Source organism: Pseudoliparis swirei, chromosome 24 (assembly GCF_029220125.1).
Source record: "Pseudoliparis swirei isolate HS2019 ecotype Mariana Trench chromosome 24, NWPU_hadal_v1, whole genome shotgun sequence".
NCBI lineage: Eukaryota > Metazoa > Chordata > Actinopteri > Perciformes > Liparidae > Pseudoliparis > Pseudoliparis swirei.
The window spans coordinates 9,855,490-9,999,668 of NC_079411.1; the positions used below are offsets into that span (position 1 = coordinate 9,855,490).

The 144,179-nt window shown below is 41.8% G+C and overlaps 7 protein-coding genes and 1 pseudogene across 9 annotated transcripts; 5 read left to right on the top strand and 3 right to left on the bottom strand.

The window, feature by feature from the left end:
* Positions 1-46,140: 46,140 nt before the first annotated feature.
* psip1a (PC4 and SFRS1 interacting protein 1a) lies at positions 46,141-54,313 on the top strand. Of its 3 annotated transcripts, none has more exons than XM_056409769.1 (17): positions 46,141-46,200; positions 46,414-46,503; positions 46,618-46,694; positions 47,208-47,346; positions 47,609-47,698; positions 48,024-48,113; positions 48,672-48,731; positions 48,844-48,904; positions 49,170-49,266; positions 49,419-49,593; positions 49,690-49,769; positions 49,955-50,010; positions 50,211-50,281; positions 50,783-50,884; positions 50,981-51,182; positions 52,274-52,370; positions 53,663-54,313. In XM_056409769.1, the coding sequence occupies exons 2-17, from the start codon at positions 46,432-46,434 to the stop codon at positions 53,688-53,690; spliced, it is 1,497 nt and encodes a 498-aa protein (XP_056265744.1). In that variant the 5' UTR covers positions 46,141-46,200; positions 46,414-46,431; the 3' UTR covers positions 53,691-54,313. The 3 variants fall into 3 exon arrangements, with proteins under 3 accessions (XP_056265744.1, XP_056265746.1, XP_056265745.1); XM_056409770.1 differs by lacking the exon at positions 46,141-46,200 and adding an exon at positions 46,250-46,320; XM_056409771.1 differs by lacking the exon at positions 48,024-48,113.
* A 337-nt stretch (positions 54,314-54,650) lies between these two features.
* On the bottom strand, positions 54,651-59,174 carry snapc3 (small nuclear RNA activating complex, polypeptide 3). Its single transcript, XM_056409773.1, has 9 exons — positions 58,942-59,174; positions 58,664-58,747; positions 58,485-58,563; positions 58,282-58,386; positions 58,034-58,183; positions 57,790-57,872; positions 56,738-56,896; positions 55,160-55,267; positions 54,651-55,079 (listed from the first exon to the last, which is right to left on the bottom strand). The coding sequence occupies exons 1-9, from the start codon at positions 59,172-59,174 to the stop codon at positions 54,932-54,934; spliced, it is 1,149 nt and encodes a 382-aa protein (XP_056265748.1). The 3' UTR covers positions 54,651-54,931.
* A 2,060-nt stretch (positions 59,175-61,234) lies between these two features.
* LOC130190169 (tetratricopeptide repeat protein 39B-like) lies at positions 61,235-67,646 on the top strand (annotated as a pseudogene).
* A 1,826-nt stretch (positions 67,647-69,472) lies between these two features.
* On the top strand, positions 69,473-79,390 carry dnajb14 (DnaJ heat shock protein family (Hsp40) member B14). Its single transcript, XM_056410116.1, has 8 exons — positions 69,473-69,611; positions 75,439-75,604; positions 76,605-76,750; positions 77,051-77,251; positions 77,538-77,623; positions 77,781-77,890; positions 78,185-78,357; positions 78,491-79,390. Exons 1-8 carry the CDS (start codon positions 69,473-69,475, stop codon positions 78,613-78,615), a joined length of 1,146 nt encoding a protein of 381 aa, XP_056266091.1. The 3' UTR covers positions 78,616-79,390.
* Positions 79,391-81,508: 2,118 nt separating this feature from the next.
* LOC130190417 (uncharacterized) lies at positions 81,509-86,101 on the bottom strand. The gene is made up of 5 exons (XM_056409825.1): positions 85,557-86,101; positions 84,585-84,699; positions 83,671-83,742; positions 82,896-82,961; positions 81,509-82,677 (listed from the first exon to the last, which is right to left on the bottom strand). Exons 1-5 carry the CDS (start codon positions 85,736-85,738, stop codon positions 82,435-82,437), a joined length of 678 nt encoding a protein of 225 aa, XP_056265800.1. The 5' UTR covers positions 85,739-86,101; the 3' UTR covers positions 81,509-82,434.
* Positions 86,102-86,825: 724 nt separating this feature from the next.
* Positions 86,826-90,326, top strand: pla2g12a (phospholipase A2, group XIIA). The gene is made up of 4 exons (XM_056409826.1): positions 86,826-87,188; positions 87,555-87,631; positions 88,183-88,348; positions 89,401-90,326. The coding sequence occupies exons 1-4, from the start codon at positions 86,969-86,971 to the stop codon at positions 89,517-89,519; spliced, it is 582 nt and encodes a 193-aa protein (XP_056265801.1). The 5' UTR covers positions 86,826-86,968; the 3' UTR covers positions 89,520-90,326.
* Positions 90,327-90,865: 539 nt separating this feature from the next.
* On the top strand, positions 90,866-99,331 carry LOC130190416 (caspase-6-like). The gene is made up of 8 exons (XM_056409823.1): positions 90,866-90,914; positions 91,182-91,223; positions 96,081-96,123; positions 96,223-96,372; positions 96,470-96,546; positions 96,753-96,928; positions 97,019-97,169; positions 97,755-99,331. Exons 1-8 carry the CDS (start codon positions 90,884-90,886, stop codon positions 97,988-97,990), a joined length of 906 nt encoding a protein of 301 aa, XP_056265798.1. The 5' UTR covers positions 90,866-90,883; the 3' UTR covers positions 97,991-99,331.
* A 122-nt stretch (positions 99,332-99,453) lies between these two features.
* Positions 99,454-113,122, bottom strand: LOC130190414 (calcium uniporter regulatory subunit MCUb, mitochondrial-like). Its single transcript, XM_056409821.1, has 8 exons — positions 112,736-113,122; positions 103,115-103,184; positions 102,855-103,022; positions 101,960-102,064; positions 101,666-101,823; positions 101,343-101,546; positions 100,178-100,294; positions 99,454-99,730 (listed from the first exon to the last, which is right to left on the bottom strand). Exons 1-8 carry the CDS (start codon positions 112,835-112,837, stop codon positions 99,653-99,655), a joined length of 1,002 nt encoding a protein of 333 aa, XP_056265796.1. The 5' UTR covers positions 112,838-113,122; the 3' UTR covers positions 99,454-99,652.
* Positions 113,123-144,179: the final 31,057 nt, after the last annotated feature.

Here is a 144,179-nt window from a genome sequence, read left to right on the forward strand (position 1 = left end):
CTCACTTACAGCTAATCAGCTGAGTTAAGACAACAGGCAGTGGAGAGTAGAACTTGACAAAAAGGCAGTGGAATGAAGGGAGGGACATGCCAAGGGCGTGTTTCCAAACCCTGCAGGCCTCCACGGTGGCCTGCCTTAGCCCTGTGGCCTTCTCAGCCACGAGCACTTCAAGGTTTCCCAAATATGTAATGCCAAGGCCCCAAAATCACATCGGTATAAAGAGCGAGACACTGAAATAAAAACGAGGAAGCAAATACCCGGGCCTGTATTGATTCTTGTGGACCAGGCAGGATGTGTCTCTGCACTTCCCAGCCTTGAAAGGCCGTCTTGTCACTAAAGGTGGAGGCATACAGTATGCCATCGTTTGAATAATTGATGACTGATTCCTAAGTAATCAGTGTCCTCACAAGACAATGCATTCCCTCTCTCCCTGGTGGAGAGAAAGAGCTTGGCCTGTTTTTGTCCCAATGCCTTTAGAAGCAAAAGGTAAAAGCTTTAATGCACTGAAGCCACTGGAAGTGCTCCCTCTGAAGGACTCCCCCTGGAATCAGCTGGGATGGTGTGTCTCTCCTTATGAGGGGGCTTATCAAAGTGGCCTTCCAGTAAAGGGAGGGAGAAAGAGAGAGAGGAGGAGAGAAAGGGAGAGAGATAGACATTACAAATTAGGAACGGAAGATAGAGCCATTGAGTGAGCGAGTGTGTCGGAACAGGAAGGCATGTGCATGCATTTAGATGTGTGAGTGCACGCTCATGTGTATGTGGTGTAAAATGTATACTAAGTATAAAGTTTGTTTTGGTGGTGCACATAAAAGTATTTGTGCTTGTGTACAAGGATCTCTTCATAAGTGCCAGTGTGTGTGTGTGTGTCCTGGAATGTGCAGCCCCTTCCTTTAAACAGGAAAGGAGTACAGTTAATAGCGTCACCACCCTTTCCCCTCGTACAGAACGGGGGCTGGACCAAACTTTAACAGTGAGCCAATTTGACCCTGAACCTTTTTTACAGTAATATCACACACAATGTCTAGTCCCCCCCCCAGCCTCCAGCCCAAGTCTACAAAGCACTTTACATGAAAAATCCCAATATCCCAATACGGCTGCCAAACGATTTGCTTGCCATATCTTCGAGATATGGGAACACGGCATCAGAAAACAGAAGAAGCAGACAGTTGTGGGAAGGACGAGCCAATAACTCTACAGATGCTTATCTCGACAATGGCAGTCAATTAGTGATTCGGAGTGTTGTTTCTTCAGGTCTCTCACTGGGCCTGCGAGCATTCACCAAAAGACACTTTCATACACACACACACAGTCCTGTTATCACCTCATTGAGCTACACTGAGAGTCCTGGGAACCACAAAAAATGGCATGTATGTAAACACTGTATTTGTCTTAAGTGTACCAAATAAATATTATTGAATTCATGGTTTTACAAACTCCTGCATGAATCCCCCCAGACGGCGTTTTTACTCAGTATTCCATTCATTTGTTCTCTGAGATTCTGACTAATCTTTATAAATCCTTTGATGACATTGTTTCAGGTTGATTGTTTAAGTAGCGGGGGTTGTGGCTAGCACCGTCACAGGGGTCTGGGTTTGATCCCCGATCTGTGTGGAGTTTGCGTGTTCTCCCCGTGGCAGCGCCGGGTCCCTCCGACTTCTCCGGCTTCCCCCCAGAGTCCCGAGGACATGCAGGTTAATTGAAGGCTCTAAAGTTGAACGTAGGTGTGAACGTGAGCGTGAATGTTTGTGTGTCTCTCCATGTTCCCTGCAATGGGGTGACAAACCTTTCCACCGTGAACCCCGCCTTCGCCCAATGTCAGCTGGGATCGGCCCCCACGCCACCGTGACCGTAAATATGATAAGCGGTTTGAAGAATGGAATGCTTCAGGACAAAAATGCCAATAATTTGATCATTCCAGCTTCACAAACGTGTAAATGTTCAGCTCTTGTTTTACATTAGAGTGTATAGTATTTGCTGAAAAAGGAGAAACACTTGAAGGTGTTGCTTTCGGCTTTGGGAATTTGAGATTTGAGGCGTTTCTGAGAAATGTTCCGATGTTTTTAAAAACAAACAATTCATTTATGAAATATTTGTTGGATAATTAAAAAATGAAAGCAATCAATTACTGCCACCTGATATTATTTTGATATCGGTGACGTATTATGTTGTTTATCCCAACAGTTATGTTTTGATCTCATGCGGGTTAACTGGTCTCGTCTTTAATTTCTTTTAACGATTCACAAAACAATTGTATTATTCTGTTGTTAGATGATCTTTGGCTGTAATAGTTGTTTGTGAACAAAAAAGCATCAACTGGGCCACAACATATAGCTCATAACTGTGGCGAGTATGTAATTACACTACGGAGAGAAAGTGCAAACACAGTTCCATTTCGTCTGCTGAAATGTGTGTAGGAGAGCAGTGAGAGCATTTCAATATCAAAGGCACATGTTTGCTTAATTTGCATTAAACAGGGGAGGGTGGGTGCACAGTTGAAGCTAATAGGATGTCCTTATCCCAATCAATCAAGACATGTTACTTGTGCAAAATCACATAATAAAAAATGCACAAATATCCTAACTTCCCTAAAATATCCAATTACTATTTCTTTTTAACCCCTAGAACATGCCTCTGCCGTTTTTATTATGTTGTGGCAGTAAAATGAAACATAATTTAATATTTAGTGATGAAACCGGCAACAAACGCTCTCCTCCAACTTGTGCTAGAGAAATAAAATTGAAGAGATGGTGAGATTCTCAGAGAAATATGCTGAAAGTGTCCATGCCGCTGCTTGAATATGGCAACATTGCTTACTTTCAGATTCAGCCACATCAAGCATTTTTTTTTCAGCCGTTTGTGAAAGAGTTTGCATATTCATGGCCCGCCTGTTTTGAGAACCTGTCACTGAGCCTGTTATATAGCTCTCCCTGCCTTTCGGTGCTGGATGAGAGGCAAAAACACTCCATCAGATTTAACACTGTCCAGCTGACAGAGTCAGACAGTAAAACTGACAGCCAATGGAGTCTGGCCTAGCAAATTAACCGGATATAATAAACCACTGACACGGGGGTCACCTTCTGTCACTGGCTATGTATCCACACATCCACACACGCAGAAAAGCACATATATACATCAAAGGACAATGTGCCCTACATCCTATTGCTATTAAATACTCATACACTCTCACACACAAGCACAGACCATCACTTGCATCCTCCCACTTCTCTCCTTTGGCTGGGTTAAATCCAGCAAAACCCCAGCCTTGTGTTTGACCTGCCTCCCACCTCCGCTGTAAGAGAGCGAGTGCAGGAAGGAGGAGCTGGTGAGCAGCGGGCTTCCCACTTCTCAGACAAGTGCAACTATGGATTTCTGACTTAAACTTGGCTAGTTAGAAGGTCAATATAATATTGTAATGCATGGGAATAATTCCCCCCCTGCATGGACAGCTACCTTCATGAATCTGAAGGATTAATAAAACAACTGGGTGAGTGTTTTTTGCTGCTCTGAAAGTTCTCACTGACAGCGTATCCCCTCATGGCTCCGTGAAACACAATAGGTGTTCGATGGGAGGTACATCAGCACGGCTAACACCCCCCCATGTTGAAATCATCCTCTAACAACATTGCATGTGCATACAGTGTGTGTTTGTGTTGCTGTGCATGTCGACATATATTCCATGTGAAGATAGTATGGCGTATGGTGGTGTGTGTATCAATCCAGCTTCCTCCTCCCACGCTATATGACTGCTGAGTTCCCCCTCCTCCAAACCCTTCCCTCTGCTGCACAGAGTACACGGAGAGCTCAGCACGGTCCCCGTGGAATCTCCCGTGTCAGTACATTACCTTATAAGTGGAGGCATTGACTTTGGGGACTCTTTGATACACACTCACATACAGTACAAACACAATTGATCTTCAGCGGAGCATTGGAGGGGGTGATGCCGAAGAAAGATCTACACACGTATGAGAGATCACACAGGTCTTCTTGTGGAATAAGAACTGTGTGTGCAAGAAGGAACAAAACACTTCTTTGATAAGGATGTGACAAGGAGCAATCTTTCCCTGGAGCCAGCCGCTGAGCACTGAACACCATCAGCAAGCTGGGAAAGGCTCAGAGTGCCACCGTAAAAACGGAATATTATCCTATCCGTGCAGCCTCACATTGGGCATAATGCGACTGGCTGAATTAATTATACATTTCTTTTTGCATGAGCAGATCTTCCCACAAGGAAAATAATGGCTTCATCTTTTGACAACATTTGCAGCTCAATTAAAAAGTGTTTATGCCAATCTTCCCCTGTGTGGGCGCGACCGGTTCACCGTGTACTCTGCAGCAGAGGGTTGTTGTCATCTACTAGCCATAAAGTGTCAGTGTTTTGTTGCCATGACAATACACAGGGGTCAAACTTCAGCACTGACTTTCTCAAGGCAAAATAAATATTGAATGCAATCTTTGCACTTATTGGTAAAAAGGAATTATTTATTCGTTTTATGCTTTTTCAGTGATAGGAATAAAACGTACAAAAATAAGCGACAGAATAATCAATTACTCCTCCATTTATATTGAAAATTGTTGGAGAGGGACATTTGTTAGGTTCAAATAAATACTTTCTCTTAGATGTGGATGCGAGCTCAGACAGCAATCAATGATATGTTTGAAATAAAAATAAATGAGTTGACGTGTTTTTTGCTCTGTGAGAGGAGAGCCCTAATTAGAGTGATCACAGTTGCCAAGACCAAACACTTCAAACAAAAGCAGCTTGTTCTTTCATACATGAACACAAAAAAACCTTTAAAGATATTCTCTTTAAAGACAAAACAAAACAAAGAGACTGACGTGGAATTATGTTATCTGGTGAAGAAAGTCCGAACTGAACAATCCAAACCTATTTGCTCTCTTTCTGGGAAATGGTCATAATTACATAATTTGTAAGTATAAAAGCCGAGGAATTTAGAAAATTACGAACAATAATTTGCTGTTATTGTGGGTCTCCCCTCACACTACTTAGTCTGCAGCCTCACACTAAATACTGTCATAGTTGCTTTAGCCATCCATATTTAGATGAGTTGTGAATATAAACAAGTGAGTGAGTGAAAAGTCCTTCTTAGTCTATTTAAACCCTCCCCGCAGGCAACAGTATTTACAAGGAAACTGTTCTCATTTAGTCTCCGTTGCGGATCAAAATGTCAAGCTCCACAGAGAATCTGAGCAGTGCTGTTAGGGCCAAAAGTGCAGTTTTAGAGCCCCAGGATTTGAAAGAAAAAAAATTATTTGCAAATGCCCAAATATGTCTAATTGACCTGAAATATAGCCTGTGCGCAGGAACTGTTTGAAATCAATACGAAGAGCGAAAATAATATCCTTGAAGGAACATTTCAGAAGATCACACTGCATGTCTTTTCGGGGCAGCATTATGAAGTATACAAGAATTATGAAAACAATCAAGAAGTCACGAAAGGTCATGTGAATTAATATTGCGGTGTTCGCAGCAAATTAAGAGAAAGTGAGGAGCAGCGTTTCTTCACCTAGCAGGCCAATATAATAGGAGTACACGGAGCTCTACTGGAGATTATATAAATATTGTGTGGATGTGATACCCATTTGTGGGTGAATTTACACATAATGTATTCCCTCTGTATTTGTTTATAGTGTGTGTTTAGTGGGGTAAATCAATAGGCAGTATTCCCAGCCTTGATTGGAGTCGCAATTAGCCTGAGACTCCCTGACAGTGGGTAGTTGGATTCAGCACGGCCAACCAACCTTGTTGTCTTTCCCTCCCTTCTACCGCCACTCCAGGCCGTCCGCTTTGCTGTCTCGGTGCCTCGTTGGTAACGATGAGGACCGGAGGGAAGTTCGTCCTGTGTGGCAGGCCGGCCGTGACAGCTCCGAGATGCTCTCTGACCTGAGAGGAGGGGAAAACAACATCAATGGTAATTCCCCTTCAAACACATTAACTGCGATGAACTGGGTCCCACTGAGCCCCTCTGAGTGGACTCGCATTGATCGCAGAAATCCATGAATAAATTTAGCACTAATTGATTTTTTTTCCTCCTTAGAAAATAAATCTCTAATTCTGAGCAGAGGCAGTGAATGTAGCAGATTGTGCAACCACCTACCTTTTTTTCTTCTTCTTTTTTTTTTTATCTGAAGGAAATACATTTCGAGAACTGACTTAACGAGCTACAAAAATATTCAGTGTCCTCTCATACCATCTGATTCTGGGATGCCTGTTGTTTTCAGTGTGGCCACGAAGTATAATTCTGTTTCATTTTGTGACAAGAGTTAGTAGAAAAGTCCATCTCGAGCTCAGTTGCTAAACAAACAAAGAAAATGCATTGTGGTGAGGTTTGCTGAAGCAACAAGCCCAGAAATTAACCCATTAGGTCCTCTGGAATTCAGCTACCTTTTAATTGCTTTCAGTGGGGATTGAAGTTATAGTTGGACTGGAAATGGTGTCACATATGCATTTACAGGAGCTCCGTATGCCTTCGACCTGCCAGTTGGAAGAGTGATACTCTCAATTTCAGAAGAACACATTTACAAAATATGTCAGGCCTAAGTGTGAATTATGCATTGGGTGTACAAAGTGGGAGAAGATGTTGAAAATGCAGGTGAACTGCCAATAGCTTTATTCAAATCAATAGGTGGAAGATGGTTTAAGATCAGGAAGCGGGTATATATGACAAATGGGGAAGCAAAAGAAAATTCCCCTATCTTTTTTTTCTAAAAACAGAACAAAAGGAATTTGTCTATTTACTGATTTCATACACTTTTCGAGAATCCTCCACAATTTGAGGCTACATTTAAAAAAAGTATTCTCAGTATCATAAACTATAAGTATCTCATTAAGCTATGTTTTAAAATACAAGCTATTAAGCCTAAGGACTGCTGGGTTTTTAAGCAGAGCACTTATTTTAGTCAGAGAGGAAAAACTCTGGAGCAAATCGTTCCGAGTTTAATCAATGAATCCTAAAGTTCAGGTTGATCTTTTAGTCGGAAGCTACAGTTTTCTTTATTTTATATCACATGTTTTTTTCCTTTTCCTTTATAAATGTATTGCTAAAGCGCAATAAAATATCATTTCTTTGTGGATGCTTGCTTTTATCAATGCCGTGTCAAAATCAGACTTTGAATTTAAATACTGTATCTTTAATCATAGTATATAATAATAATAATAATAATCATAATAGTTGTTAAATTTACCACGTCATATATAATACATTTTTTAGATTGTATTGTATGTTTCAAGTTGGCAATTGAAATTGCCATGGTACTTATTCTTAGTAATGATTGAGTCTTGATTTGAGAAGTTGGAGATTCAGGTATCATACTGCCACCTACTGGTTGAGACTCTTTTCAGAGACGTTCAGTCAGTCAAAGTGCACTTAAATGAGTTCCTCATGATTAATATTATTCAGGGTATTTAGGAAGGACAACTTCTACTTCAATGACATCTATTGAAATTAAATATTACATTTAGTTTGACTTCAAATGATGGCTAATATCATCAGACAAATGCAATAACTAGAAAAGAAAATGTCCCCTGGGCGCCCGACTAAACATCGTGCCCTGGGTCTTTTAAAGCACGTGTAGCTGAAGATGTGGTTATGGTCTATCAAGACTCTGTTCACTGACAAACCTCAATTGCGTAGTATTGCAAACAAATGAAAAAGCCTTCCTGATAAATTCCTTTTTGTTTGATGGATGGGTTGTACGTATAATGGCCGGGCATTACCTCTGCAAATAAACTAGACTTGACATTGCCCTGTGCAGGAACATCTGGGACGCCCCAGAGACAGGATCAAAGGCCTTGCACGTCCTTGGACTCTATCTGTGCCAAACATGCAGAGCGAGCTCAAGAACGGCTATCCGGAGCATTTCAGTCATCATCATCTGCACTGGCTGTGTTTGTCGGTAATCAGCTATTTCTGTTTAATTTGTTACAGTCATATTCCTCCGTTTTTTCGTCATGGTAACCGAAGGGCTGAGAGCGCCACAGCTATATAAAATACAGCAAATCAATTTATGAGCCTATTATTCCACAACAGAAAAATATATATTTAGCTAAGTGGAAACATGATTGTGATGTTGAAAATCAAGTAGTAGACTTACTGATCTTTCTAGCACTTTCCAACTGACATGTCAGACTGAACAGCATATCGACGCGGCTCTCATGTGCACTGTGCTACGGGGGCTGCCAGTGCTGCTGCACAGTGAACATTGCTTGGGCCTTGTTTGGAGAGAGCCAGCCAACTGCATAACCTTAATTAGTCAAGCTGTATTCATTCAAGTGATTACAATGGCCTGCACAGTAGTGAAGAGAAGCATATGTCACTGAAACTCAAATGATTTCTCAATCTTTCCACTCAGTAAAATAAATGTATTTGTAGGTAAGTCGCTTTGGATAAAAGCATCTGCTAAATGACATGTAATGTAATGTAATGTGTATCAGTATACCACACATTCTGATAATTATTGTGTGCCAAAAAATAAAATATAATCGTGTCTCGGCATGGCACAAAAAAATTATTTTCTTTATTTATCTTTTTTTTTCTTAATTTCTTGATTGTTTAGTCTCCAAAATGTTTGGAAAAAAGTAATAAACGCCCATAACAAATTGTTTATGTCTCGACAGTCAAAAAATGAAATATCAAATTTATAATAATCTGAAATGGAGAAAAGCAGCAAATCCTCACATTTAGGCTGATTGAACACATATTGTAATCTTCTTCTTGTTCAAAGACTCACTCAATTACAAGACCTATTAAAATTGCTGGCAATATATTTAATAGTGATAATACATTCATTAAAAAAGTGCACTCATTTTGTCCTTTATAGCTTACATATATTTACAATGTATAAAGGCATTGCAGTTCTGTCATGGCAAAAAAGGACAAAATTAGGTTTATCTGGGATTACTTTTTTCCCCAGGTGCATGAGTTTCATTGGGTTTGCCATTTCTAAATCTCCCCAAGGCTATGCATCTGCTGCTCTCCAGCCTGCACAACTGGGGGGGGGGGGGGGGGGGAAGCAGGATGTCACTTTTTACGAACCAGCAGTGGTGGAGAGGAGGGGAAATGACGCAATCAACAGAAAAGGGCTTTGGGTGGTGAGGCAGGGGCCTTTCAAGGGGCAGGTTGCAGGGATCGCCTGCACCTCGGCAGATGTGCCTTGGTGTCACTCCACATCCGCAGCCGTATGAATCACCCAACAGATGTTTAACGTCAAGGCCAGGCTGTCACGCCAACCAAACACACGCACAAGCACGCACCAGCCATGCAAAGATATGCATTCACACAGTACAATTTATGACTACATTAGGAGGTGGCTCCACAAGAGTCAGATCAAGGCGCTGATGTTCACCTTGATGTGACTTTGACACGCATTAAATGATTTCACTAAAGTTATAGAAATGAAATACACACAATGCACTGACTGAAATATAGTTTTGCTCAAACTCACTGAGTCATATGAAATGTTTCTCCAGAATAAAGTATTTTCAGACATTCTTTTTGATCTGTGAACACAACCTGTCAATATTGAAAGAAAGAAGATCTTTTAGATAACACTACCAGCATCGTCCTACTTGAGTCTTTTTCTTTCGTGGGACCTTTCATCACAGAATAAAGATATTTTATCAAATCAAATTGACACTAACATACTACAAACATTGTTTTAGGGTTTGTTTCAGGAGTGGTTTTGCTGTGGTAATGACAAATAAACTGCTAACATTATAAAACAAATGCTTTCCACATTCGTTATGTCACACTTCCATGTTGTAACAAAACACATTTCCACATGTGATATTTTATTAACGAATGGCGGAATTATGGTTAATTTTATTTATTTATTTGAACATATTTAACCAGGAAAAGCCTAATTTAGATCCTTTACAAGAGTTTCCTGGCGAAGAAAGCAGTAGCACATTAAACAAAGTTTCAGACATACAACATAAAACAATAAAATCCAATAAAAAATTTAAAAAATAAAGATTCTTTTATTTTTTTAGATCACAACACAGTTGCACATACCTCAGTCAAAGAAAACATCTACAACCAAATGAACCTTCCTCAAACTCTTTCAATCTATTTTTACAGACACCTAAAGAGACCGGTTCCCATAGACCCAAATCAGTCTGCAGCAAATTCCAAACCGCATGATCAGCAATTAAGACGATGTAGTTCAACGATGCATTCACAATAGTTATTTTCTCCAGAACAGGACCCGTAACCACTGTCATTAAAGATTAACAATAACTGAAGGATTGGACTGATCTCAGAAAATCTATAACGTTGTGTGCCATGGATGTATTTTTTTTAAAGTGTACCTTGGTACCAAGAACACTGAAAATCGCTGTGTTAGAAAAGAGCAATTGAAGGTAAGGAGCTTTTAAAAAAGTGTTGCTGGATCTTTGAGAACATTCTTGAGGCCCTTTTTCCCCTCTTTTTGAGAAACCCAGGCATGATAAAAGGAAACACTCGGGTGGATTAAAGTGTTCAGAATGTATCAGCATCAAACCACAAGAGTGTTTGCCCTCTACATTTTTCAAACACAGTCAATAGATCTAAATATTTTACTGTACCCTGGCCGATTTATTGTTTGATGTTTAAAAACTTGTGTGGAATGAAAGAAAATTCATTAAAGAAGATGGCCCCAGAACGAGGCCCTACGATCAGCTTTGAAAGTCTAGTTTAACTGGGATATTGATCATTCTCTTTCTTCTGTGACAAAGGCCACCAGGGATGCTGGAGGTGTCGGTGGATGAAGGCGCACTGCCAATAACAGCAGACGTGTGTGAACGCACTGTAGGTGAAGCTGAGAATAACACTGACACCATAAAATCCAATAACGCAAGAATGACCAAACAACATCACATTTTTGATCTCTCGCTGGTCAAACACAGATTCAGTGTGGATTAGCGGAGGCAATATGTACTTGAGGGTTTTGCTTTTTGAAATGCATGACAGATGAGACTACAGTATGTGTGAACTTAATTATACAGCTTTGAGGGCCCACTGGTGATGTTAATATCAAGTCAAGTGTTTCATTGAGCATCCCTAAATGCCTTGTGTCACGTCATATTTTAGAAGGAGCTATGCCGTTATTAACTATTGATTATTCTTTTTAGGAAAGCCTATTATATGAGTAATGTATTAACATCAACCAATAAGTAGCCAAATTGCACATGTTATGTTATATATTGCCTCTATACTATATAATGCAAAACAAAACATGTCTGCTTTTCAGCTTAAGTACATGAAATGTCCCTTGTTTTGCACAATTTCCCCCCAGTTTTTGGCAACGCTCTGACTATGCAACATGGCCAGTCTAAATAAAAATGCACATCTTCTTTTTCCAACCATCAGTTACTGATTTCCAACCCATCTGTTTTCCTGCTCCGACCGTAGCTCTGATCACAACATCTGTGTGTCTCAGTGGAGCAACAACTGCTGTAAGACTCCCACGATGTACTGGACTAAACCACTGATGTCCACTAAATTGGTAGATTTCTCCACTTGTGTTTGCTGACCACTGTATTCAGCAGCGTCTATCTCAATCTCACTCTTTTTCTCGCAATCTCTTGTATTGCTCTTCCTCCCATCTGTGCCTTCCTCTGGCTTATCAACCATGAAGGTATTGAGTGGAATTAACATTCTGCAGCTGAATCAGCACCTCAGCAAATATGGAGTAAATAAATACATTGACCGGAGGTGAAGCAGGTCCTTCCATTCAAATACAAGCAGACCTGCTGGGCTGTCTACTCCCAAGACCAAGTCTTGCTAGTTTCTTCCATGCCACGCATAGGAACTGAATAAAGAACAGAGTTTGAGGAATGTCCGTATCGCAATCATTAGCAACATATTTGTCACAGCAAAAGCAGGTACTTGAAGTACATGAAATGTGGCGCTGACTCTAAACAATATCAGAAACTGCTGAGCTGTCAAATTAAAGAGTAGCCTTCAGGGGGGGGAAAACATTGATACATTCTCCTCCTGCACTCCTGATACAGGACGCTCAACATGTTGACAGGTTTACCTTAGCATTTCAACATACTGGACTCAGAGCACTAATATACTGGAGAACAACGATTTACTATAAAAAGATATAATTGAGTAAGCATGAATGAAGTGGCTCACCCTCAAAGCGTAGCACCCCACCCCCTTAGGTAAACACCGTGAGCTTTGTCAGCACTTTTGCTGTAGTTTGCACTGTTAGCACCTTAGCACCGTTAGCTGCGAGCCACCGGCTAAGCCATTGCCATGTTGAGAGCTGTTGATAGGCAACATAATTGCTCCTCATAAATTGCTAAGGAGCAAACAACTGATTCAAGGCATGTCTTCATTTTCTACATTCTTCCTGCGGACATTATGTTCGAAGATGTTACCTCCACCAGAAAAGGCACTTGATCGAAGTTTGATTGAAATCTGTCAAGAGCGCTTGGGTTGCAAAACTAGGGGCGAGTTTCCAAGGCAACGTTCACCAGGCGGGATCAGTTCATCAGCAGGAGCAGTGCTTGTTTCTTTTTACTGCCACCTTCACCATTTCTCTAATTAGTTGCCAACACTTGCTGATATTAATTCATACCCTCAACTGCCTTCCCATACCTATGTTGTAGATCGTACAGTATAGTCCCAATTTAAATAATTGACTGTGATAGTAAAGTGTTTTTTCATTCCAGATTTTACCCATTACTTGTGAGACCTGATTTTTTTATCATTTCAATTAGTAGTTTTAAAGATGTATGAGCTGTCTAGCCCATTTTCAAATAAAACTAGTCAAAATCATTGTTAGTGAATAATATTTGTACTGCCTCAGTGAAAATGTCTATCAGCACTCGGTCTTTCTGTCTGGGTGTGTAACTCTCCTTTGAAAAGACACACAGGACCCAGCAGCAGGGGAGATGTGATGCTCTCTCTTTTTATTGACTGACATGGCTGATGAGGGCCCATCCTGCACTCTGGCAGGAGGGTAGGCAAGCATGCGGAGGTGGCGCCCACCAGGGTGCAAGGAGGGGACGACACGGTCGTCCTTCATAGATATTCCATGCATGGCTTTACCCTCATGCTGCCCTGTCAAGGTCTGTGTATGCCCCTCTGAGGGGGCTGAGACAGGGTCATGGATGACACCCGCCTCTATGCCAGACGTGACAGCACAGCTGGGCCGCTTAATGACAGAGGGGCCTGGCCCAGCACACACCTGCCCATCCTGCGCAGGGCAGGCGACCTCACGGGGAGAAAGAGGAGATGCTGCCACGTTCGATGGGCAGATGTTCTGGAGAGGAGACAGCAGAGACAGCTGCACTACAGGGACCCCTCCGATTCTCTCCTCTCTCTAGTAATTGAAAATCATGTAAAAGGTCAATTGTGTGATACTGGCTGTCCCTCTCTGCAAGTTGTTTCTTTGAGCCAGAACATGACAAAAACAACACTGACTGGATGACAGCTTTTGCCGCAATTACTGCCTCTTTAGCTGTGGATGTCCATGTAATGACGATATCTGTAAACATTCCCAGTGAATAAATCTCCATATACAAAGAGGTGTGGGCCATCTGCTGGAGGCCATGGATATGAGTCCCAGAGAGAAACCTAATCATTGGGTACATTACACAGACACTGTTATGACATTTGGACTCCAAATGAAGGAGGACTGTAAGGGGGGATGTAAATAAATCTAATTTCAAACTCGATCAACATTTGCTGAATAGAAGGCCAGCAGCACCTCTGTAAAGAGTCCACTGTAATAAAGGAGGGTCAGTGCCTGTCCTGAATATGTCCAGAAAGTGACCCGTTTTCTGGGTTTCACTCTGATGATAAGTGGCAAGGCTCTAACCTCCACAGAACTGCTCTCTGTTTGTTGCCGTCTTAAACAGAACCAGCTACAGAACTGTCACACACCATCAGCCTCTTTGGAATTCAGCAGAGATTTCTCGACCTTCATAGACAGATTAACGATCAAAATAGACAATACCCACTCATCAAGTAACACCAAACAGGGAAATAAGAGCCGCTTTCGCAAGAAAGTTGGTGTTTGTCTTGAAGTAATAGAATTGTGGCAATATATTTGAGAAGTTCTTTTCACTTGACCTGGATCAATATAAGTTTTATGGGAACTGGTCAAAATAAAAATATACAAAATATGTATATTCCCAGAGTGTGAAGTGCAGTTTTTAAAGTGTGTGTATGTCAGTGTTTGACAAAGAATGTGACATCTCATCCCACATTTATTTAAATAATAAGTCTGAATAAGTTGTTACTTTTAATGAGGAACACGTTAGGGCTCACCTACAAACATGTGGTTTTGAGTACCAGCACAAACAGGAAGGAAACAATATATTCCATAAACTCCCCAAAATGAGAATGTTATCAATAACACTTGCGACTGGGGGGAAAACAAAATTAAGCTCTTCAAGATGCATGTTTCTGGTTTGACTGACCATAGACTTTTGCCAATAACAATGTTACCCGCAATCACGATCAAAACCACACACTCTTGGCACGGCACGCCTTTACAAATTATGTTTTGATTCTGACATAATGCAATAGCTTCCTGTCTAGTGCTGTTTTCTCTTACTGTCTATTTTATTATCTTGAATCACGTGCCAACTAAGGGAAGCTGTTTTCACTGCAGATAGGATATATAACATGTCTGAATTGTTAGTTGCCGTAGATCAAGGATCCAATAACTATGACCTCAGAACCAGTGTTCCCATTATTTAAGACTGTGGCGGACAGCCAGAATCTATTTTGTCCCACCACAGATTCAAAATGAATCTATTTGTGTACTTCTCAAAGGCTGGCTGGCTCTCTGGGTGCATTTCCTGCTCAGCGTCTAGCCCTTGTTCGGCTTTGAAAAGGAAAATGTCGATGTCGGTAAATTTAACCTGACCCATCTTGAAACATGGACCCCATCATTTAACATGCTTTATGAATGTGACTAGTCTCATTTATATGACCGATATTTGTATTGTTCAATTATTTAGCAAAAATACTAAGTCATGCATACTAAGTGAAAGTGCAAATGTATTACCATCAAACTAAACTTTAAGTTGCAAATGTATACTCATTATTTATAACGGTCCATGATATAGATTAGTTTCAGTCAACCCCTGCTAGAACAAGCTAACAAAATGGGTTAGAACATGCATAACGTTCTTTATAAATCAAGGCTCTTAATTTTGCTCTCAAAAAGGAAGCACGGGGGTGTACTTTCCTGGAAGGAAATTTTGAGAGCAAAATTAAGAGACTCTGCTCGAGGATCTGAAGTCCACAAACCATAATTCCACAAAATCCTGTGGGAAACACAGCAGAACTTCAAAGAAACAAACACTCTGGTCTCTAATCCCAATGAAACTCTGTTTTACACATTAGTATTCCATCATGAACTTTACTTGTGCTGCTGCCTGAAAGTAGATGAGTCACAGTATCCGTTGGTGCTCCGGTCATTTTGTTTGTAGATCTATGAAGAACTCAGAAATTGAATCTAAAAATCTAAAACGTAACGGAAAGAAAAAAAGTTAAATGCATGGTAAACAAGACGGGGTACGTGTGAGAAAAAAATGCCCTCACAAAGTATGTATTGTTCCATGTAGTATGCATTAAATTGGGACATACTACTTCCTCATAACGCTGCACCTTGAACTTTGACCCCCTTGTGCAAAGGACAGTGGGTGAGAATAGCCAGAAAATAACGCTGGCTTTCACCCTGCAAAATGCAACCAGAGGCAGGAGGACATACTAGTATGTTTGGTATACTGTATTTAAACATACTAGGTTTCGGGACATGCTAAATCTTTTTCTGGTCTGGCATTTGGGTATTAAATAATTGCTGCATAGCTGTACAGGTTTTTTTTTAGACTACGACCATCGCCCAATGACTGAGAAAAAATAAATAAATGTAGCTCCTCCCCCGCACTTCACAGATGACACAGTTATTTGATTCTTTGATTCCTTTATAGGTTCTATCTGTGACAAAAAAGTTAATTCTGAAGTTACGTGAGAGGCGCCGGGCGGGAGTGGAGATACTCACGAGTCACGACCCCCCGGCTAAGCGCCGGCCTGTTGAAGTTCTCCCTGGAGAATAAGAGAGTTGCCTCCCTGCGCCTGTGGGTTGTGGGAAGTAAAGCTCTCACTGTTGTTTGTGCTTCTGCACCAAACAGCAGTTCAGAGTATCCGGCCTTCTTGGAGTTGGTGGAAGGGGTCCTGGAAAGGGCGCCTCCTGCCGACTAGCCACCGTTTGTCCATCACGAACACCATGTTCATAAGGTGGCTCATAAGTGTACCTGGTACCAGAACACACCAAAGATCAATAATCGACTTTGTAGTCGTATCTTTTGGTCTGCTGCCGTATGTTTTGGACACTCAGGTGACGAGAGGAGCCGAGCTGTCGCCTGATCACCCCATGGGAGTGAGTTGGATGAGATGGTGGGGGAGCACGCTGGAGAGACCAGGCCAAGCCCAAACATGTAGTGGGTGAACTGGGAACATCTGGCGGAGAATCTTGTCCAGGAGGTCTGCAACTCCCGCCTCCGGAAGAACTTCTGACACCTCCCGATGACGGTTGGGAACATGGAATCCAAGTGGACCTTGTTTAACGCCTCTATTGTGGCCGCAGCCCCTCGGAGCTGAGGTCGGACTCCACTGGACTTCACTGTCGACGAGCCAATTTTCACCCCGAGTCATAGCACCGCATACTGGCAACAGGAAATCAGTGTTATGTGACAAACAACATTCAATTAAAATGACATTTACATGATGTTGTCTACACTTGTTATAGAGCAGTTTAATATATGTTGATGCATGTTGTCTAGTGCCATACGAATGATACAGGACGTGGTGGACTGTTTGCAAAGGTCGCAGACTTTTTCAGCTGCGTAAGCCGCCGTCCAAAGGTACGAGGGACCGTACATCGCCGCTTGCAGCTTTAATGTATATTCCCTCCATATCTGCCAATAGATACCTCTAAATTCTACATAGTGCTCATTTTTAACAGATGAGTATGATGGTGTTTGTGTGTATGCCATTTGTATGAGTTTAATTGTGCATCTGCAAGTGTGTAGCACACCAGAATGCACATTTCAAAGGCAAGACAGCTCCTGGGCTTGCTGAACTTTTGCTTGTTATCAGGAGCTGTGAGTGAAATGGAGAGAATTGATCTTTTGTCTACTGGAGGTGCACTCCCTTGGGCTGGGCCGCTCGCTTGGCTGCCATGCAGAGGGCTCTCTTTCTCATCCTCCCCCCAACCACCAGCATCCCCTCACCCCTCTCGTACACTCACTCTGTCTCTCTCTCTCTCTCTCTCTCTCTCTACATGGCGGCTGCCTCTCCTCCAGCTGACACTTGTCCTGCCGTTACTGGGAGAGATGTGCGCTGAGCTGCTGACACCAGGATTGATCTTCCTCCTTTTCCCCATAAGCTCCTTATCAAGCTCCTGGAGACTCTGGAGGAGACAAAAAAAATGGGCAGAGGAAGGGAGAGGAGGGAGAATATTGTCAACTTACATCACCGATTCAAACTAACAATGTTTGGTGTAGCGAAGGAATAGAGAACATAAAGTTGACAGTTTTATTGGTGGTGGTAGAAGGAAGTTCACTATTTTTTCTAAATTGTTGCTCAAAGTGACACCCCAGCGCCAACCGAAACATTTCCTAATGTTACTAACAGCAGTTATTTTTCATGGACACGACTCAATGGTAAACCATTTCCGAAAGCAAATAAGAAGTAGTATTACAAATAAAGTAGTTAAAGCAGCATAACTCACTAAAAATGACTCAAGCACTTGCCAGGACTGCCACACCACATTCTTAAAACTGAAATCCTCAGCAGTGAGTGCTGCCCAGATGTCTGTTTGAGTCAAAAGGGTAGATTACTGTGCACACAAGAAGATTGTTAGGTCACACTCGACGTGCATGAAGAGTGACTGTATACTTCCCGGTATGTTCGTCAAAAATTCTAAATGTTATTATTTTATGGTCACCTATAGTGGTTATTTTCAGAACACACACAATTCAAATAAAGAGGAAACAAATGTAGGTATGTCTTTGTTAAAAGTACTGGCAGTCACTGCTGCAGGTCTTCCTAACACACTCCTGCCTAACGCAGAGCTAACAGCTAAAACTGTCAACGAATATATATATGCATACATTTTTTTATAATTTTGAATACCCTTAAGTCTTAGTTTTTTTATATGAAGAAACTTCAAAGCATCAAAATCAATCATCAAAAAACTCATCATGTTGACAACAATCAGATACACGTTTCCAAAATACAGTCAAATAGCAAAGATGTTACAATAATCCTATTCTTTGGCAGAATTCCTGGTTAAGCAACTGCATCTGTATTTCCACCCAAACCAAATCCCTTCTTCCCTGCCTCATGGCCAAACCTTCATCCAAATTTCATTGATATCTGTTGATCGATTTTTCCAATTCCCCGCAAACTAACAAACTAAATAAACAAAAAAACACGACACCCTTGGCATATGTGCAAATTACAACATCGACATTTAGTGAGACTGGAAATAAAGTAACACCGTCAAACATTAAACACGTTGATCAAACATTGTGGGCAGCCCAACAGTAAAGGATGTATCCTCAGTGGCTCTTGTGGACTTCTGTTGTGATTGTAAGTTTAGGCATCTGAGTGGATCTGACTGGGGATCTTTACAGTTATTACTGTGTGTTATTGGCAACGCGAGGAGAGGAGACCTGGGAGAAAGGGTTCAGGGTGGAGGGGGCAGATGGGGGAAGTCGAGCAGCCAACATGATAATTTGCGGGTTAGCCAATTTCAGAAGGCTGGATGGCCCGATACCCTTGGTAAGCATCCGAGAGCAGTGGAGACCAGAGTGGAGCACGGCAGAGCCGAGCAGAAGCAAGATGAATCAAGTTTAATAACAAAGGGTTCTAATTGCCCCCCACAACCCCGCACCCCCACCTCAGAGCTGAACTCTAATTATGGTGAGCACACAGTGCACTGTCACCCAATATTAAGTTGTTGAAGAGCGGGACGAGATAATCGATAAACACTTTAGTTGTGGAGGGGGTGGGCAAGAGGGGAGGGGGGTTGGGGGGGGACAGAGAGAAGAGAGAGAATGAAAAAAGTAAGATGCCCCCCCTCCATTCAGTGGGAACCAGCAGCACCCAAAGCCCTCCTGGCTCATGAGAACACCTTTGGGATGGTCCAAGAATGATTGCAGAGCAATAATCCTGAGCGCAACCCCCCCTACCCCCTACCCCCATTCCCACCTCAACAACCCCAGACCAACACACATACCCTAAAACTCAGACACACACACACACACACACGTTGATGTGAGCATACAGCACAATGTAGAGCCCCACCTTCCCCATGGGCTGCCTGAGAGGAAAGGTGAACACGGTCACCCTAATTACAGGGGTCCCAGCTCTCTCACACACTAACACACACTCACCAGGCATAGCTAAAGACAGGCCAATTAGGGCGAGAGGGAGATAAGGGAAGTTTTATTTGTATACTAATTAAGCCCCTGATGAAATTCAAAAGGGAGGTGGTGAAGGGGGTTGGGGGATGGAGCGGACGGGTAATTGTGTGTTTGAGAAAAGGTTGCTTTAGGTGCGGTTATCTGAGAAGCACAGCCTTGAGATAGTTGCCCCCTAATCCCATGCTGAGCCTCGGCACTGCACTGCAAGGTCTCTCATAATTTGATCTGTTACATATGAAATGGCAGGCTCTGACAGCGAGATCATCTGCAGCGTTTATTGTCTATTTGGTCCTTGTTTCAGCTTAACATGAAAGAAGTTGTCGTGCCAGAGAGACTGTTTTAAGGCCTTTTTCCTTTTTATGTTCTACCTTGAGCTTAGGGGAAAGCTGAAGATAGTGCGGCTGAACTGCCACTTAATGTGTTTATATATATTGTTGGCAAGGTGCTTGCACATACACTTAGTAATATTTTAGTTTATAAACGCTGAACAACGAAGAATGAATTAAAAGGGGCGGTAACGTTATAATACTTTATAGACCCTTTTCTGTAGATATTGACTTGTCACAGGCGGTAAAGCATGTGTAAATAATACAATTAACATAGCTATATTCTCTTCAAATATCCCAGTAAACAATTTCAGTGAGCCAGCATGCAACATATTAGGACCCTGAAACAATCTCCCTGAAATGGAATTCAGCCGTTGCTGAGGATATTATATATATTATATATCCTCAACAACGGCAATATATATATATATATATATATATATATATATATATATATATATAAACATACATGCTCTCAATGACCAGTTTCTTAGGTTCAACCAATGCAGTCTAACACAATAGCTCTACAATAAAGTCTACCTTTATGAAGTTTAGACTACTTTACAGAGCACTTTCAAGCACATACCTTTGTCTGTGGTGCTATTGACCTATACTTCAGGAAACAGGTGCTCCTGTATTCTAGCCTATCCTCATTGATATAAATGCTGTGGACAAAATAATTACAAGCAACACCTGTCAGTTTAATTCAAAACAATTCAAAAGTAACACAAACCACCAAAAGCAGCAACTCACTTCAACAAATATTTAACATGATTATTTTCACAAAATGGAAGATTTATTGCAGGACTGTATTAGTTTTTCATCGAGGTGTCACGTTACCCATAAACTGGCTACTGTGTCTGTAAACCTGTTTTAATTATATTTCATCAAATAATGTTATTGTCTGTTAGCATGTACGTTTAATGCTGCATGGTGGACAGGTTGCTCACCCGGAAGCTGGCTCCACCAGTATCACCATACAAATGAACATTTGTTCATGGAAAGATATAATGTATTGCTTCTAGTCCAGGATTAGAGACCCAAAATGTTAAATATCAAATCATTTGATTCCACCATATTCTTTCAAAATATACTTCCAATTTAAAAAAAAAATATTTGTCAATCAAGACACGAAGGAGCCAATCATATATTTATGAGATACATTTCTTGTGATACTGAAATGATAAGCCACAGTTATAAATGGGCAGGCAATCAACACTTTTTTGTAATATTTATTCAATCTATAGTGTAACTGGATATGATCATGGCTTGTATTAATATTATAAGAGTGTTTATCATACATTTGACACAAAGTTATATCTGGTTTCTCATAGATAAATCAATTAAGAATTTCATAAAACATCAATCTTAAAATGTGTATACATAAATAAATCTAATACAAAATCTCAGTGAAAGGCAGCCGGTCTATGAGTATACGTCCATAATTAACACTTCTTCTCCAACCATCTTAAGACATCATCATTAAGCCAATCTTGAAGCAGTTGTGTAAAGATCAACCTTGCATTCAGCCGCTTCATCAGAAGCACCGTTTCATCCCTTATTAGCGATAAGCCTCACAGAGACCCCCTGTAATGTGTTGTCACAGTAAGCTGCGTTGGGCTGGGTGTCAAAGTGGGTGCCCCACAGAGCTTTAGTAGAGATCCTCTTTATTTGCCTCAAAAAAAAGTCCACATGTGACAAGATCTTCAAAAAGTCAAGCAATCGGGCTGATTTGACAGTTCACAGCAGGCAGCTGTGTTTCTCATTTCTGAGACCAATTCTTCATTTGCCCTCAGCAGATGAAAATATTGTGAGTGTAAAGATTCAATTCTAAATTGTGTGTAAAGTATGTGCTACATAGACTGTGTCATGTTGAGGGATACAGTGAATGAGATATGACCCTAATCAGTTAATTAAAGACACATTCATTCACATAAATGCCTCTTTTACACGTTTAATCACAAGTGTAAACAAGAAAGTTTCAAGTCTTAACCCAGATTAAAATTTAAACAAATGTGTTTTAAGACTGACTTTGACGATGACTGAAATATATTCTCACTGCCCACAACCCCATCAGGTGAAGTTTTATTTCAAGGCATCATTTAGAATTAATATCACAGTCCAACTAGAAAAATTGTTTTCAACTCTGCATTTCTATTGACTTTCAATAGTCCAATTAGTTATAGAACATTTTGATCAACTTTCAGAAGACAGATTGCACTGAAAAACTGGTAAATAAAGATGTAGAAGAGTGATAACATTTAGCTATGACCATTTGTACGTTGTGGATTCACTTGCCAGAGAGAGAGGCATTGGGGGTGATTTGAATAATTTATCCAAGTTAAACCCATTAAGAATATCTGTGTGGACATTTGTTTGATGTTAAAGATTGTGTATGATCTTAAGCTGCTCTCAAACTATGTCTGGCTTCACTTATGGTGTCTGTTTTCCCCTGAAGCGACAAAGATGAACTGTCTCTCGGGTTATTTTGTTGGAGTTTACAGTACAGAAATATTTGCAAGAGAGTTGGCAGGCTAGCTCCCCTATCAGCGTCAGTAGCTCGGGATGCAACCAAAATAAGGTCTCTCACAAATTTTAAAATGGCAACTTACTCTGTATATTTTTTACAAGACATGAAGGAGCTCCTGCTGTCAAAAGACTTTGAGTCATCAACTCAAGAATGTGATTTAATATCTTACTTTTAACTCAAAAGTGTATCAGCTTGATGAGAGCATGAGTTGAAAAAATACCCATGTGAGAATTGCCACTTTTTTACTTTCCTATTAATTCATATGAAATTAATGTTGTTTACTGATTTTCTGCAAACACATCAGTCCAATCTTCATCCATCTGATAGGTTTCCCCTCTTGAATTTCACACAACTATTTGGAGGTGATGCAAACCCCAGCAACAACCACAGGGTAAAAAGACGGTTGCGAGATCTCTGGGAAACATAAATCATCAAAAATCTCCCAGACTACTCCACTGTAAGCGGCAGACAAAGAGCGTGAGTGTGAGCATTTGAATGAAAGGTAATTCAACACGGTGCTTGTCATGGATCGCAAAGAAAACAACATCTTGCAATCGTCTCCTACAGCATAGCAGCTGTCAGAGCCTTTTTTGTTTTTGCCCAGTGGTCACTTCACTTTTCAAGACAGAGGGCTTGAGTAATCCCGCCCCACATTGAGGGTGAGACTCAAAGAGTAGGAGGTTTGCCGTGTGAAGCAGGTGAGGCACAGGCTCACCTTTGGGCCCTGACTGTTTCTGCCAAACTCAACATCGTGCTTTGCTCTCGGGCAGGAACCCTGCAGGCCGAAGGCATATCTCGAGTGTACATTTTGGATGTACATCTTGCAGTTTCTTTCTCCACAAACTCACCCCAATAATTGGCTGCTTATCAAGAATGTAGTGGTTGAATCGGTCTTTGTATACGTTTACATATTCCTGTGCGATGGATCCAACAGGGATTAAAACATGACGGAGCCCAGGCTTGTGCCCTTGTGATGATTCCTTCAGCGGTTATTAGTCAGAGGCCACTAAGGAGAGCTCTGCAGTGCTTCCCACATGAGCACGAGCGACAGGCCCGGCGTAGAAAAACTGCCAGCCAAGCACAATAAAGATAATTAGCAATGAGACCACTTGCCGCCCGTAGCCGCCCCACCACCACCATCACTAGCCCCATATCCCCTTGATATCTCACCCCCTTCATTCTCAAACTGTGCTTGACTCATCCCCTCCATCTACTCTCCTCCATTTAACCATGTTCAGTATCTGTCAGTCCAATACACATTTGAGCGGTAATGTCTTCAGCTAGTGGATTCTTGGAGTGGTTTACAGATTAATGTTAAAATAAATAGTTGGACATTTTGGGAATACAGTTTATTACCTTAGATGAAATTATGGCACTCTCAAATCTTTACTTCTTGATTGAAATATTTCCGATCCATTTGTTTTCATTCATGTTGTAGTACTTTATGTTTGCTGGGATGAATTCAATCGTATCTCTTGTCGTAAATACTGGAGTTAGCAGCTGGTTAGCTTAGCACAAAGACAGAAGAACTACAACTTGTTTTGACTTGAACAAACACGCCTGCATGTGTTGATTGCTGAGCTTTAGAGATGCTGGTAGATGGACTTTCTTATCTCTGGAGAGAGTCACGCGAGCTGTTCCGCCCTGTCTTTATGCTAAGCTAAGCTAACCGCCTCCTGACTTACCTCATATTTACAGGGCAAACACGAGAGCGGTATCAATCTTCCCATCTAGCTCTCGGCAACAAAGCAAATAAGTGAATATCCCAAAATTGTCAAACAATAAAACAGTGTGCAACATTACACATTAAGCATTAGCTCTTGAGGCCTCAACACTGAACACTCAGTCGGAGCTTTGTAAGAAGCGCAGAGTAAAATCTGTATTAACAACAACAAAAAGAAGCAAGGTCGTCTGGTGTTTATCAACCCATTACTGGACCCACGGCACTCCACTATTATCCCAGCCCTTCAGCCATGTTACTTACGTCTGAAAACAAGGTAGTGTAATTTAGAATGCATTTCAGGGCAATTAAAATTTCTCAGGCACAATTACTTATTCCCCCAGTGGGGCTGCCTCAATCAGTCTCTGTGTGTAATGGGTTTACTACCTTGACGCGGCAAACATGTCCTGCCTATCTGCCTCCTGCGCTTCTCAAGGCTGTGGTTATTAATTGTGGCTAAAGTTGATAAATAAAATCACCAGTGCTCTTAATGCTAATTAGTGTTTGAGATAATATTTATGATTTCATAAGCACATATTTCTCCAAAGGCTCAGGCATTGTGCCCCCTATCCATCGGTCATAGGCTGTCTTGGATGTAATCTATCTTTGGGGAAAGGAGAGGCCGAAAGAGGGGCCAGAGGAAACACAGGCAGTAAATACTAATAGTACTTAGTGGGTACTTTGGGAGCAGGAGTATTTCAGGCTACTTATTGAGCTGGGCTACTAAAGCAAAGATACAGGTTTTTATAGAGAGAAATATATGATGAATTAATTACAACACAGGGTAAACAAATATTTAAAACAGCATGTCATCAATGTTTTAATATTACATAATATGTACTATATCACAGGACGACTTGTATGCTCATGAGTGACGACCAAAGAAAGTGGGTTCCGACACTGCAGGTTCCCTGAAGTGTGTCTTTAAGATCATTATTTTTACCATTTAATACAGACCATGCTGTTTAAAAGGCAGCTTTTTGGGGGGGCTAACACGTTACTAGTTACTGTGGCTGGGAGAGACAGGAGAGTGATTTACCAGCTGATGAACCAGACGTGACCCTCAAGAGTTAGTAGAGACCAAAACAGATCTAAAAAGAGACCAGCTTCCTCTGCTGGCCAGAATCACGACGTATACAGTGAAACTAGAACCTTATAAAGTCTTATTTCACCAGACTTAGTGAACGTTATGGATAAGAATGAAACCAAGTTAAGATGCCGTACCAACGTTGTTGCTGAGCTAGTATATTTTTTACAGTTAAATGCAGAATCTGGCTCTGGTGCATAATCCGTATAGTATTGTCTCATCGCATTAAAGTAGGCTTTTAGTTGAATGCAGGTAAACAGTTTGTGTGGAAAGCAAAAGAGAAGAAACGTGTTCGCTGAAATGCAATCTGGGAACATGTTTGCAATTGTATGATGAGGATTTTGATTTGTAGTGGTTTAAAATTAGCTTATAATAAAGTTGCTCAACTCCAACTCCATGTCTCGCAGTTGCTCTTTCAAAAAGATGATCACAGAAATGCTTCATGAAAGATTGTATTGAGTAACAAAAGCAAGAGGAACGGGGCCGTCATCCATTTATTATTGCAAATGTTGCTTCATATGTAGTTGCTCATATGTTTGACAATATCAATATGAGGTAGAGATAAAGACATGTCGTGTTCAGAGACTGTTTCTGCTGACAAAAATCTGTTATTATATATCATTTAGATTTTGAGCTGAAACAAGTGTGGAGTAAGTTCTTCTTCTAAAAGTGTACAAATGAGAATTAAAGTTATTTTTATGGTTTTTTTCATTCTCAGAGCAGCTTTGTATGGCTTGTTCCATTGTGGCTTCCCAGTACTTTGTAGCCTGCAGTGTGCTGCGGAGATGATCTTGACAGGAACCGCTTCCTCTCACTTGCGCGGCACACAGGCATTGAGTAGCACTTCAGCTGCTTTTTAACATCACAACATGCTGGTGCCAGTGGCTCGCGAGTCGGACTATTGATCCAAGTCACCACATCAAGGTGAGCATCCGTGCTGCAGAGTCCATTGTGGGACCTCATCCTGAAAGAGCGGAGCCGTCCGCAGCTCGAGGCGATGCCCGAAAGAGTGACAAGTGCTGAACCCACTTCAAGGGGGCTAACAGTGCCCTCAGCCCTTTCTAGTCCCCGCTTCAAAGCCGAGAGCAGCCTCTGGCAGTTCCCCCTCCTCCTTCTCTTCCTCCCTCCCTCCCTCTCCATGGTCCTCTGGGGTAGCTGGTCCTCTTCTCCTCTCCCAGGGCCGTCAATGTCAAAGCATGAGTGAGTCCAGTCAAAGCTAGTCGCCCCCCTTCAATACGCACACACTTGTTTTGTTTTTTTCTCCCCTTTCTCCCTTTAAGTTTTCTCTTTCCCTCTGATGCACAGGTCCCATCCCCTCTGCATGACTGGCCCTCACTGACAAGTGGAAATCACAGAGATCCTACTGGCAAGAGATGGAGAGTGAAAAAGACTTCAGAGTGTACCCTACAGCTATCAGTGTCCTGAAATCCAGAATGAAGACACCAAGCACATCTTCTCTGCTATATACTATAAAAACTATAGTGAGATCATGCTCACACAAACATATAAAGGGGGCTTAGAGAAAAGGGTTTACTGCATGGTGATTTTTTTTTATATATCTTTTTGGACTTTCTAAGATAAATAAGTGATAGAAAAGACGGAAGAGAGGGAGCTTTACTTTCCCAAAAGGGACCTTGGGTTTTGCCCTGTGGGCATGGCAGCTTTCATTTTCCTCCTTCCTCCGTTCATATTCCCAGTCGGTTTCCGGAGTTATGATTGAGTTTCATATATTGGAGTTATATCTGGCAGCCAGACTTGTTTATCTGCTGGGGCTGTGATAACTGCACTGGCCTGAGTGTGAAGCATGAGCAAGGGGAGGAAGTAAGAGAGTGGGAGGGAGATACAGGAAGACAGACCACTCATATATTCTCATCTCCTCTAGTCCTTTCTCATTGATTTAGCATGTCTTCATCAACAGTCTGACCCAGGTACTGTATGCCTTTTTTTCTTTATCTCACACTCCAGCTTAGACCTCACCGGAGCTCCCGCCTAGAGTTTGTCAATTAAAGCAGCTGAAAGTGGAGTAATCAGGACCCAGGAGATCATTTATTGGGACATATAGATGCCATATTCAAATTTGTTCATCGATGTGTTAGAAAAAATCTACATTTCAGATGTCTATTGTTTCTACGATTGACTAATATACCATTTATCCTTTTATTCTTAATAGGAGTCACGGGTTCAGTACAAACAGACATTACTTCAGTCGAGGAGCCAGCTGGATGAAATCAGAAGTGAGACCAGGTTTTTACCGCATGGGAACTATCTGGTAAACAGAAGTTATGGATGAGGGCAGCATACAATTTGGCTCAGTTATAATCTCACTCAAATTCAGTGTCACAACATCTTCAAGACGGAGTCTGTCAAGGATTGACTGTTGATGCCACTGGAAAGGAAAGTGAGACAAAGAGATTTCGGGAGAGGTTGTGAGAAGGGGAGAGAGAGAAAAATAGGGCTGAGGAAAGAGAGAGAGCAAGCAGTGCTTGCTGGACCCTGACTGCGTGCGAGGCCTCAATTATTCATGCGGCAGTGCACATGTCAAGAGCCCACAGACAAGCACAACAGCAAGGCCGAGCGCAAATCAAACAGCGCATCCGTGGGCAATGCCCACAATGCACCTGGAGGAACACACCTCGGCGCATTTCTCTGTTGTTCTTGGATAAACAGTGAACAAGGCTACCTGAGCACTGCCTGATTCACCTTAAGAGCCAAGAGCTGCTGGAATAGTCTTTCCTATGTACTCACTTCTTTTTTTGGCAGAGATGTTGGTGCCAGTGGGTTCCATCTTCTCACGGCTCATTAGCCCACTGTTTCGTTCACTTTATTTCTCTGAACTAGCTATTATGCCCTCAGTGTTGTTTAAGTCCACCGCCTCTCTTTGCTGGTCCCCAACATGTCTACATTAACTACGGCTGAGGTTTGTCTCCTCAATTGCTGGAGCTCAACGGATTGCTCCAGACTTTCATTCTCATGTTGTCGAAGTTTATCGACCGCTGCCTCGCTGACTATTCAATTTTTTCTCTCTGTATACTCCCAAGCCTGCTCCCGACAATCGTGCAGATTTTTTTCAATATTATAGTTTCTTTAAGGCAAAAAAAGACATTCAAGAAATAAACCAAACCTTACTGTCTTGGCTTCCTTGAAATGCAGTACGCTGCATGTTTAATGACGATTCATCGACAATGTAGTTGAAGACCAAACTAAATTATTAATTTTGTGTTGTTATTTCTGTAAGTTGATTTACAACAACCAGTATAGCTGCATTGACCTCAGACACATGACAATAAAATTCTAAGAATTATTCCTACAAAAGCGTGATACGCTAGTTTTCCCTGAATAAAAATAATTAGAATCATGGAAAAAAGTGATAGTGGTAAACTGGTGGTTGTTAAGGGTCCAATTGAGTCATTTTGAGAATGAAATATTTTACATGACTTTATTGATAATTTATTAATCAAACTTTAAGACAGTTATTACATCCATCCATCCATTCTCATCCGCTTAATCCGGTGTCGGGTCGCAGGGGCGGCAGACCCAGCAGGCTGACCCTGACTTCCCTCTCACCCGCAACATTTTCCAATTCATTCTGAAGGATCCCATGGCGTTCCCAGGCCAGCTGGGAGATATAATTCCTCCATTGTGTCCTGGGTCTTCTCCCAGTTGGACATGCCTAGAAAACCTCTAAAGGGAGGCGTCCAGGAGCAATCCAAAATAGATGCTCGAACCACCTCAGCTGACACCTTTCGACGCGAAGGAGTAGCGGCTCGACTTCAAGCTCCCTCCTGATGTCCGAGCTCCTTACCCTATCTCTGAGTCCTACGGAGGAAACTCATTGTATCCGCTTGTATTTCAACCTTGTTCTTTCGGTCACTACCCAAAGATCGTGACCATAGGTGAGGGTTGGAACGTAGACCGACCAGTACATTGAAAGCTTTGCCTTTCGGCTCAGCCGCACTGATCCGCCTGTCGATCTCACGCTCCATATTACCCTCATTCATGAACAAGACCCCGAGATACTTGAACCTACCAGAGGGCATACCCCAAGGGAAGGATCGCTTGGGGTAGGCAAGCGGAGGATTGCTCCCTCCAGGTAGGCACAGTGTGATTACCCCAAGGTAGTCACTCTTTCCCGACCTGGAGGGAGCAATCAACCGGTTTACAGCTGAGCACCATGGCCTCAGATTTGGAGATGCTGACTCTCATCCCCGCCGCTTGACACTCGGCTGCAAAACGCTGCGCCTAGATATCCTGTCCATGACAATCACAAACAGGACCGGTGATTAAGGGCAGCCCTGGCCGAGGCCAACAACCACTGGGAACGTGTCTAACTTAATGCCGAAAATACGAACACAGCTCTTACTGCAGGCAGACCGGATAGCCCGTTACAACGAGTCCGTTACCCCATACTCCCGCAGCACCCCCCACAACAACCTCAGAGGGACCCGGTCGAACGCCTTCTCCAAGTCCACAAAGCACATGTACACTGGTTGAGCAAACTCCCAGGACCTTTTGCGAGGGTAAAGAGTCGGTCCACAGCTCCACGACCGGGAAGTAATCCGTACTGTTGCTCTTGAATCTGAGGTTCGACCAACGGTCGGAGCCTCCTTTCCAGCACCATGGCATAAACTTTCCCCGGGATGCTGAGTCGTGTGATACCACGATAGTTCGAGCACACTCCCCCTTTTGAAAATGGGAACCGCCACCCCGGTCTGCCAGTCCATGGGCACTGTTCCTGACTCCCATGCGACATTGAAGAGGTGTGTCAGCCAAGACAGCCCAACAATGTCCAGCACCTTCAGCATCTCAAGGCGGATCTCTCTCGCCTTGCCACCAAGGAGCTTTATGACAACCTTAGCGGACTCTGCCAGGGATATTGGTGCAACCCCCCCACCCTCCCCCCCAAGTCTACAGGCACTGCCCCCTATAGAGGGGACATGTTGGCCCAATTTAGGAGTTCCTAAAGTGTTCTTTCCACCATCCGGCGATGTCCTCCATCCGGGTCAGCAGCTCCCCCCCTCTAGACAACATAGCTCCCAGGATCACTGAGCCTCTCAAACTCCTCCACCACATTAAGATGGACCTCACATTGGATCAGGAAAAACTCCCAAGAAATAGAAAAAAACCTTTCACGGAGAAAACAGGGAATAAAACCTTCAGGAGAGCAACAGAGGAGAATCCCTCTCCCCGGATGGACAGATGCAAAACTGTCTCTTAACTTTTAGTTTCTTTTAACATGTCTTGTTCTGTGTTTTTTGTTTGTAACTGTTTCATATGTTGCTGCCTGTCTTGTCCAGGTCACCCACGAAAAAGAGATTTTTAATCTCAATGGGATTCACCTGGTTAAATCAAGGTTTTAAAAAAAAAGTGTAATTTCAAATTTGTGGCGTATTTTATATGATCTGTGTTCTGTTGTTTGTCTGTAACTCATTTTCAGCCTCAAATTTGAAAATAAAGGTAAAATAATCTGAGATGTAGGCAGTAATTCATAGATCTGGAAGCCAAAAAAACCAGAAATGCAATATTTTGTTTTATATAACTCTTTGAATATTTATATGCAAACTCAAAGCATTATCTCCCGCTACTTTTACCTAAGGGTCATCCTTTAAGTGCCCTTTTTTATTGACACCTGCTGTCGTTGACGGGGAGTATTCATGGGTCACCTCAGGTCTTCTCGGGCATTCTGGAGTCTGGGACAGTTGCCCACATCCTTGAAAGGACTGTGAAGCCACACAGCCAGCCTTTTGTTTTAACTGCCACAAAAGCCTGAGTGTGCAGAGAGGTGATCTGAAGGAGTAGTTTTTTGTATAGGCTTGTTTTCTCAACAAAAAATAAAGAAATAATTTAAAAAAAATGTTTACATAGATATATATTATAATATACATTACATATATTTCTGTCCAAATTAGCTCCTTTATTATGGCTATAATATTCTTGTTTTTTACATTATTATTGAAGTATTAATGAAATATTTTAGGTACAGAGTTCATAGTTAGTCCAGTTGTACTGGATTGCGTTATATTGAGAGATGTTTCTCATACTCAACCAACATCAAGTATAATATGAAATGATGATTTTAAATACAAATATAATGAAGTACAATACAACACCACCGTCAGTCACAGTAAAGATAAATGAAATGGCCGAGCAGTTGTGTTGGATTGCATTAGTTTGTAAAGATTTACCTAGTAGTAAATGTTTAGTTTTTAGTTTTTGTACAATATTTCCTCAGTTGCTAGAATTTTGCAGGCCTTGCACATCCTTCCATTTATTTGTATTGTACACTTGTGGAAGACAAAGGGAGACAACTCCTCTGTTGTCAACTGTTTACTACCAGATTTCCACAATACTTACTCATAATTGGCCCAATCCCCCTGCGTTTGTATCCTGAACCAAATTTCCACTGGCCTGACAGACATGAAATGTGCATGGCATAAATTTAAAGAGCGCAGGAGAAAAATCACTTTCTCGAGACATCATTTTACTGGTCAGTGTATCCCATTTCTTCCTTCATATGGGGCTCTAACCTGCAGTAAATGCAATAATCTAGCATGTTTCCTCTGGACCTGCACTGCTCAACATCAATTTAGAAGTATTTTCAAGGGAGGACACACAAGCCCTTTGGGCCATTCGAGTTTTACTTTGTTTGCTCGATCATGCAACATTGATATTTTTTTATGGGTAAAATGGTCTTTTGTTTTAGAGGGTCAAGTAGAAACTGCACCAAAAGGACACTTGAGAAGAGTACTGTAAGGAGGCAAACACTTGCGCAAACATACCACAAGGGATATGTTCTTTTTTATTACTTGTTTAACTGTAAAACAGGTGTCACAGGAAATCACCTGCAATAGCGTGGCTTCAGTGTTGGCAATAAAGCCACAAAGGAACACTGCCACCGTGTTTCCTGTGCGGATTGCTGTGTTTGTGTAATGAAACAGCAAACATCTGTGACTGCTGGGGGAGTTGTATTGGCTGAAGGCCTTGCTTTGTTCACTGTCCAAGAGGACAAGCTTCTGCCTGACAGGTGAGTGTCTCTGTGTACATAAATACAGATATTTACGGGTCCTGAAAGCCAAAGAACCAAACTCATATTTTCCCTTGACTTGCATTACTCTCCATCAGAGGAAAGTGAGGACAATAATGGGGGGAAATAAATGAGAATTAATACTTTTCTGGATTGTTTCCATTACTCAGAGATTCATGAGTAAACCCGAGCAGTTTCACATTTATAACAGTGGGTTGAAAAATGTAAACCTATCGTTTACTATGAAACAGTAATTAGTACAGCCTCTGTGAACTGCCAGACGAAAGATAATCACACCCTCACTGTAGTGGCATTGGCCAGAGAAGAACACAAACACACATACACACACAGACACACACACACACACACACCTCTTTCCCACATCTCTGCAAGCAAGCAAAACAGACTCTCTAGCTACTAAGTAAACACAGTCGGCCACGTCGGTGTACTGTGTGGACAGCGAAAGCCGGCGCAGCGGCATGCTGCCCTGTGATGGCACCAGTCACTGCTTTATCAGCATCCCATCATTTATGCTGTGTTAATTAGGTCCCTGTGGCTAGCTGGGAGCAGTGGCTGATTCCATGAAGGGAGAAACGGGTGGAGGCGAGAAAGAAAAGGAAGGGGCTGTCCTCACAGACAAAGTCACATTAGCATGCCCTCAGCAAAGGCACCAAACTGAGATACAGGCATGTCATAATTAATGTTCGTGAATTATTCATGCGGCTCTACTCGATATGTTTGCGTGTGCAGGCTCTTGTGATTTTGCATGTTTACCCGCTGCCTCCTGTGATTATGAGAGTAAAACATTCACACGGAGCTGCCTCCTTCACAGTTATTTACCGGCGGGGACAAATGTCATCATCTGGAACCCGAAGGCAAAGCTCAGCTGCTGCAAAGCCCCCCCCCCTAGACTCAGCCGTCCTACCTGCTCATTAGCTCAGGACGAGGTCAGCGGGTCAGGCAGAAGAGAGCTGCAGCACGCCGGCGGCGCGGCGCACAGGGGCCGACACACAGGTGGTCCTGCAGGCCCTGCTGCCGCGTTATTAGCTCACAGTCGCGCTGCAGAGGGCCGGTGCAGGTCGCACACTTTGCCTCCACCGCAGCTCCTGTGAGGAACCGACACGCACACAAGAACACAAGAGTACACACGCGCTAAGCTGTGAACAGTAGAATACAAAATATAGTACACACAGAGAGTGCTTCCCAGAAAATGATGAAAAGTTGCACACACACACACACATAAAATGGAAAGGCTGAGTGGTATTAAGATCCATATTGACAGAGTGGAATCCCATAAGCACCCTAGTTCTCTCCATATGTCAAATATTCCTCAAGGTGTGGATCATTCAGTTTTATTACCTTGCTTTAAAATTCAATTGCACAAGAGATTTAAGTCTTTCAGTGGAATAAAAACACACACGTAGACACACACACACACACACAAACACACACACTACATGCCAACATCTGGAGATATTACGGAGTGAAACACAGGAGAAATCCTTAGTTTTTGTGACCATATCAATTTTAGTTTATGCCTCTCATATACCTGAGGAGTTTGATCAACAGATACTAAAATATAATGTACTTGTACTTAATTTAAGTATTTTCATTTCATGGTTCCTACTTTTCTTTTTACAGGTAAATATTGTGATAATACATGTCATTTTTCATATATATTTTGAATGCAGGACTGTTATCTGTTATGTTTGTTAATCCTCAACCACTGAAGTGTGCAAACAAAGTGTTTAAAACAATCATTTAACAGCATAAGAAAACAGTAACTGAGAGTTGGCTAAAATGTCAATTTAAAGACCATTTAGAATCTGTTCTGAAACTTTCAATCAATGAGTTTTCTCATTTGAGTTTTCTCATTTGTAATAAGTTGTAATAAATTGTAATAAGTTGTTGATTTAATTATTTCCATTTTTTTTCTGAACCCTTTAAAGAAGTCTCACTTGTGCTGGCTTGAACTTGAGGTTCAAAATTCATTATTTATTGTGTCAATGGAGTGAAATACAAGTTCTATTAAAATGGTTTATGTTCAAAGTTTTTTGTATTTTAAATGTCCAATCTGAACAGTGGAGCCATGGTCATCACTGTTCAGATCCCACTTGTGTAATTTTATTTGATGTTGCATTGAGTGTTGCAGCACTTGTAAAGTATTCCAGAAAAATAAACAGTTTCCCAACCAGTCAACAACATAATTTATGCATCTGAATCAATGAGGGAATATGCCTTTTGAACACACATTACAGAGGCATGGCCTAATACACTTCATATATAGAATGTAATAACCCCGCCCCCCCCTGTCTCCGAGTTTTAAATTGCTAACCTCCACATATCTTTAATATCATATATGGACAATAAATAATTTAATCAAATGTCCCGTCGGCCTAATTCATTAACTCTTGCTCAAATCCCGCTGTATTTCCAATCTGTTCAACCTTGAAACACTTTAATCCGATGATTGTAAATGAGTTGAGAATGAAATCATAATTACAGCAGCAGTGGCTTTTCTTTTAAACCAGATCAAGGACAAGAAGGACTGCAGGGATGGAGGGATGTTGCACGGATAGCCATGTAGGAGGAGGAGAGAGCTGTAAATGGGCCAAATCCTCCCAGACCCGTGGCTCATTGTGGAGGGTGTATTCTATACCCAGACCCCATGACTGTCTTCATGTACTAAAAAGTAACCATGTAATGGCCAGACAGGCAAATGTTAATCGTAAATCTGGGCGAGTAATGACCCTTTCAAAGGAGTTGAAATAGATGCAGACCAATCACCCTGTCAGGCTAAGAGGCTTCTTGTGTTACTGTAACACCAACATTCATACAATGTGTCTGCTCGTACCACTGCATGCCGAATGCAACCCAACGCAACACTGTTTGTTCATTGGTGTTTGGCCCTGTCCGAGCCTCGGAGCGCTTTGCGTCACGATTGCATCAGTGATCTTAGAAATAAAGTGTGTCTTCTCCCCTGACTGTGTCATGAGCTATACGTGTAAGAAATAAGTTCAAGTGTTCAGATCAAAAACAATGTGCATTGGAGTGTCTGTGTGGTCAGGAATGAAGGAGTCACTGATGGAGAAGAAACTGTTATTCAATAGTGTGGGTCCACACAACTTTGGCTGGGTGTCGACGCCATGAAGAGCTGTGCTCATGTATGTGTGCTCATGTGTGTGTGTGTGTTGGTGGCCAGAATAACTGCCGTCTGTGTTTGTGCAGCAGCGAGCCAAGAGGAGCGAGTCTGCGTCGTAGCCACAACCTTCAGGGCCCGGCCCCGTGCAAAGCCACCTGAGCCCAGCTGCAGAAGTACAGGATAACCACTGCAGGAATAACAAGTCCAAGATGTTGGATAATATAAAGTTTCTATCCACAAAAGTCAGGAATCAACATGAAGAATGTCAATGTTTGCACAGAGAGAGAGAGAGAGGGAGAGAGAGAGAGAGAGAGAGAGAAAGGCCATCTTAAAATATACATGTAAAAGATCTGTGAAAGATCAAACAGTAAAATTGATCTGCACTTCCTTCAACCCTTGCTCTGCACCCTCCCCTCTAACCCCTCGTCTCGCCAAGTATCGACTTTCCATGCAGGCCACCGCCATGACGACTCCAACCTGGCCTGCTGTCACCTCTCCTCAGGGCAGAAGCATGACTATTATGGGACACAGTTCATTTGAGTGCCTTGGGCAAAGATGTGCGTGGAGGGGAGCACAGGGCCCCATTCACAGACACACAATCGTAAACTTCTCAACTGGGCCCTCTTGTCTCACAGCAGTGTGCCACCATGTCCCCGGGGCCCCTTCAGACTACAGACCACAGACTAATGCTACGATTCTCCAGCATCATCTTGCATTGATTTATCAGTAAATCGGATTACCCATCAAATTAAATGTATCAGCCACTTCACTTGAATTGCTTCTTTACTGACTCTTTTTACAGTAAAGGAAATATCTGGAAATGCTGACAGACTTTTAAAGGTAGATGGACCCAAATTGAATTTGACATCCTATCCAACAGTTGGCTTCAAGGGTGTGAAAAGTTTTGAGACAGGTTTGCAAAAGAAAATGTAATGTGAATAACATAGGTATGTATTCAGCAGCTGAGTTTAGAGACTACAGAGTCCAAAGTCCAAAATACAATTAATGTGATACCATAAGTGAAGGAGTGCTTGTGTGGCTGGACTGAAGATGGGTGTGGTCCAGTGGTGCAGATATGGATGCAACAGCTCCTGTGGAGGCAGATCTCAAATTGGTCAGAGAGGACGATCAATACCAGAAACAGAGAGAGAGAATGATGGGCATCCCAGGCTTCTCACTGAAGTAAATTACATTAGAAACTGAGACACTGATTCATGATTGAAAAAGGTGGAGGAGGGAAGAAAGAACAGCCAGAGGGATTTTTTTCAGGAAAAGTCAACTCTTAAATTGATAGACTCTCATTTCCAAAAATACCAGGTTATTGTTTGTAGACTGAAGTACATTTTTCAGTTTGGGATTTTGCAGTTGTACATTTGGAGGGGAGGAGGGAATAGAGAATTTTGGCAATATTTTGGTTCATTAATTTATTAGAAATGGTGATTAATGCTTCATTAAGGTTTCTGTCCGCATGGACCTTTTGAATTTTTTTATTTTTATTTTTATTTTGTTGAGAATTGTTTAAAAAAAAGAGTTTAATCTGTCATCCTAAACCACCAGAAGAACAGTTATTAACCCTTCAATGGGCTACTTATTGTTTGTAACACGATCCTTTGTTTAAGTGAATTATGTATTCAAGTATTATTAGCTCAATATATTTAAATATTTTAAGCATCAAAAGTAAAAATACTGAAAACGCAGATAATTGTCTCTGTGAATGTCATATCCGTGTATTATCAATTCTGATGCATGAAGGTATATGCATCATAAGCTCAGCATATCTTCTGTATGTAACTAGAAATTAAAGCTGAGTTAAAGTGGTACAAAATGGAAACACTCAAGTAAAGTTCAAGCGCCTCAAATTTGTACTTAAGCACAATAATTCACAGGAAGTGAATGAGCTCCACAGCCCGTCAAAGTGGTTTGTGGAATATGGGCCACAAATTTAATATAAAAATGTCCGGAGAGTGTCTGTGCTCCAATTCTTTGACCTAAAGCTCCTCATCTCCTGCTCATAAACACTGAATTTCTTTTTTAAAAGCCGTCTGCTGATGATCATGATCTCTGCTTCTCTGTACTCTGTCATGTTGGGTATCCACCCCCAGCCTCTCGTATGCTGTGACAGTGTCGAAGTAGGTGACCAGTGGGTGGCCGCCGTGTGAGCCAGCCCAGAGGTCAGCCGGTCACTGTCCCTACGAGGCAGCCCTGCAGCGGGTCACCTGCTGCCTGCTTTCCCCTCGTTATTTATCTCTCCCTGACAGTTCATTCCTCTTCCTGTCAAAGCCCCTCCTCTTCCATCTCCCCATTTTCTTCTCTCCTCTGCTGAGTTTGGCACCGGTCCTCCGATCCTTTCGCCAATACCGACTATCGGGGCCAAGGCGTGCTGAGACGACCCCTTTGCATCACCCCCGTTCGGGTCATATGACATCCAGCTTCAGGGGCCTCCCTAACGATGGGGGCCGGGCCACAGGCCCTTACGTGAAAGTCCACAGAGTGCGAGCTGCTCTGGCCGGCGGTAGGGGCTCCTCTCAGCGGTCCACCAAAGGGGTAATTACTTCCCCAAGTTGGACGTGGAACTGGACTTCTTGCCCCCTGAAGTCTCCGTGGACTGACCGGGACGCAGCACCCCCTTTCATTAGCAGAGCAGCTTCAGGTGGGAGAGCCTCAAACACAGACAAAGTGAAGGCCCTCCTTTGGCCAGTGATGAATTGGTTCGCCTCCCAGACGGAGGGGGGGGGGGAATGACACTCAGAGGACATGAAGGGGATGAGGAAGTCACAAATACTGTGCAGGAGAAGAGGGATTTTACAGATAAAAATATCTTAAACTGAAGGTACAGAAGAGAAGAGACGCACGAGCTGTGCAGTTTGGCCTCTATTCTGGGTGCATCAGCCGGGAAGAGCACATCAAGGACGGAGCCCAAAGTGTGAGCAAGTGGTTGGCATTAACATCAATGTAGCACATGGTAATCACAGAAAAATAATTGATATCATCTTAGCTCAGTCACTTAGCCGTGATTAGCTCAAAGCCAGTTACAGGTCTCTGTACCTTCCACTGCTTCCCAGTGATCGTAGTGTAAAGTGACACGGCAGGGAGAAAAAGGAGCGAAGTGAACGTGTAATTAGCAAGCGGTGACTTGTAAGTGCTCTTTGATTTATAATTCAGCATAGCGAGAAGCCCTGCTGCAAGGCTGGTGCTCCTCTGAATTAGCCCTGCGACTGGGAGAGGCTGCAGCGTGAAGGGGGGATGAACCGGACTAATTTGTGCTCTGTTTGAGGTGCGTTTTAAAGGGTAGGAGACGTGAGGTCCATACCTGGACCTGCTACGCGTCAGATCACAGGATATGTCAGAGGGAGGTTTGAGGATGAACTGTTATGTAGGCATCTCTCTCTCTCTCTCTCTCTCTCTCTCTCAGATAAGATGAAATGGTTGTCAGAGTTGTAAATGACTTTGCAGCTGAACTTTAGAGAGAAAAGTTTACTCTTATGAAAGCTGCTCATTTGTAATGTGACTCAACTGTAAAGTACACGCTGGCATTAGATGTATTTGCAAATGGCAACATGTATTTGAAGATAGTTTGAGAGATTTCAAGCCAAACCTGTGTATGAAGTTACATTATTCCCACTCTAACTGCATCTTTGATAAGAGAGGCTTTCCAGCGAGCAGTGGCCTCATTTTTCCTCCGCTCAGCTTGGTACATACTGGATTCTCTCCGGTCCCCCACGGGTCCAATGATCCCCTGATCATCCTATATTCTGACGCCCTTTTAAAGCTAATGTGCTGATTTTACGTTTTCAACCTGCCATGATCCCCCACAATCCCCTCTGTTCCCTCCGGTTCCGCTTTCACACTCAAGTGAGGATCCGCTGCCGCTTTGATCACAGTCCCCGGTTAAAGGTTTAAAACGTCTCAATTTCTGACGATTGTTGGGGCCTCTGTGGTTTACGTTAAGCATTTCCCCATGCCCCCTGCTCAAATTCACCACTCCTAAATGAGGTACCCACTCTCCCAGCTTCCCATCCCAGCGCTGCTTTCAAGTTCCCCCGATTGGGTGCCGCAGCTGTAAGCCCTAGATTTTGTCTCCTCCATCTTTGTCAAGCCCATTTGCCAAATACAAAAAAGACCCAATAAGCTAGGTCTTCATTGCTGCTCTCCAAAGTAATCCCTAGATCTCCCACTCTCTCGAAAATCAATGCAAAGGTTGAGATGAGGTGAAACTCCCTTCTTAAGTCATCTGGCTGGGAAGTAATAAAGTCTGAGGATCATTTTTTTTTGTAATCACTGTGGCTCCATGATGAAACTAATTGTCCTATTTCGTGCAGCTTTTCAAAATGTCACTTGTCAATATAAAAGAAAACAGGAGAAGAAGGTGCTGATGCTGTGCTGATAGTCGTTAAATGTATCACTGTTTCCAAAGCTTAGGAAAACAAAGGTATGTGTTGTGAATTGATGTGACAGCAAACTGTTACCTAACTTGTGACTGAGCCCCCCTCCCCCCCCCCCCCCCACCTCCTCTATAGCCCTCTTTCTCACTAACTGTAGAATATCATCCCAATATTCACTCACTGTTTAGCTCCTGAGAAAAATATCTGGGTCACTCTGGCTTTTGGATGTTTGACTTTCTTCACCATCCACTCATTTATTTCGTCTCTCTGCTATCTCATGCAGGGCAGGTATCATACAGTTAGTTGGCGTGTGTGAGCTTGTTTGCTGAAACAGGTTCCCACAATTCATACGGACGGTTTGGAGAACGCCAGTGAAATTGGATTGCACAGCAAAACAAAAACAATCAAAAGTGAGTTGTCTTCTCTGAATGACTTGGGTAATTAGCACTATGAATAGTGTGCAAACCTGCTATAGTTTTTTTGGCATCTATGGGGTAAATTATTGAGCTGGAAATAGAATATAGACACATTATCACTGTAGAAAGGGGTTCTGGTAATCAAGTTAGGTGGGGAGCAAGATTTAAATTTAAAATCCGGGGTCTGGCCACCTGGTGAGTGTTTGTCCGATATTCACTCTCCTTTTATCTCTGTTTTTTGGTCTCTATCAACATGCAGCTAAATGCTCCTCTATTTAGTCGTATTTGGCAGGTAGCATACAGCGGGTTGAGCAGAGTGGTTTTTCTTTTGTTGCTGAAAACAGCTGATGAGAATATGTGATCTTAAACCAAAACAATCAAGTTTATGGGCTTTAAAATTAGAACAATTAAAGAATTTATAATCTTTGTGAGGGTAACTGCAGCGAAAAAGATGATAATTCTGTCAGCTCAGAAGTGCCTTAAACTCGCATTGTTTGTTTCATTCAAGTCGTCTTCAATGTAGCGTGTTAATTTAGTGGTCCCATTTAGAGTCAAATATACCATTAAGGTATGCTTTAGGACGAGGCTACATTGTGATTGACAGGTCACTGTCACCTTATTGGTCATCTGAGAAGGCCTAATTCAGTATTATGTTGTACTTGGCTCCACCCTCTTTTGTCATTTCTGGTTGCAAAAAAAACTAAATGGCGACAGTGAAAATGCTGAACTTGAGCATGTGACTTCACAGTGACTGCTTCTTATATACAGTGACCCCATTCCCAGTCTAGTCATTTTATTGCTTTTTTTATTTAAAATGTTGCTAAGAGCAGCTGTAATGGATCTATAAACACTAACATTTGATTTTTAAAGCAAATAAACTGTTGCTGTTGGATATCACCTCAAACACAAGAGCCAGTTGAGATCGAAGCGATCCAAAGGTCTGGTTGAAAGGGAGGGCTGGTGCTGGGACAGCAGTAAATCTGCCAGCCCGTCTTGGCTAATGTCAGCCTGATTGGGGCTCCAAACCAGTGGGGTGGGATGTTCCGCTACAACCCTCTGCCCTATGGTCTACCTCCATAATTAATATGTTGTTGTATCAAAGTTGAAGCATTTGCCTCCGAAAATGTCCCGCGCCCAGCCCCCTTATTAAAGACCTGACCTCCAAGCAGCTGAAGGTTGCTCTGCAAACTTGGCACACCCCCGAGTGAAAACATCTGCTTCCCTCACAGGCAGGACCGCCACGGACCCCATGTCTCAGCTGGTTCCCACAGCTCCGAGAGGGAGCCCTTCCCCTGTCCTCTCGCACTGACCCCCACATTTATAACTCCACCCCCACCGCCGCTGGGATCTCCTCAAGCCTTGGGCCCAGGCCTGGACCTCTCCATCACCTCAGCCTCCCCCACGTCCACATGTAGCACCGTGCCAGTGTGGTCACTTTACTGCTGAGAGGACTGCTCCTGTCTTGTTATCCCCACATCGCAGCCTGTCGAGAGGAAGGGAGGGAGGGAGAGAAGAGAGGGAGGGAAGGTGTGGGGGGGGGGGGGGGGCGGGGAGGCATCTGTGCTGCTCCCACAAAGCGGCGACTGTTGGAACGCTGACAGAAGCATCTGTCATACCCTGCCTTCACACACTCACCTGCTGTCCGAGGGCCTGACTTTCTATCTTCCTCTCTCTCTCTCTCTCTCTCTCCTGCCTCTTTGAGCTTTCCCAGTGAATATGTGAAGCTCTTGGACGCCTCCTTTAGAAATCCACCAAACTGTACCCTCTGCCATCTTCACTGTGTAATAATGAACCAGAGAACTCAGAGTGTGTGCCTAAATAAAACAAGTTTGTTTAACAATTATAATAATGCAAAAGGAAACCCTGTGAGAGGAAGGCCTCTGTACCACAACTATGTAGACGTATGAGATGCTACTTTGCCAAGTCCTTGCCAAATTAAGCATTATTTATCGACAAACTTTGGTATGGTGTTAATGAATGTTCTGACCCGTCTTGCGACTACTTCATCATTCTCCAGTGGCACCCCCGTCCATTCCCCGAACATGCTGAAGGGTTGCCAGCAGTAAGGGGAAAGATGCCAATCTATGTGTATGACACGCACATTTAAAAAAACACGCACACGCTCAAGGACACCATCGCTCATTCAAGTCCAGGGTAGGTGCCCTTCAGATGATGCCACATGGGAAAGAAAACAAAATCAATAATGTTGCACAAAGTTTGAAGCAGAGATACCTTTTTAATTTCCATCAGTATTGATAGGACTGAGTAATGGCAGATGAGGTTATTTAGGGTGAGGTCTGTCTGGGTTTTTTTCTGCGATAGAGTTTTGGAGAGTTTTTTCTCGTTCAAAAAGAGGGTTTAAAGATAGATCACGTTGTATTTTATACAGATTGTGAAGCTCTTTAAGGCAAATTTGATTTTGGAAAATGTAATTAAAATGCAACTTGTCCTATAGGTTGTTTCTCAGCAGCATATCTATTGTCATTTTAATTAATATTTAAAATAACAAGTGTTATGGGTTTAATTTAACATTGATAGGGACAATTTAGGACAGACAACCAATATGCACATTTGAAGTGTGTGTGTGTGTGTGTGTGTGTGTGTGAGAGTGTGTGTGTGTGTGTGTGTGTATTGTGTGCACTTTCTTGAATCCACGTACACACATAGAAACACACATACAACTTGTTTCTTCATAAAGATTGTTTTACATAATCGGCTTCTGCTCATGTAACTTGCCCAAAACAGAACTTGTATATTATGTAATGAATTCAAAAAGATAAATATTTGAAATTGGTAGCTTCATTCTATTTTTTGCTAATCTGTTTTGACCAACTGTTTAAAATCTGTAAATTGTTTTTATCTCCCCTAAAATTCTGTGGCTTCTGTTTTCCAGTCTATTGATGTGAGTCATGGAAGAAGTATTCAGACCCTTTACTTTAATAAAAGCAGAAATAATACAGATTGAATATACTAAGTCCTGCTCTGAAACACAGGTAAATGTGTGTAACTTTATCAGAAAAATATACATTTAGGCAAAAGTGGTCACTACCACCACACTCAAAGAAATGACTCATTGGATGAACTCAATTAAATTGTTGGCAGGTTTTCCATCCAATAATTATATGCAACTCCAACTCAAATTTAGCACATCAGTGCAATAAAATGTAATTAAGTTAGTCCAACTCATTTGTATCAAATACATGTCAAATAAAATAACGATATTAATTAAATTAAATAAATTTGTTTTTGTCCAACTCAAAACATAAACTAACTAACTAACAAAATATGCAAACTCCACAAAGAAGGAACACCCCGACTGGGAATTGAACCCACGGGCCTCTGGCTTAGAGGCAACAGTGCTAGCCACTACACCCCCGTACCGCCATGAAAATGTCTTCACCTCATGTAAACAACTGATTTTCAGCTGGCGCATGCGCAAAGGGTAGTCCTCAATGAAACACATTTATTTTGAGTTGATATGCACACCATCTAACCTAAATAAATCTAATAAATGAAAGTATTCATGCATTTTGTGTTACACCCATTAAATATAAATATCTATTTTTGTAATTGATTTATTTAAATGTATCAAACAATATTTAAATGTGTCACCTCTAAGAAGGGCTTGAATCGTTTTTTTGAGTGCACTTTGTATTCTACATGTTATCTGAGATGATTAGTGTTACCGATGCACTCATACAGCTAAACATCTTGTATGAATAATAAATTATACTAACTGTTTTGTCTGTAAAATTTTAAAAAAGGCTGCTCTTATTTACCACTGATCAAGTGACGTCTTCAAATGTCTTGTTTTATGCAACCAACAGTCCAAACCCCAAAGCCACTCAGATTTCTATCATGTATGACAAAGACCATTCGAGAAGGAGAAACCAGTCAATGAGCCCACCTGAGAGCCTCCCGCCCACCTACCTATGTGTCTCTGAGTTGGAGCATCAGCTGCGATACAGTATCTATCTTTGCAGCAGTTTTCTGTAGATGCTGGGTGATGTAGAACATAAAAAGCAAACTACTTCCTTTTCTGAAACCTGGACCCGGGATCTGGAATGTCTCGTGGCCATAATGTGCCAGAGGGCAGCTGTAAAGTACAGACAGGTGATTTCGAATGGCACTGGTCATACATAAAGTAGCTTCTCTCAGCATGTGAGCGAGGGCAGGTTAACAAATGAGTGAGGAAGGATAGCAGGACTTTGTGGCCCTAGGAGACAGAGTGGGTTGGGATGTTCTGCCAACACCTCGTCTGCCAGGGTGAAGGATACACACTCACATTTATGTCCACACACACACTGCACACACACACACTGTCATCTCTCTTTCGCTCCATCCATGGCCTGTGTTACAGCCGTGTGTCTGAGCAGGAACCCCACTAAGCTGGCTAGGGTCCAACACTAAGGTCTCTCACCTCGCAGGCTGGGCAGGGGGCCTGGTAGCTCCTGTGAGTTATTCCTGGGCATGGACCCGGGTTCCACCTCTCTCCTCTCCTTTTGTCTCATCTGCTCGCCTCTGGCCCATCCTGGCCTCCTCCTCTCCCTTATCCCCCTCTCTGGGTCCCTGTGGCTGATGGGCCTGTCCTTCAACTATCAACATATTCTATTGTCTTTAACACACACACACACACACACACACACACACACACACACACACAGGAGACTTGGATTTATGTAAGCCTGCTTGTGTATCTATATCAGGCCCCAAATGTGGAGGTCACCTTCATATATATTCACCATCTGCGGTGTTGTGTTAATATAAAGCTTTTCTGTTTTAATGTATGGATTATTTTAAATCTTTTCTTAAGGGATAATCAAGGGTTTAAATAAAAACTTTTCCCAGAGGACATTGGTTTTATTTCAAGCCAAATCTCAAATAGTGTCAAGTTCCAGCTGCTTTTATGTAAGAGTTTGCAGCTTTTATGTGCAATTCAATATTGTTGGGTTTTTGGACTGTTGATCGACAACAAATGACATTTGAAAATATCAATTACGGATTCAGGAAAATAGTGACAACCATTTTCTAGTAGTGCCTGACATTTAATGGACTTCATGATTAATCAATACTGTCATATTTTAAAAAGTGGAATTCCCTTTTGTGTTTGTGAGAAGCACTATATCACTGTTAAATCCATTTTAATTAGTTTTAAATGAGAATTCACACCAACCTCCATATCAAATGAAATATAAATCAGGAAAAGCAGAACGTGAGCTCGCTGTTCTAATTCTTACGCTCTTGACTTTTTGGAGCAAATACCAAAACATGGACAGCTTTGCTCCACTTGATATGTTATTCAAGCATTTCACCACTAGAGGTCACTGAATAGATACCATCCAGACGGATTCCAAAGATATTCCATATTTTGTCCATAATTGTGTCCGTCAATCTTGTAAAATGTATGTACATTATTAACTCAGTCATTGATTCATAATTTTTTGATTGAAATATAACGAAAGTGAAGAAATAAAATATATTTCTTTACCAGGGATATGAGCCATTTTATAAATGTTGTTCTCACTGTAAGGCTGGACCGTAGACTGTATACAAAACCCCCGGGGCCTCAGAATCAGTACCAAGCATCAGAGAGGTGCAGATGCAGATATCCCACTCTGCTGCTTTTTCTAGGTCCCAAGAACATCCGAGATTTATATCTCTTCGAAGGATTTTCACTGTTTGTGTGTGCCAACTAGTTTCTATGGCAACAGCGTTTAGCGTGTCTGTATCATATTTGTAAATTATGGTTTGAGAGTGAGAGCGCATGCGTGGAAGTTGACGCCCACTTTTTTCAAACACCTACGTCAATCGAAATGCTTGAGGAGACGAGCTTTGTTGTACCAATGCTCAGCGTGGTTATTTTTTACAAATACTCGAGCACATAACATCCACATTGGCCTAATTATGACTCACTATAGCTTAATAACATTTCATTTTCCAAAAGTGCCTCAAACAGTTAGGTCCTGCTTCGTAGAAAAACCCGGAAGAAGTAAAGAAGTGTAATTGAAATAGCCTCCCTCCCCCCCTTCCTCCCATGTAATGGTACAGTCTGTCGACGTCCTGCGCGGGAGCGGAAAACGTGCATCCGACGCTGGGGGAGAGGTGCGTTGTGTTTTCCTGGTAAGTATTTGTCCTGCAAAAACACTTTACTGAACTATTATGATATAATATTCCCTCGTAGAGACGCCTGCACGGCCTCCGGTGAAGGGGGTTGTTGCACTGAATGTCCGTGTACAGGTTGTACGTGCCTGAGTATACGCAGCTCAGTATTGATTAAGTGCACCACAAACATGTTACGGTGCGTATTCATTTAATGTCGTCTTCTTTTTCCAGCTTGGTCATACGTTCAACATGACTCGAGATTGGAACCCTGGCGATCTGATCTTTGCCAAGATGAAGGGCTATCCACACTGGCCTGCCAGAGTAAGTCTGGAATAAAACAGAGGAACTAGAAACGTGTATTTTTTCTTCTGTGTGGACCTTTGTCGTTCATGGCTGTAAGTAACTTTAAGCTGTTTTTCCTCATGCCTCGACCAGATTGATGAAGTCCCCGACGGTGCTGTGAAGCCATCCATTATCAAGCTACCCATCTTCTTCTTTGGCACCCATGAAACGTTAGTAACCGACAGCTAACAATTTGTGTTTTTCTTTTTTAGTTGGATGGGTATAAAGTACAAGGTATGACAAAAAATAAAGGCAAACTTAAAGCCATCGTTTATATTTATTGTCTACTGTATTGCCATTATACAAAAGGTGTAAACAACTAAATGATGTATCCCGCCCGGCCAATACATTTCATTGTTGTTCTAAATCCTCATGTGATTGGCAAAAAGTGGACTACAGTAGTTAATAAAGCAATTGGTTTGATCATATTCACATTCATACAGTGAGTTCATAGCAGTATAATTATTTAAAATAGTACATGGCAACAATAATTCTTATTGAGTTGTCATTGTACTCTGTTGAAGGTGTTTCTTTAACAACATAAATGTTTGATGAGTGGTAGATAGAGTTACCTTTCTGTGTTGTTACCTTTCTGTGCTGCTGCTCCATCTCCCAGTAAACATACACTATATTTTTAATAGATCAGAAAGAACAGACATTCTGGATTATCTTTTTTCAAACAGAGCTTTTCTTGGCCCAAAAGATATCTTTCCGTACCAGCTAAACAAAGAGAAGTACGCCAAGCCCAACAAGAGGAAAGGCTTCAATGAAGGATTGTGGGAGATTGAGAACAACCCAAAAGTTGAGCTCACTGCACCCAAGGTACGTCTCCTCCAAAGGCAGCTTTCATACTGGTTATTTATCCTCCAAATGTTGCCGTTACCTCAGATCCAGTTTGACAGTTTTATTGTGAGTACTCTTGTCTCATATTATAGCCATGGGGCTTTTTCTGTCTATCTAATCCTACGGTATGAACGCCATCAACATGTTTTTATATTTTTAATTAGTTGTAGCGACCTGAGGGAAGTTGGGGAGAACAAAAAAAACAACCACCCTCCAGTAATTGTTTGTTTCTGTTTTGAAGCCAGTCGGCCATAATTCTTTTCCTGAAAAAGATTTGGACAGCAGCCCAGAGGGAGAAGAGGAGTCTGACAACAAGGGGATGAAACCCAAAGTAAGTCTTTGCTCTTCTAACCTGTCGTTCACAAGTAAATATGCACACAGTCGCTTCACTGCATTGACATCCTACTGGTTTGTTGCTGTGCTGTCAGCTTCTTTCTTCTTTTGCTGTTTCACCTCTGCTCGTTCTGTAATGTGTGTCTGTTCCATACTGAATTAAATGTCAGTGCAAGCAATAGCTTACCAGCGTTATGTTGTATGAATAAATTAAAAGGCTTGTGCTCTAAGAGCAGTGTGTGGAAGAGAAGGATTCTCGCTAACTTTTCTCTTGTTTCACTACTCGTTTACACCACCACACACTGTGTCTTGGATGCATTCAGGTTCCAGGAAGTGAGGCTGAGCAGGAGAATGAGAATGAGGAGGAGGAGGAAGGGTCTCTGATCTTTGAGGCGGGTCCTCAGAACCAGGATGTACGTGAACTGTTTGCAATTGGTTGATGTTGTATTATTTTTGCATGGCTTTCTGTGTACTTTGGAGAAAGGTAAGTTGTGACTCGGAATGTATTTTTCTCAGGATGAGATGGACTCTTCTTCTTTTTATTCATAAGCTGTGTCCCAATTCCTAACACTATACACAAAACTTAAGTATGGTTTCTACAAAGTTTGCTGTAAGTTAATGCTGTTTCCACGATGTGTAAACTAAATGGAACTGCTCGCAACTGCAAAAAAATTTAAGAAATTCAGAATTAGGACGAAACCCTTTCACAGCGACCTTAGAAACAGACAAGATATATGTTTAAAAAAATGTTTACATAGACGGTTAAGTATACAATTTTTTGAACACTAATTTCACAGGATGTATACTTTACATATGAGTGTATATAGTGTGTACCGGTACTATGTTTGTGTGTTTGTAATTTGCACACAGTCATTGTTAATGAAACACTGGCACATGTAATACTTCCGAGTGTAATATCACAGTTATACACTAGATGGTACTAGATGGTAACCAAAGGGGTCTCATTTTAGGGCTCAGCCCAGAAAGAATCTACAGATGTTCCTAAACCCAAGAGAGGGAGAAAGAAAAAGGTTGGTAGCATGCATTTCTGCATTTACTTTCAGTGAGTATGGAAGCTATGAAAATAGTGTGTTGGAAGCCTTTTATAAGATTGTATGTTATCTTTTTTCTTTTTTTCTTCAGAGTGATGCTGAGCAGGAGACTGAGAAGCACGATGCTCCTGCTAGTCCTGCTAGTCCCTCAGGTACGTTGTATTACCTGTAAAGTTGGTACTCCTCAAGATGTTTACCACTTTGCGCTGTCAAGAAGAGGGACAGATAGATGGGTAGAAACATATACAACAAATATAAAAGGACAATTAATCACAGTGGCTTATTAATTGCACTTTGGAATTAGGACCCTTTCACTGTATCTGATGTAGTTTATACCGTAAGAAGACTTTGTATCATTCAGCTCTGCATTCGCATGAACTGGATTTAGGATGTGTGTGTGTGTGTTCTTGTGACCAGGTGCAGAAGGTCCAAAACGAAGAGGTAGGAAGCCCAAAAGTGAGAAGTTACTTTTGCTCCAGCAACAGCAGGACCAGCAAGGCTCGGGAAGTGAAATGTAACTAAAAAGGCTCCATAAGTGTTTCTTGTACACCTGGGTTCAAGGCCCACATCCTTGAATTGTCTGATCATACAATGAAGAAGGAATGCCTTTTATTCTTTAGTTTTGATCACACATTTGAACAATCTGACCCTTTTTCTCACATTTAGGGACATTGCTGAGGCCGACAGAAAGAGAAAGAGGGCATTGGAGGACAAGGCCAAGAGCGGAGACGAGGAGAAGAGAAAGAAGGACGACAGCAAAGGAAAGGAAGCGGAGGTGAAGGAGCCTGAAGCCAAGAAGAAGAAGAAGGACGACAGCTCCTCAGGCTCTGACGATGAAGAGGCAGGCGTCAAGTCCAGCAAGATTCCTCCTTTTTAGAAATGTGTGTGAACAGTATGACGCTTTCACGCCCATGATTTTGATTTTGTTTATTCTCAGACAAACAAAGGCAGAAAGAAACACCAAAATTCAGAGATGGACAAAGATGTGCGGCGACGGAAGGCAGATGAATTGAGAGAGTACGTATTCAAACAAAGCTCAATAGAGAAAGAACATGAATATTAATTGGAATAACAAAGTACATTTATCAGCTTCTCATGTTGACTGACACTATTTAAGATGTCACAAAGTAATTAGCAGAGACGTGTGTGTATATATATATATATATATATTTCTGATGTGGTTTGGTTATTGTGTCTTGCAGGCCAAACAAAGAGGATGGGAAGAAAAATGAAGAGAGAACAGGAGTCAAGAAAAAGGGTGAGTGCTGTTTTCTGGAAATCTCCCCATTTAAAGTAAATGAAATACAAGATATTGCTGTTTGATTAGAGCTTTATTGTCACTAAACAGCACATGAATGCGTGTAAAAAGCTGCTGCATATTACAACAAAAATTGTAAAACAGAAATCATCCTAAAATTCACACAAACCATTTCCATCTCAATGTTTTCTTTTCCACAGAAATGTCAACCGACGTGAAGCTCCAGATACTGCACAGTGAAATCAAGATTTCTCTGAAAATAGACAACCCTGTAAGTTCTACAAACTGGAGTCGGATCTCCAGGTCCAACTTCCTCTTCTGACAGCTTTGCAATCAAATGATTGTTCACATTCCCCTTCATGCACTAAACTAACAAAACCTTCTTTTGCATTTTGCTTCGGATTGATTCATCTCATCGAAATGAGAAGCATACTTTCCTCTGTGGTTCCATTGCAATAATCAATGATTCACAGATTGAGGGTCGTGTAGAAAGCCACACGACCCCGATGTGACTCGGTACACGCATGGACACCAATGTGTAACCTGAAAAAAAGGAGGCTGGACGTTTTTTAATGACAAAAACAAATATCCACATTCATAACATGTGGTCTACAGCAATATTGTCCTGAACTATAGGACACCGTTTCTAACATTGTTCCACATCCATCAATAAATCCACATGCACAATACATTTTCTTCATAAGAGTTGCTTTGGACCTCAATATCTCTCTCTCACTCTCTCACTCCCCCCTTCCCTCCTCCACCTCACCAGGACATGAAGAAGTGCCTGGACGCATTAGATGAAATCGGTGCCCTTCAAGTAACAACCCAGAACCTGCAGAAACACAGCGAGCTCATTGCCACCCTCAAGAAGGTACGCTTTCCAGAACCCAGTTAAACTACGACTGTTTCAAGTTGAACAATCAAACCCACGCTCGTTTTTTTCTTCTTCATTCTATCCATCTTCTAGATCCGCAGATTCAAGGCCAGCCAGGACATCATGGACAAGGCCACTATGTTGTACAACAAGTTCAAGAGTATGTTTCTGGTTGGAGAAGGCGACTGTTTGCTCAGCCAGGTGCTCAACAAGTCTTTCGCTGAGCAACGGCAGCACGAGGACGCCAAGAAGGGAGCGCTGAAGAGAGTGGAGCAGGCCAAGGACAACCACCCAGGTACTTTTGGTGCCTTTTGGAAACATGAATCTTGCATAGAATAGTTTTCTCTATTCATATATCGCTGTTGGCATACTCAATACACTTAAGACCTCTTATCACCTCAAATAATGACACATTGATAATTATCCCATGTTCTGTATTTCGTTTTTCTGCCTAAACTTTTGGTCCTGTCATGGCAATGTTGTATTTCACTGGAGTTTCTTGTTTCAACATCTGGTCACACGAGTGAATGATTACAGTAGAAAGGGTGCCGCTGCGCCAAGGGGTGAACATGACACGCAGGTGGACCAGAGAAGAGTGGGATCACAAGAAGTCTTTGTGACTCCTTGAGACTTTGGCTCCCACTGTGTGTGTGTGTGTGTGTGTGTTTGTGTCAGTGTGTTTGTTTATGTGGGAGAGGGGAACGAATCGACAAATCAGTCGACTTCATGATGACCTTTTATAAAGGGCTTGAAAGCACCTTTACATCGTAATCCTCACACAGTTCTCATTCTTCGTTTTACAAATGCTTGTGTGTGCGCGTGTGTGTGACCTTAATTAGTGCTCTTGACTACACACACTGGCTCACTGGATATCACCAGGGCTAAAACCGTACGATGTAAAACATTCGGGCATAACAAGTTATGATGAGATCTGATTATTATTTGTTTGTTTTTAAGCTGGCGGTACTTCAGGGCAGTTGGTACAGTGATGAAAGGTGTGTCATATTGCGTGTGAGCTTGTTATTGGTAAATCGAGTATCACCAGTCAAATATGAAAACCAAAGAGAGGCTTTTAAGCTTTCCTCTGCCCCTCCCAGGAGGACATAATGGGGCCTCTGTAGTTGATGTTCTCAGGAAGAAAATATCCAAGCTTTATCACTCACTTTATCTGTACGTGCTGCATCACCACTAAAAAGTGTCCATGTGAAAGGTCTCTGTCTATCGTACGGCATGTCGAATGGATGGAAAATCGCGTTTCCCCCATTATGTTCTGGAGCTCAGCATGTGTCATCACATGCTCCTGTGAGTTCTCCTCTGTGGTGTTCTAGGTTTGGGCCGATGTTCTGTCTGACTGAGCCTGTGTGTCTCTCTTTGCTCCGCCTAAAGACAAGATGACAAATGGTGATATGAGCCCTGAGGAGAAGAGGCAGGAGACGGAGAGACAGAGGCTTCTTGAGGACACCTCCGCGATGGAAAATCAAAGGTAGTTCACCCGACACATGCAACAGCCCATCCTCGTGAACGGAATCCATTGCATCCGGCACCAATATCCACTTTGACTCGCTGACGAACTGATCGCAAGTTGGAGGGCAAGTTGTTTTTCTTTCATTTATATGCTAATAATGCTATATCAACGTGTGTTGTGTACTTTATTTTGTAGTTGTTGTAAGTACCGTCAGAGCATCTTGACGAGCCGAAGACGCAACTCTTTTATTACCTTCGCGGTGAAAATGCGGAAGGTTATGTTTTGATCGCCGTGTATTTATCTATTTATTTATTTATTTTTATGCGTGTTATTCGCATAACAAAAAAAGTTTTTAACTGAATCGCATGAAATTTGGTTGGATGATTGGTTATTATCCGGGAACCATTTGATTAGATTTTGGGATCGATCGGGTCAAAGTTCAAGGTCATGAAAAGGTCAACATATTCTTGAATCGCATGAAATTTGGTGGGATGATTGGTTATTATCCGGGAACCATTTGATTAGATTTTGGGATCAATCGGGGCAACGGTCAAGGTCATGGATAGGTCAAAATCATTTTTCTACCATAGCACGGTCAATTTGTATCCAATTGGCATGCAACTAATGCCAAAATGTTCATAATTCAATGCCCAATCTTGTGATATGCGAAGGTATGCGCTCTACCGAGTGCCCGTTCTAGTTTGCATATGTATTGCAAATAAAATGTAGTGCAGTGAACATTGAACCCGTCTCTCTCGTGTTCTGTGGGGAGTCGATTGCTGAAGTGCAGGAGTGAGGTCACGTGGAGACTCACTTAGTCAAAGAAGAAGAAGTTAGTTTATTTAGCTTCAAGTTAGTAATAAGAATCCAGTCACGAAACAATATCTTTAAGTATAATACTGTCTTTATTTTTTTCTTATTGTTCGCAAATCCCATATTAGTCTGCCACTCCCTGCCACACGCCTATTGCCTCCTACCAAAAACATGTATCTTTTGTAAAGAGTTTTAAATTACATTCATCCAATAAGTCAGTCATTTTCTAAAACCGTTGGGTGTTGTAGTATCTGGCAAATGTTATTCAAACTGTTTTTCTTCGGGACTATTTTAGGTTGTGGATTTAGACACATTTGGTGCTCTCGTGAGTCGTAAAGGACGCAATGTATGTGGGATGGACTCGAGATAACTACAGCAACCATGTTCATTGAACATGTCACCCAGTGCGGTTCATTGTGTTTTAATATTTTTTTAAACAATGGCTGTGAAGAAGTTGATACTCTCTTAACCTATTTCTTCATTGTTTTTGACTGTAGTGCCCCAAAAGCTCAGGAGTCCACTTGAAGCCCTACTTGCCGGTAGACAAGAGAAGACGTTTGCTGCTTTGTTCAAACTGGGCGTCGCCTGTCCGGCTCCTTTTGATGACTGATAGTGATCACTGGTTTCCAGTTTACCGACTGTTTGTCAGTGTTGCTGCTTCAAGGTTTCAGTACATCAAACCCCTCCACCCCCGAGATAAACTAACTACCATATTTTTTTACTTTGCGTAATCTTTGCCTTTTAGATATTCTGTCACACTTGTTGAATTTGAGTAATGACTTAGATCTTTTAGATCTTGATGAGCATGCTCACGGAGACGGGATTAGTACCGCCTGGTCCTCTTTCCATTGGCTTTTCATGGACTCAATCTGCATATGTATGTCATATGACTAACAGAATCAATAGTTTAATCTTAACTTGCAGTGTATTGAAGTACAGATGTTTAGTTGTAGTTAGACGTGTCATTACCATGTTAAATATTGGCTCCATTAACATTTTAAAAGTTCTCAAACAAAATTCCAGAGTTTGCCAATGTTTAAGTGTCTTGTTTAAAAAGTTTTGTTTTTAACGTAGATGTAAATAAGAGTATTTTTTGTGCCTGTCTGCTGACCTGTTTCTGCATCCAATAATAAAGTACATATAGTATTCCTTTTTGTCTTTTTAAATACTATATTCTCAGTGATTACACAGGGCTCGTGGCAATCAGGCTTTGCTGTTTTGGTACAGAGCAACTCAAAGATCTGAACTCGGGTCTTCCTCCATTGATGAAGCTTGATTTTAATTGACTGTTACCACCGGGGATATTGTTGTTGGCTAACGAGTTCCATTTGTTCCCCGAGCTACTAGAAATGGATTTCGTGAGATGATTTGGTTTAGTTATTTTACAAAACCTCTGTATATTTATGCCATTCTCACAGGTTTATAGCGAGTGTAATCAATTGGAAAAGGGCAATGTCTGTATTTTAAATCAAAATCTGATGACGGTTGCTTTTGAGAATCTTTTATCAAATGATCAAACCACGCATTTAAACTTTTACTAAATAGAACCAAGAATGTGTTGTTTCAAACTTTAACAAATTTGTACGTAAATGTAAATATGTATGTTAAACATGTTCTCCAGTAAATGTTACTGATGGATTCAAAAGCTGCATTAATGTACAAAAACAACAATATAAATTTCCCAAATGTCTCAACGTTTTTCTGGGATATAAAACATTGCAGTGTATTACACAGCATAAATAAGTGAACTGATCCAAAGAAAATAATCAGTTGAATGCGCCACGGTCCACGTAGGGATAGGCCTGGAAATCTCCACGCTTCTTGCCTTCAGTGTCGTAGTGCAGCATCCGGAAGCACAAGTCACAGAAGAGACACGGGTCACTCGGAGCAAACCGGTCGTTGGTGGTAACCCATCTGGAAAGAGACGGATGGTAAACTCGTATTCACAGTTCGAGAACACCAAAGCGGTTTATGCGTCACAGATTTTGACTCACCTTCCGATGTAGAGGTGGCAGACGGCACACTTCTGGGTGACGACCCTGAACTTGTTTGTGAGAAGTGGATACAGCTTCTTGTCCAGGCAGTCGTTCGCGTGGGTCAGTCTGTAACGGGTGTGCAAAGACAGGGCCCACTTCTTTAGAGCCGGAGATGCAAGAACAGATTATGTCGAATGCAATTTGCAACCTCACTGCTACATGCAGCGAGATCCGACTCACTAGAGCTTTAAGACCAACTTCATAACCAAAGAAAGCCCACATTAATTACTTAACGTGGTGGGGACGAGGGCACAGAAAGTGGAAAAGAACTGAGAAATATCTGGTGTCTATTGGAGGGTTGACTGAGGAGTTTTGTGTTTCTTAGGCTGTATGTCCAGATAGTGTTTGTCTGTTTCATACTGGCAGCACTCGAGGTGTCCTCATACACACTCTCATTGGGATCAAATGCAAAAAGACGACGAGGACACTTAGCCTCACTCTGCATGTCGGGTTCTACTGGCTCGTATATATTGGGCACATCCAAGTCTCTTGATTGTTGTTTCCACGCTCCTCGAATGAACCGGAAGTTGTCCTGCGCCGCCATATTGCCGGCCGTCCCAAAGCTCTTAATCTGCTCCAAGGAGCCATGATCGAGGAGGTACGAGAGGGGGATTTTAGGAAGTGTTTTAACGCATGACACGCGCCCTGTTATTTGATGCTACAGAGTGAAGACGGATCACAGATTAAGTTATATATTAGATTTGGTTTTTTTCATTCACCATCTGGTTAAAATATATGTTCATTGTAGGTCTGAATAACAAAAGGACAATATTCATTTATGAAAAGATGTCATTTCTTGATCTGTCATTTTTCTCAACACCTTTTGTCATGGATATAATTTAAATCAGATGCAGAGAGGAAACACTAACAGACTGGAGAGAGAAAACATCTCCACTCTGACAGTGATAATAACTGTCTTTATTATTATTTGTATTATTATTATTAGAAGTAGTTTAACTCTTAAATCTACTGAAAACATTATAGGATCATTGTTATCAATATTTTAAGTGGATCTTTATTAGAATGTTTGCTAAAAACTGTTGGGACTGTTGAGATAACCACTCGGTTACACCGATCATGTGTTCAGACACAAACTCTGTTAGAAGTCTCTCGCTGTTAAAGCTGACTGAAATCTGATCCAGACGTGATCAGCTGATTGACTTGATCAGCTGGGAAACTGATGCAATTAAGAGGCGTGGGAAGCACCCATTGCCTCGGAGCGGTTCAGCCACGTGGAAAAACTCTTGGTTGAATAGAACAGTTTCAGAGCGCTGTTGGTTCCGCCATCCTGACCTGCATGACGTTAATGCATTAGGCATTCAGTGAATTTTTTAACAAATGGACGTTACCAATTATTTACAGATTAAATATACATTGTAAAATCATAAAAAAGGAAATAAAAGAATAACCATACTTCTTGAAGACTTTTTAACGATTGATTTAAGACATTTCAGAACCAATTGAGGCATTATTTGCATATTAATGTATTCAATACCTTTTAATCGTGAATAATAAGGGGAAACACACGGCACTGACCTGATGTCTGTGATGATGACGAGATGTTCGCAGTCTCCCTGATGACAGTAGAGGTACGGGAAGCCCACTTTCACTTTCATATCCACAAATCTTGTGTCTTGCATCTTGGCTTGGCTGTAGGATGGGAAGTTGTGGGCCTTTGCCCATTCAATGATAATCCTGTAGCATAAACACAAAGAAGGTACATTACAAGATTACCAAAGACGTGTCTGTTTATTTAAGTTAAATGTGGCGTGAATAAATGTGTTTATCTTTTCAGCTGTAATTCTGAGAATACTTCTGCCCCAAATATTTCAAACCACTTCCTCCGATCTACTTTTGGTATTATTCATAAAGTTTCTAAACGTGGCTGTAACTCCAGTCGGCAAGGCGCCATTGATAAACAACATTTTTAAATCCTCTGAAAACCAATCTTTTAAATCGGAAGCTCATTGCACGAGCTGCCATGTTAACAATAGCACCACAACTTCACTCAAGGCCTGCCCTGCATATATAAATAAAGTGGATGAAGCCTGCATTTTATCAGAGGGTGGTGAAGTTAACATTGTGTATTTTGTCCACACAAAGGTGATGTTTAATATTTTGCAGGATCCTGAGTCCAGGGGTTTATAAATTAATTAAAAATAATGCATCTATTACATGAATTGATGGCACATGCATTTTTCAAGAGGTTAAAGACAAAAAGAGGACAAAAGAGTAAATCATGCCTATATGTGTGTTAACTCTGCAGAAATGACAATAGCTGAGTTGATCTACATGACAATACAAATTTGAAGAACGCCTTAATGTATTATTTTCAATCATATTTTAGATTTGGCAGCTGGCGCCAGAATGTTTGTGTTAACATTCCTACCATCAATTGGAACAAAAGAAAAAAGAAGGGATAAAAACAGGACAATGAACAAAGCTAAAAGATAGATCACCCTATATCCGACACACTGGACTTTTCATTGATCAGGCAAAGAGGAATTGCTGTCAAACACAGGGTCAATATTGTACAGCTGAGAGATTATGTTATGCAATCATTCAATTTGTCTGGAGTTTAAACTTACGCGCTGATGTCCTGACACTCGGGGTATCGCGTGTCGTTATAGAAAACTCCTTCCAAAAAAAAAAAAGCTGACTTGTAATGATCCTGAAAAATAAAATCACCTCCAGGTTTTAAGAGTTGGTCGTGTGTGCAAATATTTATAAAATCAATACCAAAAAATAGATATGTTTCATGTAACAAAGGGGTATATAATGATTAGGTTCAGATCTTGCAGGTCATTTCAGATGGACTGTAGATGTGCTCACTTTGCTGATGAACTCTGGCGCCATGTCCGGCGTGTGGCTGAACTCTCCGCACACTTGCAAGTCGCTGACACAGCAGATGGCATCCCTGAGCTCTGCCAAGCTGTGGGAGCCCGTCATCAGCAGAGTTATGTGGGGTCTGGCGTAGCTAAACTAGGGGGAAGGAGGGAGTGGAAGGGAAACGTCAGTACCATGGAGAATATCATGTCAGATTTGAAGGGTTCTTGTTCCCACAAGAGGCATAAGCTCACCTTGTCATAAGTAGCCGGGTAGTACACGTTGATGGTCAGAATGACTTCTCCTTCAGGCACCATGTCAACCACAGCCTCTGGTTCCCTCCCGGCAGTTAAACGCTCCTGAGAATCATATGAAGAGTATAATATATTGAGATACAATAAAAGGTTTCAACACATGTCAGTGCAGCACACTATCTATTTTACGCCAATGGACCCACCAGTTCATCAGCGTAGAGGTCGTGCCTATTCTTTTGGACTTTGCTAGCAGCTCTGTGATCTTGTCTCCTTTTTCTTTGTCTGTTAAAAACAAAATCACAGAGCGTTATATGTTGTGTTGTTTTTTTAACCTTCCGTTGGTTTATTATTATAAATAGTGGCGGTTGAGGGAGAATCATACACCAGTGTTCTCAGAGTTGGGTCAGGAGGAACAACATCTGTCTCCGGCTGCTGGTCCTCAGGGTGGCAACGAAGCGAATCGACACTTGAAAGGAATACATGAAAAGGTTTTTACAACACTTCGAATAAAGACAGCTGTAGCTGATTGCTTTAGTGCAATTTCGTGGTGTTTTATAAACATTGTTACACGGAGAGAGATAAACCGTTTCACAAGACACGATACATGTCTCTAAATGTTCAGTAGCGAGGTCAAACGTAGACTGCACGTAGTGTGACTACCTGCAGATGGACTTGAGCTCAGTCAGCGTCTCCCCACTGATCCCCGTCTCTTTAGAAAAGTTAGCATCAAACGTGCTCTCGTCTTCCCAATGATAGGAGTAGTTGCTCGGCTTCAGTCTGTTCAGCCACTCGCTTCTGAAAGAACCGATATGAAATGCGGTGGTGTTCACGTCAGCGTATTCATATTCTGGGATGTTTTTGTTCGCGTCTGTCGAGGGTTTGGACGCCGCCATTTTTTCCTGAATGACTCGATATGAGCGTTGAGGATCATGGGTAATGTAGTTTTCACGGCAGGGATCATTGCGGAGGCTTCATAAATATAAACTGCAATTTACAATGTGTACATTTTCTTTAGCCCTTCTGCTAATTGTACAAAATGTACTTATGTCGCAAGAAATGTGTCATGATAACTACATCCTATTTAATTGTTGGAATATAATGTGAAATATCCTCAATTTTCTCAATGTTCAAGCTTTTAAGAACTAAATCTAATTCAAATCATTTCTATGACGTGGGGCATACAGAAGATTCATAGACACTACAGAGTTCACTGCAGCCTGTGAAACGACCTCAACCACCAGAAATGAATAGTTAGACAGGGACATCACATGCACACAGATGACGAGAAATGTTAACCAAACTACGTAAAACACCCCTTGTGCAGAGTAAAGTTAAACCGATATGCACCGGGCATGGGGCCAGTTTAGGAATTTATCCCAGAAGGCATCTGGTAATTTGCGATGGTGACGCCTTTCCTCTGCTTTTGCTCTCTCCCGTTTCTCCCACTGGTGTAAAGTAACTACATTAATTACTTTTGTACATTTATTTATTTTACGTACAGTTTTGACAAACGTTGACTATTTGCATTTACGAGTTACTTTATTCTTCTACTTCATCACTTCGTTTGACAGAAAGTTGTTCCTTTATCAGTTCATTTAACTAACAACTCAAATAACTAGTAACTCTTCAGATTAAGATATTTCACACGCACACGCAAGGGACAAGAGCTCATGCGCAGAGGAACAGGACTGGACTCAATGTGAATAACAAAAAGTCTCTTTACTTGAGGCAAAAGGTTCCAAAAAGTAGTGTTGTTACGAGATGTGCCGACGCTTCGAAGCGTGTGTCGAGTAATGGGGGGGGCGTTTCCTCGAAGCGCGTATCGAGGCGCGCTTCATTTAGGGGAGGAGCCAAAAATGATGACGTCCGAAGCCTCGCTGCCCGGCTGTACCACGTGACTTCTTCGGGAAGTGGTTCAGATATTGCCGGGAGGTTTGACAGCAATATAAACCCCTCAGGCTCCATTCAAAATGTGGGTTGTTGGTTGAGAGTTTGGAGAGTTTAGAGAGAGAGATAGTTTGGAGAGTTAGGAGAGCGAGGAGAGAAGGATAGGTGATAAGATGGAACTGTTGAGAAACTGTTATTTCTGAATAAAAATGAATAAAATGTCCCCTGTCCTGTACATCACTGTCCAAGTTACACACGCATATTCAGTCCCCTCTTCCTAGTTACACACACACACGTTCACTGTCCTCTGCCTGCTTAAGCCCATGCCATTTTCCTAAAGTGACATAATAACATTACATAACCTGCCATATCATATGATACTACCATGTTGGGAACATTTACACACAGAATACATTCAAAAAATATTTTATTATGCACATATGTGATAATTTCTGTACAGAAATTATTTGGTCATACATTTTTGTAATTCATAGCCATTCCCAACAGCCATAACAGACACACACATTCAATGCATCACATTATGTGGTTCAGATACAGCTGCCTGTCATTATAGACTTGGCCAGTAGGGGGCTTCGTGAGCACATGAAGCTTCGAGAAATGAACCCTTTCTCGAACCAATTGGCTGAAGTGGTTCGATGCTTCATGAGGCTTCATCTCACCATCACAACCAAAAAGCAAACAAGTCCAAAAAGGGGCAAGCAGAGTATCGGAGGTCAGCGAAGGCAGGTCAGGAATACACACGAATAATGCTAGAGAACGAAGACAGAACTACAGACAACAATCCAGCAGGGGACAAGGGAAAGACTGGCATAATATATAGGGGGGGGGCGGGGGGACAGGTGTACGGCATGAGAAACTAACGAGACAAGCGTACGGCTGAGGGCAGGTACAAGGAATGAAACAACCAAGGAGACACAGGGCGTTACACACAATGCTGTCATTTGGGGGGCCTTGTTACATTTTTTGTGTGAAATATAACAAAAGTGAGATTTCCCATAAACTTTTCAAATGGTTGTATTTGTTTGAGGTTCAAAGGGGTAATTATCAATTATTTCACACTAAAAGAAAACAAGTCTCCAAAATGCTCGTTCATTGGTTTCGTGTGCACCATAGTTTCGTTTCGTTTTTATCCAGGAATTAGTGAATTTAAAAAATCGGGAAAAAATTATAATTGTTCTTGTTAAGATCATAACGTAGAGGGACTGTCAACCTCCGGCAGATGTGTGGGCTGGCCTTGCGAATTGAGGCCACTCCTGATTATATAAATATTGCTGTAGCCTACAATATCACTTTATCTTGCAGCAAAGAGGTCTTCCGTCGCAGAGGAAAAGAAAGACACCCGACTCATAACCTAACTTCTTCTTATCTGACCTAAATTCCAGCATCAAATGGAGACGAGAACGAACAATTCACTAGAACAGGTATGTTTTAATGCAACGTCTGCTTGACGACCAGAGTTTGTATACTTTTACTTATTTATCTAAAGCTGTTTTTGTCTCTGTTTTGATTTTATTATTCAAGATAGGTGGGGAGGAAAGAAGTTGAGTTTTTAAAGTGTTTATTCCAATCATGTTTATATGCATAAAGGGAGCATGTTGACTGACATATCACATTGTACTTGTAATACATATAATTATCGCAAAATAAATTACATGTTTGGGTTTAGATTAAATGTCTCTCACATAACATTTCACTTAAAAACAGTCCTAAAATTATTTTAATTTTTTTCAGGTGGACCTTAACTTAAGTGAGGATTCAATGTAAGTGAAAATGATGCTTTTATTTGATAGGCTTTACAGGAATTTGTGCATGTTTTTCAAAGATTGGCACGTAGTGAAAATAATGATCCTATATGGGAAATATCATTTATCCGTGCAAATAGGATGCCATTTAATTAAATATGTTTGTTGTAATGCACAATACGCAACCACTAGAGGTCAATATATTTCTTAGTGATACTTTATAGCAGGGGTCAGGAACCTTTTTGACTGGGAGAGCCATAAAAGCCAAATATTTCTAAATATATTTCATTGAGAGCCATATAGTATTTTTAACGTATTATAAATTAAATATGTCTTGCTTTTAATGCGACTTCTGGTGCTGCATGATGCTGGGGGGGGGGGGGGGGTTTAATGTCATGCTATTTACCATACTTCGCCGCGATCGACTGGCAGGTCGACGTATTGAGCACCCCTGTGTAAACCCTTGTTTCACACATTGAACTTTCCAACATGCTGTACATTTTACATACTTTCTTGCAAGACTACAGGTGAAACCTGAAGTTTACCAAAGTGCCACCTGTCTGGGATCCTTGGCTTATGACTTGTTGTCAGGTGCATTTCTGTTGGGATGTAGAAGCCTAAATTCATACATTATTCTTTCATTTAGATCACCTGAAATGGATTTAGAGGCCGCACTGCAGGAATGCTCCACTGCCCTCAACCTTTTTCTGAACAACAGATTTTCTGATGCTTTGGCTCTCTTAAAACCCTGGTTAGTATACACTTAAACAACAATCTCCAGCTGACTCTGCATCTCTGTGTACAGCTGTTTCACTCTGCCGGTTGTATGATAACATTTAGTTATATTATTTAAATCTCACACTTATAATATGCAGTTTGTTTATTGAAATATCTTTGCATTTCTTCCCCTTCAGGAAGACTCTGAGCATGTACCACGCAATGGGCCACAGCAGAATCTTGGTGATGCAGGCAGGCATGACCTTTGACCCAAAGGACATGGATGCTGCCATGGAGTCACTGGGTGAAGCCCTGCAGACGTGCCAAAAGTACGGTTATGATTTAAGTTCCCACTTTCATTTTATAATGTATTGATAACCTTGCCCTAAAAGCATTGAGACACCGTCTTGATGAAATTGTCTTTATTGATTTGTCACCATACTGTGTATTTCTTAACTTAGATTTCGCAAGAAATCTGGAATAGTGGAGACTTTAACCATCATGTGGACGAGGCAACCAGCTGACAACCTGACAGAAGGTAAGCTTGCTGACTACATGGCTCTATGGTAAGAGGTGAAATGTGCCATCAGCATTTTTTTTGTGGAATTAGAAATAAAGAAAATGTAATTGTATAAAGAAGGTGAACAGGGGGTGGAGAGACACTTATTATTGTTTATACAAAATGTGCTCAGATACCTGAAAAAGCTTTCGACTGCGTGAGCTGGGAATATTTGACCTTCTTTTGATTGTTTTGTAATAAATATACTAAATGTATATTGTGTAAAATGTTAGCAAGTCTGAAAAGTTGTTTTCATCCATCATTTGATGTTTGCTTCTTGTTAACAGAGGAGATGCATGCAGAGCTGTGCTATGGAAATTCTGCTGCAGAAAGCAGTTCTAACATTCCTGGATGAGACCATAATCGGCTTCCTCAAAGGAGGGATGAGAATCCGAAACAGTTATCAGATATTCAAGTAAGAAGCTTGAATCAGGGTGTTTTCTTGGGGCCATGATGCCATAACCAGACATTGAGAAAAGGAAAATAATATACGTGATCATACTTGAGTATATTTTTAAATGATATCCGGAGTCCTTTTGACTTCACGTCTCATGGGGTCATCGGACCCTATGAGACGGCATAGATCCTATCTGCCTGATGGATCATCGAGGTCTGGGTCATGGAATTCCTGCTCCTGACTACGCCACTGTCCTGTTGAGACTCCGCCCACTCCTCCTCCCCACCGCCATCTGCCTGATGGATCGTGGAGGTCTCCATCGTGGAATATGCCTACTATGAACTATTCATACACTCTGTCACATTCATTGAATGTATTTAAACTCTAAATCTGTCCTTCTGTACACATTACATCTATTGCATCTGTCCATCCTGGAGAGGGATCATCCTCTGTTGCTCTCCTGAAGGTTTCTTCCATTTTTTCCCCCCTGAAGGGTTATTTGGGAGTTTTTCCTGGTCCGATGTGAGGTTTTGGGGCAGGGATGTCTATGTGTACAGATTGTAAAGCACTCCGAGACACATTTGTAATTTGTGAAATTGGGCTATACAAATAAACTGAATTGAATTGAATATATTGTCTCCCAAATCAGGGATTGCCAGGCCTTGGTCAATGTCAGAAAAGACATTAAAAATCAGAAGAGCACGTACAAACATTTTACAGGCGGTGTCAACATGGGCATGGGCATTGACTGACTGTCACCCCCAGGACTACCACCTCTTCTTCCACCTTCCTCTCTCCTCCTTCTTCCCGCTCCTTCCTCTTCCTCCTCCTCCCTCTTCCTCCCACTCCTCCTCCCTCCTTGCGTTGATTGTTGTTTGTCATGTCCAAATGTTGCACCTTCCACCAAAAAAAATTCCTCGTTTGTTTGTGAAAACATTCATTCTTTGGCAATAAACCTGTTTCTGATTCTGATTCTGATTCTGATTCAATCTGGTGAGTCATACAGTAGAACGGTGTTTTTTGCCGCATCTTTTTTGTTCCGTTTTCTTTGGAAACGAACAAAGTATTGCTGTATCCAACATTAACCTTTATTCTTTTTATTTTTAGATGTTATCTATGCTCCCATCCAGAGTCATTAGACTGATGGAGTTTTTGGGCTTCTCAGGAGACCAGGTAGGTGCCCTCAGTCCTTTTTTAAATCTATTTTTATTTTTCATTTCTCCAGTAAAAAACACAGTTAGCTTTTGTATGGTTAGGATTTTTATTTTTGTACATGAAATCGAAGAATCTTTTGCCAATTTTCTTACAGGAATTGGGTTTGTCAGAATTGAGGGAGGGAGCAGCCGGCGACAGCCTGCGCTCCATCCTCAGCACCTTGACGCTGCTGATGTTTCATCTCTACATTACTGTTATTCTGGGTAATTTTATTCCGGGTACTAGCATCATTCTGCCGTTGTGTTATGATTTGTTATGGGCAGAAAATTCTTACTTCGCTCGTGTTGTTTCCCCAGGTACTGGTGAAACGAACCTTACTGAGGCTGAAGCTCTGCTGGAACCCTACATCCAAAAGTTCCCCAATGTGAGCAGGCATTATCGCTGATTCTGACTCATGGCAGATGTCCCTACTTTCTTTCAGAGAAATGGCATCATTTTAATTTTGTTTGTCTGCGTGGTGTCCACAGGGAGCTCTAATTGTCTTCTACACTGCAATAATTGCTTTGCTGAAAGGAAACTTCACTTTTGTGAGTAATAGTAATAACTGGTCTAAAAAGTTTTTCTTCTTAAAAGAAATGTAGCTTTTGTATGTTGATGAAAACTGAATGCCTGTGTGTCTGGGTTTTTCTGCAGGCCCAGGAAAAGTTCCTAGCTTGTATTGCAGCACAGGAAGAGTGGCGTCAGATTCACCACCTGTGTTACTGGGTGCTGATGTGGGCTTACTCATTCGAACAAAAGTGGAAGGAGGCGTACCGATACGCTGACCTGCTCTGCAAAGAGAGCAAGTGATCCCAGGTGACGGAAAACAACCTGTTTTCAGTTTGCCCCGGTGCAGAAATGCTCAAGTATTGACATTGTTTGTATCGTCTCTTGCAGGCTACCTATACACTCCAGAAAGCTGCCATCTTGAGCATGCTACCAGAGAAGGAAGTGACTGAACTGGGAGAAAATGTGGGAGAGATATTCAGGTTTGTGATAGAGACAACCATCATCTGTTGTGAGTTCTGTAATAATCGCAGTTTCGTAAGTGTGAAACATGGTTTCGGTGTTTTATTTGTTTGGAGGCAGGTGGAGGGTCTCAGAATGAGGATTGCTGGGAAGTCCATCCCAACGGAGAAGTTTGCAGCAAGCAAGGCACAGCGCTACTCTTCTTCTACCCCTGTGAAACTCGTCGTGCCTGCTCTGGTGAGGACGCATGTGCACTCCTACTTTCAATGACTGCACTCTGAAACTGAGTACTGGCTTGACGACACATCTTTTCCCACAGGAAATGATGTACGTGTGGAATGGTTTCACAGTGGTTGGCAAAAGACCAGAGTTGACTAAAAACATCTTGACCACCTTGGAGAAAGCAGAGGAGCAGCTCAGTGACTATCCAAGTGAGAGGAACAGGAGAACTTTAAAGCACATTAACTAGTAGATTTCAACGTGACACTAAAGCCATTTTATCTAATGTTTAGATCCATCAGTGTATCACCTGGATGACCAGTGTGTTGTTCAGCTGCTGAAGGGCCTGTGTCTAAGACAGCTGGGGCATCTGGTCCAGGCTGAGCTCTGCTTCAATCATGTCATTTCCAGGTGAGGCAACACTCTCATGAAACATAGGTCATAAAATAAACTAAAACATCTCTACAAATCACACACACTTCACTTTTTTTTTCACACTGGCCAATTATGTTAGAGTTTTGTCTCTTAATGACACTTGCTGATTCTCATTAGCTTCACATTCGACAGACTAATGTATTCATTTTTTTGTCCATTTTACTTTATGAAAGGAGTTGTATGACTCTTCCATCACTGTCCGCTATAGTTTGCATCTGAACAGACTCCATAAAGATGTTTAAATAAATCCTAAAATTGTAACCTCTTGTCAGGATATATTTTAGTCATATGATTAGAATTGCATTTACTTCATTTTTTATTTATCCATATACTCCTCATCCTGAAGAACATGTGGTGTTTAGACTTCACAACTGAAATGTGGCCTCTGTAATTTCTTTGACCACTATACGATAGACCCTCTGAACTGACTTTGATTCATATTTTTTTTGGACAGTGAAAATGATATCAAGCACTACAACTACCTGGTGCCATTTACCATTTATGAGCTGGGCCTGTTGCACAAGCAGAAAGGTGACATCAACACAGCCATCAAAATGATGGAAAATGTCAAGTAAGTGTTTTTAACTCATCCACAGTCTTAGGTTAAAGTTAGTAACCCAGGACACATGAAATATGTCTGCCCAATAAAGTGAAATGATATTCTGCCATAATCTACAAAAAAGTGAATAAGTGATTTTTTTTGTAGGATGAACTACAAAGACTACAACATGGAATCAAGGCTCCATTTCCGCATCCACGCAGCACTCAACAGTGGGCTCTTTTTCCGCCAAACTTCCCCCTTCACGCACGCCAGCTTAAGAGTCCAGGGCAGGAAGCTTAACAAAAAATAGATGCAAGAAAACCCAACTCAAAGTCTCACCCTGCGTGCTGCCCTCAGCTCTGTGTATTTAACTCCTCTAGATGGGTATCACTGTCCACAGCTTTTATATTGGTACTGTGTACATCCAAACTCACAGTTACAACCAAGTTTTACATTTGTATTTCTTTGAATTTAATCTCAAGCTTAAACATCGGGAGACTCTGCTGGTAGCTTGAAGATGAGTTGGTTTTTCCAATAAATAGCCCTACAGCTTGTCAGATTCTTGGTATGTTCTGGTAACATGAATAAGTCCCCTTTTGATAAAGTAGCTAATGAATTAAATGATGTCCTATATTTAATGCTGGCACAAAATGTAAGGTACATACCATATGTTGATCACTCTGATTAAATACATCATGAAATCCAAAATCATTTGTTTGTAAAAGAAGAAATGTGCTGGTAACTATCTTGTTTTTACAGAAACTGCATGTGAGGTTAAATGTGGAGAGCTGTCTAATATTTTCCATAGTATCCTGGGAAATTGTATCTTTCTGATAACCTCCGTACTAGAAATATTAGCAGCAGTATAGTCACAGACTAGTATTAGTATTAGTTATAGTATTTCATCCAAAAATCTTTATTTGAGCTTCATGTTAAGATACATAGGGCTTTAACAGGGAAGGCAGAGAAAGCCAGACAAGAGGTGACAAGATGTGCCAAGATGCCTTTGACAAAATATCTAAGAAATGTGTGTGTCAAACTGCAGTAATTAACTCATATCAATCACCTGTGCCTGCTAACATCAAAGGTTGCCATAGTGATAACTTCAACGAGACTACAGTTCCATATGCTAAACATGGATTTAAAGCTGAGGAAAACCTGTCGAACTATCTCAAAACTCAGCTAACCGTAGCTCCTATTGCTTCAATATCAGCCCTAAAGAGGAAGAATATCTTGACTTTCCTATTTTGGAAAAGATACAATCCTATTACTACAGCTATTAGTAAGACTACTACTACTGCTGCTACTTTTTCTACTATTATTGCTACTTGGAACTGTTTCTTCTGCTACACCATTGATACTTCTAATACCACTCCTAAAACTTATGCTGCTGAAAGTTAAAACCCCTTCTTTGACTATGATAACAACTTGTTTTACAACACAGGTTGCAATACAGGTTCTCCTGCATTGCATTTCAGCTCTCAGATTTTATAGATAATGCAGTTCCAACCCTGTCACTTTTCAAATTCAACGACCAGGGTTTTTAGCTGTGCAGTCCTTGGCTTTTGGGTTTTAACATTTTCTGTATTTACAGCTTGTTTTCTCAATTCTTTCAAAACTTTCAGCTTTCAGCATTTCCTATTAGCATTATGGGTATATATCATCTTCCCAAGGGCATAGGTTTGGTCTCAGCCACCGCCATATAAAAAAAGAAAACAGTTGATTTTTTGTTGAACAGGCAAACTTTATTAAAATCTATTAACATTTGTGTAACTTGGAACTGATTTAAACATAAAGGTAATACAACCTTAGTTTGAAGTTTAAATACAAAACAGTACCAAATAAATAAGTACAAATATTTAAATAAATGAATAAGAAAAGTTCTGCTAAAATGCCAATATACAGTATATTCTAAATCATGTATATATATATATATATTATTTTTTTGTAGTTAAAAAAGAAATGAGAACATTTTTAATAAATCTATCATAATTTTAATTAGATAGTGCCTGCCTCCTGCTTTGTTTTAGCCATTGCACTTAGTAGTTGGGTGTAGTTGGGGAAATGTATTTTTCTTCTGAGCAACGAACATATAATAATCCGAATGATTTTGCAAATATATTGTAGGAAATAACAGGCAATTCAAATGAACAAAATATTGGTGGGGACAATTGACTTGTCCCTAGGGACCATATGCAAACCGACGCACTTGCATCTTCCAGTATTACAATTTTGTAATTTCAATCACATTTAAGAAAGAATTCCAAGCCTTCAAATAAATATAAAAGGTAGAGTCTGTGAAACCATATTTTAACACTCCTACCATTGATTTAAAGGCGTTACATTTCCTTTATTATCTTCTTTGATCGCTCGAGATTTCCCAAGATAACGTCCGACGTAACTTTACACCGTTCATCACTGGACTGGCTGTCAGTGCTGGGGACCACGTGGTTAGAGAGATGATCAGCTGACTGTCGGGGTAGGAGGAGGAGGAGGAGGAGGAGGAGCGGATGAAGATGGAAGGGAACAGGGACGAAGCTGAAAAATGTATAAATATAGCAACGAAAGCCCTCAATGCTGGAGATAAAGAGAAAGCGTCCAAGTATCTAATCAAAGCAGAGAAGCTGTACCCAAGCGACAGAGCCAAAGGTAGGGCCGCTGGTCTCTGACCGGTCAATGCTAACATAACTAGCGACACAGTTAGCTCGCACAACTGACGTTTGTTAACATCATTCACGCCTCTAGCTCAAAGCAGTGTTGGCATCACCCGTCGTCTAGTTGTCCACTGGGCACGTATTGCATGATTGGTTAAAGTCAGTCGAGAATACACTATATTTAAGACAATATAGCAACAAATATCCGAGTTCGGGTTAGTTAGTTAGCTAGCTAATTTATGGGCCTGGCTTCGTGTTAGCTGAACTAGCCTTCGCTCCAGCGGATCGCTAATTTGGATTATATGAGGCGACGTAAAGTGAACACGTGTTCGCCTGTAACGTTCCTTCTCGCAGCTATCGGCGAGGCAACGCGGAGCAAAAACACAAGGCAGCGAATCGTGTGACATCAATCCACCATCACCGATTCAGCGGCTAACGTTCATGCTAGCTGTCATTCATTGCAACAGATTGAAGACCGGCTAATTTAAATTAGCTGACTTCAGGAACATTTGCGTGAGCTCTCGTTTCACATTCACGTCAAGTAATAGACGTTGGCCGAACCTACGTTAACCCACGTTATTACATTTGCATACAGGCCGTACTTTCGTATGGGTTTCGATGAGGGCAGAACAAGCAAGTGGAGCCCAGAGAGGGATGTGTAGTCATGGCTACGACTTCATGCTGGCCAGCCGACTGCCAATCCTTTAATTGAATGATTGACCCGGGAGTGTCTGCTAATCCACAACCGTCTGTGGGCTGACCGTAAACAGGTGTTAGGCTCAGTCAAGATGGGGCTGACTAAAGTGTGTTGAGTTGTAACGTTATTTCCAAAAGGCTCTTCTATACACGTTTTTTTGAGTGAACGTAACAGGGTAGATACGCTTTGACATTGATGACCAGGAGCTCTTCAGTAGTTTACATTATAACGTGGCAGTTCAAAGTAAAGTTAATGTCTTTGTTTGCACCATGATGTGCCTGCACCCTCAATTATAAGCAGTCCACTTCTCAAGCTCACACATGAAGCTAATAACTGATAACTAGCTTTTCCAAAGCAGTTGCTAAACAAAAATATAACTTTACAGCAACCACGTGGACACCAATTAGCTGTTAATATAAGTGAATTCCACTTTAGTTATTTCAGCAAGATGTTAACAGGGTTTTTCCTGGGTCAAAATGGGTCTTCGGTGCTCCCCCAAAAAAATGTTTGCGCGCTGCGCGCGCACAGTCTGTATTACCATATCACCGTAATTAGCAGACATCTATGTATCTTTTTTTCCCCCCATAAATAATGGAGGCAATGTTGAGGAAATCATTTTGCTAAAACAGATCGGCTAATAGATTGACAATTAGAGATGCACCGATCAGGTTTTTGGGTGCTGATCACCGATCACTGAAATCAGTATCTGCCGATCCGATAATACCGATCACCGATCACGGTGTCGATTGAAGCATTCTATTTATTGTGTAGCATTATTGCCTAGGACTATGAGGAAATGCATATATAAAGCACCTCAAACATTAAAGAAATTACAGATTTCTTTAAACATTTAGGACTTTTACTTTGAAAAATGTCCTAATTGATACATTAAAATTGTTTGATTGCAATTGTAGGGGATTTCAGAGATGTATGGAACACATCTGCATCATTCATTTCCTGGAACTCTTGGGGAAATCTATATACAGGACTTTTTTTAACATACAAAAGTCAGACTTATTTTTATAAACTCTTCCTTGGTACAGTAAAAATGTTTTAATGTTAGCATAATTTAAGCTAAATCTCAAACGATCTCTAAAGATACCAAATCAGTTCATTGTTTACTTTTATATGTTCGTGTATGATTTGTCGTCATCTTATTTTGAAAAACGGATGTTGTTTCACGTGGTTCTTTCCGCTAATATTGCAAAACCGGATGTTGTCACTTAAATCCTTCCGCTAACGTTATCAAAACCCTCGCTCGCTCCCGATCGAATGAGTTTCCCGTGAGCATCAGTCTCTAGGGGCTCAGACATGTGCAGTAGGGGCGAGATCCCCCTAGCGACGCTGGCACTCAGTGGCACTTGCCGTTGCCAGCAGATGCCACTACTAGTCAAAAGTGCCAGCAGACGGAGGGTCGCCGCGGGTGTGGTCTGCTGGCGATTTAGTGACAGCTTTCACTGAAGTGCGCGGGACAGCGAAATCTCATGATCACAGAATGGAGGAGCTATGTTTAGCTAGATAGATAGATAGCTAAAATAGCTAGATACACAGATGGATGTGTATATATATATAAAAGACACTAATTATATATATATATATATATATTAGTGTCTTTTTTTTACACTAGACTGAATATAATATGCAACATTACTGCTGTACTATATTTAATATTGTTTTGCTACTACTACGCTTCACTTTGTAATCTATTACACTTATATACCATGATATTGTTAATCCTCCCTTTATTGGGCATCCACCAACACATACAGCGTGTTCCTCTCAGCTTAGCAGGTCTCCGCCAATCACAGGCACGACCAGCATGCACGGTGCCACACTTTGATTGACAGCCACTTCACAAAACAATATTAAATATAGTACAGCAGTAATGTACAGCACTATCGAGTAAGTGTCTACAAAAAGACACTAATTATATATATATATATATATATCCATCTGTGTATCTAGCTATTTTAGCTATCTATCTATCTATCTAGCTAAACCGCAGCTCCTCCATTCTGTGATCATGAAAGTGATTTATTCCGCTGTCCGGGCACTTCAGTGGAGCTTGTCACTGAGTCGCCGCAGACTTCGTCACGCAGACATGGCATCTGCTGGCAACTGCTGGCAAGTGTCACTGAGTGCCAGTGCTTAAACTTTAGACTAACAGTGGCATCTCCTCAAAGGAGAATTTCATGGTATAACAGTATGACATGGTAAAAAATTAATTATATATTTTTATTATTAAAGAAAGGTGGGTACATTATACATATCATGGTATATAAGTTATATATATTGAAAAGTGAAGCGTAGTAGCAAAAAAATATTCAACATAGTAGTAAGTATTGTACAGCAACATCAATATTAAGTTGTAAAAATAAGTAAAAAAAAATATCTATGCAAGTGCAAGTCTGTGCACACAGACGACATGTGAGAGTCGGCTGAGTCGACCCAGAGATTCAACTCGGGACGGACGCCGCCGGTGGTGAGGATCCTCTGACCTCTCACTCTGCGGCCCTCGCGCGCATTGTCTCCGTTGCGTGCGCGCGATTGAAACGCCTGATAGTTCTCGTACATGTTACGTCATCTGATCGTCCAAGTTTGCTAAGCCGCTTTGAGAACGCCGATCAAAACCGATAATGGGAATATCGGCCGATATGGATCGGCGCCGATCAGATCGGTGCATCTCTATTGACAATAGTCCAGGTGTATTCGTGCACGTCGGGCTGTTGAGTGATCAGCAGCTGGCCGCTCTGTCCATTCACCTCACAGTTGCGTATTGATCAGACAAGAAGACACGCTTATTAACTCGATTACTATTGATCAAAACAGAACGAGGGTTCGGCTGTAGCCTACTTGAAACATACTATTGAGAACATATTCGCTGACATGCACGTGATGAACACAGGTTTTTTTTCATTTTTTTTTTTCATCGCAGACTTTTTTTGCCTTAGGCGCTCGGGATTTGTCATAGGCGCTCGGGAAAACGGCGTAGGCGCGCCCAAATGTTCTCTATGCAGGAAAACCCCTGTGTTAAGGAACGTCATGGGTTTTTAGGACCCACATGTCATAGGATGTGCACAAGAGATTGTGTAAAGACCAGGCTTTAGACACATAGCCGAAGATGATGGATATTGGTGTTGAAGTGAAACATTTGTACATTTAGTTGCATATTGAAAGGAGCAGAGGAGTAAAGCGGTTGTGCTTGTGTTCCCTAGCGTTTAGCGTTGGCAAGATTAGAGGTCACAATCCTGATTATTTAGGGCCTTTTTCCATGTGTGTTTCCTAATGTTGCGATCCAGGGCATCCCACATAAAGGGTTGACAGAAAACGTCAGACCAAGACGACACCTTTACACCAGTGTTCCTCATGTGATAGGTTGTACCTGTATCAGAGTTCTGATCATATTTGTCCAACTCTCTTTGAGTTATCTGGCACCAGTAGGCTGGTTCTCAACTGGCTCAATAGACCCAGCATTATTCAGTCGGCTGTAAATGTGTTCACATTAACGAGGATCGGTTGTAACAATCTGTCAATATAATAACATATTACAATATGGCACCATAAGGAGTGTATTATGTTACATTAATAAATTAAACCACAGATTAGTATATTAAACTATTGATCGGTGAAGGCAAATAACGTTGTTGCTGTTGCAAATGAATACGATTCAGCCTGACAAAAGCATGCTGAATAATATCCAAAGAAATACAGTAAATATGACTTTCTTTGTCAGCATGTTAAGTAGTCTAGAGTACTTTGGGAAAGGGATTATGATCGTGTGCTTGTTGGGTTACACATGACTGCATAATGATGAATAATGCATTAATAAACATATAATGCATTAATGAACATTAGAACAGGTAAATGCATATTAGAGAGATGGATGATTAGGTCCTACTGTTGCGCTACTGTCTTTAAGTTTGTATTTTTGTATCATTGACTATATTCATGGATGGCAAACTTGACCCGTAAGTTCCTTTCACTCAGGACGTGCTTTGCGCTGCAGTCAGCGCTCGCGCTTTGCTCAATGCAGCAAAAGCCGCTGTGGAGCTGTGCAAGCCATCGGCAAGAATGGATTTCAGATCGCAGTGGTGCTGTTGTCACATTCTGTGAGTCCATCAAAAGGTCCTTCCTTTGAGTTGGAGCAATTTAGAGTATACGGGTTACTGTCAACCTGGTCCTGTCAAAGAATTATAACGTAGTAAATATGTAACAGTATTTGTATTTATCATTGACAACTTGGTTATCTTCAGGTGGAGGTGGTTGTTGGGAAAATATGCGTTTATTTCCTTTTGATGTGGGCATCTCTCCTTGACTTTACGGCACAGGCCGCTGTGGGGAGCTGCTGCCATAACGCTGGAATGCCAGCTTTCATCCAAACCTGTCTTGCATTGTCCTGTCATGTCGCAACACATGCTGATAATGCACAAACATGTCTCCACAACACATAACATAGGAACTAGATTAAATCAAATGTGTCGTGAGTAAAAAATGAATCACTGCTTTGCAAGATCTTCCTTTGGCTTCAGTTGCTGCAGGATGTAGAAGCTGGCCCACTAATAATCACCGTGCCCTTTTGTTCACTGCACCCCAATAGGTGCCGGGAACTGTTCCACAATGTGAAGTGTTAGTATGACTCTTCCTCTCGGTTTTGATGTCAATGCAAGTCGCATCTTCTCCGTCCGTGTACAAGCAAGCATCATAATCCAGTGAATAAAACCAGAGCCTCCTTGTATTGTACAACATGTGGTGGGCAGTTTTTACTTACTGAAGTGAGGCCTTTTCCTTTTATTGCCTAATTTTGAAAGTAAGAACAATTAAAAGGCCTGATTGGGCATTTTTCCAACTAGAACTTGTTGTGCAAAAGTGTTTTAAACAACATCGCATCCTGACAATGTGCCTGAGTGCCGTCTTTTTAACTAGATCAGCTACTTGACATTTGTAACTGTCAGTAACTGTAGGTTTCTGTTGTGTCTGAGTAAAGCTGTGCACTAAATAATATGTAATATAATGTACAGCTTAGTATTGAATCTTGACACCACATCTGAAATACTTGGGACACTCGTAAGAAACGGAAGGTAATCATTTGTCATTTCTTAACCCCACGCCGCTTCTTATCCTTCAGCTTTGTTGGACGCATTAACAAAGAATGGGAGCTCAGCGGGTAACGGCGCATACCGTAGGAGACAAGCAGAAAACACCGGTGCACAGCCAGGTGGGCAAGGCCAAGAGTCTGGAGGAGGCGACTCTACGAAAGGCTTCAACAAAGATCAGGTTGAAGGTGTGCAAAGGTGAGAACTTATGGGTTCCCTGGGTATTCCCTTTCACGCTGTATTTCTTTGTACACACATTGGTCCTCTAATCCATCCTACTCCTATTTTGGTGCTTTCCTACAAGCCCTTTCATCTGCAGCTGCAGGAGGACACGAGTCTCTGATTGCAGTATTATTATGAACACAGCCAATTGTCATGGGAACTTCATCCGCTGGGGATAAAGTGAGAGACGTTTAGTGGTGTGATATAGACACCAGAAAAGGCTAGAATCTTAGACCAGGAGATGGGACTGTAGTTTATGGCCTCAATCATATCCTAGAAAGTTGCAAAAGGCAACTTGAGTGCATTTAACGGATTGTCATTATGTAATCCACTCAGTGTATTGCACTTTAACATATGCAAGCATTCTATTCCCTCATGTTTTTTTATTAAATTCTTTGGGGAAACTTCAGTGAGTTATAAATTGCATCATATCTTCTCAGAGAAATAACACAAGTTTATATAAAAAATGTCTCTCGTATGACCTCATTAGTAATCTTACACCAGTCATGAGTCAGTGACGGGTAGAGTGGACGATAACTCAATATTATTCACTTAATCAATGTTAATTAATCATATCATTAGTTCTTATTCAAATTCTGTTTTACAGCGAATTAAGAAAATAATATATTCTATTTATTTATTGCTTGACATTCGAAGAGTAATGTCTGATATAGTGGAATACTATCAGTTTAATTATTCAATATATGAATTTTCATACTTTTTTAATGCGTATTGATATTTGAAAAATATTGATATTTATTTTTCACATTGATTTCTACTATAGGCCAGTGTGTATGGCGATATATTCTGAAAAATAAAGTATACATGGTTGACATTCACATGGTGACAGGAAAAACAGGGAACTAAAGTGACGCTTGAGGACAGAACCTTTTCTTCATCTGCCTTTCTGTTGGAGCGGTCCAAAAGATCCACTGGATGGTTTTCAGCTGCTCCACTTTCTGTCCCTTTCTTTCAGACTTAAGCGGTGTAAGGACTACTATGAAGTGCTGGGTCTCACTAAAGAAGTCAACGAGGATGAGCTAAAGAAAGCCTACAGGAAACTCGCGCTCAAATTCCATCCGGACAAAAATCGCGCACCTGGAGCAACAGATGCCTTTAAAAGTAAATAATTGCTATTTGCTGATCTATTTCAAATGGAACTTGCATGTGATATAAAATGCTGCATATCTATGCATTTCATTTTTATGTAAGTGTGTGTGTGTAAATACAGTGCTGAGTCTTAACCTGCGGTGACAACGCCGTGACCTAAAACTTTGTGTCATGTTCTTTTTTTGTTGTCACATCTAAAAGGGATACTCTACTCAAAACATGATTCTAGTTTGTTCTTATTCGGCAATGTAAGAGCACCTTTGACACATGATTTCTTACCCTCCCTGATCCATGAATTGGGTCTTCCTCCAGAGATTGGTAATGCATATGCAGTGCTGAGCAACCCAGACAAAAGACGGCAGTATGACCTGACCGGAGGAGAGGAGCCGAGCAGCCCGGGTCACTCGCAAGGAGGAGGGGGCGGAGGAGGCTTTGACTTCCACAGGGGCTTCGAGGCCGACATCACTCCTGAAGACCTCTTCAACATGTTCTTTGGAGGTGGCTTCCCTTCCTGTAAGTGAGCCAATACAAGTATTAGTGTTTAAGTGCGAAGTATAACCATGTTATTGTGGTGTGTTGGAGACTTTTCTCTTCTACACCTTGTATTACTGTTTGTGCGAAATGGGACTCCAACTGCATTTTGTTGTGCGAGCCTGTTGCACGATAACAATAATTGAAACCTTGAACCTCAGCATGAACATATGGTTGTGAATACTGAATCGTTGTGAGTAGGTGTAATGGGTGACAGTCCGTCCATATTCTTTGTGTCTGACCTCAGTCATAATGTTTGTACCTACAGCAAGTGCAAACACCTTCACCAACAGCAGAACAAGCCATAGCAATCAGACGGACAACCGACAAGAGAGAACAGACGAAAGGGGAGATGTATGTACATGGGTTGAGATGGTGTATCTTATATAAAAGAAGATTTTTTTACATTATAATTTGAAATGATGTACACAGACATGCCATGCTTTCCCAGAACACTATCTTGTGTGTGTTGTGTAAAATGAAGTACTCATTGAACAATGTTTTTCTCCAGGGTGGTTTCTCAATGTTTATCCAGCTGATGCCCATCGTGGTCCTGATTTTAGTGTCAATACTGAGCCAGATGATGGTTTCCCCTCCACCCTACAGCCTCTACTCGAGACCGTACGTACACGCTCGCAAACATTTTCCTTTTTTCTTTGCTGAAGCCGCGAATGACAACTGTGTGTCACATTCACTTTACATCAGTAGAACATGTAATGTCATAACATTGGCAACTAGAAAGTATCCACCTTCATGCCTTTTTAACATGAACTATGAAAAGTTGACACAAGCCACTCATTCCTGGTGTCACAGTAAACCTGATCCGTATAAAACATCTTCAGGCTGCAACATATGTGGGGAATAAATGCATTTCTGTGTTTTCACAACGACTTGTATTTCCTCCGTCTCCTCCAGGTCCACGGGTCAGACCATAAAACGGCAGACAGAAAACCTGCGTGTCGACTACTATGTCGCGAGAGATTTCAAGTCGGAGTTTAAGGGCTCTGCTCTGCATCAGATTGAGAAAAGTGTGGAGGACGATTATGTGTCTAATGTCAGAAATAACTGTTGGAAGGAGAGACAGACAAGTTAGTAATCATGTTTTATAATACACCTACAGAACTCGCTTTGTGCATTCAATAGCAGTTTCTGCGTTGCACTTTTTTGTTTACTGTACGACTATTTGTATCACTAACAATTTGTTCTGCTCGTCTCATCCAGAAACGGACCTGCTGTATGCTGCTAAGGTCTACCGGGACGACCGGATGCGCAAGAAGGCCGAACTTATGACCATGGACAACTGCAGGGAGCTGGACAGACTAAATAAGCTTTTCAGAGGAGGATGAGTTGGATGCTTTTAGATTGTGTAAATGTAAATTAATAGATGTGTATGTTCATGTTTTTTTAAGAAAGAGTCTTTACACTAGAAGCAAAAACTTACTGAAATTATTTAGCTCTAATGTTGAAGTTTAAAATGTCCCTCTCCTCATAACCTCCCCCTCGCCACCTCCCTCTCTCCGGCCTGACCCCAGGAACCGCCTTGTTAGAAATCTACACTCGCTGTAGAAAGCCCCCGACCAGTTTTTTTCTTTTTCACTGTTTTTCTCGTATTTTTCTGGAAACACGATGGACAAGGACACTTGATTGTAAAGGCATGTGCTTTGAGTCGTGAGAACCCAAACAAATCACTGTTTAAGATCAACAAACAGCTTTTGGCATCATCTGCTTGACATAAATATAATCTGAGACTTTTTAGGTTTGTTTGGAGGTGCTGTCCTCCAGTCAAATTCATTTTGTGAAGAACACATGAAGAGAAGAAAAGAACGCAGTGCTACTTCTATCTTCCCACTCACCCCCGAGTGTGGACGTCGGTCAATGGGTCATGAAGAGATACCTGTGATTTTGATACTAGAGAATATTTGATGTCGTCATCTTCAAAATGTGAAGTTGGTTTGGACTGAACTCGGACGGACGGACATCGAAACAGTTATTCATAAATGGTTGTACAGTTTCATTTTTGAATGTTTGAAATGTATGCAGTAATTTAAGAAACTATAGAAGAAACTGATTTTCTTCAATACTCGCCTAATCATTTAAATAAAGTAAAATTATTACCATTGACTGGATGTACGTGTGTCTCTAATTCAAATGGTCAATTTCCCAAAAGCTCCAAAAAAAGACACGTTTTCACTTGCATCTATAGTACATAGTACAGCCATGCAGATTGTGTAGTTTATTTACCAACGTTTAGTCAGTTCTGAGATGTTTGCTGCCATAGTGGAGGTGAATGGAATTGTGAAAGAGACTTTCTTTTGTACAGTCATGAGGAATGAGACATCTGACACAGCGGTGGAATTAACAAACATACAGGACTGTCTCAGAAAATTAGAATATTGTGATAAAGTTCTTTATTTTCTGTAATGCAATTAAAAAAACAAAAATGTCATGCATTCTGGATTCATTACAAATCAACTGAAATATTGCAAGCCTTTTATTCTTTTAATATTGCTGATTATGGCTTACAGCTTAAGAAAACTAAAATCCTATCTCATAAAATTTTAATATTTCCTCAGACCAAGTAAAAAAAAGATTTATAACAGCTGAGTGTTTGTCAAGGCTCAGGAAACCCTTGCAGGTGTTTCGAGTTAATTAGACAATTCAAGTGATTTGTTTAATACCCTACTAGTATACTTTTTCATGATATTCTAATATTTAGAGATAGGATATTTGAGTTTTCTTAAGCTGTAAGCCATAATCAGCAATAAATCAGAATAAAAGGCTTGCAATATTTCAGTTGATTTGTAATGAATCCAGAATGCATGACATTTTTGTTTTTTTAATTGCATTACAGAAAATAAAGAACTTCATCACAATATTCTAATTTTCTGAAACAGTCCTGTACATTTGTACAAGTTATAAGTGTAATTGTAAGCTACTTAGCAGTGCTGTGTATGTGTGTGTATAAATATATATATATATATATACACTGCTCAAAAAAATTAAAGGAACACTATCAGGGTATGGCATGAATTCAATTGCACTTTTTTGATAATTATCTGATCAGTTAAGTAGCAGAGGGGGTTGTTAATCAGTTTCAGCTGCATTGGTGTTGATGGAATTAACAACAGGTGCACTAGAGGGGCAACAATGAGACGACCCCCAAAATAGGACTGGTTTTGCATGTGGAGGCCATTTCAAGTTTCTCCCTCTTGATCGCTTTGACTGGTTTTTCCATTAGTGTTGGCTTTAGCTAGAGTCATTATCTCTACTGGGTGCATGAGGTGATTTCTTAACCCTACAGAAGTTGCACAGATTGTCCAACTCCTCCAGGATAGCACATCCACGCGTGCTGTTGCAAGGAGATTTGATGTGTCTCCCAGCACAATCTCCAGAACATGGAGGAGATTCCAGGAGACAGGCAGTTACTCTAGGAGAGCTGGACAGGGCCGTAGAAGGTCCTCAACCCATCAGCAGGACCGATATCTGCTGCTTTGTGCAAGGAGGAACAGGTTGAGCACTGCCCCAGCTCTACAGGTTGGAACCGACATGCCACGTTCAACGAGTCCAGAAGGCTGAGCCCTGTGTCCGGCTGCTGGGAGGCGAGGAGCTTCCAGACGGACTCTCCAGGAGCTGCTGGACGAGATGCCGGCTCATGTCTCCTGTCCTCAGACTCCAGAGGACGTCCATTCATGCTGCTGAGGTCCAGCGGTTGTGGAGACGTCCTCCTCCATGTTGTCTGTTCATTGGTTTTGTTTCAATGTTCTCCATCCAGTTAGGAGTGTGGTATAAAAGCATCATTTCATATACTGCCGGGGTCTGTTACTTACTTTCCTATTTTCTATTTTTGTCAATGAAAATCTTGTAAATAGAAATGATGCATTGCTTTTTTTGCCATGTAGGATTTTTTGTACGATAAAATATCTTCGTGGTCATTCAAGCTATGTTTGGCAAAACACAAAACAAAAATATCATCGTTTATCCGTTATGAAGATGAAAAATGAGCACTGGTGTAAACTAACAATATATTCGACATTAATTATTAAGAATCAACACAAGTAAATATAAAAACTATAACATTGTAGTGCATAAGTCTCAACCATTAAAGTTGATTTATAACCCAATATGAACATCATAACAGTGTTTGAGGACCCAGTAATTTGGAATAAAAAGACATTTAGATGTTGCTGTACATGTATTTATTAAAATCAGGAGATAATCTAAATACTGTACACAGTTAACATGAATGTACAGTATTCCATATGACAAATGAAAGAATTATTATGTCTCGTTCAGGCTGAAGTGTCCGTCTTCTTCACAGCTGCTTCCTGTGTGGGCGGGGCGGGCGGTGTCAGTCCTTCATCCTTCTCATGTGGCTCTTCTTCGTCGTCGTTAAGGAGATCCTGGTGGACTCTTCTGTGTCACAGCAATCGATACCTAAATAAAAAAGTATAACCACGCCAACCAGCCTTCCCCCGCCAGGAGCGAGGGAAGGCTGGTTGGAACTTTATCAGTCCTGCAGGGCAGTCGGGCTCCTCCTCTTCCTGCTCCTCCTGGGAGACTCTTCTGGTTTCTTGGGGACTGGGGCCAGAGCTGCTTCAAGACGTTCCACAGCTAAAGAGAGGGTGAGAGGACAGGAATACCAAAGGACAGAAACGGGATAACATTCCTGCCAACTGCTATAAGACTTTATAATAACTCACCTCTAACCATATCCTCCTTAAATTGATCAATCACCCTTTCACTGTATTTACACTTTGCATTTTCTTTATTATCTAATTTTCTTAAATTGAATATTTCCTGCTCTGCTATTTTATTGTATATATTGTGTGTTTACTCTGTAACCTTGCTTCTACAACCAAATTTCCCCCTGTGGATGAATAAAGTATCTGTTCATCGCTCTATCTATCCGTCCATCTGTCTGTCTGCATATATCTATCTATCTATCAATTGTCTCTCGGTCTGTCTATCCATCTATCTATTGCAAAGGATGTTTTCACATACAAAGAATGTGTGGTGGTGCAACATTAGACAATAACTTTCAACAATCAACAAAGTGCAAGAATTGTAACATGACATTTACAGTAGAATATAAAATAAAGTGTACATACAAACCAATAACAGTACTTTAAACAGTGTAGTGTAAGTTTAAAGGGACAAGTATATCACTAACCTGATAACTTACCTGCGGGCCAGTCCGAGGCGGGCCCGTCGGACTCGGGCGAGTCGGAAGAGCTGGTGGAGATCGACGGCGGGTCGGAGTCGGAGTCGGCGGCGGAGCTCGTCTGGTGGTAAACGGCCCAAGACACGCAAAAAAGCCAAATATGCATTGAGAGACTCAATTTGTGCAACTCCCTGGACAAACCTGACGGCCGGAGGGGGGCCAGGAGCTCCAACGTAGTCTCCACCAGCTGAAGGGAAACATTTAAGGATTCGTCATTCAATAAAATAGTTCTGGATTACATTGAGCAATAATAGATTCAGATTCCAGCTGCTAATCTATCAGTTAGCAGGTCAATATACAACTGTTTAGACTTGTGAGCCACACCTTCCAGACTAAACAATGTTTCATATCTTCTCACTTTCCCCCTATATAAACCTTTAATTGTGCATTGCTCTGATTTCTTACCTCCGTAGTCGATTCCGATGGCTGCCGCCGGGGGGCTGGGAGGGGGAGCTCCAACGAAGTCGCCAGCTGCAGGGAAACATTCAAACAGGATTCTTCATTCAATAAAATAGTTCTGGATTACATTGAACAAAAATAGATTCAGATTCCAGCTGCTGATCTATCAGTTAGGTCAATATACAAGTGTTAAGACTTGTGAGCCACACCTTTTAAACAATGTTTCATATCTTCTCACTTTCCCCTTTATAAACCCTTAATTGGGCGACAGGAGGGTTAATTGTTAAAGAAATAGTTCATGGGATAGTATTCAGTAAAAGGGGCAGATGTTTGTCGAATAAGTGACGTTTCAGTCAAACAGTCAAAACAAACCAACTCATTCTCACAATCAGATGGGTCTCTAACACACCTGGTGGGATGACGTCACACTGACGTATGATTCTATTTCAGTATTAAGAATATCTTTTTTCAGAAATGTCAAGGTAAAATATTCATATTTGATAGCCTCTCAATAAAATAACATTGTTTTAAATCCACTCCACTAATAGTTAACACATACCACAGATATCCAGCGACTTTTAAGACATTCCGGTCCTCAAATAATCATTTTACACGGAGAAACCTTCACCACATCTGTATTTTTCAAACAGGCCCCTTGACATTGTGAACTGTTCAACTATAAACTCAAAAGGTTTCACTGATTTCTCAACTGAGAACGTTTTAAATGGTTTTAAGGTAAAGAATCAATAACAAAAATGCTAAATATAAATATAAAACTTACCTCCCCGCAGCGCGTACGCGTGGTCCTCCATTCTCCGGCTTCTCGGTGGTCCGCGGAAGAGGAAGTCAGAAACTAGAACGAGATTCAAGGATAACTTTCAGCTCGCGGTCAACAGCTCGAGGAGTTAGCTTCACAGCTCCGGTCAACCAGAGGGTTCAAGCTCAAACGTGTTGGACCGATAGCTCTGAGTTAAGGGCCCCAAAAACAGGTCCATGCGAACTTTATGGAATACGGCTACAGATCTCACTCATTATTCTCCACTTCACGAGGTGCATCTCAGAGCGCGAGATGCTGGAGGCAGCGCGCGCTCGTGCACTCCCATCAGTTAACTCGACTTAACAAAGCACTGCGACAACGAGCACAGTGCATTTTAATGTTAAATAAATCACTTTCATATGATAAAGTAAAAGGAGCAGACGTGTGTACAATAAGGCCCGTTTCAACGGTCACAACAGAGCAGCTCAGGGTCACGCGCAGCTCAGGTCAAGTGACGCCCGCGCGTTTCATATGGTTACCATGGTGCCGCGTTTATGCATTTTACAGGGTATATTTGAGAATTCTATAAAAATGGTTCAGGCGCCATCTTTTTTCTGTAATTTCAAAGTTAAATTTCGACGTTTTGATTCCTTAAAACAAAAATAAAAGGGGTTTCGAGGAGTTGCACTAATTGTCAACACATTCCGCACATCTTCTGACATTTTCAAGAAATTCTGCATCTCAAATCTCATTTTACATGACGAATCATCGACTGAGTGTCACTTTTCACAAAATATGTTTTCCCAAAATTTCCTGTCAACATTCTAAACGTTAAAACTCAAAAGGTTTCACTGATTTCTAAACTGAGAACACTTTTATGGATTTAAGGGGATACGTTAATAATAAAAATGCTAAATTAAATGTAGAAATGGTCTTACCTTATAGTCCAAATCACAGCCCGGTCGCTTCAGCAGGGGCTCGTCCTCGGTTCTTGGTCGTCGGAGGGCCTTCCTCAGGGTCTCAGGTCTCTCGTAGTCCGGATCTCGTGTAGTTCTGTTCGCCAACAAGTTTTGTTTCCAACAAAAAGTCTTAAGCAGTGCAAAAGTCTCAGAGTTTCCTTCACAGGTTTGGGTTCACAGGAGGGTTCACAGGTGAGGTCCGCTCGTGTCAAAGTCCAAAGTGCAAAGGGCAGAATCAGAACGTCCGCGGCCTTAAATACCCTCGGTCCGGTTTCCATGGCATTGACGTGCTTGCGTGCGATTGAGCAATACAGAGAGGCATTATTTATTTCCCCCATATTTTGTAAAAATATATTTGATTCAAACGAGTTATTATTATTATTTTTATTATTATTATTAGTAGTAGTATTATTATACGTATTATTATTATTATATTATTATTTCTCAGTTATCTGTTGCTATTCAGTACAGCTGTATGAGCTGTAAAGCCAAACTGTATGCTAGATGAAATATATTATATTATATATTATAATCATATTATTTCAGAGGGACCATGTACAGTTAAAACAAATGTCACCATTTGATGCACTGCAGATGGATGAGAAATAGATGACGCGGGCTTGCAGGTGTATGGTCTTCCGACTAAACTACTTTATTTATTTGACAGCTATACTTTTCCCCTCTCAACTTCTTGAAACTGTTAGAGAGGTCAAATGATTACTGTCCATTATTTTTTTTAGTAAAGTCTTAAGAACATTTGTTCTTCTTCTTTAAACAAATAATGTATTCTTTTATTTGGAAATATTGACAGGTACATAACACAGTAAACATGAACTGATATTTCCATTGTATATTATCTTTTTGTTGAAATATCATATAACAACCCACTCCCCCACCCCTCCCACTGTATACACTAGAGTACAGGACATTAAATACATAAACAATACTTACAAAGAGGTCACCTCATTTCGCGGAGCCAGACGTATACGCGCACACCCATCTGGAACATCTGTATGTAGACACACCTGCACAGAGTCAATACCCAGTATCACACAAGTACAATATATCCAGAAATTAAATGACAACATGAGTTGTTCTTCTTCTTTGAGTACAGCCAACCTATTATACCACATGACTTGGGGAATAGACACAACTGAACATCAGAAATAGGATATTGTAAATCGACAACTGGTACATCTCCGGCTCAAGATTTATTTCCCAGGGACGTAGACAAATTTTTTCTTCATTAATCAGTATTTAAGAATAACACTTACTCTCTCTGTCATCAATTCCCCCCAAATGTGTTTGGATATCTGTCGGGGCATTTATTTGAGTTCTTGTGAGAATTTCGCCTCGACATGCTCCGCGGCGCTCATGTCTTCAGCTCTCATGTCTTCTCACGACACAATGTGTTTCAGGTGTTTCGTAACAACCAATTACTTGCTCACTTCAAGTTACAGTGATCAATAGAAAATCATTTTGCCAATGGGTGCCCTTTTTTTGGGGTTTGAGCACCTGCCCCCCAAAATATCTGTGCACGTGCCTGCACGTGCACAGATATCTTATGCATTAGAGAGGGTACATTTTAATACTTTGATGAAGCCTAATACTTACATGTTTATAGTCTTGTGAAAGACCTACACACGAGAAAAGTATTAGATGTGTCATAGAAGTATTTGACCAGCCCAATACAAACCTATAAAGACAGTGGAATTTACATCAATTAAATTGTAAGCTAGAGAAAACTCTAAACAAACAAAATATCAAAGAGAAATCAAGAGATATGGGCTCATTTGAAAGTGCATTTCAGAGAATACACACACAATTATTTTGATGAATCTACAGAACTTAACAGAAAAATGCTCATCTTTATTTATTTGAATACATTAACTCATATTTGAAGACTTATTTTCTTTTTTACTTCTGTCAAGTGAGTGGTGCAGTGGAACGAACAACATTGTAAAACGAATTGAACATGAGGCTACTTCAAACTGAATGAACTACAAATGTTACTGTTCTGACTTAAATACAGCTAAAATACATTTAAAATGCAGTTAATACCATTGAAATCGCCGTTTTAAAATAAATAAAAATATTAGACACGTGTTTCTCTTTTACTGACGTGGCGACTTGTGACATCATCTTCATTGGTTTATCAGTAGTCACGTGACAGCGTCAATCCCGGAAACAACATCCACAACTGCGGCAGGTGGGCTCTTACCCGCCAGGTGCCTGTAAGAAATTAAAACAACCAGCAATTCAACTTGAGATGTTATCAAGACAACGTTTCGAGGAATAAACCAGCCTTAATCCGACTTCTTTTCCGGGAAACGCTGGTTTTTGGCTCAGGCGTAAAGCGGACGATGCACCACCACAGCCACATTTGTGTTGTTCTGTTGAGTTTGTACTATGGTGGATGTCTCTCTGGTGTGTCCGCGTGCAAACAAGAGCCAGAGACTCCCGACTGGAGGATGACTCTGAAAACAATCCGGAACGGAATACACAAGATTGACACGTACCTGAACGCAGCACTGGATTTGTTTGGTGGCGATGACGGCTTGTGTCATTATAAGTGTAGTGATGGTAAGCCAAATTTCATTGTTACTCATTATAGTGAACACATAATCTGTCAAACACACGAGAGACTAAATACACTATTAGTAGCTGTGTTTCATTTAGGATTAACAGGACTGTTACATGCTGGCAAACTGAGCTAACCACCAAGGATATTATTCAAACCTGAGCTGTTCCTTGTTTTGTCAAGTCAAAGTGAAATAACTATGAATACACAATTAATGTTGAGTTTGTGTAAAACTTGGGAGCCAGAAGATACACATTATCGCCCCTTTGACTGCATCAACAGTAAGCCATGTTGGTGTACTGGTGTTATCTGTGACTGCAAGATAAGTGACAGAACAAGAGACATCTTCACCTTTGCCCCTCTCACAGGCTACAAGCCGGCACCTCGTCCCGGATACAAGAACCCACCACCTAATGGATGTGGCTCCCCCCTGTTTGGCTTTCAGGTAGTCTGACAGAGTTCAGGGGGTTTCTTACTGGTTTTGGACAAGCACACTTGGTTACCTGGTTGTTCCTGATGGGAACGACACCCCAAACTTGCATTATTCTTATACATGGTAGCTTTATAATTGTGTCAATGTTTTTTATATCTCAATCCAATCAGACCGATGTCATAAATAAACAAGAAACTGTAGTAAAATATATGACATCTTTAAACAACTCTTTAATAACCATTCAGGGGTTAATTGTCAAAAATGGCCCTTTTGTGTAGTGCGCTAACATTTTAAAAACAAAAACATTATTTGTTATTGTTCTCAAACATCCAGTATCTGTCAGCCTTAGAGATACTAAATGGTAAACAAATAACATTTCACGTATTTGAGCAATGATGGTGTTATGTTTAATTTATAGTGTAAGTTGGAATTGTGCTGAAGCTTTATTGTTCAGGTCACTGAACCATGATCACATCTTTTAAATTGAGAGAAATGCATGTCTGCTACTTGCGGTAGCAACTCTAAAATACATTATAAAGAGAGACAAATGTGTTTTTTTGCAGTTTGACATTGGAATCCCATCCATGACCAAATGTTGTAACCAGCACGACCGCTGCTATGACACCTGCGGCCGCGAGAAGCACGACTGCGATGAGCAGTTCCACGACTGTCTTGAGACCATCTGCAGGAATGTGCAAAGAACTCTGGGATTGGCGTTGAGTGTCCAAGGTAAGAGGCTGAGCCAGTGCACTCTTCTCATTTTGAGATGTTGTGCAAAGTTCACTTGCATTATTATTATTTTTGTTGTTGTAATTATGTTGCAGATTAATAGTGAGTATTAATGTGTGGCCGTAGGAAAAGCACAGGTGTAAGTAATACAATAATACTGTCTGTTTGTGTTATGAATAACATCTGTGATTGTCCTACTTTATCAAGTCAAAGTGCCGACTGCGAGAGAAGCCTGTATGTTGTACTGTGTGTGTGTGTGTGTGTGTGTGTGTGTGTGTGTGTGTGTGTGTGTGTGTGTGTGTGTGTGTGTGTGTGTGTGTGTATATGTGTATACTGTAACCTCCCTTTAGGCTCTGTATGAGTCAGCAGGGACAGTTTTAAAACGAGATTTAAATACTGTATATTTACAAATTGGTATACAATATAATTTGACCTAGGACACGTGCACCGGAGAACTTTACCTAAAAAGTGGTAGACTACAGAAAAATCTTTTGCACACAATGTTGGGAAGAAGCTATGCTTCAATGGTAGACATTAGTGAAATTATCTCATGAAATCAGAAAATTAATTTCTGCTATAGTTGGAGGATAATAAGGGAAGTTAGAGAGCTGGTGCAAGTTAAGTGAATAATTGTTTCAATAATTGTAAAGCACAAAATGTCCAGCAGAGGGTAAGATAGTTCATTTTTAAGCACACTGTGAATCTTGACTGAGTGTCCCGACGGTCATAATCAAAATGAGTATATTTCTATTGGTCTAAGCTTGACACTGGTTTTGAAAATGTCTCAAATTCTATATTTTAGGATTGAGATTAAAGTCTAATCAAACCTGTTTTGCTCTCTTTGTGAATGGAAATAGGATATTGCTGCGTGGCATTTTCATTGATTTATTTTTTAACAATAACATCTGTATTTAATTAGTAATGTATGCTGTATAGACACGAAATGTGTCTGACTCACCTGCAGTGAGCTGTTAGCAGCTACCTGCTATTAAACCAGTTCCCCTGTTGTGTATCAGCTCATGTTCCTCTTCTGTTTTTACTGTGGTTTGCAGCGTGTGAGTCAGCAATGACTCTGCTGTTTGACGCCGTCATGCACATGGGATGTAAGCCGTACCTGGACAGCCAGAGAGACGCTTGTGTGTGTCAGTATGAACTGAAGAAGGAGCTGTGATGTCACCACAACATCAAGACTGGAAAGGACGGAGACAACGCACAACACTGACAGAAGGACGCCAGCAATAAAGTTTTCTTTCAGATTTCCTCGGGGATAGAGCGTCTTCGGCTTGCACTGACTTGTGTCAACCCCCTCTTTATTAGAGTTTAGAAATGTAGACATCCATTAGACAAAGTGAATGTGAAAATACTTTGTGGATGTTTAATATCTATATGTATGCAGTTAATTATTTATATTTTGTTAATATGGTGTAACGTGTTTGTCAATTGATGGACTCAATACAGGGTGATCAGAGTTTTCCTGGCTTTTAGATGTTTGGGTAGCAACCGACACTTTATGGGTAAGTAAATTCCCAAAGAAGGTTTGTGGGGAAAAAAATTTCAATTCTGTAATTTGGCACTTTATTATTGTAAAAACAGACCAATTTTAATTGAGGTGTTCTTAGAAGGAAGTGTTTGTGGAGAAACAGCTTTTCAACGCTTTACAACATACTAAATGGCGAAGATTAACAGTTTCAGACCTGTTGTCATTATTTTCCTTGTAATAAACACCTAATTGATTTAGTTCCAGAAAAACATTTAATAAATAATTGAACATATTTAAAGCAAAATTGCGCAGTCCCCTCTCCAATAACTTATATGCATGTGATGAATAATAAGTAAATACTGTCTGTCTTTTAGAAAATATCAAATGTTTCTCACATGGAGAAAGAGCCAGTGCAATACTGATGCCGATGTGATAACACTGTGGAAACTTTGTGTTAAACTGTCAAATTTTTATAAAGAAACATGCTTCTAATGACAATTATGTGTGTAAGTTGTCATCATACATTGTAGAAACTGTGTTTCTTGTAAGCAGCATCAAGTCTTGAGACTACTGAGGATCTGTGACTCGACTCCCATTGACACCTCAAAGAGGAGATACTGGGAGAGAATACTACTGACAAAACACATTGTGCATCTTAAATTATTAGCCTACTATGAGAGAATACTGACAAAAGACACATTATTCATATGAAAGTAATACTGTAAGAGAATACTACTGGCAATAGTTTGAATTATAAGTTTATTTTTCCTTCAGATGCACTCAAACTGATGTAATTTATGATCTGAATCTGACTTCATGAGATATTAAATCCCTGTCCTTACATGTTTCAGTAGTCGCCGTTGCAATGTGCCAAACACGGAAGGTCTGGTTGTTGAGTTTTGACTGACAGGCGTGCGAGCCAATCGCATTCTCAGGTTTTCACTTTCAGCCAATGAGATTTAAAAGGGGGAGGCGCTAAACCCTGCCTCTTTGGTGTGGCTTTGACGAAGCAATTCACTTTTTCGGGGCCAGTCGGAGTGGAGCCACCAGCGATCATGTCGAACACGGCAGAAGACAGACGTGAAGGTAACGAATTTACACAAACGTTCGTCATTAAAAGTAGACATAAGTCTTAGACTTGTGCGCGTGGTATTTCAAAAGTTAGAAGCAATAGATACAATGACTGGTTCTTGTTGAATGTAAAAGGCTCGGTGTCATGAGTGAAGCTCGCTTGACTGCTTTCTCCGCTCCATCAGAAGAGTTGTCACGCCTCCACTTAGCGCAACAAGTTTGTATTTAATGTCAAATGTTCTCAATGTCGGGACTTAATGGCTCTTTCTCTCTACCTTCCAGGAAGTGTTGCTAAAGACAACAGGACCGCAACAGACAGCGCAGGTGACTTTACACGGTTACATGATGCTATTGGGAAAGTTTATTAGGAAATGTCATTGCGAAAGTGAAATAATCAAGGTTTTATTACCAGTGAGGGCGAAGTACAGGGCTTTTTTTCCCGGGTGAGAATAATCAACTCAAACTGCCTCGGTTATTACTGGATATCACGTGGAAGGGATATTATGTTACCATATATCCTGGCATCCTTTTGTCATTTAAAAACTGAGCAAGACACTGTTTGTGGTGGTGTTGTTGTTGTTGTTGTTGTGTGAGTTGAAACTTTACATTTCTACCATTAGAGCTGTGTTTGTGGTGCTGCTTCGGGGGTTTATTATATGTTGTTCACCCAATGTATTTGTCAATGAGGTGACTACATATTATAAACAATACTCCATTAACAGCATCGTAATGGTCCGTTAAGTCAAATCTACACTTCAATAACAAACAAACAAAGAAACTGGAGTATTGTTTCCTTTTTATGAAAGGTACAACTGCATCAGTTTCAGCTTAGTGTAACTGATGAACTGGAGGCTGAGTGTATACAAGCAAAGCTACAAGTACTTACTGATTTACACCTTTTTTTTAAAGTAAGATAATACCTTCCAAGAGGTCAAACTGCCCGTAGCTGTGGCCTTTAACACACAAAGTCTGACTCACATATCTGTAGAGTCCCTCCCCTCTGGAAGGAGGCTGCGGTCCATCAGGACAAAGACCTCCCGCCACACCAAAAGCGTTTTCCCGTTGGCAGTCGGGCTCATCAATGGAGCCCGGGTCCCCCACTGACTGACTCTGTCACCCCCAGGACTACCTCCTCTTCTTCTTCCTCCTTCCTCTTCCTCCTCCTCCTCCTTCTTCCTCCTACTCCTCCTCCCTCCTCCTTCTTATTCCCTCCTGGAGGCCTCCTCCACACACGTCACTTTAACATACACTTTAACTTGAGGCCTCCTCCACACACATGCCACTTAAACATGCACTTTAACCCTTGTGTTGCCTTCGGGTCAATTTGACCCGATTCAATGTTTAACCCTCCTGTTACCTTTATATTTACTAACATATTTTACCCTTGAGGTCAATATGACCCCAGCTATTAAAATCTCCAGAAAATTATTAGAATTAATATTGTTTTCCAAGTTTAAGTGTGAGTTACTTTATGTTTGTTTGTTGACTCCCGAAAGAACACCAACATTAAACATTGAATTGGGTCAAATTGACCCGAAAGCAACACAAGGGTTAACTTAAACACACGTCACATGTAACATACACTTTTAACTAAAACACACATCACTTGAAGCACACACCTAAACACTTTAACATTATTTGTTGTCTGAGCACTTTATCTTTATCTTTATCTTATCTTATCTGAGACTTAAGTTCACTGTTGCTGTCGTGTTGATTGTTGTTTGTCATGTCTAAATGTTGCACCTTCCGCCAAAAAAAATTCCTCATTTGTGTAAACATTCCTGGCAATAAAACTGTTTCTGATTTCTGTAGGGTGGGGTATGGCCAGGCACATGCACAGACATTTTGGGGGGCAGGTGCTCAAACCAAAAAAAAGGGCACCCAATGCCAAAAAAAATATTCTGACAGAGTTGAAGTATAAGCATCAATACACTGATGAAGCTGTCCTCGACCTGCGTTTCCTTTGGGCAGCATCAGACCACTAGCTTACATTTTCTTTATGAATAAAGATGAATTATTATATAGCAACCACAGTACAAGCGTTCTGATTGGCTAATGGGTCGTCATGCCAGCTACGTATTGCCTTCCTCGCTGGTCTGATACGGATCCGTATTGCCCTCTAACGTCATATTCAAAATAAGCGATATTGATAGACATCAACAGCCAAGAGCAGTGGTCCTCAAACTAAGGCCCGCGGGCCAGATACGGCACGCCTCCACATTTGGCTCGGACCTCTGAACAATACCAGAGGCCTTATGATTTTTTTTTTCAGTCTGGCCACGCAAATCCTAGACTAGCCTGTTAAATAGAACGGAATAAGAATTCTCTCTGTCTCTCTCTTCTCTCTCCCTCTCTCTATTCTCTAAACATAGCTTACGTCAGTAAACAGCTGGACAAGGCTCTGAAATCACGGATTTCGTGAGTTTGTGTTTGTTAATTTTTTTAGGAAACGTCGGACCAGTCGTGACTAGGGATGAGAATTGATAAGATTTTAACGATTCCGATACCTTATCGATTCCTGCTTATCGATTCGATTCCTTATCGATTCTCTTATCGATTCTTTTGGGCAAGGAAAAAGAGCACAAACGGGTTTATTCACATTAATTTTCTTTTATATAATGCTGCACACACACAGTATGTATACATACACATTTACTTTTTTTAAATAACCAAAAACATTTATACGATATTACTCTTGAACTTAAAATAAAACTTACATAACTTAAATAAAATGTATTCTGTTTAATTTAAACATGTTCCTAGAAATTACAGTGCTCCTTCCTTTTTTAAAGGGTATATGAACTGAGCTGCCAAAAATGAAACTAGCAGTGGCAAATACCAAGTGTCCAACCATCAATTGTATGGATCATCAACAATTCTTGTGCAGAAAAATAAGCATGTCTGCTTTCTCCGGGAGGATACGCGACGCGATCTCTCAGGACTTATTGTGTCTCCAGCCATGGAGAACACTCTCTCAGATGGGGTGGAGGATGAACACAAAGATATGAGGAGGTGTACAAGACGTGCTGTAGCCTGCGACCCAGACAGACGACCAGCCTCTGAACCGGTCTGACTCTGAACCTCATCAGCTAAATGGGATGGCAATGGAGATTATTTATATAGTGAAAGCTGGTTTACACAATGAAACAAATGGCAATAACAAAATCGCTGAATTTGCTGAGCTGACATAAAGCCACATTAAAGCAACACTATGTAACTTTTCCCTTTTGGCGCTCCCTTCAGGTTTTTAGGTATTTAGGTATCGATTTCAGTGTGTCGTAAATACCCAGTGAGGGGGGGGGGGGGTGCGCGTGCGCGCGTGCGCGTGCGGTCATTTACTTTTGTTTTGGGGGACTGCAAATGTGGAGTACGTGTGATCGAATACAATATTGTTGACAACACCAAAAAGCTACATAACAAAGCTACCCTTATACTGTAGCTGCGAGCGTGGAGTGGCACTTTATGTCATTGCGTAATCACTGCCAGAAAGCAGGTCGAGTACATCCGCCGGATGTACCGGGCGCTACCCAGAATCTTACATAGCGGAGTTATTTCCCCACAGACCCCCGTTGGCAATAGTGGAGACGCAAATCGTCATATTAAAAGTCATTGTAGCGGCACAAATTTTTTTTTTGCTGTTATTTTAAGGTCCAAAAGTTACATAGTGTTGCTTTAAGAGGGGAGGCAAACACGACCTCTGCCTCAATGTAGGGTGACAATGGAAGATTCTGTAGCTAAGCTAGCGTAGCTATATGCTAAGTTTAATAATGGATTAAAAATCGATATGCTCAGTTTAATAATGGGTTAACACGATAACGCGAACGTTTGCTGATAACACACGCCCTCCGATAATTAATACCGTTACGATCAAACATTTCTCAAAACTGGACTTTCAATCCAAACGTGAAGTGATCGATAATGGGAGACCAATGCCGGAGCTCAAATGTGTGCTTCAAACGAAGGGACAGAAGATAACTTGATCGACTCCACACAATAAAGGCAAATTGCTTCACACAGTGAGTGGTTGTGATCACTTTTGAGGAGTTTACCTTGGACAGAAAGAGATGAAGCGCCGACGTTAGCTGAGCTGCTGCATCGAACACATGACACTCCTGTAATTTAATTCCATGCGTGTTCAAATGCTTCTTCATATTAGTTGTATTTCCTCCCTTCGACGAAATAGACTTTTTACACACGTTACAAGTGGCGTAGTTGTCATTTTGTCTTGTGAAATAGAGCCAAACTTTAGAGCGCTTCTGCCTCGTTGCCATGTTTGCTGCAGTCTGAAGAAACTAAAAAAGTTTGCGCATGCGCAACGCCACAGAGAACCGTTAGCAGAACCGTTAAAGAATTTGGCTAACGATCCCAAACAATCGGTTCACTGGGAACCGGTTCTAAAACAGAACCGGTTCTCGATGCCCATCCCTAGTCGTGACGTCATGTTTTCAGCAGCGCTAATGTTGTGGTCGATTTATCACAAAACAACGTCAGGGGATGATGGATGTGTCACTCTTGCCTGTCTTTAGTGGCGCGTGGAGCACTGTGCGGAGGAGGAAGTGGAGGAGGAGGAGGGAGGGGCGCGGCGGGGGGAAGAAGGGGGGGAGGGTCTCGTGAGCGTCGCGGAGCGGAGCATGTCGGGGCGAAATTCTCACAAGAACTCAAATAAATGCCCCGTCGGATATTAAAACACATTTGGGGGGGACTTGATGGCAGAGAGAGTAACTTTTATTCTTAAATACTGATGAATGAAAAAAGTGGGCTCCAGCAAAAAGGGCACTTTCCTCATCCAGGGCAAAGGGGCTGGTGCTTGAGCACCACTAGGGCTCTATCTTTGCACGTGCCTGGGTATGGCCTCTGTTCTTTTCGCAGACTTTGCCATCTTTCTTCACCTGTCACGCAGCTATTGAGGGCCACAAGGACTCTAAGCTGATGAAACAATGGCTGCTTGACCCCATACCAGCAGCAGTGGAGCAGTTTGTGCACCTGTAGTTGTGCTGCTTAACAAAGAAGCCTGAAAAGCTCCTCTAGTTCTGGCAACTTCATTCATATATTCTGAGTATTTGTGATATCTAAAAAGAACAGAAGCTGTGAAGCCAGACTTTGCAGTGCAATGTTGTGTCGTGATTCCAGCATATTGCACATCGTTGTGTGGGTATTCATGTATGTGTTTGTATTTTATAGCATGCACGGAGAACCTAACGGAGACGGATGCCTTCATTAGAAGGTAAACTGTTTCTTCTTGTTTAAGTTATCAGCTTGAAACTCACGCTGGGCCGCACCTCATGCTGTCTTTTGTTTCGGGGCTCTTTTCATGATCAAGCAGCTCTTTAGATTTGGACCCCGCGGAGGAGTACAAGATGGACAACAAAAAACGAGGCCTCGCACTCATCTTCAACCAGGAGCGCTTCTTCTGGCGCCTTGGGTTAAATGTCAGGAATGGAACCAACGCCGACCGCTACAATCTGGAGAGACGGTATTACGACGGGGGATCCTGTTTACTGCAACCTGAGCTGAAGAACTTGTCTGTACTTGTTCCGCGACTGAAAGACTTTTCTTCACTTCTCTTTTAGACTGACGGACCTGAACTTTGAAGTGAAGGCGTACGATAACTACAAACAGGTGGACGTTTTGGATCAAATCAGTGAAGGTACGCACATGTTTGATCACTCTTGACACTCAAATGACTGAATACATGTTCATGAGGCAGCACAACAGCACCATCACTGTCGTTTTTACATTCTTACCTCCCTCCTTGTTGTCCCATTATATGCAAACTTCCGATTCAACATGTGATCGCCTGTTGCATTTCACTTGTTCAGTTTGGAGTTTAACAAATACCCGATGTCGCTCCAGCCGCAGAAGCCAACCATTCGGACGCAGACTGCTTTTTGCTCGTCTTCCTGAGCCACGGCGAGAACGACCACGTTTACACCTACGACGGCAAGATCAGCATTCAGAGCATCACGTCCCTCTTCAAAGGAGACAAGTGCAAGAGCCTCGTGGGAAAGCCAAAGATCTTCATATTACAGGTATGTGCGTACAAGACCCAGTCAAATGCAGGGAAATGTGGCGACGCCTGTTTTTAGTTTGACATCCAAGGTGACCGTGTATGTCGCTAGGCATGCCGCGGAGACGAGCACGACAATCCCGTGACGGCCTGTGATGCTGTGGACAGCGAGCTGAAGACCAATGAAGTGGTGGTGGACGCCAGTGCCATATACACCCTCCCTGCCGGGGCCGACTTCATCATGTGCTACTCTGTGGCTGAAGGTGAGCCCGCTGGGATGTTTATAACTCCTCATCTGCTCTCTGAGATGAGAATGAATTATTTAAGACATATATATGCCCCCCCCCCGAGAGCTAATTTCGTGTTAGCTGGCTACAGTTACTTTCAAAATATTGCAAATTGTTTTTAATAATACATGTTATAAAAGAAATCAACATAAGTTGCTTTTTGAAGACATTAATACATGCTAAAAATTTTATACAGATCCTTTCCGTAATGCAGTTTCGCAATTTTTAGCCGATACAAGTCGTGTCAGCCAAACCTTCCTAGAGATCTGAAAGTAACTAATAATGTTTTTGCCGGCTAAAAAAATATGAACCCGTTTCACAGAATTGTTGTGAGTATTTTTGGGCAGATTCCTAATTTTGTCGGATCAATAAATTCATAAACCACAAACCATAGCGACAGCAGACGTGTCCCAGACACGTGACGACAACAGTTTTCTTGTATGCTTGTTTTTTTCCTTGGCATGTATTTTCTTAATGCACTTTGAGCTCTCAGGGCCACCATACATCACTTTAAATGTCCTTTTTGCTGATGTTTAACTATCTCCTGTGTTATTTGTTAAGGCTACTATTCCCACCGGGAGACCATCAACGGCTCCTGGTATGTCCAGGATCTGTGTTTGCTGCTGCAGAAGTATGGGGACTCTCTTGAATTCACAGAACTACTGACGCTGGTCAACAGGAAGGTCTCCATGAGGACCGTTGGGAACAGTAATGACCGCAATGCCATCGGGAAGAAGCAAGTACCTTGCTTTGCTTCGATGCTCACCAAGAAACTTTACTTCCGTCAAAAGAATTAAGTTTCAGAGATCAGTCATGACATTATGACAGGGGACACAGTGTCTACTGGGGATTTCAATGCTTTTCTCTATTTTAGCTTAAACACATTGGTAGCCGTAGTATTTACACTGAAATCAGCTGTTCTAAAAAAAACAGGAACAACTTCTATTCACATGCACTAAAGAAATATCATAACCCAGATTTCTTGGGTGGGTTAACCAGTGACCTAGATTATAAAAGGTTTTAGGGTTGTTTGCATTTGCATGGCAGTAAATCCAGAAGTATCAGGTTACAGTGCACCAATACTGGTTTATCTGGTCCCATGAGTTCTCACACTAATCTGGCTTTGAGTTTAAATGTAAACGTATAGTAGCTATAATGCAATAATCGAACATAACAGCCGTGCAGTTTAGAAAAGTTTATAATACTCCAGAGTATACCATCATTCTATCATTTCTCTGATAACCAGTTTGGCCCCAGAAGTCCAACGAGAAGATTTCCTTCAGCTTCCAAGACTAACTTGTATTGGATTACATTATGTTTGACGGTGTTTTTTATTTTGGCCATCCCATGTAGAGCAGTCCACATTTTTTGCACTCAATAGCTTTTCCACTTCAGGATTACTTTGTTCCACAACAATCTGTGTTCTTCTCCTCAGCATTTTGTCACGTTTGCTTTACCCTGGTGTAAACTACTGTAGCTGACTTTAGCTTTTCCAAAAAACATAGAAGACAGTAGAAGCGGACATTTCTGGCGGCTTCGCACGCCGATGGTTTTCTCAGACTGAGGAAGCTGAAATTGTCATCTGTCCGTTTCTTGACTGTAAAGTCAGTTGCAGGAATTCTGCAAGCCAGACAAATGTTTACCAACTTACTGCATCTTGCGAGGCAAGTGATAAATCGCATCATAACCAGGTCACTATTGATTTTGTTCACATCGGGGTTTAACACATCATCTATCTACAAGCACCAATGAACCGGTACTATCTCTCATACGCAGGCACCGCATAAACGTGCCGTTTGTCTTTAAGCTTGCTCCATCAAAAGGGAATTCATGTTTGTTGTTGTTGTAGCCATTTACAATCCTACATTTGATAATGTGTATTTGCACCCAACATGGCAACAATCATCTGTGTGTAAAGAACCTCAGGGAGGAGAGATGTTTTTAAAGCTGTACTGTGGACCTGACAAACTTATAACATGACTCAGGAAAAACAAAGCGACCAGCATTCATTAATCATGTATTTTTGTGGTCTTACTGTTGTGACTTTTGTATTTTTATAATCTGACATTTCAGCTGTTTTGCTCCTGATTGAGTGAAAACATTTTATAAAACTTTCATTCTTTGTATCAAAAAGTGCAGTCATGTGATGTCTTTATTTCTCCTGTGCCCCGAAATCTCCATCCGCTAAAAGAACATAAGTATTATTTGTCTTGAAGCAGTGAGATTCACAACAAGACACATCAGGCAGACAGATTCTCACAAGTTTTGGGAATACTTTTATATTTCATTAGTCCTCAGTGTTTGTACTTTCCTCAAAGACATAATTGGCATCGTTATCAAGACTGTAAACAAAACACAGAATGATGTGGATTTCCGGTAGAAAGGCACCATTATCAAAATAAAGCAGAACATTTGCTTTTACTCTGGAGTGTTTACGTGGAGTGACCATTGTTCACTGCTCATGGCTTTGGCTGGAGCTGTTCAAGTGGAAGCTGAAACTCCGTCGGATATCTCAGACGTCTCAGGTGATCCTCCACCTGTCACACAGAAAACAGCCCACGTGTCACCAATGACTTCATTCGGTGGGATTTAGACAAGACGGTGGCTTATCCTTTTTCTAGTTTCTGGGAGCAGTTATTGCATGAGTACAATTTGTATTTCATTAGAACATCCTGATGTTTCCCACCAGTCTCAGCTGGATAAACTGGCGACTAACATCAGTAAAACTAGAATAGCTAAACATCTGCATGTTAGTATTGTCATGTGAGCAAGTTAGCATGCAGATGTTAGCATTTAGCTCAAATAACTACTAGCAGGGCCAAAGAGTTATTTTTCTTGAAAAAGCATGAGCTTAAAAAATAATGATCCAATTCCTGCTCTAACATTTTAAATATTTTAGCACAGGTCCAATTAACATGTTGGTCCTACATTTTGTATTTGTCCAACATGTGCAAGTGAGTTAGATTGTGACTAAAGGGACAAACCTCAGCCATCTCGTCCTTCAGTTCATTGTATTTCTCAACGTTGAATTTGTTCTTGCCGGCCGCCTTATAAAAGTAACGCAGGAACTGCCTGTCTTTAACGTCCGGATATAAATAATCCTGAGGGAAAGAAGAAAGTGGGCGTGTTATTAATGTGGCAAACAAAGACATATCTGCACACATAACAGAGCGTAAAGTTTTAATAAACATGTTAAAGGAATGGAGTGAGTGAACATATAGACATCACTGCAAACTCTTATTACCTTCGCATTGAAAATGCGGAAGGTAATGTTTTGATCGCCGTGTATTTGTGTGCGTGCGTGTTATTCGCATAAGTAAAAAAGTATTACACCGAATCGCATGAAATTTGGTGGGATGATTGGTTATTATCCGGGGACCATTTGATTAGATTTTGGGATCGATCGGGTCAAAGGTCAAGGTCAAGAAAAGGTTACAATCTTCTTTTTACCATAGCACGGTCAATTTTGATCCAATTGGCGTGCAACTAATGCCAACATGTTCATAATTCAATGCCAATCTTGTGAAATGCGAAGGTATGCACTCTACCGAGTGCCCATTCTAGTCATGAATAGTTTCGCTCATCATAAAGACCTTTAGCCTGGTTCTCTCCCTAGATATCAACAATTGGTGGCATTACATTTTGCGGATTAGGTGACAAACTAATTGATGTATGACGAGAGCTGGAGACCGCGTTGGCGGCGAGGCCCTGTTCATACCTCTCAAAGTGACTCCGTAGCACATAAATGTTCCACTTCCAGTGAGAGAATCACCCAGAACGTTACCATTATGTAAAGAAAATGATAAAAAAGAAAATATCCCAAGGATCTACTTGGAGGCTTGTGCCAAACTCCTGTGAGGCGTGGCGCAGTGGGGACTCGTCTTCACGGCGAGGTCGCCAGGCAAGCAGCAGAGACATGAAGTCCCTTTGGCCAGCCGATAAATAATAACACAGTATTTAACCCCACACTTTCTGGTGCTGCTCTGCGTATCTTGACAACCTTCAGAGAGACCCAGGCTTGTCGTCTTCAGTGTCTATGCTAAGCCAACTGCTGCTGGCTGTCGTCTCCTAATGGATGCACATAAAAGTCGTATCGATCTTATAATCCAACTCTCTGGAAAAGAACAAAACGGACCCTTTGAGACTTGCCTGTTTGGTCAGGACGAAATAGCTAAAGACTCCAATGCTGGTGGCGTAGGTGATGAAGTAAGTGACCGGCTCAATGACGTCCCATGAATAGACCCACCATGTGAGCCAGGCCAGAGCGCCCCCCTGCACAGATAACAAGGCCATGCCGGTCCAGATGACCCTGGAGCTGTGGAAACCTGCTGTATTGGACAGCTGTGCCTTCATCTGTCACGGACCGGCAATAACAGAGGGAAGAATGTGTTACGAGAAAACTAGAGCACCAGGCCGTAACGAGGGAGAAAGAGCGGTTCAATGGCATCCAGGTGTCGAGAGACATCTACTACCTTCTCCAGAGGTGACAGCTTCTGCTTGAGGACGTCCAGCCTCTCCAGCAGGCGTCTCTCTGTCAGCAGGTGGTGTTCAGGCAGGTGGAGCGCCGTGTGCAGCAGATGCACGACATGCTTCATGTCCTTCAACTCCATGGCCTGCTCGCCGGTGGTCACTGCAGAAGAAGACGCAGCAAGGTGAATGAGTCATGCCTGGAGAGATGACCACAGCCATGCATCAGCAGGCCCATGTTCTAATTGCAACGACAACAGCGCGAGGTCCATGTGTGACCGGGGAGAAATGTGTCGTACCCTTTTCAGGAGCGCAGACGGTATAAACTGCATCGTTGATGACCAGCTGGAAGTCCTTGTCCAACAGGGCGTCTATCAGCGTGGTGCTTGATACGGGCTCGCCATCTGTCAGAAGAGGACAATTGCTCAATACCTTTCTTGCAATTCTATAACTTTATATTCTCATAGCTCAGTGAAAAAAGTTTTTCGTACAAGCTCGATTACAGAAAACAGGAAAAAGAGACAAAAACACAATGAAATGCGAAACAGTTCACCCGTCATGACTCAAATCTTAATAATCCCCATACTTACCCTAATTTATTCAAAAGATGATGACCACAATAATATTTTTTCCCTCACTCAACGTGCAAGGGTATTTAGTTGGCTTCAAGGAAAAAAAGGCTGGGATCCACTGCACGACATAAACCTCATAAAAAAAGAGTCGGTCAGTCATTGGCAGCCCACAGAAAGTTATTCATCACTCAAACCAAAAAGCCTCGCTCAGGAGAAGAGCCAGTTTTTCCAGTGAGGGGAATGCGAGTCGCACCCCTCCCTTTAAATGCTCTGCTCAGGTGATGCATTATGGGACAAAAATGACAATGTGCTTCCTTGTAACTGCCATTTCCAGTTGGCTGGACATCACCTACTGCAGCGGGAGAGTAAGAAAACTAAGATTTCTGTTGAAAAAACCCTCAGTATAACCAGTATTTCACAAAAAAGAAATATGTGAAATATTGTCTAATTGTACCTCTATAAGGTCTCTAAAAAAATCCTTCAAATTAAACAACTTCAGATGAAACACAAAACACACTAACATTTATCCAGTGGTGAAAATGAGTTTCCCTCTCGACCGAGAACCCGTCAGACCACGTTGCAGCAAAAATGGTTCAACCTGACGACACATGTCGAGTCCTACCCTTGGAGAAAATGGAGGTTGTGGTTCCGGGGTCCTCTCTCTGCAGATCTGCGATCAGGTCCCCGACGCTCATCAGCATGGGCCGGAGGAAGAACAGACACTTCTCCTTCCTGGAGGGCAACGGGACCTCCAGGACCAAACGGCCATATTTGTACCTCAAAGACACGTCTGGAACACAATGAGGAGGAAATATATTAGATATGTCTTCTTCGCCACGGATCCTGAATGTTTCTCATGTGGATGTAGTAACTGTGAATTACCACTGGAGGGTGCGAGTGTACTGGAGGAAAAAGCGTGACAATTTCCAAGTAGAGACAGCCGCTTGTGAACCTGAAAAAGAAGAGGAGGAAATAAATAAATGGAGACAAAACAAAAAGAGAGAAATACAGAACAACAAGAGCATTAGTGGCTGGTTCAGATTGTTCTCTGAGGCACAGGGAACAATTGTAACGGTTAAACTGACAAAGAGTAAACAGATCGAGAGCGTCCCGACATGAAGGATCTGAAAAAAGATCCACTCAACAACAAAAAGAAGAAGAAAATCTTCAATCACTAGGGTTCTTTGAAACTCTTGACACTCCCTTTCTAAATGGTGTGCCATCTATCGGACGAGTCCAGAGTCCAGACTCTTCTAATTAAACGAGCTCCTTTGTGCTGATGCACTCTTCATTAAAAGGACTTTGCCTTTAACGATCGATGTGTTCCGCAATAAAAAAAAGTAGTGTTGCATTCTCTAACTGCTCCTGGTGATTGAGAGGGCCTCCATCGGTTAGCTCATTATTTGAGTCAGCGGGAGCGCCACTCTGTACTTGACATTCCTGGGCTGTCGCATTTTTTTGTTTATGCATTATTCAACTCAATGTTCAACGCCTCTGGGACGTTCTACAAAGCAGCTATTTTAGAATCAAGCGACAAACACAAAGAACTTTACAGTAGAGATTCAGCTGATATCTGAAAAACGAACAAACAGAATTGTACTTATGTGCTTACGATAGCGCCAAAAATAACAATGATATGCTCAGATTCTGGACCGTAGTGATACATATTTCCCCTTTCCCACTAAGCGCTGGACACTCGGGCCGTCTGCACCTCAACAGATTCCTCTACAGCATTGACTATTTAGCTGAGAGCCAGATGGCTCCGGCTGACATCGAGAGATGCGGCAGCCATTCTCAGCCCCCCCTTTGTCCTCCAGGTGGGAATTTGTCCGATCAATATCACATTAAAGAGGAGAAAGGGAGCCGTCCATTCTCAGGGACTGAGAAAGCAGCCAGGCCTTGAGGCACAGTGATTGAGTGGAACCCAGATGTGCAGAAGTCCCTCGCACTCCACTGGTTCGGAAACAGGACTTTAATAGGAAAACAACATTCTCATACTGAAATGAGTAATTGTGTTCATGACCAGAGGCGTGTGTGTGTGGGAACCACTCAGGCTGGACAATAGTGGCAGAAGCCAGGAGGTCAAACGGAGTGCAATGGAGGCTTGAAACTGATTTTGGGATCTGGAGATTACATTACACAACTCAAGTGTCTGCTAGCTCGGTAATGATGCCGAGCACCACACCGGGAAGGAGACTATTATTTTATAAATACTCTGTCCTAAAAAGAGCCAAACAAAGTGATTCCAGTGGGACACAATTGAAGCTGTTCAGCTTGTGTGAGACCTCTAGATGTTATTGTACAGAGCTTTACCACCTACACATCAGCGCACCAGATCCCCATGGACAAAACTTATTTTTAGATGAAATACATATAGATTCCTACGTACCAGTGAAACAAGCCTACTGGCAGCAACAATATATGATATGATATACCTTTATTCGTCCCACAGTGGGGACATTTCAAAAATCCCAGCAGCGGTGCACATCAGAGCCTCAATGAAAATAAATATAAAACACAAATCTAAATACTAAAAAACTAAATACAAAAAAAAACAACTAAATACTAAATATACAGGGGCAAAACAAAGTAAAGTGCTGAGTAAAGTGCAGAGTTTATTAACAGTAATAATAACAGTAATAACATTAATATTAACAGTAAACTAGAAAGAACATGGTTTAAGAACTGTTCTCTTTGTTTACATTGGATACCTGCAGCGCAGGTCATATGCATACATTCCTTTAGCCCTGTGTATGTGTAATTTAATATTTTCATCAAATTAATTTTCTGGAAAATCAACAAAGAAGTATTTAGCCAATTAAATATCTGACAGGTACTTGATCACATTAATGTATATTTAACCAGAAACACAAATCCATACTGCTATAAAGCAGTCCCACTTATCAATGTGCAACATTGTCCTCTTGTGTTTGCCCAATCTGGGGTCTTAAATGAAAATGAAGTGGTGGGAGGACTGCCGAGGAGCCGAGGGAGTGCAGTGTCAAGTTGTCTGGACGTGAGGTTCAGGAGAAAGCTGTTAGCAGTAATAATGGGGGTCAAGCGGGTACTGCCTCAGCATACTTAAGTGTTATGTAACCTTTCTTATTTAACAATCTGGGAAGGCAATATAGCTCTTTGGTTAAACCGCTCACATCCCATGTGGAACGTGTGGGTGGAAGTAGACACTGTTTTGTTCGGGGGGGGGGGGGGGGGGGGGGTCACAAGCCACAACATGTGGGAACCACTTGCCATTAATACCACCAGCTAAATTAAATGGATAGCTGCCACAGAATAAATGGTATGGATGAATCTCTTAGAGTTGACAAAAAAGTCCAGTTATTTTGCAACCTCAGACATTATGCTAAAAAGCCTTGAGCAGCATCTTATCCGCCTCTCTTATACCGCTGCATCCATAGTGCCGAATTAAACTGAGGAGTACGGGCGCCGGCTGCCAACACATACAGCAGGTGCACCAGATAAAAATGCCTCTTCCTCGTCCCTCTCGTTAGCAAACACTTCCACGTCAAAGTAATGTATGAGAACCAATTGTGCTCACATTGCCGGTGTGTAAACAGTGGATCTGGAGCTAAGCATAAAGGGCAAGGCTTGTGTTTGTGTGTGTGTGTGTTTATTGAGAGCGTCAAGTCAATGGCTCACTGGGTCCAGGCAGTGTGCTGCGTGCACACAAACCAATCCCATTCCAAATCTACAGAACGTGGCCACTGTGGCAGGTCGTGCGGCTTGAGAGCCATGTGATGAATATTGCTCCATTTCCAAAGCCATGCTGCTCGCCCTGCATTATTACCTTCTGCAGTCTGCTGCATTAGAAATACTAAGCTCGCCTCTGTGGTTGTTACAAATGATCCCACACATCACAACAAGGACATAAAGGAACAAATAGATTGAAAAAAAGAATTAAAAAAAAGACAAAACTCTTGGGGTCATCTGTGCATACACCTTTCAGACTATTGGAAAAGCATAAATGTATCTGCCGGCCTCATTACAGCTAATGGCAGACACAAAAGGAGCAATAAGTGCAATAAAGTTTTTATGTTCCCTCTGGGGGAAATTTAAATGCCAATGCCTAGAATTCACAGACAACAGAATCTTTTTTTATATTATTATATATTCATACACACATACATATATTTATATATACATATATATGGATATACACATTATATATATATATATATACACACACATATATGGATATACAAACATTATATATATATATACATACACACACGTCGAGCCGGTGTCATCCGCTGAAACCATCGTATGAGTGCAGTGTTAAAGCAGGTGTGGCCAAGGTTATGAAGTGACAATAATATTGACACTATTTCACAACAACGATTTGTGTAAATGTAAAGATACATTGTGGTTGTACACTCTCCGCTGCGATTTAGTTTTTTGGTATGCGGATTAGTTTCTCCGTTTTACTTGTTGAGAAAGTGTGGAAGATGCAAGAAGCGTCAGCTAGTGTGTTGGAGGGCCATCAATCACTGGAGACGCTGTAAATTAAAAATGCCCATCCTCTACGGCTTCCCTGAGTTTACACCCATGCAAAGAGGCAGACACACCCACATATGAGACACATGACAAAGGGTTGGAACAACTGGAGGTTTAAAAGACTGCACTGCCTGAACACGCCTGGACAAAGCAGGCGATCACACCCATGCCATGTCACATGACACAACCTGCAGAAAGGATCCAGTGATGCGAGTCCACGTGACGACCAACGTCACCGCGCTCTGCACAATTCAACATCTGTTCGCTTGGAAAAACAAACCTTGCCTATTACCCAGCTAATCAACATTTAGAATGCAGGGTGGTTTATCCGTTGTCCTTCACACATGATGTATACACACATGCTCCTCATCTGAGAACAATTTCATCCAACCGTTATTTCTGAAGAAAAAAAAACGAATCAGCTGAAGGTCTACAGTATTTACCACCTGCACGTTTCTGATTTACGCCACGCCAACAGGGAGAGAGAAGACGAACTGCCGTCTTCCTCCTCTGCAGTGGAGCAGTGTTCAGGGTCATCATGGCGACGAGCAGCCTCATTTCCCCTGCACTCCCCCCCCCATCAGGTCACGCCATTGTGAATCATGTCACACATGGCATCAAGACCTCCTGAATACGACATCTCCCAATCTCATTGAGGGTGACACGCGCATGCACGCAAATAGGATATTTTGCAGGCATGATTTGCAGCTGCTGGAAAGGAAATATATGTGAGCGTGATGTACGGCCTAAAAGGCCGGGGGGGGGGGGGGGGGGGGAAGGCTACCAAGAAGATAAATGACTCCTCGATGCCATGAGAACAGCAGCACAGTACCATGAAAATGATTAGCATTGAAGGAGTTGGCTTCTGCTATCCAGCGAAGGGGGACAGAGAGGAAATGCAGGGGGATGAAGATGACTGCGGTACGATGGGGTTTTTTCATGCCGACATGACAAATAAAATGTCAAACAATGAAACATGCTCGCCCAAGATATAAGGGGTTCGTTTAAAGACGTACAAACAAGCCCGATAACAGAATGATAATGTGTGGAGACCTTTCTTTGGCGCTGTGGAGATCGGTCCGGATATGCACGACTACTCTGACAATGAATCACGACTCGGCACAAATACTCAAGACCTTAACACAAAGAATGAGCTGGACACTGGCAACAGGGGGACAACCACGGGGACCCTGACTTACAATCATGTGGTAAACACCAAGGTCACATTTAAAAAGGGTACACAAATAAATCTTCCAAGAAGGAAAAAAATACTTCCTGTTATGTGAATAACATTCAAAGCTGCCACTAGAATTTGGTGAGTCATATTTCCCCACATGGCGGAGTGATGCATCATTACATGAGTAATGTGTTTCATGCAAGGACAAGAAGGGCTCTCCATGGATTACTAGTTTGTTGGGATTAAAAACAGCCTTAAACTCAAAAGGAAAGGTCGAGGGACTATAAATATATTAATTTGTGGTCTTTCACTGACAAGATTCCTGGATTCCTTTAAAAACTGGACATCATCATATAGTGGAGACTAGAGCACTGAACGGAAACAGCTTGGATATGACATTTTTTATGATTCTTTTGCCAAATGTTTCCGTCAGTGTGTAAATATGTAAAACACGTGTGGTCATGATGTTGTAACCAATTTGGTTAAATTTGATGGATTATTATAACATAATGTCTAGCATTGGCTGCTAATAAGACACGTTAAGTGACATATTTATATTATATATTAACCACCGAGATGATGTGCATTCCTAGAGGAAATAATTATTGACTTGGCTCAAGCAGATTTTGCCAAAACAAAATACACACACACACACACACACAGGAAACACATGCAACTTGTTATAATATACTCCCAAGTGTTGCAAAACAGTTTTTTTTTTAAAGACTGAAAACTACGACCCCTGTGCTACCTTGAGATCTGTATCTAGATGGCAGTTACTCCAAAAAAAAAAGGACATACTGCATCTAAATCTGGTAGAAATAAGGGTTCTTGTGCCAGTCAAAGGAGGCGATGCTGCATGTCGCCGACCGGGGAGAGGGCCTCGTCTCCAGCTCCTTGTCAGCGCTGCGTGAGTCGGGGGGGAAGTGGCAGAGTCGAGCTGGATTTATGCTCGCAGCAGCCGCATGAGTGACGTCCCGCCATCAGGCACGGCCTGTGGGGGCTTTGTGCAGCAGGGGTCGCCTCTCTGTGCACAGCCAACATTTTATAACCACACGTCACGTCATGACAAATGACAGACGGCCAAAACACCGAAAACATGAATCTCAAAAGCCAGATTATATGTATTCAACTCGTGCTGCGAATGTGAAGATGGCCTTCAAAATGACCTCTTAAAAATGTATTGATTTTAGTACACTGGGAGCCAGACCACCTCCAGGTGTGTTATATGTGATATAATGCCAACTGGATTTGGCACGCAATAGGCCTATGCTTTATAGTAATATGCCTTTTCCCTTCCGGATCATTTGTATCCATTTTTCACTTTTACTGGACAGTTGAAGTAGACGGAAATAAGAGGGAGAACGCGGTATGGAATGCAAGAGCCCCCGGTTGGAATCAAACTGGGGATGTTACAGTTCTAGGGTATGCTTTCTTATCCCAGATCACATGTAAATATATGGTGTAAATGGAGTCAAGACAAACACAACACTAATGATCTCACTACTGCTCTATTGAGGAATTTTCCATCCCGAGGGACACTGGTCCCAAGATCCAGAAGACATTAATTTACAGTGTGGAACACAAGTCTGAAAGGTTCCCTCCGGGGGATTTTTCTGCGGATGCTGCCCTCATGAAGAACAGCCTCTATGCCTGCCCGGCATTGACAGTCTCGACACTGAGAAACAGGAAGTCGTGTTTGATGAAATGAAACAATCTCCATCTTCCATTATAATGTCAACCAGACTATGAAATGTGAAAGATGGATCCAGACGTCAGGGAAAGAAAGTCAAGTGGCAAAGTGATGCTCGCTTCAGTGCTCTTGACATTTTGGGGTTTACGGTTTCGGTTGCAAAGAGAATTGTCTCTCTGTCAGGCTTATTATTTCAGCCCTCTCAATGTACACATATTTGAATGTGACAGAATAAAAATCGCACAACGTTGCAGTGTTGTCACTCCATGCTGAAAAGGAGTTTGATTTTGTGAATGTCTATGTGCATCCAATGCAAAGGCTCAATAGGTCCGGGTTATGTTCAACCTGCTACTGGTAGTACTCCACATATCAAACTTGGAAACCCACTATGAAAATAGGAATTTTAATATTACATGTGCAGTCATCCACACGCCACACTAACAGCTTCTTCCCGTCGGCAATCAGGCTCACGAACAAAGCCCGGGTCTCCCACTGACCTCCATGAACCGAGGCCCGGTCCCCCACTGACCCTTAATGAACAGATTTATTTTGATTTATTGAATCTTATATGTTGACTGTTGATTGTTTTTGATTGTTATTGTTTTGTTTGTCTGTCTAATGTGTACACACCAGCCGCCAAGTAACAATATTTGTGTGTCTAACACACGTAGCAAATAAATGTTGATTCTGATCCCATCCATCATCCTATTTAACCACCTGCACAAACATTCCTTGCCACTTATTTGAATGGTGTCACATGTCTTGCAGCACTGCTGCCCAGCTCAGTCGTAGACAAGCTCCATCATGTTATACCTGCATAGCATGGCTTGGCCAGTGTAGAAAATACGAAGATAATTAGCACCATCACTCACTGGCAGAAAAGACAAACTCCATAAAGCTTTTCTCTAAAAAGTGAAAGTGTCTGCCATGATTAAATTTTCCAAGTGGGAATTCTTTGCTGGGGGAAGTAGAAAAATGACTTCCCGTGACGTGTGAAGTCAGAATTCAGAAGGAGATCCATTTCCCGTTGCTTATCCAACACGTCTTGTGACAGTGATCCCTTTTATTTCAGAATCATCTCCCATAAAACTGCTTTCTTGCTTTATGGATTCCCAAAACTGGTTTTGTATGCAGCCATATTGAGATACAATCTGTCTTCTCAATGGCTCTCTCACAACAGGTGTTGGACCAGCCTATTAAAACACAGCTGTCATGCAGCCACTCCTCTAAACAAACACGCTCTTGAGTTTTTCCTTTCAGCATATTTTGTCAAAATACTTGTTTTGGAACGCGCGCAGCATACTGATGAGTATGATGAGTTATTTTTGTTGTAATTTTTTTATAACAGCTGCGCTCTGTGTCCTTGCCCTTCGAGGTCCAAATTGGGTTTGCTGGTCCAAGACTTTCCTTACAGTTTGCCATTTGAAAAGGGGGAATGGGAAAACTGCGATGTTATATAATATATATACAGGACTGTCTCAGAAAATTAGAATATTGTGATAAAGTTCTTTATTTTCTGTAATGCAATTAAAAAAACAAAAATGTCATGCATTCTGGATTCATTACAAATCAACTCAAATATTGCAAGCCTTTTATTTTTTTTAATATTGCTGATTATGGCTTACAGCTTAAGAAAACTCTAAAATCCTATCTCATAAAATTTTAATATTTCCTCAGACCAAGTAAAAAAAAGATTTATAACAGCTGAGTGTTTGTCAAGGCTCAGGAAACCCTTGCAGGTGTTTCGAGTTAATTAGACAATTCAAGTGATTTGTTTAATACCCTACTAGTATACTTTTTCATGATATTCTAATATTTAGAGATAGGATATTTGAGTTTTCTTAAGCTGTAAGCCATAATCAGCAATATTATAAGAATAAAAGGCTTGCAATATTTCAGTTGATTTGTAATGAATCCAGAATGCATGACATTTTTGTTTTTTTAATTGCATTACAGAAAATAAAGAACTTCATCACAATATTCTAATTTTCTGAGACAGTCCTGTATACTGCTTGCCCATCTGACATAAATTATGTAATCTCTTTTAATGCCTCAAACTGTAAATAGATATTTACTCGGTATGGAGACCATCTTGGCATTTAGCAATATACCGTCTGCAGTGTTCCTCCTGCACTGGCACAGATACGAGGCGTCCACTCAGGACCAGCTTGCTCACGACTTAGCTGACCTCTGCAATTTTTTTGCAATGGATGACAAAATGGGTGATCCATTTAAGTTGTATCTGGCCAATGTACCAGTTTATTAATAACATGAGTAAATGGAACCACACCACAGAAAACCTCTTTGTGAGGCTCTTGATGACGTGGGGCTTTATTTTCTGCAGCTCTGTAATCTCTCAACTGTGCATTTAATGATTCACGTGGGCTGCCATTTACACTGCATCTTTGACAATGGCTCGGACATGATGATCACGGTTGAAAAATAAATGCAGAAAAGCCTAATGCACAACTCTAGCGTATGCTAATAAGATATGGATAATTGTGCTGGACATACTGTTAGTGGTGTCTCTTGGGATTATAAAGGGCACAGCGAGTCTCTAATTAAAGTTTAGAAGTATATATAGCAGCCTAATCATGGTTTCTTTCTCCAGAAACAGCTCCATTGGAGTAATTGAATGAGCACTACTCTAGTGAGGTATTGTAATGCTCAGTCAGGCCCACTTTGATTGCTTTAATGGTCATGTTCCTAAACACCAGTAGAGGTAGGAAATGAATATGAATAATTTATTGGTTATTTAAAAAAACCAAAAACAGACAGAGGCAGATAGTTGCCTTTCTCCACTGTTTGAACACCTCCATTATATCTACTAACATAGATCCCATTCAAGCACAAGTTATAGCAACAAACATATGGTTTAGTTAAGTTTACATCATATTTTAGACAGGAGTTGATAAAAAAAGAAATCTTTCTTTGAACAGTGCCTTTTAAAGACTGACGTTGGCTATTCCAATGGATACAGTATACCAAAGTGCACTGCGCCGTGTTGATAACAAAAAAAGAAAAGCAGGACACCAGTGAATACAATGTGTGCACGGCGCTGTACCGTCCGCAGACCGACGACGAACCAACGCGATCAGCGTCGTGTTCTGGGTGGTTTTACCTGGTGAAGAAGCGTAAGAGGTCGGGAGGGTTTGAGACCGCAGCGAGGAATACTTCCGAAAAGTCTCGCCGTAACTTTGCCGACCATCCGCACCGAAGCCATCGTCCGCCGTTAACCGCGTTAGCAGCGCTGCTGTTGGGGCATGCCGGGTCAGAGATACTCCACCAATGTGCCCGGTGTCCCGCGGGCTGGAAACGGCTTGTTGTCGCTGTGAATGTAAACAGAGGAGTCGCTAGCGACGGGACAGAGGGAGGAACAGCCCCGCCTGAGCTGCATACTACTTCCTCCCGATAACACGCACGCGCCGTGTCAGGCTGCGCTTCCTTTCAAGACCTTTTCTCTTTTTTTTTCTCTCCCTCCCTCGTTTGTCTCCCCCTGTTTTGCGCGAAGCAGCCAGCAGGGAGCAGCCGGACGTTGTGAGAAGTCCCAACCAAGTGAGTCGCCATTGCGTCCTCCAGTGTACACCACACCCCGACTATAAAGTGTTGCTAACATACGTGCACTAAACGTGTGTTATCACCACGAGGCTGGAGAAATGACCCTCCATGACAGCCACACAGCTACCGTCGGTATCTCTTCGTCCCAAATGAGCCTTTAAAGACAGTTTGCTGCCTCGTGCTTGAGACCTCGACAGGTGACCTGGTCAAATAAACCAACACACCAACATGGGTTAAGCTAGCAGCTTCTACCACAGTGCAAACAAAACCGCGAAGAGCTCTGCAATAAGAGAGGAAGACGGTATATCCGCCATGTTGTTTTTTACATAAATGTCCGTTCCATCCAAGGTTATTGTTACTAAATATGGTCTACCAAAACTAGATTTTTTAAATGCATTTTTGCTGATAAGTAAATATGTGTTGATTTATTTGCACATTTAATATTTGCTCAAGAAGCAACTTTATCAGTTAAATGTTGCTTCATCAGCATTGTTGGGGAAATTACTTGAAACATGTAACCAATCACCCATTGAGCATTGAATACATGATACAATTGCTTTACTAAATATGGGAGAAACACAAGTAATAAGGGACATTATTTGTTGCAGTACTCTAGCCCCATGCAGGGCCGGCGATTGCTATAGGCGAACTAGGCGACTGCCTAGGGTGCAAAATGGGCTGGGGGCGCACTCGAGTCGCCCGTAGACCTACTTCCCAAATCATAGTTAGAATAACAAGCATATTAAAACATATTTATTAATCATGATCATCCTAGGGCGCCCCTTCAGCCACACGTTTATTTGTCAACCTGATTTTTAGATTGAATTGATGGTTATTGTCGATATTTTCCTAATTTGGAGCAGTTGCGTTAAGTTGTGTTACATTACGTTAGTTACCTGACGGCTCTAAATTGCTTAGGTTTGAAGGAATTTCTGGTGGTGCAGCGCATAGACTGCGTGTCCTTGAGTGCAGTCTCATTTTGCGTGAAAGGGATCGAACCCAGGTCGGTGCGATCTTTTTATTTGTATTTTTTCTAAAATGTATTTCTTCATACGTGGCTGTGATGCACTGCTCACTTATACAATCGTAATCGCCGAAATGGATATGAACGGTGGCTTGAAGATCTCCAGCAATATGTTTGTGAATGTGTGACGAATTTGGTGCGCGAGACAGAGCCTCCCTGCAGATGTTAAGAGAACACAACGCGCACGCGTAGGGAAACCAGTAGGTTTGAAAACCAGTAGGGGTGTAACACCGGCATGACGACAATGGAAATTATGAATTACTTGAAGGAGAAGAAACTTGAAGAAGTTTTTCCAAATATGTGGGTGGCCCTAAGAATTGCTGTCACACTACCTAAATTAAAATGACATAATAACTACCTGAGGTCAACCATGAGTCAGGAACTCCTCAATGGGCTGATGAGCCTCAACCAAGAGGTCTCAAGTAAAATATCATTTGATGATACCATCAACGAATTTGCCATCAGGAAGTCCAGACGAGTCACATTTTAATGCTGTGTCAATTTTGAAGGTGAATAGAAATGCCAGAAACAACTGTTCATCTTCTATTATTTGAGATGGGGATATAACTACTAAGAACTTCAATGTTTTAATGTTGTATTGGTACGTATAGTATCCATAAAAGCACTTTTGTTTGGAGAGGGTATAGTTAGGATATAGAGGGTCATAATTTGCTTAAATGTCCTTACAGGTGCTTAAGAGTGTTTTGCACAGTTTATGGAGTTAATTTAATCCTAACTTTGAGTGTGTAATAGATTATTTAAAATAATAAAAAAGAAAGTGTGTGTGTGTGTGTGTGTGGGGGGGGGGGGGGGGGGGGGCACAAAACTCAATCTCGCCGAGGGCAACCAAAGGGCTGGAACCGGCCCTGACCCCATGTGTCTAGTCTATGTGTCCATGTGGAAATACTGGATATAAACATTGTAAAGAGCGATACAATCATAAAAATACATTCAAAAAGTCAAATTGGTCTTAGTTAACATTTAATAAAAATGGTTTACGTTTGTATTTCCCCATACAAGGTTTTCTGCTGAGATGCAGTGATGGAGCAGGTGGCAACCTGCATTACCTCTACTGACCAGCAGGGGGCGACTCCTCTGGATGCAAAACAAAGATTGTATGGAAGTCTATGAGAAAATGAACCTGCTGCTAACTTGATTTATTACCAACATTGTAAACATGAGTTTTTGATCTCAATGGCTAGTTTCAAGTCTTCAATACAGAATGATGTTCATTTAGCAAATGGTCCCCATTTAGAGTAAACATTTTTAAAAGTCACTATGTCACTACTGAGTCCCAAATATGATGATAACTTGGTGACTGAATTCCCTGAACACGAGGCTTCATAACGGCAGTCCACAAACCAATGGGTGACGTCACGATGATTACTTCCACAGTCAAAACTGAAAAAGAAACTCCCATTCAACTCCTGGTAAAACGGCAACTATGAATTGTTGGTGTAAACATACCTGCAAACTTGTCACCTTTCGGTGAAATTCACCGTTTTGAAATCAAAATAGGTCATCCACGTAAATCTTGTAGATCCGAAGAGTTTTTGTTGTGGTGTAGGGCGGGGGGGGAGTGTCAACTGGCTGGCCGGCGTTTATGAGATTGGAGTAAGACACGGAGAAAATGTGATGTGGTGCTCTTCGCAATAAAACATCTTTGATGGGACGCGTCTTGGCCAATCAGCGTTAAGATGTCGACATCGTTTGGGGGGGTTCAGGTTAGCTTGAATGTTAGCCCGCTACATCTAATACAGTCATGTTGCACGTTGTATCGATACTAACAAGTTATCCGTACGTTAAAAACGATATGATTTAGCATATTTTTAGTATCAATACTTCATTAAAAGAGCGCGGGATCAGAGCGCACGCGTTGCTCCGTGTCAAGCTGTCTGCAGGCACTGCCTTCGGTTTAAAAATAAAAAATAAAAAAAGATCACAGAAGTTAAATGTTTAAGTTCTTTGTCTCCAATGCAGACAGTCAGTAAAGTTATGTAACTACAGCTGCTCATAGTGAAGGAACTCTGTATCATCTGCTCAGATACAGACTAAAGGCCTCATAGTGTATAACCAATGCTATGATGGCACCATGTAGTTTCATTAATATCTTGCTGTGGGCTAATTCTAATATTACTGACATTTGTTAAGTGTTGTGTAAGTGTTTTTGTGCCACGCTCTCTACCGTTACTCGTGTGTATTCCTGGCCTGCCTGTTCTGACCCCGCCTGCCTGCCCTGACCTCCGATTCTCTGCCTGCACCTTTTTGGACTTGTTTGCTTTTTTGAACCTTTTGACTCGGTAAATACTTGTTTTTGTTAGTCAACATAATTAACTCCTCCCTCACCACTGGTACTGTACCCCCCACTCTCAAACTGGCTGCCATCACACCTATCCTGAAAAAACCCGGTGCTGACCCAGCTGTCCTAAACCATTACCGACCCATCTCCAACCTCCCCTTCATCTCCAAAACACTAGAAAGGGTGGTTGCCGCACAATTACAGTCCCACCTTGACACAAACAACCTTCATGAACCCTTCCAATCTGGCTTCCGTCAAAAACATAGTACTGAAACAGCCCTGGTAAAAATCACCAACGACCTCCTCCGTGCAGCAGACTCCGGACTCCTTACCATTCTCATTCTCCTCGACCTCAGTGCAGCATTTGACACCATCTCGCACCCTCTGCTCCTGGACCGCCTGGCTGACATTGGAATCACTGGCACTGCACTCTCCTGGTTCACATCATACCTCACTGACCGCCAACAATTCGTTCAACTTAAGAACCACAAGTCTGGGTGTTCGGGTGTTTTACTGGGAGTACCCCAGGGGTCAGTATTGGGTCCCCTTCTTTTTACCATTTACCTCCTCCCCCTGGGCACAATCCTCCGTCACCATGGGGTCCATTTTCACTGCTACGCCGACGACACACAAGTCTACATCTCCACTAAACCGAATGCGGCCATCCCTCCTACCTCCCTCATCACCTGCCTTGAAGACATCCGGAGCTGGATGAGCAGGAACTTCCTAAAACTAAACGGCAATAAAACTGAGGCCCTGCTCATCGGCTCCAAATCCATCATCGGCTGCCAGCTGGAGCACCTGGAACAGGTGGTGGAGAGGAGGTCGTTGAAGAAACTGGTGTCCATATTGGACAACCCGGACCACCCTCTCCACCACCTCCTACAGGGACAGAGGAGTACTTTCTCCAGACGTCTCCTCACGCTCCGCTGCCACAAGGAGAGATACAGGAGAACATTCCTGCCGACGGCTATGAGGCTCTACAACAGTTCACCTCTTGCCAGATCACCCTAACCCTTCTTATATTTTGTGTTTTGTTTTTTTATTCTTGTGTGTTGCTGCTACTGACTCGACAAATTTCCCCTTGGGGATTAATAAAGTATATATCTATCTATCTATCTATCACCAAATCCAAACACACCACAGCTCCACCCATCACCATCGACGGATTCCCTGTACCCTTCTCCCCCCAAGTCAAGAGCCTCGGCGTCATTCTGGACAGCACCCTTTCATTTGCACCCCATATTCAAAACATCACCCGGACTGCATTCTTCCACCTCCGCAACATCTCCAGACTCCGCCCATCACTGACCCAGTCCAGCACCGAAATCCTGGTCCAGTCATTTGTCACATCCCGCATCGACTACTGCAATGCCCTCCTCACCGGACTCCCCACCAAACTCATCAACAGACTGCAAATCATTCAGAACTCGCCGCCGGATCATCACCTGTACCAAATCATCGGACCACATCACTCCTGTACTCATCCAACTTCACTGGCTCCCTGTACAATACCGCATCGACTTCAAAAACCTTCTCCTCACCTACAAAGCTCTCCATCATCTGGCCCCCACTTACCTCTATGACCTCCTTCAGGAATACACTCCCTCCCGCACCCTCCGCTCATCCTCTTCTGGACTGTTAACCATCCCCACGTCACGCCTCAGTACCATGGGTGCCCGAGCCTTCAGTTGCTCAGCACCCAGGCTCTGGAACTCCCTCCCCCCACACATAAGACAATCAGACTCCATCACATCATTCAAGTCTCAACTCAAAACTCACCTGTTCAAACTAGCATTCTCTCTATAACTGGATCCTGTACACTTCACTTGTTTTTATGTTGAACTTCTGTTTTAATGGTGTTTTTATCTTTCATACTTTTATCCTGTATCCTGTTTGATTTTATTGTAAGGTGACCTTGGGTGACTTGAAAGGCGCCTCCAAATAGAATGTATTATTATTATTATTATTGAGTCCTGTCCTTTTCCTCTGCGCATGAGCCCTTGCCCCTCACCGCCCCGTGACACTTACTTAGTTTCAGTTTTAATCTTGGATGTGGGGGTTTACTGTTTCTTGGCTTTTTTGATGCTTCAAGCAATATTCCGACATTTTGGGAATCACACTTGTTGGCTTCTTGCCGAGAGCTGAATGAAAATATCCCTATAACACTGACATCTGTACAACAAACGTTGTTTCTTGGTGTTAAAAATATGAATGCTGAAGCTTCAGTAAGCTTAGCGTATCACGAAGACTTGAGGCAGGGAGAAACAGAAACCAGTGGTGGGATTGACTTGTGGATCCCACAGAAGGAGTGGGAGGGATTGGCCCCCCCTCCCGGGATGGGGCGGTTTGGTGGGAGTCACCTTGTGTGATTCTCCTACACTCCATCCCGGGGTGGGGTTCACAGAAGGGCGGATAGGCTCGGAGAGCCTATCATTTCACACCGGCACGCACCGTGTCTCAATGTCTGCGTGACAAAAGCAGCCTTAACTCAGATTATATATATATATATATATATATATATATATTATATATATATATTATATTATATATGTGTATGTATGTGTATGTGTATATGTATATGTATCTATGTATGTGTATATATATGTGTCTATATGTATATATTAGGGCTGTGAAACGATTAAAAATTTTAATCGGGTTAATCACAGGTTTTTGGGGATTAATCATGATTAATCACATATTACCGATATTCTCGGTATATTTTGTGAGAACATAGAGATTTATGACAAAAGACGGATATATACATTTATACATTCTTCTATACAATGGTGCTGCAACTCAGCAGTTATTTAGCAGTTTTCTTCCATATGGAACATTAATACATCTTCATCCTAAACAGAATGTTTAACCCTCCTGTTACCTTTCGGGTCAATTTGACCCCATTCAATGTTTAATGTCGGTGTCCTTTGGGGTCAATTTGACCCCAGGCTGTTTTTCACTGTGTCAAACATATAAGAAATATCAACTTTTTTATATATTTAAAGGGCTATTTAGGTAGTCAACAAACAAACATAAAGTACCTCACACTTAAACTTGGGAAGCAATATTAATTCTAATAATTTTCTGGAGGTTTTAATTGCTGGGGTCAAATTGACCCCGAGGGTAAAATATGTTAGTAAATGTAAAGGTAACAGGAGGGTTAAACAGAACATTTTCTCTTGTTTGTCAACCATTAACTCCACCATGATACAATCTAAAGGCCTCTAGTCTTCCTCTAGCAGCTGCTGAGGCAAACTGACTGTGTGGGTTTTCTTCATGAACTGGGCCGTGATGAAAGGGACGGCGGGGACACCGCTGCAAAGCTGAAACCTCACCGGCCCGGACAGGTGGACAGATTGACAAGTGACTTTTTTTTTGCTCGGTCCCGATGCGCGCGCACGGAGCTCTGTGGCGCGCGAGACGGAGATCGATAAGTGTTAACGCAACGCGAAGAGACAGAAATGACATGCTGCTGTGGAGATACGATCAACAACAGACGTTTAGTTTAATAAAAGAACAAAGACGTGCTCTAGAGCAGTGGTTCTCAACCTTTTTTCAGTGATGTACCCTCTGTGAAATACTTTTTTCAGCCAAGTACCCCCTAACCAGCGCAAATAATCTTTGGTAAGAAAAAAGTAGTAATACACAGCACTGTGCCATCAGTGTCGGATTTATTAAACTGTCAACAATGAACATTGCATTAAACTGAATGCTTTAGCATTTACATTTTAATGAGAAACTTGTGCTTGTGCTTCACTGAGGATCTTTGTCAGTCTTGGTGGCAGCGAGGCCACTGCTGTGATGAAGCTCTTCTCCAGGCACAGTCTGTTTCTTTGCTTTGTTTTGATCAGTCATTGCAGAGAAGGAGGCCTCACATAAATATGTGGAGGCAAAGGGCAGCAGCTGCTCCAAAGCTTTCTGTCCCAGGTCAGGGTGCTCCTGCTTCACACACACCCAAAACTGTGTGAGTGTGGATGTGGCAAACTTCATCTGGAGGCCACGGTCAGATGACACTTCCAGGAGTTTCTCCTGATAAGTGACAGGTAGCTTGCTTCTCTTTGCTTCAGACAAGAGAAATGGGTTTCTCACCCAATCCAGCTGTACAGATTTATCCTCCAGGTCAGGAAAGTAGGAATGAAAATCTTTAATCACGTTGGTCAAATGTCCCACTATGACCGACTTGACTGGAGCTCTGTCCACATCCTCACAAGAGAGAAAAGCATCCACTTGGGGAAAGCAGGTGAAATCTCCCTCTGCAGAGGACCTTCTCCACAGCTCTGCTTTCTTCAGGAAGCCACCCACCTTGTCATACATGTACAAATGCTTGTCTTCTTGCCCTGCAGAGACACATTCAGTTCGTTCAGTTTGCTGAATATATCTGCCAGATAGCAGCTTTGCAAGCCAGTCTGTGTCCTGGAACAAGGTGGCATGGGGAGACCTGTGCTCGATCTTAAAGGTGTGTACTTCAGATCGTAATTCCAACAGCCGGTTGAGTATTCTCCCTCGAGAGAGCCAGCGTACTTCTGTGTGCAGTGTTGTGTGTTCAGCTCCCATGTTTTCACAGAGGCGGCGAAACAGGTGTGCATTGCGTGGCCTTGACTTTATGAAGTTGATCACTTTGACGCTGTCGTTCAAAACGTCATGTAACACAGGGCTCATTTTCTTGCACGCCAACGCTTCCCTGTGTGACACAGTGAGTCCACTTCATGTCGGGGTTTTCTTTTTTAATGCGCGCTATGAGTCCTCTCGCGCTGCCCATCATTGAGGCCGCTGCGTCCGTGCAGGGGGGGGGGGGGGGGGGGGTGCTCGTGAGGGGGGGGGGGTGCTGAGCGATTAAATATATCTCTTGTTCTATTTTGTGGTGCCCCCTCAGGATTTGGTGCCCGACGCGCAGCGCGTAGTGCGCGTTATGGGAGCGGCGGCGCTGCGTGGACGTAAATCCCATTAAAACATAGTCATCTGAAAACTGACGGGATTTTGCCGGCTCTGGTTTGGCCTTCTTTGTCCCTCCGTGTTTTCAGCAGCATTGCTGCTACGCTTCAACCACGACTTCATTATTTGAGTTTAAAAGCCGGCAGTGATAGACGGGTCAGGACCGTTAAGCGTGTGCCACGTTGGGTCAAACCATCCTGATATGGGGGAGACTCTGGGTTTTTAGGATAATTAAATTAAATTGCCTACTAAATATACAATTCAGTTTATGAACTTACACTTGTGTTTTGTTGAATATTTATTAAATAACTATTTTTAAAGGATTTTTGAATGGATGCTAATTTTAAATAGATTTTAAAAAATCTCACGTACCCCCTGGAGTGCCTTCACGTACCCCCAGGGGTACGCGGACCCCCATTTGAGAACCACTGCTCTAGAGAACATGTCAGGGGGCGGGCCAATCTTTTTAATGTCATGCGATCTACCGACACTACGCCGCGATCGACTGGCAGGTCGCGATCGACGTGTTGAGACCCTGATCTACAGGAAGTAGAAGTCGTAACAAGGTTTCCGGAGGTGAACCTGCGGAAGGATCATTACCGATGAACAGCACGACCGTCTGCATGAGAGCGGACAGAGTTCAGATTGAAGTGGTGTATTGGAAGCTCATTTTGCAAGTGACTTTTTTTTCGTCCCGTCGACCAACAACAGACGGATTGGAAGCTCATTCTGCGCATGCGTTAAATGCGTTAAAAAAAAAAAAACTAGTTAAACCTGAAATTGGATTAACTGAGTTAACGCGTTATTTTTCACAGCACTAGTATATATATATAAATGTGTGTCAATATGTATGTACAGGCTGTCCTCTACAGCAACAGGTCTTGATAGGAGAACTCAAATAGGTCAAAAAAGAGACGCAAAACCAAAATGCCCAACACAGAGGACACAAATGAATGGGCTGTGTCTCAGGAGGATAAGCATATAAGTATATATATCTATATATATATAGATATATATGTGTGTGTGTGTGTGTGTGTGTGTGTGTGTGTGTGTGTTTCAAAGCCACACAGACCAAGGGGGTTTCACCTCAAAGCCCCCATCTGTAAAGTTATGTAACTCTATAATTGCTCACACTGAAGGAACTCTGTATCATCTGGTCAGATACTGACAACAAGCCACATAGCCGTGTATAATCAATGCTATCATGGCTATCAAGTATTAAAAAAGTTGGTCAAAAAGGAACCAAATAGAAGTTTTATTTATGACTATTATAGATAAATATACCAGTATCGTATTTATGGTATCATAGGTATTTATGGTATTGTATTGAATTCTGGTATCGTGGTAGTATCATGATATTTATGGCAGGTATTGTATCAAAGATCGGGACAACCAGGTAGAGGCAGAACAGACTCAAGGAACAGAGTCAAGGCTCAGCAGAGCACACAAGACTTGAAGACTTGTTCAGGCCAAAAAAAGGAAGTTGGTTCATGAATGACCAGATTAGATATAATGACAATTTATATTTATTACTATTATTATAGGGCCCGTTCACTGACTTAGTGAGAATGATGGACCTATTGTTCTCTTAAAATGTTTATTTTTATGTAGATTTGTGGTCAGAAGAGAACAATCAAATGACCGTAGTTAATACAACGTGTGGCGACAAAAAAGTCACCAGCACACTCCCCCCCGTTGGCACGTTTCTCACTCATGAGTTTGCAGGCATGTGTAAAAAACCATTATTGGGATTAGAAACTAAAACATTTCAAATTGTAATCCCTTACTTAAAAAAGTAATCACAATGTACCTCCAATACCTTTTACTATGAAATAACTGCCCAAAGCTATTGAATGATCATACACAGCTAAACAGGGTCAGATTCAGAGATTTCACCTTTTCTTCCTCACAGTTTTGTTATTTCAAAAACATGCATGTGTTAGTTTTAGTTCATTAAATTATTTTATGAAAACAAAATATTTTTCTGATAAATATGTACACATATATTTGTTCTTGTGTATCTAAGTAATCTGTGAAAAAATATTTGTAATTGTAATGAATGTACTGGCTTATTTATTTTTAGCATAGAGCCTGTGCATGCATTAATCAGTTTAAGCTTGATGACTTGAGTTTTGACCCAAACCAAACGCTGCCCGATTCATAGATATGGACTCAATAGTTCATTGCCTCCAAACTAATGAGTGAACCCTCACTGCTGTGGCCATTGGTAACCATGAGTAATTTGCTTGTGGAACTCATGAGTCCACCTCATGACCGGTGGACAAAAGGTCAGTCTTGAAAATGTACAATGCATTCGATTCTGGTGACTGCAGTTTGCCCATTAATATTAAAGCATTTTACAGAGAAGCTGAGCAGTTGGCAATCTGAGCCTGGTTGGTTACTGAGCTCAACAGACCGACAGCGTGATATCGGAGTGTCTTATCACCTATTGACCTTCAAGCCCAACACAATTAGACAAATGCTTTTGAGCACACTATTGAAAAAGAAGTATCCTTCACCAACAACATTGATGTATGTATGTGTGTATAATATATATATATACACTACCGTTCAAAAGTTTGGGATCACCCAGACAATTTCGTGTTTTCCATGAAAACTCACACTTTTATTAATCAAATGTTTTGCAAAATGTATAGAAAATATAGTCAAGACATTGACAAGGTTAGAAATAATGATTTGTATTTGAAGTATTAATTTTTTTCTTCAAACTTTGCTTTATCAAGAATGCTCCTTTTGCAGCAATTACAGCATTGCAGACCTTTGGCATTCTAGCTGTTAATTTGTTGAGGTAATCTGTTGAAATGTCACCCCACGCTTCCTGAAGCACCTGCCACAAGTTGGATTGGCTTGATGGGCACTTCTTGCGGACCATACGGTCAAGCTGCTCCCACAACAGCTCAATGGGGTTGAGATCTGGTGACTGTGCTGGCCACTCCATTACAGACAGCATACCAGCTGCCTGCTTCTTCCCTAAATAGTTCTTGCACAATTTGGAGGTGTGAACCTGATTCAGCCCTAACTATAAGCTCTGTCAAAGAGGAAAGTCTTAAGTCTAATCTTAAATGAGGTGACTGTGTCTGCCTCCCGGACTGAAGGTGGAAGCTGGTTCCATAAAAGAGGAGCTTGATAACTAAACATCCCTCTCTTACTACTAATCTCCTCGATGGGGGTATTATTCAACACAAGCTGGTCATTTCCCAGATTGGCTTTCTGCTTCACTATATCCTGTATGATTGGTTAAAGTCATCAATATTCCCAGGGAGCAGATGGATGTCAGAAAGGCTTGAAAGGCAATCAATATGGTTTTGACAAAGGTAGTTTTTTCCCCTTTTGAAACTGATATTTCTTTGTATTTTTACAGAATCTACTTGAGGCAGAAAATGTTGCTTCATCGGTGGATTCAATAAAGTGAACTAAACTATGTATTATGAGTATTAATGAGTGTCAGTCATCATGCGCAAGCTTCCTTTCCTTGACAGAGACCAGAGACTACCCTCTGCCAAGTTACTGTTCTTTTCTGTGGTCAGCTATTATCCACCACCCGATGCTAGATTTATCCTCTCATCCTGGCCACAAACTGACTGCGTAAGACCGCATTCATCTCTCCTGTGTAATGAAGTCATTTTTGGGAAGTGCACCAATTTTCTTTTTTGAAGGATTTGGCAAGTGTGCTTATGGCCATCGAGAGAAGCTGCACTTTAATAACACAATCTGATATGGGTCTGAAAGTTAATCCTCAAATGTTATTGTGATGCATACAGTAATTCTATTCTTGTGATGACAGACCGCTTTGAATCTAAATAATCACCATATTTACTGCAGCCTTTCAGATGTTCTCATTCAAGAATCAGAGACACTGACATACCTTTCGTCCCACTGGTCTTTAACGCAGGTCGGAAGTCTCTTGGAGAACCTGATCCGCTCCACTGTTGCTGGGACTGAGGGACATAACAACAGACCCAGCTTGATGGGTGAGTCTTTTTTGGGGGGGTCTATCTTGTTCAACAGACGAAGGCTGCCCCCTCGTGCACTACAGTGGCATTACAAAAACATACTGCACAATTAATACACTATGAATACACTCTACGCTATAAAGGCATTCGGTACGGTATTCACTTCTATATTTAAAAAATATTCATACAAGCTTGTTGAGGTGTTGCTGTTTGAATGAATGAAAATGATCAAAAGAACAACGTCGCAGTACTACGTGTAGCCCCATCTTGTGGTATCAGACAGTCAGATGCTCTAACTGTGTTCCACTTCAGTAACCATATGAAACAGATGCACCAATATCTCAAATATCCCGTAAGCTAAGTCAATACCTGTGTAAAACAGCATGGTTTTACCTAAATTACAAACACCCTGCTCAATGTCAAACTGTATTGCATCATTAGGACCTTGCACAGTTTCAAAAGATGATATATTTCCAAAGTAATTTGATTTATAGTTTATTGATGATATCTAACATGGTCACGAAAGTTTACTGCAGTTCCTTCTGCATATCACATCAAACCCAACCCCCTGTGTTGAGAGACTTCTCCACACACAGAGGCAGGCCTCGAGACAAGCTAACCCTGCATTTTTTTTATATCTGCAGACTGAATATCAAAGGCTTGTGGGAAAATTATAGATGAACCATGACAAATCAAATCCATTTGAGTTAATGAGACGGAAAGACATCAAGAGAGAGAATGCTTGAAAACTACTGTACAGTCTTATGTAACAATACTTTCACTAAGTCTTCACTCAGTCTTCTTTCACCCCAGCAGAAGGTTTCACCACTGGGAGTAAATTGGTGTAACCCAGGGTAGCTGCAATGTTACATGTTGCAACATTCGATCTAAGAATATTAACTTAACCAAAAATATGTATTGTACAATCAATTGAAACCATTGACTACACACAGGGGATCTATTTTTCTTTCAATTAGCTGCACTGAAAAATATGTAGGTTTGTCTTAGGGGAGTTCATACTAACGCAAATAAGTCTATTATATTTGGAATTCATTTAAAGATTTGTATCGGTCGATTTTCACTTTGACATTACATGTTTCATCAAAAAAGACCACTTTAAATTCCACTTTATTCATTGTTATTTATCAATGAACCATGAGAGTGGATATGTTTTATGTGCACTGTACTTTGCTCACTTATTCATAATAGTAGTTGAACTATTGACCCGAGCTGCTGCATGTTTGAGGCATCCTGATATATTATTTGAGCCAATCAGCTGATAGTTTTTTTGCGTGGCCATATTACAATCTGTGATAAGTATCCACGGTAAATTTAGGATGTGTATTGAGAGTGTGTTGGCTAAACAGAGGCAGGAGAACGTGGAGGTCTGTCAGAGTCGGAGGGAGGAGCTGTTGTTTGAAGTGCGGAGCCGAGGTAATTGTGTCTGACGGGCGGCGATAATGATGAGGAGCAGATCAGATCAGCTGCAGATCCCATGCGTCCAACCCCCCGCTGCTTGCCTTCACTTTTCCCTTCTCTCCTAATTGACCGGGCTGCGTCTCCCCCGGGCCCCTTTGTTATTATTTATTAATAATTCATCACTAAATTATTCACACCCTTGGACCCGCAGTGTTAATTGAGCCGGGTGGGGTGGCAGCGCTGGTGGGTGTTTGTATGGGGGTCGATGGTGGATGGCATCAAAAGTAAGGAGGATGGGGAAGTGAGCCTTCCTCAAATTGAAAGGCAACCAAAAAGGGAAAAGGATAGTTTTGTTGTCCACAGGGAAGCGTCTTTGGGTAAACTGGACATTACCTGTGTGTGTGTGTGTGTGTGTGTATGTGTGTGGGAGGGGGAGGGGAGGAGTGGGGAACGAATCAACGAATCAGTCCACCTCATGATGATGTTAATAAAGGGCTGAAAAGCACCTTCACATCTTAGTCCTCACACAGTTCTCATTATTCGTTTTACAAATGATAGGAAGAGAGGTAAATACATATTCGTATATTTTTAAACCGACTTTGCATTTTAGCTAGAAAGCTCTTCAGCTCGAGCTGAAACTGAGTCGATTAATCAATCTTTTCAATTGGCAGAAAAACTATTGCTTATTATTTTTTTATCATTGATTCATTGAAATTGTTCAAGTTCAGATGTGAAGAGTTGCTACTTTGCTCTGATTTACTTTGGGGGTTTTGGTTCTCTCTCTTTCTCTTTGTCATTGTCTCCAGTCTGCCTCTCACCAGTCCGATAAAGGCAAAAGAAATCTTAAAACAAAAGAAAAGGCAACAAGTTAAAACAAAATGTAAATATAAAGCCCTAAACAGTTATATCCCAGTTTACATCTGCAAATGATTTATTGTAGTGACATTCGATCCAATAAATAACAAGAAACTCCATTACAGAAACGGTACAAAGTTTATCCACCAGAGAGCACTAAAAGTTTATATTTCAACTGTAAAATGTCCCTTTATGTACAACTTCCATTTTACACATTTAGAGATCCTTATCAAGTACAATATTTGTATTTGTTGTTATGTAAAACAATACAAATATTTGCCACTGTCTAATTTTTTAACTCTCAAATATTGGTAGTGACCTCAAATGTGTTTAGAATGGGCTAGAATATAAAGATATGGGTTGTTATTCAAGTATCACTCACTGTTGTGAAAGCTAATACACAGTAAAGTTAAACTGACATTAATTCATCAATAGTTCTAGGTGTGGCGTGTGGTGTTCCATTCAGCAGCAGAGCTGTCCAGTAGGGGTCAGCATCAGATCACCAGACCGCCCCCCACACACCGTGGAACCCTTCACGTGTTTCGGGGGGCTGCAGTTCATTTGGAATCACATGCTTTGTGTGTCTTCAATTATTCATGCAACCCTTCATTAACACTCGAAACAAATACAAATTGCACAGCAGCATAGAGGGAATCACGGCAGTCACACTGTGCCAAGAATGTTTTCTTAAGAAAATGGCTGCTCGCTGATTTGCACACCTGAGTGCCGTATATATTGTTGAATTGATTGCGTCGCACATCCTCGCCAAAACCCGATGGCCGGCTCTTTAGCTTTCCGCCCACTAACTAGTTTACAAGAGATTATAATACATGGAATATGGAAATGTTACATTTGAGACTGTTTGTTGGCTCTGGCTGAATGGCTCATCTCACTGGATCAAGGGCCTAAAATGTTAAGATGAATTTAGAATTTAAAATCTTGACTGTTGGAACATAATTCTCTCTGTCTCCACCACCACCACCCCTCCACCACCATCAACCCTCCACCACCGTCACCCCTCCCGCTCTCTTCCACTCAGTCTCCCTCAAACTCAAACACTGGCACCGAGTCGAGTCGCATGGGCATTGCTCGTCTTCAGAGACTCGCCTCGTTGATAAATCTCTTTTCAGCAGAAAATCAGAAATCAAAGCAATTCTGAACCCAGTCTTTTAAAAGTTTAGATTTTTTTTGTTGGGGGAAATATCTGCGTTTGGGGGGGAAAAAACAAGTTTGTTCAAAAAAACCTCTTCACAGTTTGCGTTTCTTTGGGGAATGGTTCATCTGAAGCTGTCGACAAGGTCCATACAAGCCTCCTGCTACCACGGAGCATACAGTCTGTCTTTCATGCCGCGGCGGTTTGGGACCAGAGAGGAAGGGCCAGCAGAGAGGAATCTGTCTTGCTGAGCTCAGTGAATACACTGCATGTATTTCTGTAGACATTGCCGTAGACTTAATCTAAGAGTACATCAAAGCACCCCATGCTCCTCTTCTTCAGCTAAATCCTTCTCTGGTCCTTATTACCAAAGTGCTCATAAATGCCTTTCGGGAGTTGAGAAGAGGGAAAAACACAAACAAAAAACAAACATGTTTGCTTTTATCTTTCAAATAACTATTTACGCTGTACAAATGAGCATTCTGAGAGGGGATCATATTGTCACGTAATGGGCGAAGATGTAAAGATTCACGCTGACTGCAAAGAACAAAAGAAAGACGGTGTACAGCGAGTACATTGTTTCTGTGACGTTAGCCAGAATGTCGTCCTCCTCGCTGGTTGATCGAAAATGAACCTTTTTGATTCAGCAAGTGGTTTAAAAAAGTGCCAGCGAACACCCGATTAACAAATGTCTTGCACCAGTCGGTTCCCAATTAGTTTTGGACGTCTCTGACGTGAGCGTGGAAGGAGAGGAACTGGTTGTATACTCCAGTGGGCCGGGGAGTAAACATGCTCTCAGCGGCGCAGGAGTCTTTCCATCAGGATAGCGAGTGTAACCCCATGGAGATCTTGGAGTTCTGAAGCCAGAGATGGTGAATAATAGAACAAAGTGAGGATTAGTCTTCTGAGGTTCCACTGCTCTTCAACATCTCTCCATCGCAGAGAGAACGGGCTTCTGCACGTGAGAGAGAAAGATGTAGAAAGCACTGATGGTTGCAACTTCTCCGGCCAGCCTCCTGACGTGTTTTTCTTTTGTCGTAAAACACGCCACTACATCACCGAAAACTTTGTTTCAGAAAACATTATTGTAAGCTGACACCGTGACCGCTTCGCATAATGACAAAGTCTGCGTTCACGTGACAGCATCCGAACCTAATCCCATGGGTCCGTGGGGCCCTTCGCCTTTTTCTTCTTTTTTTTCGCTGATGAAAAATTCACCACATCCACCCCCCTACGCCTCCCTTCTGTGCGTCTCCAACACCGAGAACTGACACGCGGTAAACGGAGAGATATTCAAAGGCAGGCCGGGGTGCTGCCTGTCTCCCACAGGGGTCTCCTTTTTACCCCCTCACCACTGCTGAGAAATCAAAACTCTTTGGACGTCACACAGGCCGATTGAAGTTCAATGCCTGCTCTGGAGCGGTCCCTTTGCCCGACGATGGCAGGCGTCATTAGAGCTGTCAGTCAGGCCCTGGCAATGGGGCAGCGCCGCAGGGCACCCTCAGGGCCCAATCAATGTTGGGGTCCCCGGGAAAGGGCCTTCAAACGACCCTGTAAGACGATGATGTAACCCTGCATTGTCGAGCTTCAAGCTCATCCCCCCATTCATCACGTCGTGCATCGCCACACTTTCAGCGCTATATTTTTTAACTCTGATATAAAGCGGTGGTCTTGTATTTTTAATCGACTTCCCATTGGCTCGGATATGGAAATGTACCCTGGAAGTCTAGATAGGAACCGTCTTATTGAAACTCTAATAATGTAGGAGAATGAAACTTCTCTCACAAACCGCTCCGCAGTCGTGGCAGTGGGAAACAAGTTGTTATTTTTTGCCTAATTTCAGCCTGTTTTTTCCCAATGTGTTGCATTTACAATGAGTCACATGATGCAATGAAAATAAATGAGCCAGTGGGTGCTTCTCTGTCCAACAATCTCAAATCCTGGAACAATGAGATATCCACGAAATCACGGTACACAATTCAAATACAGGAGCAAACAAAACCCAAACAAAACAAAGCCACCTTCTTTGAAGAGCGAAAAACTCAGACTGCCTAAGTTCCTTTCAACAATATACAGAGTGCAATATTCTCAGTACCAGTATGTTATTCAGAGAGTCCTTCAAAATATTTGGAAAGAAGGAGGGGAGATGAAACGGGGATAGAACAATGGGACTTTGGCTGTGTTATGGCGTCCGTGCACCTCGCCCCGCCAGCCCTTTGTAGTGTGTGTTGTGTAGCGTCCGCGTCCCCAGTCGGTCCCCCGCTTGTTCTGAGTCCAGGTGGGGTCTCAACCCCCCCCTTATCTGCCCATCTCGCGCACACCTGCTCCATCTCTCTTATACACGCACACCTTTTTGTTTCCAGGCATCCAAACACAGATTAAAGGGTAATTTAATATTCAGCATTTTAAGCATTTTCAAAATTATCCGTTAAATATCTGGTTTGTTTGGTGCCTGTAATCCAAATCTGACTTTGTCCATGAAATGATTTACCCCTCCATAATGTTAATAACACTGTGAAATATTCAGTTTGATCGTTTGGTTCAATTCAGAGACTAAGAAGATATTTTGAATCTCTTGAACACCTACACATAGAGCTGTAGTTAAACATATTATATTTATACATATTAAATCAATCATATATTATTGATTACGAACAAGATCACTGCTGTCAACGGCTGTGCACAGATGAAGGATAAAGGATTTTGCTAATTTATTCAGACTCTCTTCACATGGACATGGGTAAAATATTCTCTCTGCTCTGTAACAACTCTGGAAAGTTGAGCAGAAAGTTTCCCTCATTTTAAATGCATTTCAAGTTGTCCTTAAAGTGCCCAGAATAAACACACTTAAAATTGGTAAAATATCAGTTTCATTTTATCTCACCCTCGCATCAAATCCATGAGATATACCCATCATTGCGTTTTCACCCTGTACCCCCCAGCCCCCCTTTCCCCTCCCAGTGTGCAGTACCCAAAACGACCACTGGGTAATGTGCGACACAAGAAAATGAAGTTGTTGAGTCTGGAACAAAGAAAATATAGGAATACATTCTTTGTCAGGCTTTAGGTACAGAGGGGGATCATTATCAAGTAACAGGAACTGGAGACACATTTTTATCCTGCAAATCAAAGGCAAATAACAAGAAAACGAGGTCTGACCTATATTCACTCTGCAGCAGCATCCCAAAGGAACGACAGTTACCCGGCCGGGCATCATGCACCCTCCTAGCATCCCACAGGATGTGAAGGGTACATGTGACCAACTCATATATCATCACAATCTTTGTACTTCAAATAAATAAATGCAAATGGATTGAAAAAAACACCTTCCAACATATGATTATTAAATGTAAATATTCAATATTAAATTGAAATCTGGCTCCTCCCTCTCTATGGGTGAGTTGAGGGGGTGTCTTTGGTCAGCGTGTGTAGAGGCTGTGTCTGCCGGAGGTAATCCTTGGTGATCTGCCCTAATCTGTCACAGATACGCAGCTGAAGTGCAGAAAAGCTGCTTGAGGAGAGTGGGGGAGTGGGGGGTGGGGGGATGATAGTCAGAAAGGGGGGGAAACTGGATTATGGCAGTACGTCTGCATTAACTCATTGGCCTTATCTCTTAAATGCTCAGCGAAAACAGCTTTTGCTTGTAGACAGGGAATAGCGAGGTGTACGTGTGTGTGTGTGTGTGTGTGTGTGTGTCATGTGAGCTGAGCTTATTTCATGCCAGCCATACAGGCCTGAGTGTGTCCCTATTACAGAGAGGAGCACGCCCAGTGCCCCCTTGTGCTCGTTCACATCTCAGCCTTACTAGTTCCCCTTAAAAGCCTGACAGACATTCTCAGATGATTCAGTTTCCATTTGCCCCTCTTTGGTTGGACATAGCGACCAATTTGCTCCTTGGAATACGGTTTCTCAATCGCTAGATATACAATCTCTCTTTGTCCCCATATCTGAGAAATGTGCGCTTTTGTCGTCATTTTCCCCGGCTGAAACCACATGCAATTACGGTTTACATGGTTATTATGGAAAAAATAAGTGATTGTCAGTTGTTGCGTTGTTGTCGAGTAGCCAGCAGCACAGGAACACACACATCCTTTGCAGTCATAAACACGTTTGCATACACACAGAAAAATCTCAAAACGTGTTCTCAAACAACTGTTATAAAACTGATATGTTGATTGATACCGCCGGTGCAGCTCTACCCAACACAAACCGTCCTGCGCTCATGCAGTCCCCCATCTCCAGTCATGGGGGGGTCACCCCTCGGCCCAGAGAGAGAGAGAGAGACTGCATGGATGCTCTCATGTTTATGTTTGGGAGATTAGCAATGATGAAAGAATGCCTTTTCAAGTCTGGGCTAGAGGGGCCTCTGTTCAACGCCACACGCACTCCCCCGCTCTCAGACACACGCACCCTTGTGCGTCCATCCATAGTCACACGCACACACGCACACAGAGACGTGTCATTTCATCATCAATCCCTGCACATTGTACAGCCACCATATGTTCACCACATTTGCAATAGTGTGCAGAAACATTGCCTCCAAATCCATGCCTGACATTGATTCAGTGGTTTCTCGGGGTCTCGGATCTTAGTCGCACTGTACGTGGAAGCTGCACTGACACTTCAGCCTCATCTACCCTTTTCCCTCTCATCTTCCCCTTCATCACCAAACTCCAATGAAAGAGCCTCATTGTTCTACTCGGTCTGTGTGTGATCCGTCAGCCATTTCTCACATTTCACGCCTCTCGGTCTTCTCTTGCAGCCATATGCCTGGCCCTCTTTAGTGTTTCTTCATCTCATCTCCTTGTTGTGTTGTGGATTATAATGTTACTTGTTCATTTTTGGGGGTTCCCATGTGCCAGAAGACCACTATGCTCGATCGATCTTCCTTGCAATTATATCTCCCCACCAAACCAAACAGGAGAAGTTATGGGGTTGAAAGCCGTCTCTCTCTCTCTCTATTAGAAAAAGGGGGCAACATGCTTGGGCAAATAGTTTCCCATTAGCTGTAATATAAAGCAGGGTTTTCCAAACAAAACATGATTACCAATGGGTGAAGCACTCACCACATCTAGGCCTCTCCCAGAAAAGTGATCTAAGGACTATTTGGTCACAGGTCCATGATCCTATTCACTCGTGAACTATTGCATTGTCTGAATTGCATCAATCATACATTTGTTTGACCAGGTATTACAAGCTCTATTGTGTAACTTTTCTCCTTTATGCAAAGCTGATTCTGTTTTCTTTGGCTCATTGACAAGACGCCACATGACAGTTGTACTCACTGCAGAGATTCATGCTTAGAGAACAGCTCATACTATACGCCAGAGTCCCTGCTTGTCTTTAAACTGACTAAACACTTTGATATGCCCTGGTTTTATGACCCGGCGAGGTGACTGTATCCAACATCCTCCTTTGTTGTCACGGCAAACCATCCATTCGTCAAATTGTTGGTACCAAAGATGTAATTGAAGTTTTTAGTATGATCCCTGATTCCGGGGTGGCCCTGGCTGTTGAGAGGCAAACTGCCTCAGGTCCTACCTACCAAACAGTGGAAAGCACCTTTTCAGGTGAAGTCATAAACAAGTAGTTTTGCGGTGGAAGACTGAGGATGTAGAAAAAGGTGTTAGAAAGAGGTGTGCTGTTAGAATGAACCGGAAACTACTTAATTAAGCATATATCCAGGTGATAGTGATTATCTCCTGATTGGCTTGATAATGTGTGAGCGCGAGAAGCCAGTGTTGTGTTCATCGCAAAGGGAGAGAAAAAGGGGAGAGAAAAAAAGCCAATGATAGATAGACCGACATATCAAGGAGGTATACAAGAAAGAAAGAAGATGAATAGCTGTCGTATAGAAGCCAACTTAACCTGGAGGCACTGGCCTGGCTGCCTGTGTGCAACATGATATGTCACTGTGACAGCTGCTGACACTGCTTGATGTGTGGACTCAGAGGTTGTGTAGCCAGTAAAGAACTATGGGAGTGGGGATAGTTGTGTGTGTGTGTGTGTGTGTGTGTTGTGGCGGTGTGGGGTCGGGGTTGGCATGCCGATACAAAAAAGCCACAAGGCAAGTGATACACCATCCTCCATTTTTCGAATTGTTACTTGCAGATTAAATTGCATTGCAACGTGCCACTTGCTCCATGAATGAGACGTCTTGTGCGCTGTGCCTCGCAGTTAGCGGCACGCAGGAATGTAATGTCACGGCGAGCTAACCTACATCAGCAGGCCTTTAATACAGATCATTAACACCGACTCGGCAACGACTGACCTTCTCTGCTGCACAACAACAGCCCTCCATTGTTTGTCTTGGGCACAAATAGAGGGAGCAAACATACTGACTCGATCCACATTGTCCTCATGATGCTTGAATGAGCAGTAAGGTAAACACCGTGGATGTGTTACACACAGTAAATGCCCCAACATAAAGTCCATTGAGGGATCAAAGCTGCGGTCTGAGGAGCCGGTCTACGTCCACATGCAGGACAAGATATTACATGTTCCATTCAATTTAGTTTATTTTGTACAGCCCATTATCACAAATTACAAATTTGCCTCAGAGGGCTTTATAATCTGTACACATACGACATCCCTATCCCAGGACCTCACATCAGATCAGGAAAAACTCCCCAAAAATAGAAAATATGTGTTTGGACAGTTTGTTGAGTAGTATTTGTCGTACACTGGGAGCAGATGGCACTACCATTGACCCCTGTGTGTGTCTTCCTGTCCCCTAGCTGAACCACAGCGTGAGGGGTTCCTTATCTGGTCAAACTGGGTGGTGGGGAGGGGAAGGCTTTGAAGGCACGCTTGTGTGGCGATGCAATCAGGCAGACGACTAGGGCCGCACCCCCCCTAGTCCAATAACCTTCTTTGCCCCTCTTCTGCCATTCGAAGCCGTAGAGAGATGCTCCGAGGCTCCCTGGGTTTGGTTTGAGCAGCAGAGACTCAAGGACAGGCCTTGGGAATTATGCGGGCGGTATCGAGTCCTTCCCATTCCCCAATAACAAGTAACATCTTGTGGAGAATCTCTAAGTGATAAAACGCTAACAGAAACCCAAGGGATTTGTTGCAAATTTTCCACCCCTGGATGGAAAAATAAATAGAGATTATCTCCAGAGACAATATGATCCCAGTGGTCCCCGTTTTACTCTACCCTCTGCAGTGAGGACACAGATAAAGCCTCTCAGATATCGACTGTGAAAAGGGCTTCTGAGATGCATCACGTGAACAGTTAATGCAATTGGATGCACTGTATAGATCCTAGATAAAGCTCATACCATTGTATACATGTTTTTGTCTGCTGTCAAAAAATGTGTGGAAATGTGGGCGTGTCAAGTCAAATCAATGTATCTCATTGTTGTTATTGCACATAATATCTGCTTGATTTGTAAAGTGAGACAACGGTCTACATTTATGGTCAGTCTAGTATCATTACAACTTTGGTTGTAAAATGGCGCTGGATCTAAAGAAGGCTACTGCTGCAGTTCACTTGGTCGCTCGAATATTTAGGAAGAACATTTGCATGTTGGCAAAAATGTATGCCGTCTCTCCCAGATTTTTCCAATTATTTCTCCAGATATAAAAGACATAATTTGATGCTTTCATCTTACGCTAATATGTTCCACACTGGCATTGTAACAACACTCTACCACTCACAGATATTGATTTGGATTAGTCTCTGTCACGTTTGGGGATTGCGTAAATGAGGCTTTTTCTTCTTCTTTTTTTTCTCCCCTCACTCATTTTCATTTCCCCTCTCACTGTCACATCTCCATGCTGCCTCCACACAGGCCCTTTGATGTGCCTGCTTTAATTTGGAGCTTAATGGAATCTGTGGCACTGCTGCGCCTATCGTGGCAGGATCACAGATCCCAGGGTTCATTGCGGTATGCCTCCATTCTGGTGAGTGGGTGTCAAGATAGCCGTGAAACAATGGAGGAGGGCCTGTAGCCCTAGGAGACGAACTGCATTTCCAATGCAGATCCCAGAGTATCGGAAGCCGCTGTCGGGTTATTGCCCGTTTGTTTCACTGGAGGAAATCCCATCTGTAGCTCAGTCATACAAACAACTGTTGACTTAACATAGACAAAACAAAGCATCAAGACATGTTATTGCCATTACATGATGTATTAGAGTATTGTATCTGAAACAACGTGGGCAAAAATGAACAGTAAGAATGTGAAAAAGAGAATAAGTATATGTAGATGGAAAAATAATAATAAGAGTAATGGTGGCAATCAATACCCACACCAGTAGTCACAGTAGTTGTCACTGTGCTATTAGAGTGGACCAAAAAGCACGACTCAGACAGGAGTAACAAAGATGACTGTCTTTGGTTGAAAACAGGCTGGGTCAAAACCGGGAGATCAGTCGAAGAAGCAAACAAGTCCAAAAAGGGGCGGGGCAGAGAATCAGAGGTCAGGGCAGGCAGGGTCAAAACAGGCAGGGTCAGAACAGGCAGGTCAGGAATATACTCTAATAACACTGGAGAACTTGGCACAAAAAAACAAGACAATCTGGCAGAGGGCAAGTGAGGGAACCTAAGTAGAGAGGGACTAATGAGGGAATGGGCAACAGGTGAGACGGGCATGAGGACCAGGTGAAGGTAATGAGGGACTAACGAGGGAGTGATCAGAGGCAGGTGAAGGGAGTTGGACTGACGAGATGGGAAGCAGGATCTGGAATGACATGATAGTTAGTGACAGGATGAAAACAACAAATCATAAAAGGAAGGTGTGGAGCTAAACTGTTACAGTAGTGATAATTAGAACGTTGTCCTCGCTGGTGTTTATGATGCTGAACGTTGCCGGGTTATGTTCAACGCGCCTTTGTTGCATTTCCCAATTCTAGGATATATATGCGCACACCAAGAAGCTCCAGTTTAAAGTAATGTTATTGGAGTGTTTTGAGCACCAGGTTCTTCAGTACAGAGAGTTGCCTTCATTACCCATAATGCATATAAACACATGTTAATAGGGTGAGAGTGTTACAAATAGTCAAATCAAATAATAAATATTAGTAAGAAAATACATTGTAAATTTCTGTAAATGTATGTACCTATAGTATATCAAAACTATATACATATAATATAAAGAGTACAGAAAGGTACATACAGATGATAATGGTATGCAAAGAAACATACCAGTAACAAATCTACACAAGACAAAAAAAACAATAACGTATACACATTTTCCAGCCCTGTTGCAAATACACAATAAAATGCATTAAGCATATTCACAAATACATAAATATAGGCTACTTGTGTACAAAAATATACAAATATACAACTTAGGTAAATAAAGAACATTTGTAATTTGTAAAAACAGTACAAATCCTGTACCTCCAAAAGTATGTATTCTATACAGGGCTCAGGCTAAAGAGCTGCCATATATACCTCCTGTCTATATATCTATTATTATACGTTGTTATAGGGATACAATAACACCAAATAAGAAAGCATAAAAGATGTTATACCGAACCCAAAAGGCAGCATTGTCACAACTCTTGTTGCAATACTAACCATAACATAACATAGAATATCAATTCACAAAAATACTCTACAACTCGCCTCAATTTACCACTTGTCTCTTTTTTAAATGTTGCTTTTTCCTGAGGTGTCTGGAAAGTACCTCCCAGTCTGGCTGCATCTGTTTGAACAAAACAGCTGGACCACTGTCTGGGATACGGTTTTGACAGTTATTTCTGAATCATGTATGTTGTATAGCCAAACCGTCTGTGCCCTCAGATGGTAAAACGATCAAGTTGATTTATTCCTGTGTGCTACACTTCATATTCTCCCGCCCCTTTACTATACAGGTTGTGTGTTTTTTTAACGTTTGCAACCTTTTGCCACCTTGCTTTGGATCACACATTATCTTTTAATAATGTCTGTCGATTTGTCTTTCACATTACACGTTTACATTCAAGTCTGTCTCATAATTTAGAGCTGCAGGCTCAAAGTCTGGCCTGCCCGAGACCCAGCGGTGCGACTGAACCCAGAAGAGATGTCAGCGGCTTCACACACTGACATCCAGGCTACAACTTTCAAATCATGGGGGTTGTAAATTCAAAGCAGGTGGTTTCCTCCCCAACAACCTCTCCACAGGATATAGTGCTCGGGGCAGCAGGCTATGAGCGAGCGATGATAAAAGTATGGCCATAAATCAATTCTGCATCCCTGTCAAAGGCATATTTCAATCGCTGTATGTACCGTTTAACAAGCGTACTTGTAAAAAAAAAGAGATAGAAAGAAAAGGAACTTTAATCTGTGTGTGGAAAGAAGACAGGATCTAGGATCTGAGGCGTGATGAGAAAACGCCCTCAGCCATGCATCTGTACAGTATTCAAAGACACTGGCAGTCATGTTCAGACAGTACGCTAGCAGGGGGAAACCCCCCAATGCAGCGGCCTTTATCTCTCCTCACATACTGAGCTTAATGAACTCTGCTGCATGTAATGGCACATACAGGAGCTGTGTTGGAGGTGCTTTGCCTCTGTCTTTCATCCGTGTTTGTATTTGATGTGTGCCTGCCAGATATTGCAGGGAGAGTTGTTTATTTGAGGTCCTGCCTTTTGGTCGTACATATGTTGCTCTCCTCGTTGTATAGAATCTGCATCACACAGAATTTAGAAGTAAAAAGAAGACTTTAAATGTGTTGATGTTAACCGTGATCAATAGATTTATGTGAGGCCTCTGGCCAGTTATAATACATATTTGTTTTGCATCAGCTGCAAGAGAACTACGTCCATCCGACCCTCAAGGAAAGGAGACAGTGTTGAAAAACTGCTTTGAACACAGAGACGTTCAAACTCCATGCCGTAGTTTATTCAGAATAAATGACACATATGCACACAATCTTTGAAACGTTAATGCAATCTCATTTTGGGTGCATCAACAAATTAAAATTATAAATAAATGCAGCAAAATGAAATGCAGTGTGTTTAACTATAGTGTGTCATTGAGTTTTATTATGCGCTGAAATGATTGACAAACACTTCAGAGATTTTTGTGCATGCACGTTTCATATTTTCAAAGCTGGTCAAGAAATGTAATATTTTTTCACAGTCAAAGCAATTGATTCTCTGAAACAGACTCCATTCCTGTGGGAATCAGCTTCAGTAGAATGTTTTAATCTGAAGATTAAAACATTCTACTGAAGCTGATTCGAGAAAAATAAGGTATTATTACTCGTTCCTGCATTTATTTGATGTCTGACAACTCCTCATACAAAGACATATATTACATTTGACTTCAACGCAGTTCAAAGAAAAATATGTATTTCTTTCTGGCTTAAAGTGGTTGTAATACTACTCATGCAGATCAAAGCAGAAAAGTTAAATCTTGACTTTGGGCAAACTCAAATTCCAATATACCCGCAGGCATGTAAACAAGATTTGCTTTGTTTGTGTAATGCACCTTATGCTATACATCAAGTTAGAAATCAGCTGGACCCACCGCTGGTGCTATCGTGAGCTCTCACTTCCTATCATATCCCTCCCATGCCTCGGTGAATGAGTGATATTTAAGAGCCGTGAAGATAAAGGCACATGGGCAAATTGCTAATACCATGAAGCAGTTCGCAGGGCTGGTGGAGCACGTTCTCGTGAGGCTTTGATGTACCGACATACAAACCTTTATGGCTGCTGGTGAAGACAACACCATGGTCAATCCACGCTGCAGGACCCAGAGCTGAACTGTTTGCGCTCTTGCTCGTAAATCGACGCGTGTAACGAACGTAGCAATGAAGCTGCTTTAGCCGGGCTGTCCGAGCTGTCTGTTCCATTCAAATGTGACGGATGAGGACGCCGTGGAGCTGCAGCCCCGACTCTCTCGGCACTACCTGTGCAGGAGAAGCCTCTCCCTCTGATGTCCGTCTGTAAATTGACTTGCCTTTTCAGGCTTTGACCCTGATGTAAGACCCAGACACCCTCACATCAAAGGGAGTGGGGGGTGGGAGAATGGATTTCTATTTTGGAAGAAATATTGACTTTCAGGCACTAAAGTGATGAGGCGTCCAGCTTTTCGTATCCTGTGTGATATTACAGAATCTGAAATTTTTTCCTGAATGGCTATGAGATCGAGGCTAAATGGGTTTATTTTCTCATTGTGTGCTCTGAGTTTACAGCTCACTAAAACGAACGTTAAATGACGTTTGGGTTTCTTGCTGGGCTGCAATAAAAGGTTGTTTTCATGAAAAATTTAAGTTATTTATTTTTAAAGATCTGCAAATTTAGCTTTTAAAAAAAATTGTCTGTCACAAGTTCCCAGAGCCAAAGATGACATCTTTAAAGTGCATAATCTGTCTGACCAATAATCCAAAACCTGACCATATTTAAATGACTAATTCATTATTGAACAGAAAAAAGCAGCCCATCTTAACATGTAACCAGTAATGAAAAAAGTATTAGAACCTTTCAACTTAGTAATAGTATCAACACAACAATAGCTGTACATTAAAAAATCTAAGTAAAGGACAGAAAAAGGGTGAACAAAATCCACTTAAAGTATCAAGAGTTATCACAAGTTCAATTATTTCTTACGTAGAATTGCTCCTGTTTGTATTATACTATTTTATATTGTATTACTGGATTGCTTTTACTCATGCATTCACACAATTGTAATGTAGCTGACTCTGAGATGATCATATGGATTTATCTGCAAAGCATCTTGTGACTGAATATTACATTTCCCTCTGAAATGTGGTGGAGTAAAAGAATAACTCAAGACAAGTACCTCCTCAACATGCGACTACTTTTTCCTTCCACTTTTAGAACTGGAATAAGTGGACCAAACCAGCCTCCTGCAGGGCTGAATCTATAAATGTGTTCAGACACACTTCAAACTCCGTACTTAAATGTAGGGATTTGGAGTTTGAGAGGATGGATGCACAGCTGTAGTCGTTATAGAGACGGGTCCACCTGCTGCTGATCCCACAGACCCATTCTGCTGTAGCATAAACATACCTGGGACTGGTTCATCAAGGAGAGGCCGAACACACACACACACACACACACACACACACACACAACCAGTTTCATGAGGTACACAGGTACTGGTTTTACTGACAGCTTGGATGGGCTTTGCTGGGTTCCAATAAAGACTGTGAGAGGAGCTGGTGAGTCAAACACACTGCCAGGAAATGCTGGACTGGCAGCTTACTCCTTTTTTTGATGTGCATTAGCTCGCACTTCATTTTTTATGTTCAAGTCAAATTAACTTGCAGTGGCTCAAAAAAACCAACAATTTTCTTTGGATTGATGATATATATATTTTTTTCTTCATTTTGTCACATGCGCACACAGACACACACAGACACACACACGCACAGAGATAGACTTGTCCAGGCCCAAAGATAACACTAAAGCTCACACACACACACACACACACACACACACACACACACCTAATTGCACTACCAAAGCTCTCGGTGATCTTTGTTGTGAAAAGTTAGCTCAGACTCTAGAGCCGTCTTCAAGGTTCAGTCAGCCGCTGTGCTCAGAGAGGAGTTTGCTGGATGGAAAAGCATTTAAGCCGGATTCACAGTGGGGATCTCCGCAAAGCACGCTCAGAAGACGGCGAAACCAAGTATTATACAGCTCTCTTTGAAGAGTGGGGAAATACCAGTTGTTATGCTTCCCCAAAATAAGCAGCGCAGCACACTGTGGGTTTGTACCTTCAATTTTTCTCCTTGTACAAATAAAACTAAACATGGGGGACACGCATACACACACAGCCATGCATGAGCACACAGGAAAACTCTTTTAGATTCAGGGTCACGCTGTAGGCCGACACATGAAGAAAGCCTCAGTGATTCACTGTACTTGTACTCGCGTACACACACAACACACACATGGCAAACCACTTCCTCACCCTCTACCGCTAACTAGAGTGTAGCAGTCTGAGGGTTATGTCCCTCCTCTGGCTGCTCTTCTGGTAATCGTTGGCTGGCTGCAGCCACTGCCTTGCTCAGAAGCCTGCGGGAAGACGCAGCCAGCCAGCCACCTGTGAGGTAGGCTGGCTGGCCTGTTGCCAAAACAGAAAACAGATATGAAAGAGAGTACCTGGGAAGGCGTCACACTCGAGAGCAAACCATACACTCCGACACTTGCGCACGCACACACCAAAGGAGGGGATAATTCCCTCGGCCACATGAAAGCGGGAGGCGGTGGGCAGAACGCCAGGCAGCGCTACCTGGAGACAAAGGAGCAGCACCTCTGGGGGGGTTGATGTACATCTGGGATTCAACATGCTGATGGATCCCGCCTGTGAGGGGGAGAGGCTGTGTGTGTGTGTGTGTGTGTGTGTTTGTGTGCACGCGCACGCAGATGAATCTATCTGAGCCTGCGAGCGATGTGTGCTCCCAGCATGCTGCAGCTCCGTAGTCTGCAATTAATCTCTCTGACATCGGGCCTTCCCCCAGAGGGGGCAGATTTCTCTCTGCCGCTACTGATCTCCGCCGCACAGCGGGCCCCGGGGCGCGTGGGCGGTCTGGGAGCTCACCCAGTCTGCTCAGGCAGGAGGGGATCCACCTTGAGACGCGAGCGACGGCGCAGCTCACCTGGCTCGGCAGGGTAGATAGTGTGATGTAAGATTAGTTGTGATCGTTGACTAATTAAGCGTAAGAAAGCAATTTGAGCAATGTCATGACATGATTTTTCCCCCGCGTCATTATCCTCTTCCCATGCTGCCTTTTGTTGTTGTAACTATCTATCTTTTGTCTGACCTCCTGGGGGAAATAAAAGTTTCATTCCTGAACTATAATAAATACATTATTGTATTGTGAAAACTTTGCCCCTCCAAAGCACGACTTTCTTTTTTGGGGATCTACGTCTAACAGAGTGGGTTGAGCCTTGATGACGATGCATTGTGACGTTCTCTGACGGGTTGAAACGGAGCCCCTCCAGAGCAGGATGGCGTCTCAACTCTTTGCTTTTTCCTCTAATTATCTGACAACATGAGATTCACCAGAAGTGGAGGCACAAAGTCTTCAAACATCCGCAATGAAAGACAAAGACACAAAAATAGTTGTAGGTATTCGTAATATATATGTATATATATATTATATCTCATCTATTATATTTTATACATTGCACACACGTTTATATTTGACAAATCTTTAGAATTAAATTAGTATCTGATAAATGTAGAAAGTTTAAATAAGATCAGGCATCACAGAGAACTAATTTAAATTGTTCGTTTGAGTTGCAGCAATTACTCAATTAATCAATTTGTTGGTTGCCAGAACATTTATTTGCAACAACTTTCTTAACCCTTGTGTTGCCTTAGGGTCATTTTGACCCGAATCAATATTATACCCTCCCCCCGCCTTTGGGTCATTTTGACCCGAT

Coding starts and splice junctions, on each gene's coding strand:
- LOC130190416 (XM_056409823.1), top strand. CDS start 90,884: ATGTCGAACACGGCAGAAGACAGACGTGAAG. Junction 90,915..91,181: donor GGCAGAAGACAGACGTGAAG/GTAACGAATTTA, acceptor TCTACCTTCCAG/GAAGTGTTGCTAAAGACAAC. Junction 91,224..96,080: donor GACCGCAACAGACAGCGCAG/GTGACTTTACAC, acceptor TGTATTTTATAG/CATGCACGGAGAACCTAACG.
- pla2g12a (XM_056409826.1), top strand. CDS start 86,969: ATGCACCACCACAGCCACATTTGTGTTGTTCTGTTGAGTTTGTACTAT. Junction 87,632..88,182: donor CCCCCCTGTTTGGCTTTCAG/GTAGTCTGACAG, acceptor GTTTTTTTGCAG/TTTGACATTGGAATCCCATC. Junction 88,349..89,400: donor ATTGGCGTTGAGTGTCCAAG/GTAAGAGGCTGA, acceptor TGTGGTTTGCAG/CGTGTGAGTCAGCAATGACT.
- dnajb14 (XM_056410116.1), top strand. CDS start 69,473: ATGAAGATGGAAGGGAACAGGGACGAAGCTGAAAAATGTATAAATATA. Junction 77,252..77,537: donor TGGAGGTGGCTTCCCTTCCT/GTAAGTGAGCCA, acceptor TTGTACCTACAG/CAAGTGCAAACACCTTCACC. Junction 78,358..78,490: donor TTGGAAGGAGAGACAGACAA/GTTAGTAATCAT, acceptor CGTCTCATCCAG/AAACGGACCTGCTGTATGCT.
- snapc3 (XM_056409773.1), bottom strand. CDS start 59,174: ATGGCGGCGTCCAAACCCTCGACAGACGCGAACAAAAACATCCCAGAA. Junction 57,873..58,033: donor CGCCAGAGTTCATCAGCAAA/GTGAGCACATCT, acceptor TTTATTTTTCAG/GATCATTACAAGTCAGCTTT. Junction 55,080..55,159: donor TGCCACCTCTACATCGGAAG/GTGAGTCAAAAT, acceptor GTCTCTTTCCAG/ATGGGTTACCACCAACGACC.
- LOC130190414 (XM_056409821.1), bottom strand. CDS start 112,837: ATGGCTTCGGTGCGGATGGTCGGCAAAGTTACGGCGAGACTTTTCGGA. Junction 103,023..103,114: donor TACACTCGCACCCTCCAGTG/GTAATTCACAGT, acceptor ATTGTGTTCCAG/ACGTGTCTTTGAGGTACAAA. Junction 101,547..101,665: donor AGCTGTCACCTCTGGAGAAG/GTAGTAGATGTC, acceptor GGTCCGTGACAG/ATGAAGGCACAGCTGTCCAA.
- psip1a (XM_056409769.1), top strand. CDS start 46,432: ATGACTCGAGATTGGAACCCTGGCGATCTGATCTTTGCCAAGATGAAG. Junction 48,905..49,169: donor TAGTCCTGCTAGTCCCTCAG/GTACGTTGTATT, acceptor TCTTGTGACCAG/GTGCAGAAGGTCCAAAACGA. Junction 49,267..49,418: donor CAAGGCTCGGGAAGTGAAAT/GTAACTAAAAAG, acceptor TCTCACATTTAG/GGACATTGCTGAGGCCGACA.
- LOC130190417 (XM_056409825.1), bottom strand. CDS start 85,738: ATGTGGTATAATAGGTTGGCTGTACTCAAAGAAGAAGAACAACTCATG. Junction 84,700..85,556: donor CGAAATGAGGTGACCTCTTT/GTAAGTATTGTT, acceptor GTTGGCGAACAG/AACTACACGAGATCCGGACT. Junction 82,962..83,670: donor CGCGTACGCGCTGCGGGGAG/GTAAGTTTTATA, acceptor GTTTCCCTGCAG/CTGGCGACTTCGTTGGAGCT.